Here is a 122207-nt window from a genome sequence, read left to right on the forward strand (position 1 = left end):
CTTCTTTCAAAGTCATAGCCCTTTTCTTGACCTGCGACATACAATAAGAGTATGTTTTAGGCAGATCTCTGTGAATACAAGGCCAGCTTGGTCTACAGAGCTAGTTCCAGGACAGCCAGAGCTACACAGAGAAAACTGTGTCATGAAAAAACCAAAAAAATAGAAAAGAAAAGAGAGAGAGAGAGAAAGGAAAGGAAAAGAAGAATGTAGCAGTAGGTAGAGAGTGCAGCTCAAAGCAAAGTTCCACTTGTGATTTCCTTGTGATGGACCAGGGACGACACTAGTGCTTCCATGCTGATGCGTAACAGTCAGTTAAAGAACGCTGACACCACCCCTCCCCGCTAATAAAGATTTTATTTTCCCAATCCTATGTAAATATCAAACTTATTTTCTTTTTTATTTCACTTTCAATTAAAAAAAAGTAACAAGTAGCCAGGCGGTGGTGGCACACACCTTTGATCCCAGCACTTGGGAGGCAGAGCCAGGTGGATCTCTGTTTGAGGCCAGCCTGGTCTACAGAGCGAGTTCCAAGACTGCCAGGGCTACAGAGGGAAACCCTGTCTTGGAAAACTAAAAAAAGTGCGTGCATGTGTATCCCTAAATACATAAATACAAACTGCTGCTGAGTCCATACATAATGTCCCTTGTATGTGTCTGTTTTCAGGACTGACCATTTGGTACTGGGTAAGCAGCTGGTGTGACAGTGGGAACGATTATTTCTCCCACTGTCAGCTTTCCTTAATTGCCGGGAGTTCTTTGTCTGGGGGGAGGCCTCATAGGCTTTACCCCTTTCACATTAGCATATGTGTTGTTCAGGTCATGCTTAGGTGACCAGGCTGGTGAGACTTCATAGGTGATGCTTCTGACACAGTCTCACAGCAGACTCCCTGGTGTTCCGGCTCTTATCCTCTTTCCCCTTTCCCAGTGATCCCTGAGCCTTAGGTGAAGAAGTTGTGTTGTCGATGTATCCGCTGGACCTGGTCTCCACACTCTGCATTTGGATAGGCTGTAGTTTTCTGTAATGGTCCCTGTCTGTTACAGAAGAAGTGAGGGTGAGGACTTCACGTAGCCGTGGGTAGAAGAACAAATCTTTCGACTGCTGCTAGGGATTAGGCTGGTTATAGTTCATGACCCGTGACTTCACCAGCTCGGAGGAGTAGGCTAGGTCTCCAGTAGTCCCAGTTGTGAGTCCCCTGGTTGAGCAGGTCATAGGTCCAATGAGAGAGCTGTTGGGGACCACTGGGGCGTGTGTGTCACCACTGCCCCCCCAGGGTTAACATGCCATGCTGGTCACTGCTGTGCTTTATGGTACTGGAACTGCTAGAACTGTTGGTAGCTTCCCTCATTTGGAAGCTTGCATGGTACCTTCTGTACCGTGAAAGTTAGTCCTCAGGAGGAGGCTTTCAGGTTAGATCCAGCTGGGGGTCTCTGGGCTCCGTATCCAAAGTGCATGGTGTCTTCACAGTAGGGACTTACCTTCTATCTCTGGGATTACCACCACCACAAACACCTTTTAAAGATAAAATTTCATTAAAAAAAAATACCTCCTGAGAACTTTGTTTATTCAGCACAGTTGATGGAGTTTTTGTAGAATGATTATAAATTTGAAAATTCTCTGTATGTCTCTCTGAGATAGGGTCTCACTCTGTAGCCCAGGCTGGCTTGGGACTCCCTATGTAGAACAGGTTTGGTGATTCTTGGTGACTCTCCTGCCTCCATTTCCCAAGTGCTAGGATTATAGGCATGAACTCCCATGCTTGGCCTTGTTTGAGATTTCTTAGTGACTCAGGGATGTTGGCCAGGATGTGACTTGATCCATGCTTGAGCCCTAATAGCATCAATCTGACTCATCAAAGTTGCTTAACTCTCCACTAGTCATCTTTTCTCTTTGAACTTTTTAAAAACTTATTTTGTATTATCTGTGTGAATGTTTTGCCTGAATGAGTGTATGAGCATTATGTGGTTTTCTCTTGGGTCCCTTGAAATTGCTTGTTTGTTTGTTTTAAAGATAGGTTCTTGGCCACCAAGGCTGGTTACAAACTCTGTACAGGGGAGGCTGGTCTCCTGATCCTCCGGCTTCCTCATCCATCTCTGGCCTCCATCTCTCTTCGGAGTGCTGGATCACTGCCCTGTGCCACTGGGCTGCTCTGTATTTCTACCTAAGACAGGATGTCACTCCTTGGCCTTGGCTGGCATTGAACTCACAGAGATCTGCCTCCTGAACACTGCTATTAAAGTGCCATGACTGGCAAGTGTAAGACCCTTAAGACTTGATAAAATCTTTTATTGTGTGCTTTTTAGAATTATCCAACTCTTTTTTTTTTGTTTCTGTTTTTTTTTTTTTTTTTTTCCAAGACAGGGTTTTTCTCTGTTGCCCTGGCTGTCCTGGAACTCACTCTGTAGACCAGGTTGGCCTCGAACTCACAGAGATCCACCTCCCTCTGCCTTCCCAGTGCTGGGATTAAAGGCGTGTGCCACCACCTCTCAGCAGGACTACCCAACTCTTAATGGCTACCAAAATAGATATTTGAACTCAAAGTAACACTTTTCCATTGCCCTTATTAATGAAGTGACCCTTAGGAACCAGAAGCTCAGTGATTTCTCAGCTCTGGGCTTAACTGAGTACCTGCCGTGGGTGGTGGGTGGGTACATTACAGAATGTCCACGACTTCTGCTTTCTGTGCCACTACTCAGGAGTCAGTGGAGGGCTGTGTGTGTGCTTATTAGCCAAATGCTCTTCCACTGAGCTACACTCTTCCGTCTCTCTAAGTTGCCTAGGCTGCCTCAAACTTACGATCCTCCTGCCTCAACTTCTGAGTAGCTGGGATCAGAAGGCTGTGCCACCATGCTTGCTTGTTACTTGTGTGTGTGTGTGTGTGTGTGTGTGTGTGTGTGTGTGTGTGTGTGTGATTTTGAGACAGAATCTTATTGTGTAGCTGTCCTGGAACTAGCTCTGTAAACCAGGCTAGCATTGAACTCACAGAGATCCACCTGCCTTTGCCTCCCAAGTGCTGGGATTAAAGATGTCCACCACCATTGCCCAGCCACAATTATACTTTTTTTTTCCTTGTTCTGTTTTCTTTTTTTTCTTGTTCTGTTTTCCTTCCTTCCTTCCTTCCTTCCTTCCTTCCTTCCTTCCTTCCTTCCTTCCTTCCTTTCTTTCTTTTTTTTTTTCTAATGCTGAAGGAGGAAAGAGGTCTTAAATACAGGCTTACAGCACAATGGGAGAACCTCGGAGGGCAGAAGTTCGCTACTGATGTTTTACAATCTTGCATCTAAGCTGTTAACGCCCATTATGCAGGATACACAGACATGGAACTTCCCTTAAGCATTCAGGAGGGTGGAACCCAGCAGGGAATTAGCATAGGGAGGATATCAAGGTCAAGGTCAGCAAGCAAGGCAACAGTTACCCAAAACGGGGGCCAGGGGCCTACAGGCCCCCCTTTTACTAAAAAATGAGCTTCTGACTTAGGTTGCGTGGGACGTCAGCAGGTCACCTTACCTGTCATGGAGACGCCTGCCCAGGCCACACAGGTGCTCTAGGTTGGTGAGCAACCCCCAGACATTACCCGTCTCTGAATACTCATTATCATACAGGCTCAATCATGTGTGAGCTGCAGAGTTAACTGCTGCCAAAGATCTCAAAGTGGCACTGGGCTTGCAATCTGTGTGTTCGACATAGAAAAGACCAACAGAGGTCCTAACCCACCCATAGCCAGTAGGCTAAAGGCAACTGAGCCATTCCCTTCCTTAACGAGCCTTGCTGCAAATTGGAGTCCTTGTAAGATGGTATCCCAAAAGTAAGTGGAACTTGAGTTTATAAATTTATAATTTTCAAAGCCAATTGAAATGTATATAACTATTGAATTAAATTTATCATGCCCAATAGAATGAAAGATTAACTAACTGTGGTAGCTACTTTTGCTGCCAGGGTCTCCACTGTGCTAGCTGTAGTAAGCAATTATGAAATGGTAATCCCAGAAACAGCAGTGGTGGCCGCCACTGCTGTAACAGCAACAACAACAGCAGCAATGTCAAATTCTCTTCTGGAGTGTGTAGACATCTACTGGCATGGATACAACTCCAGGAACACGAACCGCTAAGGCCCATTTTTCTTGATCCCAGCACGACTTAGGCTGGCCATATTGGGCTCTCAATCCCCATTGGCATCGGAAGTGGAGAGTTTTTTATTAAGGCCCAATAGGTCTCTGTCATGTTGGGTTTCAGCAGCAGTCACAGGGCGCACACAGCGCTCAGGAATCTGAAGAGGAACCTCATTGTCCTAAGGAAAGACATAAACAGAGCCCCGGGCCAACACCAACACCAGATCAGGTTTCCTTCAAGTGCTAGTAGAAAGATTCTTCTATCGTTCCAGAGGGCGATTTACAACAGGAAACCTCCAGTGCTTATCTGCAGTGGATACTCCAGCAGAAACCACTGATAAAAAATTTAAAATATATAAAACAAGGGAAAGAATAGAATGTGGAGAGCAATGATGAGTCCCCAGTTCCCCCTTCTTTTACTCCAGCAAGATATGTTTGTTTGGCTCCTTTTTAAACAGTTCAAATTTTTCTTTGTTTTGTTTTTTTCATTTTTTACTTTTTCAAATTAATCAATTTATCCACCTTTCTATTATCAGCTTGATACAGTATGTGTTCCCATCTTAATTGTGAAATGTTTCATTGAGGCTTGCTCAGTAATTGAGTAAAACCAAAACTTATTATAAGCCATAGTCGTCCTAGGGTCCCCCATGCTACATATATATATATATATATATATATATATATATATATATATATATATATATATATATATATGTAGTCTCCATGGTTCTGTGGGTTGTAGTCTGATTGTTCTTTATTTTATATCTAGAATCCACTTATGAGTGAGTACATACCATGTTTGTCCTTCTGGGTTTGGGTTACCTCACTCAGGATGATTTTTTTCTAGTTCCATCCATTTGCCTGCAAATTTCATGCTGTCATTGTTTTTCTCTGCTGAGTAGTACTCCATTGTGTATATGGACCACATTTTCTTAATCCATTCTTCAGTTGACAGGCATCTAGGCTGTTTCCAGGTTCTGGCTATTACAAATAGTGCTGCTATGAACATAGTTGCACAATTATACTTTTAAGCATCCAGAAATCACTGTCTGTCATTTGAAACTGGGAAATCTAGAGTACAGCACTTATAAAGCTTAAAAGGCTTCCTCCTCCTCTTCTTTTTTAAAGATAATTTATTATGTATACAATATTCTGCCACTATGTATGCCTACACGTCAGAAGAGGGCACCAGATCTCATTACAGATGGCTGTGAGCCACCACGTGGTTGCTGGGAATTTTGCTACTGTTGCTCAATATTTTGCATCTTTAACCATTTTCTCTGTGGACCTAAAAGCATTATTCATTCCCATCAGCTTATGTGACTATGGGAAGAAGAGCAGTGTAGCTCTTCCTCAGTAGAGTTGTCTTCTGACTCGAGGAGAACAGAATCCAAACACAGGCATTTACAGGGACAGAAACTGCCTGGAAAACACAGTTGACTCGTTTCCTTTCTGTTGCTGTGATAAAACACCAACTGGAAGGCGTTGTGGGAAAGGAAAGACTTATTTGCCTTACAGTTCCAGGTTACCAGTTGTCACTGAGGGAGGAACTTCAGCCGCTGACCACACCGCGTCCAGAGTCAGGAGCAGAGGGATCGGATGTCTCCTGCTGCCTGTTTACTCCCTCTCACCAGCCCCTCCAACTCTTCTGCGGCCAGGGTGCCCGCCCAGGGAATGGTGCTGCCCAGGGAATGGTGCTGCCCAGGGAATGGTGCTGCCCAGGGAATGGTGCTGCCCACCGTGGTTTCTGTCAGCTGGCCATCAAGACAGTCCTCCACAGACACTCTCACCTGACAGTTAGATGGAGATAGTCCTTTAGTTGAGGCTCCCTTTTTGGGTGATTTCGGGTATGGCAAGTTAATGGTTAAAGCTAACCATCAAGCATATGTTAGCTGGCACAGTGTGGTTGGTGAGAACATTATTAATAACAGATTTATTATAGAAATAACCTTTCATATTGTGGGAGAAGCTACATACATGAGAGTCTAAAAGAAGTTAGAGAATCACAATTGTCATTACTGGGCTCAGTGGCCACACCCGTAATCTCATTACTCTGCAGCAGGAGGATTACCATGTTTAAGGCCAGCCTGGGCTATATAATGAGACTCTCTCGGGAGAAAATGGTCACCAGCGAGCTCTTGTGAACCTCTGGTATGTACAGATGGGTAAGTCCACATTTCCCATGGACCTGAGTCTGGATGTGGCTACTGGAGCAGGGCCGCAGAGGAAAGATGAAGCCCATGGAAGGCTGTTGCTTTTGTAACCTGTCAGCCAGAAGTAGACCTAGAGCTGCAGAGAGCAAGGACGAACTGGACTCTGGCAGTGCCTCCCAGTGCCCTCCCTCACTGTAACCATGTGACCTTCAGACACGAGCCCAGCTTCCCTTCACCTTCCCTGAGCTTTGGCAGGTTGCCCTGTGGGGCAGATTTAGTGCCGAACCATACAGCGAAGGGCACTGGGGAGCTGTGTTGATTTACCCAAATTAACAGAGTACAAAGCTGCTGCAACCTGCCCTTTGTGCCTTGGCATCTGGTCCACCTGTTCTGACCACAGCTCTCATAAAGAGGAAAGCAGGGATGCTGCTAATAGAATGTAACCTTTGTTTCCATGGTTGATCACGTGGCCAGAGCTGCTTTCGTCTGCTCTGCGCAAAGATCTAAACTGGCCATAGTTCCTTTCCTGATGCGGTGACTCAGACCTTTGCCAGTGAAGGACTAGGCTAGTGTCAGAGACCTGCTAGAATTGGGACATTGTCACTAACTTTTATGGGAACCTAAGAGTTCTCAGGATCTACTTTCTCCAGTTAGACTTCTTCCTTCACGTGATAGACTTTGATAGTCCAGACCGGTCATCAATCAACTCAGTTTCTTGCATTTTGATTCAGTGGCCTGAGGAGCCAGCCCATAGTACTCCTTAGCTTCTAGTTAGTGGAACCATTGTGTTCTCTAAGAGAGTTCTACCTGTCTCTTTTGGGAATTAAAGCCTTTAAATTAGTAGGTGTTAGAGAGTTTTGAGCATAGGAAACACTGTCAGGTCTATCTTAAGTATTTCTTTAAGGCCGGGCGGTGGTGGTGCACACCTTTAATCCCAGCACTCGGGAGGCAGAGGGAGGCGGATCTCTGTGAGTTCGAGGCCAGCCTGGTCTCCAAAGCGAGTTCCAGGAAAGGCGCAAAGCTACACAGAGAAACCCTGTCTCGAAAAACCAAAAAAAAAAAAGTATTCCTTTAAAAAATTTTAATTACATTTATTTATCCCCCCATCTCTATCTTTGTATCTCTGTCTGTTTCTCCCTCTCCTTCTCCCTTTCCCTCTCCCCCCTTCCTCTTTCTCCCCCCCCTCCACCCTTCCCCTCTGTGTGTGTGTGTGTGTGTGTTGCATGGTGGTGCACATATGGAGGTCAATACTTCCCTACCATTTGGGTCCCTTCACGTGTTGAGACATCTCATTGGCCACTGGCCTAGTGAATTCTAGCTACAGAATGTGTTGGTTGCTGTTTCAGTACATGTAACTCACTGGAGGATATTAGACATTACTCCAGCTCCACAATCCTGAGTGCCATATAGCCAGTGTCTTACCTCCCAAGTACTGAAGACAATGGATGACTTCTTAACAACTAAGCTTTTACCGTTAGAAAAGTCCCCTCGGTATATTACTTTTGTGGGTATACCTATACATTCTCTTGTGTTGTATTTTATTTTCATTCAGTTTTAACTGCTTCCTGGCGGGGGGGGGGGGGGGGGGGGGGCGCCGCTGGTTAAAGTGTATGCTAGGCAAACAAGAGGACCAGATCTAGTATTTCCAGTACCACAAAAATGCTGAATGCTGGATAAATGTAGCGGTGGGCTTGTAATTCCAGTCTTGGAAGGTGGAGCCCCAAGGAGATTCCCTGAGCACCTGGCTAGCAAGAGTAGCCAGGTCTGTGAGCTCTGTGTTTGAGAGACTGACTCAAAGAATAAGGTAGAAGAGCAACTGAGGCAGATTCCTGTAGTTGGGGATGAATTTGAACTTATGATCCTCCTGCCTCCACCTCCCCAGTGCTAAGTGGGCATTGTCATACCCAGTTTATGTGTAGCTGTGGATCTAACCCAGGGCTTTGTGCATGCTAGGCAAGTAAGTACTCTACCACTGAGCCCAGCCTGAGGTAATTTGGGGGATAGGGTCTCACTCTGTATCCAGGCTGGCCTGGAATTGGCATTCTTCCTGCTTTAGCCTCCCAGATGCTAAGGTTACAGACATGCTCTACCTTGCCTAGCTGAACAGAGCTTAAAAATGAATTCTCTTTTCTCTCTCTCTCTCTCTCTCTCTCTTTTTTTTTTAAATTTGAGATAGTCTCGTGTAGCCCTTCAACTGGCAGCCTCCCCCCACACACACACACCTTGGCTGCCCACTTCAGGGATGACAGGTGTGTGGCATGCTCGATGTTTTCATTGGACTTAATAATCTTCTTTTATAGTTTACCCTTGAACAGTGAGGAACATGCTGTTCTGGTCACTTCTTAGAAAGGTGATTCAGTTCTGTGGTGTTATTGTGCACATGTCACAGTTTCTTACTAATAGCCTGGTGTGGCCAAATGGAATGAGGTTGGAGAACTTCTTCTGCCAATCCCAGGCAGATAACAACCCTTTTTTGTTAATAATTTATACCCCTAAGTATTCGCATGTACGGTGAGGAAGCAGTAAGTGAGAGCGGTGTATTTGACTTTGGAGGGAGTCTCTTGGCAGGTGGGAAGAGAGGGAAAGGAGTAAGAGCATGGGATGCCCTGATCACATAGGACATAGCTTTCGAATGCTGTGCTTCTGTCTAGACTAACTTACTAGTCCTTTTCAGGAACTACACTTCAGCGGGCCTCTGACCTCTCTGGGTGCTGGTTAGCTAGTCAGCTGACAGAATCTAGAATTACCTGAGGGTATGCCTGTGGGGTTACCTTGACTGCATTCATTCACTGATGTGGAAAAGCCCGTTTTAATTATGGGTGGGACTATCCTAGCCAGAGGAGAGGATAAATGGAGAAAACCAGCTGAATGTTGGGCCAGCTTTTTTTCCTCTCTCTGCTTCCTGGCTGTGGATGGAATGTGACCAGCTACTTGAAGCTCCTGTGTCTTGACTTCGCCACAGTGATGGACTGTCCCTTTGAACTGTGAGCACTAATAAACCTTTGCTACTTTAAATTGCTATCTTAGCACAGAATCGGGAAAAGAAACTAAAATACTGAAAATGTAGACGATGACCTTGATTAGCCGAATCAGAGTAAAGCTCCTATAGTCAGTGTGGTGTCTGTGGAGAGGGGGGACCAAGGTAAATGGGAAAGTAACTTCTTACAGAAACATAAATCTTCATTGTTTAAAAGTTGTTTCTTTTTTTAAACTTCATTTTGTGTGTATGAGTGTTTTGCCTGCATGTGTGTATAAATGTACATGTACTGTGTGTGTGTGTGGTGCCCATAGAGGTCAGAAGAGAGCGTCTGATATCCAGGAACTAGAGTTACAGACAGTTGGGAACCACCATGTAGGTGCTGGGAACTGAACCCTGGTCCTCTGGAAGAGCAGCCAGTAACCACAGAGCCATCTCTCCAGCCTCAAACCTTCAATTTCTGTTACTGATTACTTCTTTAAACAGCAGTTGTAGGGCTGAGGCATGTAGTTCACTAGTGCCTGCTTTAGTACACGTCAAGCCCTGGGTTTGATCACTAGCACTGCAAGTGAGTTAATAAAAAATTAAAGAGCAAGGGCTGGAGAAATGGCTTAGAGGTTAAGAGCACTGGCTGCTCTTCCAAAGGTCCTGAGTTCAATTCCCAGCAACCACATGGTGGCTCACAACCATCTGTAATAAGGTCTGGTGCCCTCTTCTGGTCATACATGCTGTATACATAATAAATAAATAAATCTTTAAAAAAAAAATTAAAGAGCAATCATCAAGCCTGGTGCAGTGGTGCACCTCAGTGGTTCTAGCTGCTCTTGAGGCCAAGGCCAGAGGACCAGGAGTTCAAGACCAGCCTGGGCAACATAGCCAGACTCTTGCCCCACATACAATAAAAAATTTTAAATGTAATATGAACAAGTGGGTAAAGGGTGACTAGGTACCAAGACAAATGAAAGGGTAGGGCTAGAAAGTACTAGAAGAAACCTTCCTATTAAGTTTAGATTACAGAGAACCTTAACTATAAGGCAGATAATATGGGCCTCCAAATATTTATGGTATACTTTGACATATAAAAATAAAGGTTTTGCACAAAGTTACACAGAGAAACCCTGTCTCGAAAAACCAAAAAAAAAAAAAAAAAAAAAAGGTTTTAAAAGTATGAACAGTAAAAGTTCAGCTTTACTATTTAAAAAAAAAATTAGTTCAAGCCATGTATGGTAACACTTACCTGTAATCACAGCACTCAGAGGCAGGAACATTAACCCAAATTTAAGACCAACCTGATCTACTTGACAAGTTCTAGGCCAGCCAGGGCTACATGGCAAGGCCTTGACTCAAAAAAAACCAGAACATCAGAAAGCCATTTAGTCCCCAGTACTGCAAAAACAAACAAGTTGTAGGTGACAGATGGTTTATGAGACAGCTAACCTAGGTGTTGGGCCAGTGAGATGTCTCTTCCCCTCAAGACTGATGACCTCAGTTTGAGCCTTAGGACCCACAAAGTGGAAGAAGGGAAGCACGTCCCCAAGGTGACCTCTGACCTCCACACGTACTCTGTGGTATAAGTCTCCTTTCCTCAACCTACAGAAAAGAAAATGGCATGGAAAAAAAGCAGTTGGGAAAAGAGTCCATATTAGGAAAGACTAGAGACCTAACAACCAAATGTAATGGGAAACTTTTTATTGGATCCTAGTTAAAACCCCAAAAAGAAAGGGAGGAAGTCCCAACCATAAAGGATATTTTGCATGGTGGTACCTACCTATAATCCCAGCACTTTGGAAACTGAGGCAGGATCATGAGTTTCAAGGTCAGCATAAAATACATTAAATCCAACATTGAGAGGGCTGGAGGCCCTGACATTTACTGTAGAGCGCTTGTTTCTCTTACAGAGGACCCAGGTTCAGTTCCCAGCACCCACATGGTACTTTATAACCATCCTTAATTTTGATTCCAGGACATCTGACACCCTCTTTTTTTTTTGTTTTGTTTTGTTTTTTTGTTTTGTTTTTTTGTTTTGTTTTTTGAGACAGGGTTTCTCTGTGTAGCTTTGTGCCTTTCCTGGAACTCACTTGGTAGCCCAGGCTGGCCTCGAACTCACAGAGATCCGCCTGCCTCTGCCTCCCGAGTGCTGGGATTAAAGGCGTGCGCCACCACCGCCCGGCTCCTGACACCCTCTTTTGAACTCAGAGCATCAGGCACACACAATGTGCACAGACATGCATGCAGGGGTGAAATATTCATACACATAAAGTTTAAAAAGACTAACTTTGCCAGGCGGTGGTGGCACACGCCTTTAATCCCAGCACTCGGGAGGCAGAGGCAGGCTGATCTCTGTGAGTTCGAGGCCAGCCTGGGCTACCAAGTGAGTTCCAGGAAAGGTGCAAAACTACACAGAGAAACCCTGTCTCGAAACCACCCTCCCCCCCAAAAAAAAGACTAACTTTGCCTACATAGATCCTGTTTCAAAAATAAAGGCAGAAAAAAGTAAAACTGAGTAATTTTAATATTTTTTATTTTTAATGTGTATGAGTATTTTGCCTGCATGTATGTAAGTACACAGTATGTGTTCCTGGTGCCTACTGAGGCCAGAGGCAGGTTTAGGAGCCTGTTGCTAGAGTTTTCCTGCCTTGCCCACAGTCAGGACAAATCTTTGTCACCCGCCAGTCCCACAGCCGCTCAGACCCAACCAAGTAAACACAGAGACTTATATTGCTTACAAACTGTATGGCCGTGGCAGGCTTCTTGCTAACTGTGCTTATATCTTAAATTAGTCCATTTCCATAAATCTATACCTTGCCACGTGGCTGGTGGCTTACCGGCATCTTCACATGCTGCTGGTCATGGCGGCAGCTGCAGTGTCTCTTGCCTTCCTGTTCTTTTATTTCTCCTCTCAGTTAGTCCCGCCTATACATCCTGCCTAGCCACGATCAATCAGGTTTTATTTATTGACCAATCAGAACAACTTGACATACAGACCATCCCCCAGCACAGCCAAGTGCAGACCATCTCAGACACCTGCACTCAGGCCCATGGTCCTAATCATCCTCCATGCGGACCTGCTGGGTAACGCCACAAAGAACCCAAGAAGGGCTCCCACAGAACATACAGAACATCCCACAGCAGGAGCCCCTGGAACTGGAGCCATGGACAGTTGTAATAACCATGTGGTGCTGGGGACCAAAGCTGAGTCTTCTATAAGAGTAGCAAGTGCTCTTAACTACTGAACCATCTCTCACAGTCCCTGTTTTTTGTTTTTTGTTTTTTTGAGATAGGTTTTTCTTTGTAACAGCTCTAGCTGTCCTAGAACTAGTTCTGTACACCAGGCTGGCCTCGAACTCACAGAGGTCCACCTGCCTCTGCCTCCTGAGGACTGGGATTAAAGGCGAGCGTTACCACCACCTGGCTGTTTTTTCATTCTTGACTCAACACTAATTTTACTATTTTTCTCATTTAAAATGTCTTTCAATGAGTGTAGATTTAGTGTTATATCAGTTCAAGACAGGACATTTAGAATTTGTGGAGTAGTGTAAGTTTAGTAAACACATGTGGCCCTTATGTATATAGTTCTTGACTCGGGAATTCTTTTTGTTTTTTTAAGACAGGATCTCTCTACATAGCTCTAGCTGTCCTGGAACTCACTCTGTAGCCCAGGCTGGTCTCAAACTCACAGAGATCTGCCTGCCTCTGCCTCCTGAGTGCTGGGATTAAAGGCGTGCGCCACCACCACCAAGCAGGCTTTTTCCCCCCCTAGGTTGGGGAGGGGTTACTCAGTGGTTGTTGAGGGAGACAAGGAGCCCAAATGAGACAACAGTGCAAGGTTCTGAAATATTAGTTATTACATGGATGTTACTGGTGTTTTAGCAAACAGAATTTAGGTTAAGAGGTAAGAGGAGTGTTGGTTTTAAGTTTTACTCTAAAGAATGTCTCAAAAAAAAAGTCCAGCCGGGCGGTGGTGGCGCACACCTTTAATCCCAGCACTTGGGAGGCAGAGCCAGGCGGATCTCTGAGAGTTTGAGGCCAGCTTAATCTACAGAGCGAGATCCAGGACAGGGACCAAAACTACACAGAGAAACCCTGTCTCGAAAAAAAAAAAAAAAAAAAGAAAGAAAAACCAAAAAAAGAAAAAAGAAAGTCCTATTGTGGTACACACCTACAGTAGCAGCACTTGGTTGGGAGGTGGAAGCAGATCTGGAGTTCAAGGGTAGCTTCAGCTACTTGGTTTGAGGCCACCTTGGGCTACATGAGACACTGCTCTAAGAAAAAAGTGTCAGGACTTCAGCAGCCATAGTGGTACTACTTTGAAACTTTTGGGGTTTTGTTTGTTTTGTTTTTTGTTTTTGGTCCTAGAACTCACCATGTAGCCCGGGCTGGCCTCAAATTCGTGTAGTACTGCCCAAGTGCTGGAATTGTAGCCTGGATACCGGGCTGGTTACTTGAAACTTTTAAGAAAGGTTTTCCCTCGCATTTATTTATTTTGATAGTTTAATGGTGTGGTACTTTCTTTTTCTCTTCCTTAGATGTATTTATTTTTGAGGTGGTCTTCTGGCCAAGGTAGGCCTCAAACTCAGTAAGTAGCCTGATAATGAGGGACTTTTTACCTTCCTCCTGACTCCACCTCCTGCATGCTAGAATTATAGACATGAGTCACCACGCCCGGTCTTCTGCAGTGCTGGGGATTGAACCCTGGGCTTTGCACATGCTAGACAAGTGCTCTACCAACAGCTACATCCCTGTCTTGGCTACTTGAAACTTTTACATTAATAGCTACTATCATTTACTTGCCTGAGGGAGAATAATAGTGGATCTGATTTCTTCTCTTTGTTCCTACAGCTATATTACCAAGTCCTAAATTTTGGAATGATTGTCTCCTCGGCACTAATGATCTGGAAGGGGCTGATGGTGATAACCGGAAGTGAGAGTCCAATTGTAGTGGTGCTCAGGTAACACTGTTCTTCTTCAAAACAGAATTGCTGGGGTTACTTGGGAGAAAAATAGAGGTATTCAATCAATAAATAGTTGTATACCAGTTCCTTAGAAACTATTACCTAGGAGAGAGCCCAGAAGGAAATCGGTTTCTACTCAGTTGTAAGAAATACCATGGGAAGTGTTTCCATTCTGAACCCCAAAGGACCCATATCCTTTTCTTTAAAAACAATTGTTTTTAATTATACGTATATGTGTGTGGCGGGGGGAGGATATGCATGCGAATGCAGGGGACCAGAAGACAAACAGGTGGTTATGAGCTGCCCATTGTGAGTATCAAACTCAGGTCCTCTGTTCGAGGAGTTTCTCCAGGATCCTTTCTACTCATTGGTTGCTATGTGCTGAATGTGGTGGCTCATGCCCGTAATCCCAGTATTCAGGAATGAGGCAGGAGGATCAGGAGTTCAAGGCCAGTCTTAGCTATATATGGAGATCATGGGCAACCCGGGCTACATGAGAAGGCTGTCTTAAAAAAAAAAAAAAAAAACACAAGGTTGCTATGTGGACTTTGTTTTTGGTTCCCCCCTTAAGAAAGTGTATTTCGTTCATTGTACTTTTCCCTCAGATTCTTCTGTCTTTTTGCTCCTTAGTTTGCAGAGTATCCGAGTCCTGGGGCTTAGTTCATTAGGCTGCATAGGCCTCCACTGAAGAGTGTTCCTGCATCATGTATTCAGTGCTGGCAGCATCACTAATTATTTCCATGTTTTCTCTTGACCTTTAAATGTCATTTCTAAGCTGGATGCCAGGAATTTTGAAGGGAATAATACCATCTCTTGGTGATAATACTGAATTTTTTTCCACCTTGTTTCCATTCCTATCTTTGCACTATAAATCTTACTGACTTTAAAACCTAATTTAGTAACTAATTTTTGGAAATTACTATGTGGTTATTTAATTGAATCATTATGGCTCTGTCTTAGTTGGGGACTTACTTTGTAACTCTCAAGTCCTTTCTGGAGCTAATACAGTACAATTAGGAAGGGGGTGCAGCTGTTCCGTTGTTGAAGTTAACTTAGCTGCCTTCCTCTTTAGGACTTACGTAGGCATGAGTGATATACAGAAGCAGTAATTTTTAATAGACCCGCGAGACCGCCACAATCACTACCGTAAGTGTGCCTGCCATTTCATAAGGCTCTCCATTCTCGGTTGAGTTTCTATGGTAAGAACGCCGGGAGGGCGTTTTAATCCCAGCACTCGGGAGGCAGAGCCAGGTGAATCTCTGTGAGTTCAAGATCAGCCTCATCTACAGAATGAGTTCCAGGACAGGCTCCAAAGCTACACAGAGAAACTGTCTTGAAAAACCAAAAAAACAGAACAAAACAAAAGAATGTTAGAATGTTTGCCTTTCTTCCTTTTTAAACAGTTTTGCCTGTGCTGGCATTGAATTCATGATCCTCCTACCTCAGACTTCCAAGTGCCGAGATTATAGGTGTATAGCAACCATATCAGCTACCATCATTTTTTCTTTTTTACCAAGTCCCCTAGTCCAGTTCCCATTTATCCCAGCGGTCTCAGTCAGCTCCTAATGGCTAAAGAAACTCTCATCGGGAATAGCCCCAGCAGGAGTCTCCCAACGGAACTTCCATGATCCAAGCCCTGCACTTCCTCCCAGTAGTGTGGTTGGTGTCTTCCCTTAGTGCTGGAGGGCAGCATGAATTGAAGCTCTCTACTTCAAGATTGGAACATAAGACCACGTTAAAATGGGGCAGTACTCTGGACACGTTTCCAGTGTTGGGGAAGCCTAGAGACCACCCTGTGTGCTAGGCGAATGCTCTGCTGCTACATGACCCCTAGCAAAATTAAGGTAGTGCTTTTGGTTTGGGTTTTTGAGATAATGTCTCACACTATTTGAGGCAGGGTCTTGCTGTGTAGCCCTGGCTAGCCTGGAACTCACTATGTAGACCAGGCCGGCCTTGAACTTGGAGTGATCTTTGGTCTTCTGCCCATGGACATCATTCCCAGCTAGGTTGTTGTTGTTGTTTTTAAATATTTTTTAAGATTTATTTATTATGTATACAGAAGAGGGTGCCAGATCTCATTACAGATGGTTGTGAGCCACCATGTGGGTGCTGGGAATTGAACTCAGGACCTCTGGAAGAGCAGTCGGTGCTTTTAATCTCTGAGTCATCTCTCCAGCCCATGTTGTTGTTGTTGTTTTAACAGCTATGTAAAGGCAGAAAAAATAAGCTTTGAGCTTGATGTACAGTCCATTTAATCCAGCACTCAGGAGGTAGAGGAGCTTTGAGCTGGGTGTACAGGGCATGCATTTAATCCAGTACTCAGGAGGTAGAGGAGCTTTGAGCTGGGTGTACAGGGCATGCATTTAATCCAGTACTCAGGAGGTAGAGGAGCTTCTCAAGTTTAAAGCCCATCAGCTCTATCTATATATTGAGTGTCAAGCAGTGTCTTGGGGAAGAAAAAAAGCTTTGCCTATTACCTGAAATCTCAGTTAATATAATAAATCATGTCAGAGAGTTTTATTCCCAGAATCCAGCAATTTCACCAAAGCCCTAAAGGTAAGCTCAGTTTGCATGAATCCTCCTAGGCATATCTGACCACAGGTAGACATTAAGGTCCTTGAAGTTCAGTACCTCTACTGAAGAGAATGAAATCTGAAGTAACCCAGAAGAAACTCACGGTGTTCCCCTCCCCTTCCGGCTGTGTCATGCTCTCTCATCTCAGTGTTGGGATGTCCCCTCAGTGTTGGGATGTCCCCTCAGTGTTGGGATGTCCCCTCAGTGTTGGGATGCCCTCTCAGTGTTAGGATGTCCTCTCAGTGTTGGGATGCCCTCTCAGTGTTAGGATGTCTTCTCAGTGTTGGGATGTCCCCTCAGTGTTGGGATGTCCCCTCAGTGTTGGGATGTCCCCTCAGTGTTGGGATGTCCCCTCAGTGTTGGGATGCCCTCTCAGTGTTAGGATGTCCTCTCAGTGTTGGGATGTCCCCTCAGTGTTGGGATGCCCTCTCAGTGTTAGGATGTCCTCTCAGTGTTGGGATGTCCCCTCAGTGTTGGGATGCCCTCTCAGTGTTAGGATGTCCTCTCAGTGTTGGGATGCCCTCTCAGTGTTAGGATGTCCTCTCAGTGTTGGGATGCCCTCTCAGTGTTAGGATGTCTTCTCAGTGTTGGGATGTCCCCTTAGTGTTGGGATGTCCCCTCAGTGTTGGGATGTCCTCTCAGTGTTGGGATGTCCCCTCAGTGTTGGGATGTCCCCTCAGTGTTGGGATGTCCCCTCAGTGTTGGGATGTCCTCTCAGTGTTGGGATGTCCCCTCAGTGTTGGGATGTCCCCTCAGTGTTGGGATGTCCCCTCAGTGTTGGGATGTCCTCTCAGTGTTGGGATGCCCTCTCAGTGTTGGGATGTCCCCTCAGTGAAAGCTCTTCCCGGCCACAGAATCGTGAATTGCCTTTTCTCTGAAGATCTCCCCTCCTGTCAGTCGGTTTTTTCTTTAGACCAGGTCTTGCTGCTTGACTCAGGCTAGGCACAAACTCAGAGCTTCCCTGCTTCTGCTGCTGCTTTTTTCTTACGTTTCTTCTTTTTTTGGGGTGGGGAGGGAATTGGTTTTGTTTCCTTCCTTCCTTCCTTCCTTCCTTCCTTCCTTCCTTCCTTCCTTCCTTCCTTCCTTCCTTCCTTCCTTCCTTCCTTCCTTCCTTCTTTGTATAGTTCAAGCTGCTTGAATTCTATATGTAGTCAAGCATGGCCTTGAAATTCTCTTCCTTCTGCCTCTCTCCCAAGTGCTAGGCTTCTAGGCATCTGCCAACATGCCCAGTATGTAGTGCTGGGAATTGAACTCAGGGTTTTTGCTTGCCAGGCAGGCACCCTGCCCGATTAGTCTGAGTCCCAGACCCCAATATATAAACTTTTTATTGCCTTTATTTATTTATAGAAGTGTATAGATGCACATGTGCCAAGATGCACGCGTAGAGGTCAGAGGATAACTTATGGGCATCGGTTCTTTCCACCATGTGAGAACCAGGGATTGAACTCAGACCATCAGACTTGGTAGCAAGAGCCATTTCACCAGCACCAATGTATGCCTTTTTTAATGTGTCAGTTAAAAAACTAAAAGTGTCGCCGGGTGGTGGTGGCACACGCCTTTAATACCAGCACTCGGGAGGCAGAGCCAGGCGGATCTCTGTGAGTTCGAGGCCAGCCTGGGCTACCAAGTGAGTTCCAGGAAAGGCGCAAAGCTACACAGAGAAACCCTGTCTCGAAAACAAAACAAAACAAAAAAACTAAAAGTGTCATTGAATGTGGTAGCTCATAGCTGACGTTCAAGCACCTGGGAGGCTGAAGCAAGAGGATCTTGAGTTTGGTGCCGACCCGGGCTACATTGTTCCAGCCAGTCTGACTAGTGTGACCATACCTCTTCTGGCCTCTGAGGGCACTAGGTGTGGTATGCACACAGCACACAAACATACATGCATGCTCCCATGTGAAACACCCATACAGCTTTTGCTCATTTGTTTTTTTTTTTTTTTTTTTTAATGTGTGGCAGTGCATACCTTTGATCCAAGACTCAGGAAGTAGAGACAGAAAGATCAGATATTCAAGGTCCTTCTCTGCTACATGTCCAGTTCAAGGGCAGCCAGGGATACATGAAACCCTGTCTCATTTTAAAAGGGAAAAGGGAAGCAAATTTGGCGTATTAAAAGTGTAATTTGGCAGGTAGTGGTGGCGCACCCCTTTAATCCCAGCACTTGGGAGGCAGAGGCAGGTGGATCTCTGTGAGTTCAAGGCCAGCCTGATCTACAGAATGAATTACAGGACAGCCAGGGTACACAGAGAAACCCTGTCTCAAAAAACAACACAATAAGGGGTGTAATTTAGTCAGATATTAGATTTACTATTAATTCATTTAATGTTTAAACAATTTTCCTCAGTTTTATTTTATTTATTTTTATTTTTTATTTTTCTGGTTTTTTTTTTTTTTTTTTTTTTTTTTTTTTTTCGAGACAGGGTTTCTCTGTGTAGTTTTGGTGCCTGTCCTGGATCTTGCTCTGTAGACCAGGCTGGCCTCGAACTCACAGAGATCCTCCTGGCTCTGCCTCCCGAGTGCTGGGATTAAAGGGGTGTTCCACCACCGCCCGGCTAATTTTATTTTTTTAGTGATCCTTGTGAGCTGGGTGTGTAGTTCAGTAGTAAAATGTTTACATAACATGAGGAAGGTCAGGATTTCACTCTCCAACACCACAAATAATAACAATAATAGTGGTGATAATAACATTTTAAATGGTCTCACTACGTGTACCCCCCTCCCCCAAGACAGGGTTTCTCTGTGCAGCCCTAGCTTGTCCTGGAACTCATTCAGTAGATCAGGCTGGCCTCGAACTCACAGATTTCTGCCTGCCCCAGCCTCCCAAGTGCTGGGATTAAAGGGTGTGCCATCTTTGGGCAGGCATACTACATACTTTTTAATATTTAAAATTTCTTTTGCATTAGTCCGTTTTCTTGTTACTATTTTTAAATTTTATTGTTTTATGTGTGTAGGTGTTTTGCCTGCATGCAGGTCTGTGCACCACTTCTGTGCTTGGTGCCTGTGGAGGTCAGAAGAGGCATCAGATCCCCTGGTTAGAGAGGGTGTGAGCTGGCACCTGGGTGTTGGGAATTGAACTTAGGTCCTCTGTAAGAGCAGCTCTTAACTGCTGAGCCATTGTTTGTGGCTAGTTTGGCATAGGGCTGTTCCTTTTTTTTGTATGTTTGTTTTCCAGAGCTGAGGACCAAACCCAGGGCCTTGCGCTTGCTAGGCAAGCGCTCTACCACTGAGCTAACTCCCCACCCCAGGGCTGTTTTTATGTGAGGTGTACAAGCATACTCACTCCCAGGCCTCCCTCCCCTCTACTACGTACTTTATGGTTTTTTTGATCTCTTTATTTTGGTTGGGGGGCACAGTCTTGGCGTGTGGCTCAGGCTGACACCAAACTCAGTCTTGCTGCCTCCGCCTCCCCGGTGCTGCTGGTATTACGAGGCATTTCTGCAACTTCTGGCCCCCTTCATGTGGTTAAATTGGCATCTACATAGGAATTCCTAAAGCTTTTATGGCTTATTTCACGCCACCAGACAGCTTCACCTGACTGCTGACCAGACACTTGATTTCTGCATGATGAAAATAAAATCCGTCTTCATTTTGACCCTCCCCTCCCTGTATCTGTGACGGTCACCGTATCTGCTCAGTTGCAGTGCCACAACCCGCGGGTCATTCTTTTTTCCCCTGTGTCTAATTGGCCACCGATTATTTCCCCTCTCCGCTCCTTTATAGCTGTTCCCCTTGCTGTTCTATTTCAGGCCCTTGTCATTTCCTGCCTGACTGTCATAGTGACCTTTAAGGAGAAATGCTTTTCTAATAAGAAAAAGTCAATATGTTCCCATCGTGTGAAATGTTGGAAACAGAAAAACTCTAGCTGAACCCGTCTTTGTAATTCTGAGATAAAAATCACTGCTAACATTGTAGTCTCTTTTCATGTATATTTTTACATTTAATTGAAATAATTCTGTATGTGCATCCTTTTTTCCTTTTCTCCTTGTCGTGTGTGGTGTGTGTGATATGTGTGTGTGTGTGTATGTGTGAGTGTGTGTGCACGCGTAGCCCTGTATGTCAAAAGTTTTTTTTTTTTTTCTTTTTTTTTGGTAGATCCAACTGGAGAGTCAACTCAGGGCCATGTTTATTCTAGACAAGTTCTCTACCACTGAGTTACAGCCTCAGCCTGACAATTCTAAATAACAATTTTATTTTAGTTATTTATTTAATTTTGAGACAGGATCTCATTATGTAGTCTTGGCTGTCCTGGAGCTTGCTATATAGACTGGGATGGCATTAAACTTACAGAGATCTGCCTGCCTGTACCAAAAGCTTTAAGAATAAACATGTACACCAGTCGGTGGTGGCACATGCTTTTAATCCCTGCACTCAGGAGGAGGTGGAGGCAGGTGGATCTCTCAGTACACGGAGAAATGAGGGTGTTTAAATGTGCTAGCCTAGCATGGTGGCGCAAGACTGTGATCCCAGCAGAGGATTACTGTGAGTTCAAGTTCAGCAAAACAGTAAACATACAGACAAACATGTGCTGTGTGATGTTCTGTATGTCCTGTGGGAGCCCGTTCTTAGGTTCCTCTTGGCTTTACCCAGCAGTTCCACATAGAGGATGATTAGGACCATGGGCCTGAGTGCAGGTGTCTGAGATGGTCTGCACTTGGCTGTGTTGTGGGATGGTCTGTATGTCAAGTTGCTCTGATTGGTCAATAAATAAAACACTCATTGGCCCTTGGCTAGGCAGGAAGTATAGGCGGGACTAACAGAGAGGAGAAATAAAAGAACAGGAAGGCAGAAGGACTCGCTGCCAGCCACTGCCAGGACAAGCAGTATGTAGAGATGCCGGTAAGCCACGAGCCGCGTGACAGGGTATAGATTTGTGGAAATGGATTAATTTAAGCTATAAGAACAGTTAGCAAGAAGCCTGCCACGGCCATACAGTTCGTAAGCAATATAAGTCTCTGTGTTTGCTTGGTTGGGTCTGAGCGGCTATGGGACTGGCGGGTGACAAAGATTTGTCCTGACTGTGGGCCAGGCAGGAAAACTCTAGCTACAAATATGCCTATAATTCCAGCACTTGGGAGACAAGAAGAGTGCTGTGAGTTGGTGTTTTGCTTTTTCCAGACAGAGTTTCTCTATTTAGCCTTGGTTGTCCTGGATCTCACTCTGTAGACCAGGCTGGCCTCTAACTCACAGAGATCCACCTGCCTCTGCCTCCTGAGTTCTAGGGTTAAAGACATGTGCCACCACCACCTGGGTGAGTGCTGTGAATTTTATGTCTGCGTGGGCTACCTAGCCCAGGCTAGCCTTCAACACAAATAATAACACAAACAACATGTTCCTCATAGTTCCCCACTTTTGCTTTCCAGTGGAATTTCCTGGGATTCAGTGATGCCTGCCTCCTATTCCCAGGTATTCTGATATGAATGGGTTTATGTGTGACCTGAGCATGAGGATTTTATATAAACTGCTCAGGTTATTCCAATGTACAAGAGAGTTTAGGAACCACTGCTGTTCCTGTATATAGTCTTCAAACAACAGTGTCTGCGCCTGGATATTCTGTCTTGAGTTCCATTTCCTGCTGATATGTTTACTTTTTACTAATGTTCTTGTAATTGAAAACTGGAGTTTGAGTTTCTGAAGATGTACATGCAAATCTCTTAGGACCTTCTCAGAACCGGGTATGAGGCAGGACAGGCAGTGGAGAAAGATGCTCTCCATGAGCTCCTCTCACTTCCTAGTTCCTGAAATTCAGACAGAAATCCCAGGAGTCTTTCAGATTTCTCTTTTCAAAACAAAGAAATGACTTGGTAACACCAGTGTTCTCTCTGTTCTGTTTTGTGACTTGATGAGCTGTTTGCCTCCATAATCAGTTGAACTCATAAGGTCATCGTAGTCTCTATCTTTATAAATGGCAGAGGATGATCCGGTTCTCATTTGAATATTTGAATATGTTTAGTATTTTCAGATGAAGCCAGAATAAGGGCAGTGGTTTTTTAAAGTTCATTCTTTTATATTGTTTGTCATTTGAAATTTTAAAAGGTTAAGGAATTGGTAACACTGCCCTTTTCAAGACTTGAGCATCTTTGAATCGTAATGCTTAAAATGGAACTAGTTAGTAAAGACTAACAACTAAAAATTCCTTTACTAGTTGAGGGGAACCGAGGTGGGTGTGATGGTGCACACATGTAATCTCAGGACGTGGGAGGCCGAGGTAAGAAAATTGCCATAAGTTTGAGGGCAGCCTGACCTCTACTGTGAGACTGTAACTGTGTCGCCAAAATGAATAAATGAAACGATTAAGGCAACTTGTTTTGAAGACAGTGTCATCTACGGTGCCCTGGTTGTTAAAATGCTGAGTACATCATGGGACACACTGGTATATGTTGCTCTGTTGAATATCTGATTTTGAATAGATGTATTTATCTTTCTGTATCTTCTCTCCCTCAGTGGCAGCATGGAACCTGCCTTTCACAGAGGGGACCTCCTTTTCCTCACGAACCGTGTTGAAGATCCCATACGAGTGGGGGAAATCGTCGTTTTCAGGATAGAAGGAAGAGAGATTCCTATTGTGCATCGAGTCTTGAAGATCCATGAAAAGTACATGCCAGCTTTTTGTTTGTGTCTTTGAAAAGTTTTGTTTCACAGTTTGAAGTGTTCAATATTGACATATGAAAATTATTGAAGAGCGGGGTTAGAGAGATGGCTCAGCAGTTAAGAGCACTTGTTGCTCTCACAGAGGTCCCAGGTTTGGTTCCCAGCAAGCACATGATAGCATGTAACCATCTGCAACTTCAGTTTCAGGAGATCTGATGCCTTCTTCTGACCCTGGGGGCACCAGGCATTGGTGCACATATAGGCAAAACACTCATATACGTAAAACTTTTTATTTTTATTTTTTCGAGACAAGGCTTCTCTGTACGACAGTCTTGGCTGTCCTGGAATTTAGTTTGTAGACCAGGCTGGCCTTGAATTCACAGAGATCCACCTGCTTCTGCCTCCCAAGTGCTACACACCACCACTATCCAGCTAATAAAACATTTTTTAAAAATTAATAAAGAGGGCTGGAGATGTAGCTTAGTTGGTAGAATGAAGCCCTAGATCCTGGATTAGCTCCCAACACTGCAATACAAAACCCAGGCCTTGGGGTGCATGTCTGTAATCCCAGCATTTGGGAAGCAGAGACAGACCAGTTCAGGGTCATTGGCTTGCATAGCAAGTTGAAGGCTAGCCTGGGCTAAATGAGACTCTTCTCTAATAATAAAACATTGTAGAGAGTAAGGGACCCTTGACCTTTGCTTTCCATTCAATTTTATGAATGTCTGAAAGTTTGGTGAACATTTGGAAAACGCTGAATAGTTAGTAACCCATCTATTTCTCGGAAGATTTTTCCAGAGGCTTTTCATGTTCTTTTCTAATTCCTTATCAGTCTGTGTGTAACTCCCAAAAATCATGTGATAAAGATTAATCCTAAATATAATCCCCTGCTATAATGGAGTATAATAACCTTAATCTCTAAAATGAAAACAAAAGCTATCAGGCAGTATAATGATAATAAATTTGTCAGCTTCTTTTGGAATACTGGATTCAAACCCAGGCCAGACCCAAATTTTTCAGCTTTTCAAAGTTCAGTAAGAGGGCTGGCCAGATGGCTCAGTAGCTAAAGGTGCTTGATGCCCTGGCCTTGGTCCCCGGAACCCACAGCAGAAGGAGAGAACCAGCCTCAGAAGTTTTCCTCTAGTCTCCACCCACGACTGTGGCAATCAATACACCTTCACAATATAATGATAAATGAATTGAAAATTTCAAACTCAAGGCACCGGTGAGATGGCCCAGTGGGTAAAGACGTGTGTCACCGAGCCTGATGACCTTAGTTCAGTCCCCAGCACCCACATGGTAGGAGCCCTAACTCTCAGAGGTTGTCCCTGAACTCCACGTGTGCACTCTATGTGTGTACAACACTAAATGAGTACTCTCGACCTTCCTGCTTTTGCCTCATTAGTGCTAGGACTTAGAGTATGTGCCAGTGTGCCAGGCCCACGATAAATTTCTAAAATCTAAGTTATTTTTCTAAATAGAGTCTTACATTTTAGAAGCAGAAAGGACACATACAAAAAAGCGTTCCAACCCCCTCAGAGTGAGAAGAACAAGCAAAACCTTCCACTTCCCTGGGTCTCATTTTTCTGAGGTAATGTAAAGATTGCAGAAAGATGAACTCTCAAGTGGATGGTCCCTGTCCAGCTGTTCACGCCTGTTCATTCCAGTATGTAATATTTGTAGTTCAAGTAACGTTCACAAGAGGAGAGAAAGAAAGGAACAAAAAGGCTTGCATACTGGAGACCCAAAAGGCTCTCTTGCCTTGAAAAGGTCCTAAATGAACACTGGCCCAGCATCTAGTAGCTTTTCTCCATTTAATAGTTACATCTCTGGGGTGGCACATACCTTCATCCCAGTACCAGAGAGGTGGAGTCAAGAGGATGACAAGCGTCAGGCCACCCAGTGTGGCAGAGTGAGGAAAGGTCACCTGTACCCCAACGCTCAGGAGGATCAGAATTTGAGGGAATCTCTTCCTCTGCCTCCTGTGTGTTGGGATTTCTTGCAGGCACTACCACACCTGGCTGGAGCATATCTTAATAGGTGCATTGAGGGGTAGTCACCAGGGAAGAGTGTTTGTTCTGCCACTAAGTAGATGAGGGAGATGTGTGCTTTTTCAGGAAACAACAGGGATCAGAGCCCAGCAGGGGGAAAGCGTGTGCATTGTTTTGCTGACCATCAGGCCCTTGGGAATAGCCCAGTCTGAAGTATTTCTTCCCTTCTGCCACTTTCTGTTTTAACTGACTCTCTCCTGATGCTCTTGACTGTCCTCTTCAACCCCCAGGATAGCTCAGACACTCTTTCACCTACTGAATTGTCAGCTACAGGGTACTTTTCTCTGTATAGATTTGCATTTTTTTCTGACTGGAACCTCATTTGGAATGTGGCATTTGCACTTAACTGTCTTTGGTGTTTGTAACACCTCCCAGTTTTCACCTGTGCTTCTTAGCATCTTGGGAGTTGGTTTCCTGAGTGGATATTAGTCAGTAGGAACCTGAAGCTAATTTTCTTTTTTACAGGCTGTGATTGTTAAAGAAACTTATTAATTTTAGTCTGATCTTTAGTAACTGTAAATTATGCTTTGCTTTCAGTTACATTATAAATTACTAGATGTTGGGCTGGAGAGGTGGCTCAGTGGTTAAGAGCACTTGTTGCTCTTGCAGAGGACCCAGTTCCATTCCCATCGCCCACATGGCAGCTCACAAGTCCCTGGAATTTGAGGTCCAGTGATCCAGTGCACTCTTCTGCCTCTTTAGGCTCCAGACACATGCATGGTCCACAGACATGCAGTCAGAACACTAATACATATAAAAGAAATCTAAAAGCAGTTAAAAAAATTACTGGAAGTCTTAACCATTTTTTAGTAGCATTAAATTTCTTGACATCTCTCTCTCCCCCTCTCTCCTTTCTTCCTTCCTTCCTTCCTTTTTTTTTTTTTTTTTTTTTTTAGATAGAGCCTCATGTAGCCCACTGTTTTCCTTCATTCTCCTGCCTTTACCCCCAAGGATTGGGATTATAGGAGGTGCTGCTGTGTTCAGTTTATTTGGTGCAGGGATCCAATCAAGGCCTAGTATATCTCGGCAAGCATTCACCAAGCTACATCACCAGCCCCGAAGTCATCGTTTTTTTGATTAGTCAAGATAGTTTGGGGTTTTACTTTTTTTGGTTTTGGTCTTTCTTTTTTTAATGGACATTTGTGTTCTGGCTGCATATATGTCTGTGTGAGAGTGTCAGATTCCCTGGAACTCAGTTGCAGATGAGCTGTCATCTAGGTGCTGGGAATTGAATCTGGGTCCTTTGGAAGAGCAGCCAGTGTTCTCAATTGCTGAGCCATCTCTCCAGTCCCTGGTCTTGTTTTTTGAGTCAGGTTCTCTATACAGGTTTGGCTGTCCTTGAATTTCTTTTGTAGGTCAGGCTGGTCTCGAACTCATGGAGATCCACCTGCCTCAGCTTCCTCAGTGTTGGGATTAACAGCATGTGCCACCATACCTGGCCCAAGATAGTATTATAACTGCTACCAAATCTGAAGTATAGAGGCTTTTATTTTTTTAACTGATTTTTCTGCTGGGCAGTGGTGGTGCTCACCTTTAATCTCAGCACTCAGGAGACAGAGACAGGCAGATCTCTGAGTTCAAGGTCAGCTTGGTCTACATAGTCCCAGCCCAGGTAGGGTTGTGCAGTGAGACCCTGTCTCGAAAAACCAAAGCCAATAAACAAACTTGTTTTTCTAACAACTGCATATTTGTTAGAAAGAAAAATCAGACAATGTGAAACTACAGAATGCTGTAGGTAGGCACTGTTTATCCCTTGATCTATGTTACTTTAGGCCTTGTATTTTGTATTTATTAATTACTTTTATTGTTTTTTAATTATATTTCTTTATTTGGGGGCACTACCAGGTGCATGTGGTAGTCAGAAGGCAGTTTAGGGAAGTTGGTTCTTTCCTTGTACCATGTGTTTTCTGGGGGCCAAACTTAGGTTGTCAGGCTTGGTGGCAAATACCTTTACCTGCTGAGCCATTCACTGGCTGCACTGTATAGACTCTGACTTCATCTAGAGTTCCTTCTCCAGGACTCTCTGTTCCAGGGGAAGATGTCCATGCTATTAAAGGAACTGTGCTGTTTGTTAATTGCCCGTAGTCTGTACTTCAACAGTTATATCCTGAGGGATAATTTAGTATCTCCCTTTGATTTTTATGTTTATAGAAAATTGGTTGTGCATATTTTAATATAAATGAAGTTCATTATATATGCTAGTTTATCTTTTCTTCAAGTAGTAAAATGTGTATGATCATCTAGTATCATTGCATGTTTTTCTACAACTGTGTTCATAATGCTCGTATAAGTATTTCAGCTCCTTAATGTTACACTTCTCACTTATTCTTAATCTTTCTCTAGCTAAGCAGTCCAGCTATAAACATTCTTCTAGCTAGCTAAAGAATTTCTCTTAGGCATGATTACCCAGCACTCGTTAAGAAGAGCAGATTCTGTGCAGTGAATGCCATGAAGATTTTTGGTGACTTGTTTCCCTTACTCTTTTAAGGCAAAATGGGCATATCAAGTTTTTAACCAAAGGAGATAATAATGCCGTTGATGACCGAGGCCTCTATAAACAAGGACAACATTGGCTAGAGAAGAAAGACGTTGTAGGGAGAGCGAGGGGGTAAGTACCCAGGGGATCATCTTGGCCTTTTCATATCGCTTTAAACATGGTCTTACTGACTGTGCAGCTGAATGCAAAGCAGTCAGCCCTGGTTCCACCAAGTCACCTTTTGTCTTTAAGAGATACACATCTTAAACTGCATCAGAGTCTTAAGTCATACTACTCCTGAGGGGAGGAGTGGGTACAAATAAGAGTAGAATACTAGGGATAAGATCGAATACTGCGTATCACAATTAACTAAAAACTTTGTTAGCCAGGTGTGGTGGTACACACCTGTAATCCCGGCTCCGGAAGTAGAAGCAAGAAGATCAAGAGTTCAAGGCTAGACTCACTAAAAAGCTGTGAGTTTGAGGTTAACCTGGGCTACATGAGACTCTCTTTCTAAAACCAAGAATCAGTTATTCAGTTCACTCAAGGAATATTGATGTCAGTAGTTGGTCAGGCTATTGGGTCCAGAGTAGTATTAATGCTGCTTCATAAAACTTATGTTATTAGAAATTTATTGAGACAATTTAATTGTTCATCTAAATTAATTTTATTGTGTTAATTTATCCTATAATGTTTGATTCTAGTCTTGACGTTGATGAGGTTAAATGAAATTTTTAAATTATGTTAAGCCTGTTCATTTCAGATATTATCAGGAGAACAGATCAGTGGAGGACAGGAATTGTAAGTTACAGTATAAGGAAGTATGGAATTACTACTTCAATGTACTAATAGTATTAACATAACTCACCTTCATTAGGGCTTGCTATATACCAAACACTCATTGTATGTGCCTTATAAGTATTGCTTCATTTTAACCTCCAAACAACGCTAATATTCCCATTCTGCAGATGAGGAAACTCAGATAAGCCATGTTATGTATGTAAGATCACGCTGATGGTGGTGGTAAGTGGCTGGAGCTCCAGAGCCCGCCCTCTGCGTCATCACAGCAGAATTGCTAGCATGGTGTCCCACACATAGGCGGGTGCTGGTTCTCGCTTTCGGTGCTTCATAGCATTCTTACTATTGTCAGAATGTTGTCCTTACTATGTAAATCAGCTGTGGAACAGCCACCTCCCTGGGACACTGCTGTGCAGAAGGAGGTGGCTGCTCCTGAATGTAAGTTTCTCAGTTGTAGCCTGAGAGATGGGAAGGAATCCAGATCAGAACAGTACCATTGTGTTGTGTTTTGTCTGCATGTGCGTGCGTGTGTATCCAACTTCAGGAGAATGTTTATAACCTGTGTTGGAGCTAAAGATGATCCACATTAGGTCATCTGTGCCTCTGAGAAATAGATCTCCAAATTTCCCTCATTTCCAAAGATGCTCCTGTCATGGTTTTTCAGACTCATTAATCTCTTTTTAGCCTCTTTTTTTTTTTTTTTTTTGGTTTTTCGAGACAGGGTTTCTCTGTGTAGCTTTGCGCCTTTTCCTGGAACACACTTGGTAGCCCAGGCTGGCCTCGAACTCACAGAGATCCGCCTGCCTCTGCCTCCCGAGTGCTGGGATTAAAGGCGTGCACCACCACCGCCCGGCTTAGCCTCTATTTTTCCTTCAGTTGTAAATCTGCAGATACATTTAGAATGATAAGGAAATTTCAGTTGTCAGAAGGTAAAGCGGCTGCTTTACTTTCTCCACCTCCATCAATATTTACTATCAACCTGTTGATTTTAGCCTTTATGTATGGGACAAAGATGCAGGCATTAATGTGTACATGCTTACACATTCATAAAAACATTAGGTATATAAGGGGAGAATAGTCCACTATTGTACAACTCCCTTTTCACTCCAAGGTGTGTTTACAAATCAATACATTTACCATCATTTGCAGAGCTAGTACTCCGTTCTTGGGGTAGCTCATACAGCTACTGGGTGTCCTAGCGTCAGCCCCGACCTGTTTTTAGTTGTTTGTTTGTTTTTGTGAACACTGTTAGAATGAACGTCTTGCTGTTAGACATATCCAGTGATTTTACCCAGTCTTCCCAGTAAAATAAAAAAATCTGAGTTACTGGGTAAAGCATATGTACACTTTAAAGCTTTTTGACAAACTTTGCTGAACTGTTTCTGTATACTCCTTCCATTTAAGAGTGTCCCTTTAGCCGGGCGGTGGTGGCGCACACCTTTAATCTCACCACTTGGGAGGCAGAGACAGGCAGATCTTCAGGTTCGAGGCCAGCCTGGGCTACAGAGCAAGTTCCTTCCAGAACAGCCAGGAGTACACAGAGAAACCTTGGGTAGGGGGTCCCTTTATGTGTGTTTGGTTCTTCTTTATTGTCACAATTGTGTCTTTCTATTCTGTCCCTTTGTTGGTTAAAAGATGTCTCATTCTCCAGGTTAGTAATCAGGCTTTCTTTGTCTCAACTAACTTGTCTTTCTGAAGATTTTTTTTTAAATTCCAAACTATATAAAGTTTAAACTAAAATCTCAACTTTAACAATATAAGCCCTTTAATGGCTGTTAATAAAAAAATCAATAATCTGAATTTCTATGAAATATCAAACACCTGGGACACGAACAGCTGGCAGACAGGCTTCCCTGGACAAACTCACTTTCCCCCCCACTGCCCCAGCACTTAACTTGACACTCATTGAAGTGAGACGCCCTCCTTGGTGGAAAGTGAATTTATAAAGCACCAGGCTGCTATTTCAGAAGCAGGCTGGACCCCACTCTTGGGGATAGGGCGTTTCTGCAGGCAAGCCTTTGACTGTGCTACAAATACCTTTAGAAATAAAACGAAAAAATAGTTGTGTTTTTTCTGAGCTGTTGCACGCTGATACCTAAGGTTCTGCACCGAAATTGTTTTTAAAAATGTTACTGAAACAGAATTTACATATTTGGGGATAGAAGGTTCTCTATTTAAGGGGTATAATTCACAAGTTTGTACTACCTAATTCCAGAACATTCCTCTCTACCTTCACACTCATTAGCAGTCACGTCTCATCCTTTCCTCTCCAGCTGCTGACAGCTGCTGACCTGCATCTAGGGCTTGGCCTGTTGGGGCAGTTCATGGAAACAGAATCATCCAGTTGTGATCTTCTGTGTTTGGCTTCTATCGCCTAGCTTAATTTTCAAGGTTAATTCATCTTCTAGCATGTAATAAAAACTTCAGAAATGAAACTAATACTGTACCAACTAAAGATTTAATAGAGATGAATTTGAAAAACCAGGAAGTTAAAAAAATACTAGAGGGCCTGTTGGTCACAGAGAAGAGAGCAGTGGGAGAAAAGAGAGAGGACAGAATAGTTGGTAGGAAATGTCATCGTGAAAAAAATGAAGGAAGCCAAGGAAGGGAAAACTAGAATAGTGCTGTGCAGAGTATCCAAACAAGACCGTCCCAACAGAAGAGGAAGCAGTGTTCTTAAGAGGAAATAAGTGCAGAGACAAGGTGTCTACTCTCCAAATTTGCCACAGGCTTTGAGGTACAACGGAAATGCTGTTTTTTACCCTGACTGGTTTTAGTGCACTCTGGATACATGTATTAGAATATAGTAGGTGGTAGCCCATAAAATGCATGTAAGTGACATGTAAATAAAAAATAAAGCTTGCGTCCAGGTACAGTGGCGCATGTGTATAATCCTAGCTACCTGGAAGCCGGAACAGGGGCTCTCTTCAAGTGAAGCTGTTCGCAGCAGCACAGTGAAACCCTATTTTGAAAATTAAAAATACGGGACTGAAGAGTTGGCTCAGTGGGTAAGAGTATTTATCGTTGTTTCAAAGAACGCAGGTTCAATTCCCAGCACCCAGATGGAGGCTCACCACCTCCTTGGGTACCAGGCACACGTGCACAGACGCACACGCAGGCTAAACATTCATATACATAAAATAATAAAAATAAGTCTAAAAATGATTTTTTTTTTTTTTTTTTTTTTTTTTTTTTTTTTTTTTTGGTTTTTCGAGACAGGGTTTCTCTTTGTAGCTTTGCGCCTTTCCTGGAACTCACTTGGTAGCCCAGGCTGGCCTCGAACTCACAGAGATCCGCCTGGCTCTGCCTCCCGAGTCCTGGGATTAAAGGCGTGCGCCACCACCGCCCGGCCTAAAAATGATTTTTAAATAAAAAAATTAAAAATATAAGAGTTTGACGTGAGCTTTCTCTTGACTGAAATCAACAACTACAATGTATATATTTTTATGAATATACATTTTTAAATGTACTTTTTAACAGCTAAGCTTGGTGGTTGTATGCCTGTGTTAACAGGATTAAAAGTTCATGGCCAGCTTGAGCTACATTAAATCTTATCTCCCCCAAAAACCTTACTTTTTATTTAATTTGAAGCAGATCATTTCAAAAACCAAACTCTACTCTGGGGTCATTATATAGTATTTTATTAAATTGGCTTCTGAGGTCCAGACTTTTTATTTATTTGTTTGTTTGATAGTCTCATTGTGTAACCCTGGCTGTCCTGGAACTCACTTTGTAGACCATGCTGGCCTTGAACTACCAGAGATTAACTCCCTCTGCCTCTCTGTTGGGATTAAAAGCATCCACCAGACCTGTTTTTTTTTTTTTTTTAATTAATATTTATTTTTATAAATGTGTATGTGGTTATTTCACAGTTCCAATGTAGAGGTCAGAGGACAGCCTAGGGAAGTTGGTTCTTTCTTCCCACCATGTGTTTTCCAGGGTTCAAAGTCATCGTCAGGCTTAGTGGCAAGTGCTTTACCCAGTGAGCCATCTTGTCAGCCCAAACTTCTATTTTATTTTAGTTTGGTTTTTTCCGAGATAGGGTGTTACTATGGAGATCTGGCTGTCCCAGAACTCACTATGTGGACTAGGCTGGCCTCAAACTTTACAGTAGGCCACCTTCCTCTGTCTCCAAAATACTGGAATTATGTTAATCTCACCAGGTGAGAATAAAACCACTACCACAAATTTTGAGCCAAATTTGAAGCAAGCTTCATTAAGTATTGGCTCGGACAATGGACACTATCCAGGTCCATACCCGGGATGCCCAGAGTATGACACCAAATTACATTAGGCAGAGGCTTATAAAGGCAGAACCCACAAGGCTATGTACCTCCTGCCTGTGTATGATCAAGCATATCCTATACAGTTGGGGCAACCAAGCTTGTTTACAGAAACGAAAACACGTTTGTTATCTTACATGAGCAACAGCTCCCAACATTTCAAGAAGTTCTCTGTCCTTGGGCAAATGGGGATCACAGTTTAGAGACATTTTTGTTTTATAGATCTCTTAAGCACAGTAATTTAAACATAAAACATAACTTTAGCCGTTACATTTAAAGGTGTGCTCCACTACTCCCAAATTGCCCAACTTCTTAAATATAGATCCACTCTTACTTTGTGTAGCATATTTTCTTTACCATTTTAAATGTTTATGGCTGTTTTACCTGTGTTCATGTCCACACCACACTTGTGTCTGGTGCCAGAAGAGGTCAGAAGAGGAACCGTAGTTCCAGACATTGTTAGCAAGCATGGAAGAGCTGGAGTTAGAGCTGGGCCTCGGGCCGAGCCTGTGCTCTTCAGTCCTGAGCCACCTCTGGCCTGCACTTTCTCCTGAAGTATCAGTTGGTGATGCTGTTTCTGTACAGTCCTTTTCCTGTACGTCAGTGCACTCCGGCTGGCTACATCTACTGAAATACATTAAGAGGCATTCCATAAACGTGTGCGAGTCTTTCCTGTAAATAAGAAATAGAGCCCGTGCGCAGGCAGAATCAGTGCGGCCCCAGCCTCCCTCCTTGCTGAGGTTACTGGCTCGGCGCCACAGCAGCCTGAACAGCACTTTGGCTCACGTGAACTCTAGACCGTACACTACCCTCTAGATAAGAACTTGGCATGAGCTGGTACTGGAGGTCGTTTGTGAGGGGCATTTGGTTACTTATTTATAATCTTAGTCTGCTTACCAGCAGCTTGGCTTTAGCATAGCTGTCTACCTGAGCAGTATGGGGGTGGGAAGTACTGTGGGTTTGGATTTAAACCGGCTAAGGATACCTTCCCAGAGCTTAGCAATGTTTTGTGGGTGTCTCTTTTCGGCTCTTGGGGAACCCACGTGTGGACACAGGTCCTCTGTGGTGAAACTGCTTGTCACCATATATCTGTGTCATGCACCTTATCTCAGACCTAAACACCTTGAACTTGAGTGTGCAAGAGCATTATTTGAAGTTCATCTTTCAGGGATTTGTTTACTCAGAAAATCTGAGGGCAGTAGAAAAGTATATGTGGTGATTTTATGTGTGTTTGACACAAGGTTTCATGTAGCCCAGGCTGGCCTCACACTCTCTGTTGTAGCTGAGAATGACTGATCTTCCTGTCTCTACCTCCCAAACATTGGAATTACAGGTGTGCACTACCATACCTGATTTACATGGTGCTAAAGATCAAACCCAGGGCTTCGTGCCTGTGTGCTAGGCCATGCTACCACCTGGGCTACAGCTGCAGCCCCAAGTATTCTGTCAAAGAAGGTCCAGCTGTTAAGAAACACCAGCAGTTGGAAAGGAAATTGGGGGAGGGGGGCAGGCGGTTTAGTTTTGAAAAAGAACAGAAGATAGGAAATGAGAGTTTTTAACAGGAAGTGAAGGACACTAAAGACAATGTCTGTGGAAGTTTGCCTGTGGCTTTGATGGTGGAGGTGTTAAGTGGGAGGTGATTTCTGTTTCTGTGGCCTTTGGCATGGCAGGAAGTTTCAGTTTACAAAGTGAGAGTGGACTGTGATAAAGAGTTCAGAGTCCACTGGGGCCCAACCTCTCCTCTCTGTGATAAATACTAGTGTGTCTCCCCCCCCACACACACACAGTGTGTCCAGTCTACTTTGGAGCCCAGCAGTGGAGGAGAAAATGAAGAAGGTTGGATGTATATTTGCTTACCATCTTTTCTCACATCAGTGATGCCCTGGTAATTTTCTTATTCTGTCCTGCATCATTATTATTGTGAGTTGCTTTATTTTGTTTTTGAGATAGGATGTCACTGAGTAGCCCTGGTTGACTTGAAACTTAATATGTAGACCAGGCTAGTCTTAAACTTAAAGAGATCCATCTGCCTCTACCTCCCATATATAATGGCTGAGATTAAATGCATATACCACTGTGCCTAGCCCTTGCCCTGTATTCTTACAATGTTAAGGTGTCTTGCATAGAGAGAAGATTTAAAGCCCGGAGAAAATGCAAAGAAGAACCTCCGATATTCAAATATTCCATCAGGCAGTATTGGGCCAAAAAGGCTTGGTTCAGCAGTAGAGTGCTGGCCTGGGTGAAGCCTGGGCTTGATTTCCAGCCTGGTGAACCTGCGTGTGCATGTGTGTCCTCATGCGAACTTGGACATGTTTACTGGAAGGTTCGATGTACAAGGCACTATGTTGGCCTTAATGGTTATGGGGCATCAAGATTGCTACTCTCAGAGTCTGGACGGGAGGCTGGTACCATAGAACTGTGTAAAACAGATTAGTTACAATTGTGAGAAAACCCTCTGTGGCAGTGTATCACGTGCTAAGAGATTTTTTCACCGGGCGGCTTTGCCTAGTTTGAGGGGCTGAAGAAAAGGAAAGCTAGTGAAGACACACAGGACTGAGGAGATGGCTCATGGTTAAAGTGCTTGCAGCTCAAGTGTAAGGACCTGAGTTCAGATCCCCATAGCCTCTGTAAATGCCTGGTGGGCTTGGTCACCTTTTACAGTTGCAGTTTGGGGAAGAAATGAAAGTACAGGTACAGCAGTCTAGAGGTAGGTATAGAAACAGGTTGTGGGTTATTGGAACCAAAGAGGAAGCATCAAGAGCAAGTTTGTGTCATCAAAATAAAATACTGAAGAGGTGTACAGGAAGATGGAGGCGAAGACTGATTTGCTGTATGTGGTGATAAAAGTGGTTCTAGAAAAATTTCAGAACTAGGCATAGTGGCACATGTCCTCATCCCAGCGTTTTAGGAGACTAAGGCAGGTGGAAGTAAGCTCAAGGCCAGCCCGGGCTACATTTCAAGAGCCTGTCTAAAAAAATAAAATCAGGATTAAGAGGGCAAGACCAGACTGCAGTTAAAGGGACAGGTGGTGAAGCCCTGAGCTCTGTAAGAAAGCTCTTCTGTTCACTGGCCGCTCAACAGGAAATACCTTGGAGTGTGCTGCCGTGGGGGCTTTAGCTCCTCACCATGATTGGTGAGGGCCACACCCAGCCCCTACCATTAGAGATACCAGCTGGAGACCTGAGATCTCCAGTCTGCTTCTGCCACACAGCCATGCTGCTTGGTGCGTGGTCCTGTTTCCTCATCTGCAATGGTGACAATCCTAACCTCCTCGCAACAGGCTGGTGAAAGGAGCAGATGCAATAGATGCAAATGGACTTGGTGACTGAAACCGAGTACTCTGGGGAGGTGCTGGTGATTAAAATCCAGTAAATGGTAGCAGCTGCTCCGTTTAGGGCATTTTCGTGATGATAAGTTGTTTCTTTGATTGCTTGTTCTAGATTTGTTCCTTATATCGGAATTGTGACAATCCTCATGAATGACTACCCTAAATTTAAGGTGAGAGCGTCTACGGTATGTTTGATTGAAAGGGAAGTGCTCTTGGGCTGAGGGTATGGATCAGCAGCACACATCTTGGCATGTGTGAGGCCCTGGACTCAGTCCACCTCCCCCACCGTGTCTTGTTTAATTTTGGAAACTGTTAAATGGATTAATTACAGTTAAAGCGTGAAGGAATAATTGACAGTTTAGTCATTGATTCTGGTCAGAAAAGAGTTAATTAAGAACCGTTGGACGTGCCCCTGACGCGTGTTCCTGTTTCCTTTTCTAGTATGCAGTACTGTTTCTGCTGGGTTTATTTGTGCTGGTCCATCGTGAGTAAGAAGCGGCTGCGCTGCTCCTGGAAGATGCTGTGCTTTTTGTTACTGGATGTTTGGAGTAGATCCTGGTCTGTGATTGGCGGATATTCGGAGGACACACATGTTGGCGCTTCTTGGTAGCACTGGTTTGCATTAGTTTTGTTTCCACACCGAGGATGTGTGGGCGGGTGCGTGTGCACATGGCGTGCACTCACGGGGACTTTCAGTCACAGATTTCATATGCTGTCATTGTCACCCACATTTTTGTACATCGGTGAATTTTTTATATTAAAAGGTTGAGCCAAAGCCCCCAGTGTTTGTATTTTGAAGCCAAGCTTCATTTTTAAAGTGCCTACAGAGTTCTGTAAATGGAAACACAGCTCTGCATGAGTTCACACCTGTCGTCCTCCTTACAGGGGATGGCACATCTTGAGGTGGTCATTAAGTCTTAACTTTTCAAAATTTTAAATAAAAGACTTTGCACATTGAACCCCTTTCCCGGAATTGTGTTTGTTGGGAAAGCTCCTGAAACGTGCCTTTCTTGGCCCATTACTTGTGCCCATTATGGGTTTATACAGGCTTGGATGTGGCTGGGCATGAAAATACATGCTTGTTATCCCAGAACCTGGAATATCTCAGCACCAGAAACAGGAGGATCAGTTCTAGTTCATCCTCAATTACGTTGTGAGTTCAAGGCCAGCCCGGGCTATATGAGATCTCAAGAAACTAGAAAAGAGAAAAAGCTTTAGTATGAACCATCCTTCAGCTATGAAGGTTGACCAAATACTAACAAATGGGTTTTTGTTTGGGCTTGTTTTTGTTTCTGAAACCAAAGCAGCCATTGGCATTCATAGGAAATCTCTTCCTCACACAATTGATTCCTCACTAGGGTGTGACTCAGATGTGTACAGTTCCAGGTGGTGTTACTGAGAGGTTCCGAAAAATCGCACCTGGCTGTGGAAACACCTGACCCTTTGTCGATGGCGGCCTCTTAGCCTTCTCCACACTGTGTTCGCATTTGGATGAGGCAGGGCAAGGTAGCAGAGGCCGGCAGTTTCCTCTTTAATTTGTCTAAACTCGTTCTTGTAAATGGCTGGCTCTGCATCTTCTCTAATCAGACTTAAGGAGACAGAGTTTGAAGTAGTGACTAAAAGCCCAACTGTGTTTTCTTTTCATTTTGAAGCCACTAGAGAAGTGGAATGTAGGGTAAACCAATATGCAGTAACACAAAATACTTCTAACTTTGTCTCTTGTTTAATGTGAAATCTCCAAAGGAAGCAGGGTTTCTCCTGGGCACATGGTCAGGTTCTGTTTACTCAGCTGAGGTGACAGCCTGTGCTGTGTTGCTGATGGAGTAGACAGCTTCCAGAGCCTTCCCTGTGGAGAATGCTGCCATCTGAAACCCATTAACTAGGCTTACCCTTCAAACTCTGCATATGAATACTTAATGGTAACAGATGGCTTCTTCAGCCTGTGGGGCTTCTTAGTTCCTCTGATCCTGGAGGGTACTCCCACTGCCTCTCCAGCAGGCCAGGATATTATTACTTCATTCCTTCCTCCCTAGTCGTCCGTGGGAGACAGGGTTAAAAATCTTCCTGCTCGGTGCCCTGGCTCCTTTCCTTCCTTTGCTGGATACTCAAAGGCTGGGCCTGGAGAGAGAGCTGCTGTGGAGATTCCAATTCCCAGCAACCACATGGTGGCCCACAACCATCCGTAATGAGATCTGGTGCCCTCTTCTGGCCTGCAGATGTACGTGCAGATAGAGCATAAAATAATTAAATCTTAAAAAACAAAAACCAGAAAAACAACAACAAAAAAACCAAAGTAAATGTCTCTTTAAAAGTAGCCAGAGCATTTAAAAACATTTGAATCACTCTGTTAGCTAACTTTTATATTGTTGAAAGATAAAACATAAGTCTTAAAACTAAGAGATTTAGGGAGCCGGAGAGATGACTCAGCAGTTAAGAGTTAAGACTGACTGCTCTTCGAGAGGACCTGGTTCTGTTCTCAGCTTTCACATGGCTGATCACAACCTCCTGTATCTCTGGTTCCAGGGGAATCTGGTGCCCTCTGCTGGCCTCTGTGGGCACTGCAGGCATATGGTATTCCTGCATACATTCAGGCAAAACACATAAAAAATAAAGGTTGGAAAGATGGGTCATTGGGTTAAGAGCACACACTGCTGCTCTGCAGGATGTGAATTCGGTTCCCAGCACCCACATGGGGCAGCTCACAACCAGCTGTAACTCCAGTTCCAGGGCATCCAGCGCCACCTTCTGTCTTCCATAAGCATACACACATACAAATAAAAAAATATATCTTTCAAAAATAATAAATCTTTTTTAACATAAAAGCAGGTTATAATTCAAGAGTTCAGGGTTATTTGAAACTGGAAAATATTTTCTCTGCAGAAAATAGTAAAAATGATAACATTTCCCAACAAGCCCTTTTAAGCCAAATGATAGCTGAATTATACATATAAATATTGATTAGATTCTGGGATACAGGGCTGGAGAGATGGCTCAGCCGTTAAAGGCTAGGCTCACAACCAAAAATATAAGATTCTGGGATATAGAAGAAACCTATCTTTATCTATTCAGAGAGCTATGCTTTACTTAAGTTGTGTGAGATTTCTATTCATCTTCCCCTTTACTGTTCGATTTATGGCAGACATTTTTCTATAGGCTAATCCATAATCTAGAAAGATTTTAGCCTCCCCTCCTGAAAGTACAGCTGGCATTTTCTTTCATCAGCTTGATACGGTACAGATTCTTATCCTAATGGTGAAGTGTTTTACTAAAGCTTGCCCAGTGATTGGACAAAACTAAAACTTATTATAAGCCACAGTCATCCTAGGGTCCCCCCTGCTAGGTAGCCTCCCTGGATCTGTGGGTTGCAGTCTGATTGTCCTCAAAAATAATAAATCTTTAAAACTAAAAAAATATAAATATATTTTGAGCTCTTTGTAAATATAAGAAATTAAAATAAGTCCTAAAAAGGGGGATTGGAGACAGTCTGCTTATTAGAGTAATGAGCACTTGCTGCTTTTGTAGAGGACCTGGGTTTTTAGCACCCACCCAGCACCCACAACTGCCTGTACCGCCAGGGACCCCACACCTTCTGGTCTCCTTGAGCACCGGCACTCATGTGCACACACACAAGTAAAGATAAAATAAGTCTTAAAAAAAGGGAAAACGTAAGAAATGAGCCAGGCATGTCAGTACACACCTGTAGTCCAAATCGCATAGTGGGCTGAGGCAGGAGGACCATTTGAGACCATGGACTTGAGACTACCTAGGCATCATAGTGAGACTCAACTCATCAAAACAAAAATACAAGAGAAATGTAAGAAATGCCAGAGAAACTTAACTAGTAGTTGAACAGAACTTCTCAGTTCTTTGGTGTTTGGCAGGATTAAGGGGAAGTGTGGAGGGCTCAGCCTCTGGAAGGAACTGGAAAAGAGGTGAGAACCAATAAAACTTGGAATTTCTTACTAGGGATCTCTTGGCTCTCACAACTCCAGCTAATAAGTCATTTCCTCAGCTCCGGTCCTACAACTCTGACTTGACCATTCTGTCTTTGAACTCAAGCTCCTTGGGGAGTCTGGCAAGGCTTTCCGCCAAGCCAGTTCTCGCATGTTCAGGGAGGAGCTCGCTGTATTCTCTCCCTGTGCGTCTCGGTGCTAAGCCTGTATCTCCCTGTAGCGAGCCGTTTGCATTGGCATTTACCGCTTCCTGTGGCTTGAGTACCAAACCTGGTGTCCATGCCTGCTCCTGTCCTCTGTCTTGTGTCCCCCTGGCCCCCGGATCTGGTCTCTGGGCACGGTAGGTGATTCCTTTGGGTGTCCCTCGGATGAACCATACATTTGTTTTCACCCCGCCTCTCCCCTGCATGGGAGGCTCAGGGTCTGAGTGCAGCTGACACCGAGTGAGCGTCCCATGCCGTCCTCCCTGGTGTTCTCACGCTATTGCCTCATTCTCGCAGCTCTGCATGTCTGAGGTTCACATCCTTCAACATAATCGCTCTTCCGCTGCCCATCTTCAGCAGCTTTACGGTGCTTTGGAGTTGGGGTATGGCCTCAAGATTCCTGGCGGCTTGTGGGCTCCTCTGGGCAGGAGCCTCATTTTGTAGACACTGCGCTCTGCTGCCCCAGCAGCATGCAGCAGTATGTAGTAAATGTTGGTATAATCCTGCACTGGGGGCAGAGGCATAGAGTAGTTTAGATTAGTGTTGTTGTCGAGCCGAGCAGGCAAGCATATGAATCATTAAAGTGATTTGTACTTTCCTGTTATTTAGTAAGTACATTCTCTCTTGGCCTTGCCAAATTTGAATCTGCAAACTTCCTCTCGCCATGGCTCCATTTAAGCAGCATGTACTCTTTCCAGTTTTTTTTTTTAAATGTTAATTCTGCTTTCTTGTTTCTGTATGCCTGTAGACTCTGCCTGGGTCCTCTTTATTGATGGGACTGCTGGCATTTGTCGCTCTACCTAGGGAGTCATAGGCTTCTGAGAGAGCCTTGGCTTTCTTGGTTGCTTGTGTACTTGCTGGGGAGTCACACAGAGGATCTCTAGCATAGTGCTTTGGTATTTATTTGCTCTAGGGTTTTATCAAACCCAACTAGTCACTCATAACATGGGGTGGGGAGCACTATTCCATCATCTGCGGTCACCCTCCTCATGACAGGGTTAACATTGTTGAGCTTGACATGATCCAGCCAACTGTAGCTACTTACATGGATTCTCTCCCTTCTTCATGGTGCCTTGGGTCAGGAAGGCAGGTCCAAGCTGTTTTCTGTCCCCCTGTGCCTTCATCACTCTTGTTCATCACTGTGGCTAGGACTGTGAACACCACCACTGGCTGTGAGAAGTCAAGCAGCAGATCCGACGCTTTCCACACAAAGCGTGTCTGGATATAGACAGAATGCTGTTTAACCAAGGAAAGTTGTTGGGTTGAAATGAGCAGGGCCTACCACAAACTGTGAAGATATTCCTTCCAAGACTCGTCCAGTCTCAGCTCTCCCCAGACGCCACAGTCTGCATCCACGTGGGACTTGCCAGGTAGACATGCCACCTTTGCTATGCTGGTTACTGTGTGGGCTACAGCTAAGAATTTTCTCATTCACTCAGCAGACGTTCAGATTTTCAGCCAGATCCTGGCTACAGAAGTAAGCAAGCAAGGCCTTTGCTGCCCCTTCAGAGCTCATCTTAGTGGGTGGGACATGCATTGACACACTTCCCACGTAGGATCCTACTGTGATCACAGAGGTGCTGGGGAGTTCTCAGTGGGGTCCTGCTTCCTGCTTCAGACTGCCCAGTGCCTTGTCCATCTTCCTCTCTAACACTCTCACAGGGCAGCTGGCTTTCTCTGTGTTCCTCTCCCGACTAGAGTGCTATAGTTGGTTGTTTTTGCTCTTTTGTAGGGGGCTGCCACCCAGCTCCCAAATAAATCACACACGGAGGCTTTTTCTTACTTCTAAGTGTCCTGTCTTAGCTTGGCTTGTTTCTTGCCAGCTTTCCTTAACTTTAATCCGTCTACTTTGCTTCTGGGCTTTCCCTTTTCTATTCAGATGTTTTAGACAGGCAAAGTAACACAGAGTTAAACAAATCAACATAAACAAAAGTAACACACCTTAAAATAACATTCCCCAACAGAGTGTGAATTGATTCCTTTAGGCATTGAGACAGTCCAGTTTTGGATTAATTCTTTGAGTATCCCCTAGTGCCTGTTACACTATTGTGCTTGTTTTTATATTGATTTATGTACTTGTTCTGTACAGATAAATCTAGTACTATGTTATAAAACAATAATCAAAGAAGTTAGAGTTGAAGTAATTGTTGGAGAAGAAACAGATAAAAACCAGGTGCGAAATCATTTGCCTTACGTAAAACCTAAGGTAGCAAAAGATTTCTGTTGTCTGCTCGAAGAACTCCAGATCTTTTGATGCTTGGTTTCATGGTCTCCAGCACAAAGAAGGAAATTGCCATTGCTGTACTTTGTGGATTGGACAGAAAATGGAATAAAAAGGAAGTTTATAGTAGTTCCCAAGGACTGAGAGCCCGGATCGCCCTGTTTCTCAGTATAGGTATTTGGCACCCTCTACAGAAAGCCGCCTCCTGAGTGGGTGAACAGCCTAACCCGCAGTCCTAGCACAGGGGAGGTGGAGGCAGGTGTGTCAGGAATCGAAGCCAGCCTTAGCTACAGTAGTGACTTCAAGGCCAACTTGAGCTACATGATACCTAGTCTCAAAACACAAACCAGAAAAGCCACCTCATCCCATCCGTCGGGAATTTCAACTTTCCCTATGATGGTCTTCTGTAAACTTCTAAAACCCACGGCCTCTTTAGGAACTAGAAATCCAATATCATTATTCTGACACCCCCACCCCCAGTGACTTCCTCTCATCAGCCAAGAATATTTTACCTTTCTACCTTGGTTCTTCTTAAGCTTGTTTTATAAAAACAATGCCCTTTTCTCATATGTAGTTAAATCTTGCTACCGAATCTGACTTTCAAACTGTATATCCTGTCTCAGCGTTTCCAGCATGCTTCTACCCACTCTCAATTAAGACTCACTTCTCTAGAACCATCACTTTAATTTCCCATCTATTTGGATTGGTAAACCAGGCTCTAGCTTTAATTCAAAGACTCTAGTTAGACAAATTTGTATTCGGAACTTAACGTCAGACAAGTAAATAAATTAGCTGGCATCAAGCTTTGATCAAAGCTCTCAGCCTGACAACTTAAGCCAAAAACAGGATGCTGTAGAATTCTTTTCTCAGAGCTGGTCAAGAATTGAGGTAGAGCCAAGTGTGACGGAGCACACCTTTAATCCCAGCACTTGGGAAGCAGAGGCAGGCGGATCTCTTAAAACAGCGAATTGATGTCGGTGCATTGGCGTTTTGGTTTAGGAACCAAGGTGTCACAGGCATGTTGGCAGGGCCATGCTCTATGGTGTGCACACCCTGATCTCTGCTAATGAGTGAACATTTCCTGGTAATGGACTTCAGGCTTTGCTTTTCCTAAGAGCACACCAGGTGCTCTGCTAAGAGTGCTTTCCAGTTTATAACAACTTCGATTCTTTCCTATTTAATGAGCGCTGTGCGTGAGGTTCCTCCGCTCCTGTGTCTTCTCAGTCGTTTCTTCCTTGTATTTGCCCTCCTCCTTTCCGACTGGGAGGGCCTGGCCTTCCCTTCCAGGATCTTTTTGCAGTCTGTCCAGCTTTAGCCTGGTGATAACCACCTTGCTGGGGTGGATGCCCACGTGGAGAGGTGTGCCATTGGCCTTTTCTCGATGCAGCTGTTCAGTGCAGGTGACGCGTGGCTTTCTCTACACCTGGACCGCCGTGCCAGTCTGCTGCCTCTGTGGTGCCCTCCCACAACCGGAACTTCGTCACCTTTTCAGATGTGCAGAGATCACAGGGGCACGCACTTGGGGTTCGGCTCTCTTCCTAAAGTGAGAGGGTGCACCGCTGTTTATCCGCTTTGGTCAGAACCCACACAGGGACTGAGCTTGGTTTTGGCGGCAGCTGCCCCAGCAATGACTGCGAAGGGAAGAGCTATTGCTTCCTATGTAACAAGTCTCCGAATAACCTCTCTTGCCGAGGAGAGACACCAGAGTTCGGGATTTGCACTGGCTCTTTGCAAGGTCTGTGCACAGCAGAGGTCTGCTGTTCTGACTCTGCTACCGCCCTGGCTGCCATACCCTGTCCTACCTTTGCGAGCTGAACGGGCTATTGCAGCAAACCTCTTTGCAAAGCCCCTCCTCGGCTTTGCTCAGACGATCAAATCTCTTAGAAGTAGTGGATTCTCTACCAGATTCCTACATGTGATGGAGCACACAGCCCAGCACTGGAGAGATTGAAGCAAGAGGATTTTTGAGTTCAAGGCCAGCCTTCAGCTCTACAGTGAATCTAAGTCTCTAAGATCCAAAGCCTTTTTTAAAACTCTCTTTGGGGTTGAAAGTATTACTTTGGTTATGTAACTGTCCCCTTAAATGTCTCAACACTATATGCAGATAGTTAGGAACGCTGCTCAGCTGAGTAGTGGTGTCCCGGCTTTCTCTTCTAAGCCATGACCCGAGTATGTGTTAGGTGGAGCTGACCTTCGCTGTAAGGGAACTTGTGAGAACAGAACTCAAGGCCTCAGGGTCTCCCACAGGAGAGCACTGGGACGGGAGAGGTCGCGCCCACTAGCTCCGCTCCCCGAGAACTCAGACTGCAGTTGGTGCTGAAACGATAGCATGGGAAAACAGGAGTGCGTGTTAGGGGCACTGTGTCTGTTCTCACAGCTTTGGGAGCATGAGGCAGTGCCCCAAAAGTGTCCTGACAGAACTGAAGGCTGACTCCGGGGAACTGTCCAGGCAGCTAACTCAACCTCTGGGGTGGCCTTTGCCAGTAACATAAGAGAGAAGCTTGTCAAGTAAGTTCCTTCAAGCGGTTAAGGAAAGTAGCGCTCACTCAACGCTTCCCCTTGGTTTCTACGTCCATGGACCAGAGAGACGGTCTGGGAGGGTGATGGATGCGGAAGAGAAGGAGGGAATCAGAGGGTGATGATTACGGGAAGGTGGTAAGAGCTATATCTGCACACCATGGCTGAGCTGTGACAAGAAAGCGGAGAGGTGTAAATGTCAGGTTGGGGGTGAGAAGCAAGGAGAGTGAAATGGACTGTCACTGCCCCGTGTGCCACGCTCCAGCTCCTCAGTGTCACAGCCTCGGAAAGCATCCCTGGGACTGGGAATGGTTCCGTAAAGTGCTCGCCTCACAAGCATGAGGACCTGAGCCCAGATTTCCAGCGCCCACATAAAAACCCAGGGTTGTTGGCCAGCACCTAAAATCCCAGTGCTGGGGAGCTGGGACAGGAGGATTCCCAGGCTTGCTGACCAGCCAGTCCCAACTCCGTAAGCACCAGGTTCAGCAAGAGGCCCTACCTCAAAAACTCGGGTGCGGGGGGGATGACTTGGGTGAAAGCGTTGCAGCAAGCCCAACCTAAGGTCAGATTCCTAGAACCCACATGAAAACTGTATGTAGTATCACATACCTCTGACGTCCACAAGCACATCAAAGATCCCCTTCTGGGATGGAGGGCCATAGGCCCGCAAGGCCTTGCTCGGCCTGCTATGAGTGGGAGTTAGGACAGCAAATCAAGCACAGTGCCTCACACCTGGAATCCCACGCCTTGGGAAGCTGAGACAGGAGGATTGCTATAAATTCAACTCAGTCTGGTCTATATAGTGAGTTCCAGGACAGCCTGGTCTATATAGTGAGTTCCAGGACAGTCTGGTCTATATAGTGAGTTCCAGGACAGCCTGGTCTATATAGTGAGTTCCAGGACAGCCTGGTCTATATAGTGAGTTCCAGGACAGCCTGGTCTATATAGTGAGTTCCAGGACAGCCTGGTCTATATAGTGAGTTCCAGGACAGCCTGGTCTATATAGTGAGTTCCAGGACAGCCTGGTTTATATAGTGAGTTCCAGGACAGTCTGGTCTATATATAGTGAGTTCCAGGACAGTCTGGTCTATATAGTGAGTTCCAGGACAGCCTGGTCTATATAGTGAGTTCCAGGACAGCCTGGTCTATATAGTGAGTTCCAGGACAGCCAGGGCTACATAGCAAGACCTTGTCTCAAAAAAAAGCAAAGATCATCTGTCATGTCCCACGAAAGGATCCAAGACTTCACACCCCATCCCCTCCATCATTCCTTGACCTAGTTTCCAATGAGAAGGTGAAGTCTTGGTAGCAGGGAGTTGGTGCCCCCTCCTGACCCTCTCACAGTGCTCCAAATGTTGGCGTGCAGTGAACAGCTAAACAAAAATAAAGGGGTTGGGGCACATATCTGCCCCTGCTCATTAAGTGATGCCAGTGATGGATGAAGGTATTTCTCCAAGACCAGTCAAGATAGCTCCTGGAGAAGACAGAGTGCTGCTCCTTAACACATCGTTACACTGGAAAATGTATAACTAGTAAAGGTATAGGCAGTATGGTTATTTCCATTTTACAATAGAAGAAAGCATCACCTGGCCCAGCGCTCTGCACTGCTCTGACCCATGAGGCAGGTCCGCCTCATGCCTCTGTGATAGACCAGGTGCTCCAAATGGTACCACTCCTCGCTCCCCACTTCCCATCGTTTTATCCCCATTCTGGGCACAGAACTTTTTCCTGGATACCCAAGTGTGTGCTATTTGTGAGAGCAGAGAGGTGCAAGCAAGGGTCAGATGCCTTGAGACGGAGGAGGTGACAGAATTCCTTTATGTAGTTCTTCTGCTAGGTGACGCCAAACACCCACGCTGCCAGGAGCAGGACTTTTTGCTCCACTTTAGCCTCAAGGAGAAGCTTTAAGGGTTGATGTAACGACATGATGGCAGAAAGCTGGTGTTGGTGGCCACGGAGGGTCTTGGGAACCACCTTTGCTGTGGGGCAGTGCCACACGCCAGGCTGCACACGAACTGTGGTGGGTTTCTGCCCAAACTCCAGTGAGACCGTGCCCACCCCGTGGCTTTGGGGGCGGAGCCTGCAGAAGGCGGGGCTCGGGGCGGGGCGAGCTCAGCGCCTCTAGCAGGCTCGGCTCCGACTGTAGTTTAAAAGACTGGAAGGCGGGCTTCGCCAACTAGTGCCCGAGTGCCCGAGAAGAGCCCGCTTGGCACAGCCATGACCCGGCGGGCAGGGGGCTCTCGGCTGCTCCGCAGTCTCCTCCTCTTCGTGTTGTTCACTGCCGGCGTCGCCTCCTTCAATTGGGATCTCCCGGAGCCCCGCAGCCGAGCCAGCAAGATCCGAGTGCACCCCCGGGGCAACCTCTGGGCGACCGGTAAGTCTTAGGGGGACCCCAATAAGCGTGCCTCATTCTCCTCGGTCCCCAGTTTCCTTTCAACTCTCTGGAGGCTCATAGTGGCGAAGCTCCTGCAGACCCCGGGGGCGGGGGGAACCTCAACTTTAACAGGTGGGAACTGACAGGTCAGATCCAGAGTCAGGGGCTTGGCTACGATAATCCTCTAAGCAAGTTTAAGGCAGAGCTAGGACAGCATCTTAGATCTGGTTGCCGTCGTCGTCGGTCCCCTTCCCTTAGGCAGACTGCCGGGATTTTCTCACTCATGTCTTCTCTTCTCTGCAATCTGTCTCCGAGACACCATCTCCACTTCCATCCCTGGCAGGTCTCTCCCTGGTCCCAGGCTATCTACGCTTCTTTCAGTGGTGCTGACCTCCAGTGGGTCGGGAAAAGCTGAGGCAGTCAGCTTTGCCTACACCCAGATGTCTGTGGTTTCTTGCTGAGGAGAAGGTTGTTTTTTTTTTTTTTTTTTTGTCTTCTCTCTGTGAGAGCTGAAAGGTGGAATAGACCAGAACTTGCTTATGGTAATAGGGTCCTCGTTCCTTAGCTTCCATGTACCTTGGCACCTCCATTTCAGGTCACTTCATGGGCAAGAAGAGTCTGGAGCCCCCAAGTCTGTCGCTGGTGGGGACAGCACCTCCCAACACCCAGAGGGACCAGAGCGTGCAGCTGAGTCATGATCTGCTCAGGATCCTTCTGCTAAAGAAAGCTTTAGGCATGAACCTCAGTGGTCCAGCTTCCCCAATTCAGGTGAGCCCCCACCCCAGTACCGACATGCAAGAATTGCCACCCTGCTGGGGTTCAGGGTGGGACTGCCTAGCCAGGGCATGATGGGTATGGATTCCAGAAAGCCAGGGTCCCAGGCCTCAAAGGGGGAATATCCCAAAGACCGGCAAATGGTGCAGCAGACTGCATGGGAAAGAAGTTCCTCTTTGCCCAGCGCCGGTCTGAAGTCACAGACTAGGATTATCCGAGCCCCTTAAACAGACCTTCCTCCTCCGTCCATACAGCCTTGTCCATCCCTCTTGTCATCCACTGCACTAGCCAAGCTCACCGTTGCGGTTCCAGTCTGAGCTTGTGGTGTGAGCTGTGACCCCTGAGGCCTAGAGGTGGGAAGGGAAGTCACCAGCGGAGACAGAACGCAGGAGCAGCTCGCTTTCCAGCCTCCTGTCCATTTTCCGATGGCAGGCTTTTATCATACGTCAGTGCTCTTGACAGCATGGGGCTGTCCTGTGCATTTAGGATGCTTAACCCATCCCTACCCAGTTTCTACCCGTCAGATCCAGTAATACATTCCCTCTCCTCACCAAGTTGTGATAACCAAAATTCCCTCCAGGTCAAGAATGATGCATTTGCCTGCAGTCCCTGATGCTTCAGAGGTTGAGGCAGGAGGCTGGTTTAAGACCAGGAGTTTTGGGGGAAAAAAAACCAAAAAAGCCTTTAGACATCAAGCTGACGTCCCCTGGGTGGAAGCTGGCTCAAATCACCCCTGGTTATAAAGCACTAACCCATGGTGGTCAAGCCTGGCTGGGTGGCAGCTCCTCCATTCTCTGCTCCTGGTCTGTCTCCATTGCTCACCACTGTCCCTGGTGCTTATTGCTGTGTGCAGAAGGCAGTGTGGTGGGGTAGGATGTGTGCTGGGGCCACACCTAGCTACTTAGGAGCTGGGTGACCTTAGAAATGTCACTGAACTGCCGCTCTGAGCCTCATGTTCTTCATGAAATGGAAATAGCAGGCCCACCTTTCCGTCACATGCACAGTCTGGTGCTGGGCACGCAGAAAGCCCGTGGTAAGCGGGAGCTCCTCCCACCTGTCTGCAAGCCCCCACAGTACCTGCTGCTGACTCCCTTCAGTGTGCGCATGCCCGCATGCCGAAAGGAGAGACCGTCCTTAGAGACCGTCTACCTGCAGCCGCAGCAACCATGCCAGGAACCGCAGGTGCAAGAGCCAGAAGCTTGGGCTGGCAGAGTCCAAAGAGACACAGCCTCCCCTCGAGGGGCATTATTTTGAAGGCCTGAAATACCAAGAGCAACCAGAGACTCTCAGAGGAAGGGACACTGCCCGGGCCAGTGGCAGGGAGCATCAGACAGGTCTGGAGCAAGAGCATGGGGAGGTAGCGGAGTGTCACCGTGGACTTGATTTCTGGGATGTTCTTTAGTTGTCATGACTACCCTGTGAAACTGGTGCTCCATTCTAGGGAAACCATTACCCCTGAGTCCTCTCAGGCCTTTCAGGGGGAAAGGTACCCATTCGGACCCAGCCGAGAGCCTGCCCCTGCTCACCTCTGGGCACAGCCAGCATATCCCCACGCTTGTGGACTCGAGGGTCATCTTCTCTTTTTGCCTTCAGTACAGGAGGCTGCTGCAGCCAGTCCTGAGGAAGTGATGCCAGTAACAAGACAGACACAGCACCTTGGCTTGGATGTGTCCGTCCGGGGAAGCTGCTGACTGGAACCCCAGCCGTGGCCCCATCTGGATGTAAATCCTAAGCTCAAACGTGTTACTCCATTGCTGTGATTTCTGGTTGGGTCACCAGGAATGTTGATGATGCAGACACAGAGTCTTTCCTGCTGTATTTCTTGCTTCCCTGGTGAAGTTGTGAATAAAAATACTGCTCTTTACACAGAATGTCTGGGCCTCTTCTTCCACCTCCATTTGAAGAAAGGGGTAAGGGCTCTGGAGAGTGGTATGTTTGTCGAGATGGGGTGGTCTGGGAGAAGCCCCATCACCCCCTCACCATGGCTCCAACCAGGCAATGAATAATTGCCAACCCTCAGCCACCATGTACTACGCTGGCTGCCCTGGTCCTTTGCATTTCTACCACCTAAAGTTTCTTTGCCTGCGATGGGGGGCTGCCTACACTATGCTACACTCACCCCATCTTTCATCCCAAGCTTTAGTGCGGTACCTGGCGCATACAGGAGAGAACCACTTCGGAATCCAGCCCTGCCGTGTTCTTACTCTCCTCTGGATGTAGGGACCTCCGTACAGGTTGCCAAAGGCATTGAATAAAAACGAGAGTGTCAGATACTTTATTGACACAGTGTCTTGTGTAACGTAGACTGGTCTCGAACTCCCTGTGTAGCAGGTGGTGACCTAAAACTTCTGGTTCTCCTGCCTCTATCTCCTGAGCACTGGAATCACAGGCGTGCGCCACCTTGCCGGGGAGTGGGGGTGGTTTACGTGGTTCTGGAAAGCAAACTTCGTGCATGCTAGGCAAGCACTCTACCAGCTGAGCTACATCCCTAGCCCTACAAGATTCCTTTCATAAAAAAAAAATCCGAAAGTATCCTTCACGGACATATTCACGCAAACTTTTAAATGAACTGTTCACCTTAAGTTCCAATTAAGTCTGTACTGTACCTAGCTTTGGGACACTGACAGCTCTTTGGCTACATATACTTGATCCTAAAACACGGGCATATTCGATGTCTGCTCCGGTCATGCATGCAGCTGATATCGAAGAATCTGTTTTTTGCGTCCTTTTGACCCGGACGCTGCGCACAGAGCCCAGGAAACATCAACAGAGCTCCGCGCAGCTCCGAGCGCTCCCGACACCGTGAGGCGGGAGACCACGCCCTCTCCTCGCGAGAGCGCGCGCCCGCCCGGGAAGTCTGCCTGGCGGAAGTGGAGTGGCGGAAGCGACAGTTGCTATGGAGCTCGCGGAGGACTGGCTGGTGGAGTCTTTGCGCTTGTAAATCGGGCCGCGGGCTGGTGGGCAGTGGGAGCAGGCGTGGGCAGCAGGGCCCCGGGTGTGGGCTCGCGGGCGGTGCCCAGACACGGCCGGGCGGAGGGTCCCGATCTCCGCCTCTCGGTCCTTTTGTAAGCAAGTAACGTGACCAGATGCTCACTCGTGAAGGCTGGTTATGTTGCACCGGCCTCTAGGTTAACCCGAACACAGGGTTTGCAATTGATTGTTCACCTCAACTTGGAGAAATCAACTTTGCGGAACCCTGGGCGTTCCACAGATAAGAACCAAGGATCGGTGCCTGGTCCTGTTCACACAGGGAGTAAAATGCGGAAAAAAGACTTGAGTCCCATATTTACCTGACTCCAGAGCCTGGATCTACTAATCCTGCAGTGATCTCAGAGTGCTTGGTCAGCTGCACAGTATCGTGCACCATGTGATGTTTATATCCCTATCCTTGCAGGTACCAAGATTTCCATGCATTTGACCTCTCAGGAGCCACTCGAGTCCTTGAGTGGATTGGTGGAAAAGGTAATATACGTAGCCTGCCACTAAAGGAGATGAATTTCTGCCTCTTGGGCTGAGTTTTCAGGTCTCAGCCTTTAGAGAGACCCATCCAACTTCCATCCCCTGACACAAGGCTACCCACTAATGAACAGGGAAGAAATTTATCCTTTGGGGGAATTTATAAATCCAGCCATGACCCACGATGTTTCTCACAGTTTGTCATAGTTACTGTTTTGTTTCAGGAGTCTTTGTTGCTGGTTATGAAAGTTTGAAAAAGAATGAGATTCTTCATTTGATACTACCTCTCAGACTCTCTGTAAAGGAAAACCAGGTAACTTAAATAGAGAAACTGATTATAGGAGTCAACTTGTACTTCCTGTGCATTTCTGGAGTGCCTGTTACCCACCAGGTACTGTCCCTGACAAGCTCTGGATCTGCCCTTAAAGCCTAGCAGAAGGAGGCTCCTGTGCATAGGGGTGAATGCTGAGGAACGTCGTGGTTCACAAGAGAGCTGCTACAGATAAAGGACAGTCTTTATCAAAAATAGATTTAGGGAGCTGGAGAGAGGATTCAGGGGTTGAGAGCACCTGCTGCTCTTCCAGACGACCTGCGTTTGATTCCCAGCACCCACCTTGCAACTCACAGCCTTCTGTAACTCTTGTCCCAGGGCACCCAGCATCCTCTTCTGGCCTCCAAGGGTACCAGGTGTGCATGTGGTACAGAGACATGCATGCAGGCAAAATAACCATACACATCAAATAAATAATTTTAAAAAATAGATATAGGGGCTTGAGAAGTAGCCCAGTAGTATAGCACTCATAGCATGAGCAAGGCCTCTGTTCAATCCTGGTAGCATCACACACACGCACTAGGGTATAGGAGTCGGTAGAAACCAGATAGATGGGTAAGATCACCTAGGATGAAGGTGTGGGCTCCGAGGGTTAAGAGAAGACAGCAGGAACAGAACCTTAGGGAATGTCTTTAAATAAGTTGGAGAAAGAGAATGTGTGAGTGGTAGCTATGTAAGTCTAGTTAGTGGCTACTGCTGCTGCTAGCCAGGCTCCTCCTCAAAACAGGAGGAGGAGGAGGAAAAGGAAAGTTTTTGCCCCATATGAGAGGCACAGGGGACAGGCTAGAAGGAGGCTTGGAGATAGTCAGGAAGAAAAAGAAGCTGGATGTGTAGACATTTACAGACATCAGCCTGCCAAGGTCTGGCTGAATAACTTTCATGGCCTCCTTCCCAAGTGCTCATTTGAAGTGTTCATCTGTAAAGCACGTGCTAGGGCTGGAGAGATGGCTTAGCAGTTAAGAGCACTGGTTGCCCTTCTAAAGGACCCAGGTTCAATTCCCTCACCCACATGGTAGTTTACAACTGTCTGTAACTCCAGTTCCGGGGGATCTAGCACCCTCGCACAGGCAAAACCCCAATGTACATAAAGAAAATAAATCTTAAGGAAAAAAAGAAAGAAAAGCAGGTTCTATGCTGGGTGATGGTGGCGCACACCTTTAATCCCAGCACCCCAGAGGCAGAGGCAGGCAGATCTCAGTGAGTTCAAGGCCAGCTTGGTCTACAGAATTAGTTCCAGGACAGCCAAGGCCACACAGAGAAACTCTGCCTCAATAATACAAAACAAAAAAGAAGAAAGAAAAGAAAAAAATCAGGTGCTGTCTGATTTCTCCCCACCCATTTGTATTTTAGGGTTTATTCCCAGAGAGAGATTTCAAAGTGCGCCATGGAGGATTTTCAGACAGATCTGTCTTTGACCTAAAGCACGTGCCAGATACCAGGTATGGCCAGTCTATGTCTCAGACCTTCCATTCTTTGGGGATGCCGGGAAATGCTCTCGGTGCCCTGTCTTCTTACCACCGTGCCCACGTCTCAGTCTCCAGACATGGGTGGGCGCACGTGGTCCTGGGGCACACGTAGATTTAGCATGTGAAGAAACCATTAGCTTAGCAGCCATTTTGACTGGGGGAGCCAACAGGTCTCTGGAGTTGCTCCAGGGACGAATACAGAGTGGAAAGTCCTCTGAAGCTTCTCAGAGCTCTCAGCCAAGGGTATGTGTTCAGGCTCCCGACTTGTGTCCTTTCTAGGTGACCATCATGACCTGTGGAAGCCTGAGCTCAGTCTGTGGCTCTGAGCTGTGATCCTGTCCCTAAAGCAGGGTGAGCCTGCCCATCTGTTGAGTGAGGGCAGCTGGTTCTAGGGATCTTGAGTGGGCCGGAGGGGAAAGGCTTCCAGGGTGAGGGTGAGCTTCCTGTCTGGACTGATCTTCTGTCTCTCTGGAACAGGTTGCTGGTGACCAGTGGCCTCCCCGGGTGTTCCTTACAGGTGTGGCAGATTGGAGAGGACAGTGGTGAGTGACGTTCACTTGGTGGAAACTGAGGTTTTAGGAAAGCGGCTCATACTCCTGCCCCTTATGCTGAGCCATAAAGAAGCACTGAAGGGGGGGGGGGCGGGACAGCACAGGTCCTGTCTGCGTTTGTACAGCAAAGGTGAGTTAGCATCCACAGTGTGGCAGACGGGCTGAACTGCTGCAGCTTCTCTGAACTTCCTGCAGGAACTGAGTTTACCAACCCAGCTGCTGGCAGAACACAGCGAGCCAGGGCCTCTCAGCTGGGCAGGGGCAGAGGAAGTGCTGAGCTGGGGCCACCCAGGAGCACTCACCTCGAGGAAAGAAGAGGAAAAGACTTGGAAGAGGTCTCTCTTTTCCCAGTGCACTAGTTCTGGGGAAGGAGAGTACCATGTGAGCGAGAGGCTCCCCGGCAGTCTGCCCGGAGGTCACACTACTGTTCCCAAGGGGCACAGAAAAGGATCAGGACGTCCCCGTGTGGGGAATAGCACCGAGACTGCAGGTCCCTGTCCGGCAGGTACCAGAGCATGCATCCCTTTAGCCTGATCCAGCCATTCCTTCCATCCCCCTGTGGGAGGCCAGCTCCCACTGTTGCCCCAGGGTACTCTTGAGGAGAGAGGGATAAGAAACGTCAGATAGAAATACAGTGTGGAGAGAAACACAGGACAGCCTCGGGAGGGCCTGGATCAACATCCACCGGCCCCTTCGGTCTCTTCTAAAGGGCTTTTTTATAGGAATGCCAAGGGGTGGAGCAAAGGACCTCCCCCTAGCACAGCCAAGTGCAGACCCTTCCAATCACCTGGTAACCACAAATGTGGTCAGTCCATCCCCCTATAAAGCCCTGCTGGGTAAAGCAAGCTCAGATCTCACTAGAAAATTTCTGCGGGCCTCCACACCCCTCCAGTGAGAGGCACCTCACAGCAGGAAGTGGGCCATGCCACGCTGTGGCAAAGCTTCCCAGTGTCCTACTTCTCCCAGCGCCCCCCCCCCCCCCCGCCACACAGGGGACGCTGTTGAGCTCATCCCTGACCTGAGCATCTCCTGTCACTTGTCTGTGTGGTCCTTCCCGTTCCTGTGTTGCTTTCCTACACATGTGGTAGGGGTTGATGCTGCTGCTGTTTGGTGATTTTATTGAGGTATGTTTTACCTACCAGTCAAGTGGACAGGTCAATGACTTTTAGAGAAAACCTGCCAAGTTTTACAGCCGTCATCATAAGTCAGTGTTAGAACATTTTTATTACTCCCAATAAGATCTGCTAGCCGTTTACTGTTACTATCACTCCCACACCCTGCTGCAGACGTCACTAACATATTTCTCTATAGGAGATTTGCCTGTTCTGAAAAAGTCTTGTCAGTGGGACCTTTCATGTAGTCTTCTGTGTCTGGCCACTGTCCCTTAGCATACGCTTCTTAAGACAGTCCATGTTATAGCGTCCATCGATAATTTGGTCTTTTTTCCCAAGAAAGAGTTTCTCTGTGTATCTTTGGAGCCTGTCCTGGAACTTACTCTGTAGATCAGGCTGGCCTCGAACTCACAGAGATCCGCCTGCCTCTGCCTCCTGAGTACTGGGATTAAAGGCGTGCGCCACCACTGCCCAGCAAGAGGCTGGATTCTGGTTTTATGTATATATGTAATTATTATGGAACTGGATGGAGAGGGAATTCAAGGCCTCAGATAGGCCAGGCAAGTGCTTTGATGTCAAATTATATTCCAGCCCCTCCTGAATCTTGGAGATGGTCTCCCTTCCCACAGTGCTCAGAGCAGCCCGTCTGGGGAGGGCTGGTTTCAGGCTCCTTGGTGTCAGTCAGCACAGGGGAGCCAGGGGGTGTGGCCCAGGAGAGCCAGGCAGGCTCTGCTGGAGTGGCCTCAGTGCAGCCTTTTGTGCTCCCTAGAGACCGGCTGCAGCCCTGCGGCTCAGCTGTGGTGTCTGCTGCAGGCACTTTGCGTTCCTGTGTTGAGAAATCTGGATGCCCTGAGGGTGCCATGGCCTCGGGGGCCCAGGAGACCGTTCACGGTGCAGGGGACTGTCGGGAAGGCGCTGCTGCTGCACACTCTGGTTCAGCCTCCAGTGCCCTTCTCGTACCATCCACTCGCTGTGCAGACCAAGCCTGACCTTTCACACTGGAGACCACACAGATCGCCATCTTCATACCGTGTGGGTCTGAAGTAGTTCTTTTTTGGAGAAAGAAAACACAAAGCATAAAACAAGAATTTCTCTTTTAAGTAGTTGGTGCAGCAAGTGACTTGTCCCAAACTATTACAGGTGACATCAAGAGAAGCACCAAGTGAATCCCGGCACTCGGGAAGCAGAGACAGGCAGAGCTCTGTGAGTTTGAGGCCAGCCTGGGCTACAGAGTGAGACCTATCTCCAAAAATTAAAAAAAAAAAAAAAAAAAAATGCAGAGCCTAGAAACAGCTAGCTAACGGAACAGCCCGAGGCTGAGACAAAGCAAAACTACAGAAATGAGAACCAGACAAAAATTAAAATAATGTGTATTCCATTCCAGCACTAGGAGATGGAGGCAGGAAAATCAAGAGTTTGAGGCCAGCCTGGGCTAGCAGGACGCTGCCTCAAAAAAAGGAAAAAAAAAAAAAAAAACAGAGCAAAACAAAAAGTCCCACAAGATGTCTCAGCAGGTGAAGGTGCTGGCTGCCAAGGCTGACCATCTGGCAATCTAAATCCAATCCCAGGGCCACACAGTGGAACCAAAAATCCGATACCTGCAAGTTGTCCTCTGACCTCCACATGTGCACGCAGATACAATAATAAACAAAGCAAATATTTTAAAATGAAAGTACATCTTTCAGATTTGTTTCCTGTTTTCCCGTCCTCATCAGCAACGTCTGCAGCACCGCCGTGAGCCGCTAGACCGGCGGGCTGTGGGAGCTCACAGCATCTTTTGGAAGAAGCTGTGCTGGTTCCTGAACTCGGAACTTGTTACTTTTCTCTAGAGATGTAACTGACCTCAGCAGCATGCCACGCTCTTCCTTCTATCTCCCCTCCGACAAACACGTCAGACCTGTGTGGTTTCAAAATGGCTGCAGTGACTCATTGTCTCCCATATGCAGAAATAGTTCATGAGACAAAGTATGAAGACGTGAAAGTGATTTGTCAGGTTCAAGAATGTGAGCAAAACCCGAGCGCTTTTGTCTCAGCACTGTCTCGTGGCCCTTAGCGCCCTCTCTCCCTGACCTTCTAAATGTCGGGGTTCTGGCCCGCCCTCACTGACACTCTGCACTCTGGCCCCTTCCCTTTCCTCAGATGTCATTGAAGCCGTCAGGACCATTGATGTGCAGGACAGAGAGGAGAGTCTCTGGCCTCGAATGTCTGTCTTCTCCTCTGGGGCACCTGGAATCCTCCACGGGGCGCGGCTCAGTGGCCTGAGGACTGTGGACTTAGAAGCCCAGAAGATCACGTACAGCTCAGGTACAGCACAGTGCGCCCCCTGCTGGCTCCTCCAGCCTGCTCTCTCCCTTATCCCAGCTCAACCCAGAGACATCCTTCCAGCCTCTGCCAGATGCTGGGGGAACCTGGGGCATGCAGTGCAACCCTGGCCTCCAGGCTGGCAAGATGAAGGAAAGGTGTAACGTGACATGTTCTGCCTAGGCCTGGCCCAGCCCGCCAGCCCTGCCACATTGTCAAACCCACCCAAGCCCAGCACCTTTTCTCTCCCCCTGTCTCCTAGGTACCAGTGATAGTGAGTCGTTGAGCAGCCTTCAGGTCCTAGATGCGGACACCTTTGCTTTCTGTGGCACCTCAGGTCGGCTGGGGCTCGTGGACACCCGCCAGAAGTGGGTGCCGCTGGAGACTCTGAACCCCAGCCTTGGCTCTAGTGGAGAGAGATGGTGTGCAGAAGTTAGGAACAGAGGCCAAGGCCCTGGGCCCTGCATCGCCAGCCTTGGCTCAGATGGGCAGCTCTGTCTCCTTGATCCCCGGAATCTCTGTCACCCTGTGAGCTCAGCCCAGTGCCCAGTGTCCAAACCCAGCCCTGACCCAGAGCTACTGCGAGTGACTTGGGCTCCAGGCCTGGACAACTGCTTGGCTATTTCAGGTACTGTTGGGAAAGATGTGTCTGTTCCGCCACTGCTCTGTCCCCATACTTAACCCAGCTGCCGAAGTTCAGGTTGCCTACCAGGAGCACCACTTTGGTCTCTGGACTCCTCAAAGGCGCATCGCTCCCCCACCCTGGCCACTGAACTTGCACCAATTGGCAGTGGGCCTTATGAGCCTAGCAGAGGGTTAAGTATGTTGAGAGAATTGTAGACAGTACGATCTGGAACAGCCAGAGGTGTTGGTTGTTTTTTACTCTTTGGGGAGCCCACTGCCCAGCTCCTAAATAATTACACACAGAGGCTTACCTTTTTTTTTTTTTTTTTTTTTTGGTTTTTTGAGACAGGGTTTCTCTGTGTAGCTTTGCGCCTTTCCTGGAACTCACTTGGTAGCCCAGGCTGGCCTCGAACTCACAAAGATCCGCCTGCCTCTGCCTCCCAAGTGCTGGGATTAAAGGCGTGCGCCACCACCGCCCGGCAAGGCTTACTTTTAATTATAAATGTCTGGCCTAAGCTTGGCTTGTTTCTTGCCAGCTTTTCTTAACTTTAAATTATTCCATCTACCTTTTGCTTCTGGACTTTTTCCTTTTCTTACTTCTGGAATCTTATTTTCATTCTTACTCCGTGGCTGGCTGTGTAGCTGAGTGGCTGGTCCCAACGTCCTGCTCTCCTTCTTTGCTCTTTTCTCCCCGATTTCTCCTCCTGTTTATTCTCTCTGCCAGTCCCACCTATCCTTTCTCCTGCCTTGCTATTGGCTGTTCAGCTCTTTATTAGACTAATCAGGCGTTTTAGATAGGCAAAGTAACACAGCTTCACAGAGTTAAACAAATGCAACATAAAAGAATGCCCAAGTGAGTCCCAAGAAAGGCGCAAAACTACACAGAGAAACCCTGTCTCGAAAAAAAAATCAAAAAAAAAAAAAAAAAGGCAACACATCTTGCATCACTAAACAAATGCTCCACAGCATAAACACATGTAACACATCTTCAACAAACATTCCACAGCACAGAGGCTGCATCAGAAAGGCAGCAGCATCTCATCGGGCTGCTTGTCTGCTTGTGTTTTTACTGTAGCCTCAGCAGCAGGCTCCTGAAGCCCAGGGGTTCTCATTGTGAGGGTGAGTTCACTGGGGCCTTCTAGAAGCCACTGAGAAAGGTCTGTTGACAGAAAAAAGGGGAAGTTCCAGGATCCAGAAAGAGCAGAAGAAACACAGTGTGCCAGAGAGGACAGGAAACAGCAACAGGGGATAGGGACAGATGGACCTCAACAGACGGACAAGAAGGCCGACCCTAAAGACGAGGCAAGGCTGTCCTCTGCCGACCTGGAGGTGGAGGGATTGGACTTTGGAGCAAATTGAAAGGGTTGAATTTTCTCCTGCCTCCATTTCCTGTGGAGATATTGTTATGAGGATTAGAGATGACACATTGTTGAAGTTAGGGACATAACTCAGTAAAGCTTGCCATGCAAGCTTGAGGATCTGAGTTTATCCCCAGAATAGAATCCATGTAAACCTGGACATTGCTGGGTGTGGGCGCCACATACCTTTAATCCCAGACTTGGAAGACAGAGGAGGTGGTTCTGTGTGTTTGAGGCCAGCCTGGTCTAGATAGAGTGTTCCTGGTCAGCCAGGGCTACATAGTGAGACTTTGTCTCACAGAGAGAGGGAGAGGGAGAAGGAGAGAGACACAGAGGAAGCGGGGATAAAAGTGGGGGAAAGCTGGATGTGGTAGTATGTTCTTATAATTCTAACACCAGGGAGGCAGAGACAGGTAGATCTCTAGGGCTCATTGGCTGGCCAGCCTAGCCAAATTGGTAAGTTCCAGGCCAATGAAAGGACCCTATGACAAAAACCACGGTGGAATATTCCTGAAAAATGATACTTAAGGTTCACCTCGCTGACCTCCACATACACAGACACACGTACACATACACACACACACACAGATATACTCATGCCCATGCGCACACACAGACACACTGACACACACTTGCACGCACACACATGTACTCATGCACGCACGCACGCACGCACACAGTGCATCCCCCGCAGGCCTGGCTGTGATACATACCCTGGCTGGGTGATAGATATTCTCGGGTGCTCACGGAGACACCCCCACTGGTACAGGTGGAGCTTTCTCTGTGGGTGGCCACCGAGTCTCGTGACAGAGGAAGTTGTCCAGGAAAGTGGGGGATGTGGGGTCACCCCTCTTTTCTGTGCTCTTCTCCAGGCTTTGATGGGACAGTGCAGATCTATGATGTCACATCGTGGGATGGAAAGAAAGGCCAAGTGGAGCCTCTTTTCACTCACAGAGGCCACATCTTCCTGGACGGAAATGAGGTGGACGCCGCTCCTCTGGTCACCACCCATACCTGGCACCCTTGCAAACCCAGAACGTTGTTATCAGCGGCAAGTGATGCCTCTCTGCATGTGTGGGACTGGGTGGACCTCCAGGCCTCCTGTTGACACCAGCAGTTCCCTCCTGGGCCTCTGAGAAGAGGGGGCCTTGCTTGCATGGCAAGGATGCTGATGGAGGACTCTGCGTGACCACAGGTCTACCACAGCTGTGGCTTCAGGGCGGTTAGCCTGCCCTTCTGTCCCTTCTTCCCATCTGTAAAATGAAGGTGGTAGTAACTGCCACCCAGGCATGTCACAAGTCAAGTCTCCGAGATAGGTGGTGGGCGTGTGGCACAGCACTGGCTGGAAGCGGCTGGTGGCTCAGGAACCACCTCTCCAAGTGTGAAGTGGCGGCGCTGTTCCTGTCCTTCACAGCCTCGTGGTGAGAAGAGAGCTGGAGTGTGAATGTGGGTGTGAACTTTTTCACAGAAGGAAACAATGTCTAAGGGCCAATAAACATTGAAAAAACCCAGTAACAAGCAAATAGCTGTTCATTCAGTTAGTTAGTTAGTTTTCGGATGGGGAGTGAACCCAGGGTCTGCTGAGTTCTGTCCTAACCTCTTTTCATTTCTTTTGAGTTTTTCCTGGGGTGTGTGTGTGGGGGGGTCTGTGTGTTGGTGTGTCTCTGCACACCTGTGAGTGTGGGCACTAGTCAGTGCTGGCAAGGTGGGTTCATGGTGAGTCCTCTCTGCTTGGCTAAAGGCTACATCCTGCTTTGTGTGTGCACTGTGACCTCTGCTTGATGGCAGAGTGGAGTGAGCCCTGCCTTCCTCCCTGTTGGAGGAAGTGTAGTCAGTGGTCTATGGCTGTGAAGAGACCCCGTGACCATGGCGACTCTTACAAAGAAAAACACTGGGGCTGGCTTACAGTTTCAGAGGCCTAGTCCATTATCATCTTGGTGGGAAGCATGGTGCTGGAGAGGTAGCTGAGAGTTCCACATCTGGATCCACCAGCCACAGGAAGAGAGAGACACTGGGCCTGGCTTGAGCTTCTGAAACCTCAAAGCTCCACCCCGTGACACACTTCCTCCAACAAGGCCACACCCCCAGTAATGTCTGACCATTTTCATTCAAACCACCATAGATCCCATCCTTTTTTAACCTTAATTCCTAGACCTCAACTCCAAATATCACACTGGGAATTGGGGCTTCAGTGTATGAATGGGTAAGGGGTACACACTTTCTTTGGTAGCACTTAAATATTTGGGAATAAGAAAAACATTGGGAGGCAGAGGCAGGCAGATCTCAGTGAGTTCGAGGCCAGCCTGGTCGATAGAACTAGTCCTAGGACAGCCAGGGTTGTTACACAGAGAAACTCTGTCTCGAAAAAAACAAAAAACAGAAAAAGAAAGAAAAAACCTAACAATGTTTTAAAGTAAATTTTATTTATTGTTTTTGAGACACGGACTCAGTGTGTAAAAGCTCAGGCTGCCCTTGAACATGCGGGCTCCTTTCTCAGCCTCCTGAGGCCATCCCTGCAGATGTGGACACATGTAGCTTCTCCTCTCTTTAATACAAGGCCAGGTGCCCTCCCCTCCTCCCTCAGCTTCCTGAGTAGCTGGGAGACGGCGTGTGCCACGGGACCGGTGTGGAAATGAAGTCTTTGCTTATTCACAGTGAAGCTGATAGAGGTTTCGTCGTGGAGAGCTCTGAGGGCTGCAGTCTCACAACATGACATTCATGCTCAGAGTTTCAGAAGCTTTCTCGTCCCCGCCCCTCCTGGAGCTCATTCTGGAGCTCTGCTCCCCACTCTGCTCAGTGGTGTCACACTGATAGCTGGAAATTGGCCGTGGTGGGAGTATTGACATGGCAGAAACTTGGCAAACGTTACAAAGCAGGGCTCTTGTTTCCCCAGAGAGCGGGATTACCAGCAGGCACTCGCTAGGCGATAGTGTTCCCCTCAGTGAGAGCAGTGAGTAATTTCGGAAATCGGAGAGTGATGTGTGAGCTAGAAGGTGCTTTGCTCAGATGTATCAGTCAGGGGCAGGCCAGGAAGACCAAACCCACACCGGGTAATTGAATTGCATGGAACGGGGCACAGGAAGCAGAGGAAGGCGAGGCTTGCAGAGGTAAACAGCGCAGCACGTCTCGAGGCAGCAGACTTCCAGGTAGGGACTGTGCAGTGTTCTTGTGTGGCCAGAGCCTGGATGACGGAACGGAGGCTGCCCGGGGGCCTCTAGACGCAGAGAAGATGGCTGGCTACCACAGAAGTGCGGTGGCAGAATGGATCGGTCAAAAGGAAGGTTCCCGGAGGTAATACGAATTTCCCTTCAGACGAGCTGCGCTGGGAAAGGCAACCTCACCCCACAGGCGGCCGTGAAGGGGAAGCATTAGCAGAAAGAGAAGGCCAGCCTAATGGGCCTTAAGGGAGCCAGAGCTTTCCCTTCAAGTCCTGGGATATTAGCGTTAGGACTCTCTCTCTCTCTCTCTCTTCTCTCCTCTCTCTCTCTCTCCTCTCTCTCCTCTCTCCCTCTCTCTCTCTCTCTCTCTCTCTCTCTCTCTCTCTCTCTCTCTCTCTCTCTCTCTCTGGGGGGGGGGGTGTTAGTTCCATACTGTGACCTAGCCTAACCTGGCCTATGTGCCAGTTAGAATCCAGTGGTGTCCTTGGGTAGGGAAAGGGGGTGGGGCTAGGGAAAGGGGGTGGGGCTAGGCCGGCTCACAGCTGCAGGCAGAATGGAGATGAAAGGCTACAACATGCTTGTTTTTAAATTTTTCAAGACAGGGTTTCTCTGTGTAGCCCTGACTCATTCTGTAGACCAGGCTGGCCTTGAACTCAGAGATGCGCCACTACTGCCCAGCACAACAGGCTTGCTTTCCTTTCCACTCTTTCCCAGAAATAAGCCTTGAGGGGCGTGGCTGGATTCGGGAGATGAGAAAGAGGCCGCCGGGGGGAAAAGGTGATGCTCTAGACCCGGTTTCTCTCACGTAGCCTCCTCCAAACATTTCTGAAGGGCACACACCGCACTGGGCGCTAGGATGAGATCCTGAACTGCATAAGCCAGGGCCTCCCCAGGGAAGGCAGCAGACGCCCTGACAGCGTGGGTGAGCTGCCCACGTTCACACAGGGAAGGCGACAGCTGAGTTGTATCCTGTGTGGCTCGGGTAGAGCACGAGCAGGTCCCTGAGCTCAGGAGCCAGCGTTAAGAAGACAGCCAGCAAGCAAACAAAACCATTCTGGACCTGGCATCGTCAGCGGCACAGCTGGCTGTACTGAAGAGCACTAAGCCGTGAGCCACTGAAGAGTCGTGAGGCTGCTGCTGGGTTCTCACTCTAAAGCAGATGCCGCGACCCAGGGCTGGACAGGCCCCTCCGCGGCGCCCCCTCCACAGGGCCGAGGGAAGGTACCCACGGTTCTACCCTCCTACCGGATCATCCTTCAGATAGATGCGGGGGACCCCAAATTCCTTGTCCAAATAATTCCACCTGCTTCTGAAGCGTGCACAGCCTCTGGATGCTGCCCACCAGGGGCAGAAGTGTGTGCGCTCTAGGCCTAGCAGGTAGCCAAGGGGTGGCTGCGAGGGGTGTGGGCAGAGCTTAGACTTACAGCATGGGCATCCATACATTTGCCTGCAAGAGCATTGTCCATCAACCGGGCATGGAAAACCCACGTAATGGGAAGGAAGTACTGGCGCATGCTACCTCAAGGACCAACTTCAATCCCAGCACTCAGGACGAGCAGATCTGTGCAAGTTAAGGCCAGCCTGTTCCACATAGTGAGCCCCGGCCTCAGGCAAACAAACAAGGAATTATGTTGGTTGATACTTGGACATTTTAGTGTGTATGGCCTTCCGTGTGTCCTTTGTCAAGGGTCTCTGTTAAGTGAGTTTGATTGTTTGGTCCTCTCCCTCTGTGCTACCTCTTCATGGTGCTGCAGTCAATCCCACAGACTTCCATGCGATGTAAGCAGGCACTCTACCAGCCCAGGGAACTGTTCTGAATGGTTGCGATCTGGTTGAGAACTAGGCCTCGAATCAAGAACCTCTTTGTTTTGCAGAACCTGGGACAGTGTGGTCTATGGAAGGAAGGAAGGACATACCCGTTACATGACCAGTCAGCCATTCTTCCCAGGGACACACCACCCAGAGCAGCATGCCCTGGGTTCTGCATCTCCTGAGAAAGACTTTGTTCCTTACAGGATACCCTTTAACTCTTCAGACGTGGTTCCTGACGGGGGAGCCCTGCTCCTACAAGCTGTAACTCCCGGCAGCCTGTCATTAGGAGGCTGAGGCAAACTGGTTAAGACCCCAGACTCAGCCGGGTGGTGGTGGTGGTGGCGGCGGCAGCGGCGGGGGGCGCACACCTTTAATCCCCTCTCGGAAGGCAGAGACAGGCTGATCTCTGTGAGTTCGAGGCCAGCCTGATCTAAAAAGTGAGTTCCAGGACAGTGAAGGCTACACAGAGAAACCCTGTCTCAAAAGAAGACCCCGGACTTGGCTAGGCATCATGGTGCATAACTTTAATCCCCGCGCTGGGAAACTAAGGCAGACAGACCTCTGTGAATTCCAGGCCAGCCTGGGACTACACAGTGAGCTCTCACTACATGGTGAGACCCTGTCTCAAAAAACTGAAGTCTTTCTTTGTGTGCCTTGCCCACACTGGACAAGCACTGTCCTGCTGAGCAGTATCCGAGGCCTCAATGCTTTTGAGTAAAAAGTGACTTGAGTCAAATCACAATCGGCACCTGCGGGCTGGAAGGCCGACTCAGATGGAGGGCACTCGGTGCTTTGCATGCCTGGGTTCAGTTCCCAGCACTCTCATGGTGGCTCACATTGTCTGTGACTCCAGTTCTAGGGGATTCAACGCCATTTCTAGTCTCTTCAGGTACCAAGCACACATGTGATCCAACACGCAAAACGTTAAGTCAAAACAGGACATGTGACAGTCATATCGCATGTGACTGCTGGACCTGGTTTCACTGTCTGAGGGCCCCATTTAGAAGCCCTGACAGACATTATATAAAGCAGCTGTCTAAAGTGTCTGTCTCCGTAAAGATTATAAAGTATGGAGGACGATACCCAGCCCTTCTCGTTACTTCACTCAGGGGAAATGTGGGGAGCGGATGGAGTCCGGAGGGGATTTGTGTTGTTGATATGGACACTGCCGACCGCTATGCCGAGAACCCGGATGCCTCAGACCCACGGGAATGGCAGGGCTCCCCAGGTCAGGCTCCAGGGCACAGCGAGGCTGTCCCTTCTCCAAGAACAAATGCAGAAGCCTGGCTCGTTGCGCACACCCTTGATCCCAGGAGGCAGAGGCAGGCAGATCTCTGTGAGTTCAAGGCCAGCCTGGTCCCCAGGGCTGCTACGTAGAGAAATCCTGTCTCAAAAAAAAAAAAAAAGGCTGGCAGTTTATGACAGTTTACAGCTTCCTCCTCCTGGATGACTGCGACCTGAGATTACCCCTCTACAAAGACCTCCTACTAGAGTAGCTAGCCAGCCTCCCTGACCAGCTGAATACAGTAAACATACCGCCTTGATTCATAAAATAAATTCACCGAGTACACCGAGAATACTGGTGTGTCTCCATCAGAGCGCACAGCCCACCTGATCCCAGCTTCTCTGTATGTGTTCAGGGTCTCTTATTCCTTCAAGTCCTAGTCACCCAGTCAGGCTATGTCCAAAGCTGTGCAGGTCACAGCAGGGAACAGCACTAAGACAACCTCAGGTGGGCATTAGATGGAATTCTCTAATCCAAAGAAGCATCCAGCAAATGTTACTGGAAAGATCTATGGGTTTTTTTTGTTTTTGTTTTTTGGTTGGTTTTTTTTGTTTGTTTGTTTTTCCTGATCCTTATAGTACAAAACTACTTCAAGTATTGCTGGATTCCCACCAAAGAATTTCTCATTAGAAGAGTGAGATGAGCTGCAGAGATGACTCAGAGGTTTAGAGCACTGGCTGCTCTTCCAGAGATCCTGAGTTCAATTCCCAGCAACCACATGGTGGCTCACAACCATCTGTAATGAGATCTGGCGCCCTCTTCTGGCCTGCAGGCATACATGCAGGCAGAACACTATACATAATAAATAAATAGATCTTTAAAAAAAAAAGATTTTTTTCTGGTCTTTACAGTACAGAACTACTTAAAGTATTGCTGGATTCCCACCAAAGAGTTCCTCATCACAAGAGTGAGATGAGCTGAAAAGATGGTTCAGAGGCTAAGAGCTCTTGATGCTTTTGGAGAGGGCTGGAACTTGATCCCCACACCCACAATTGTCTGCAACTGCAGCTCCAGGGGATCCATCACCCTCTTCTGGCCTCTGTGGGCACCTGCACATGTGTACACATACACATAAATAAATTCTTAAAAATCTGAAAAAGACATTTTAAAACAACCTGTGCCGTTTTTATTTTCTGGCCTTATAAGAAAACAACTCCAACTTCTGATTTCTGGAATGTTACTTTGAAAACCATCTCCAGTGACAGGCACTCTGCAAATAGACATCCTTTGAAAGGACTGAACTGGGAAGAGGAAACTGAGCAGAGCCAAGTCTCAGGGCAAGACAGGTGCTCAATAAACCGGAGCTCTGTGGTGCAGATTTGATGACACTGTGAAGATGTCTCTGTTTTACTTCATCTGCCTACGGCACCTTCTGATTGCTTTACTGGAGAGATGAATGACCAATAGCTAGGCAGGAGAGGATAGGCGGGACTTCTGGGGAGAAAGGAACTCAGGAAGAATCTGAGAGGCTGGAGATTCTCATGGGGGAAGTCTGACAAAAGGTACTGAGGAGAGGTAACCGAGCCATGTGGTAGAACATAGATTAATATAAAGAGGTTAATGCAAGTTAAAAGAGCTAGTTGGGAACAAGCCTAAGCTAAGGCCACGCTTTCATACTTAATAATTTGTCTCTGTGTTATTATTTGGGAGCTGGTGGTCCGCTGTCAGCACTTACCGAGCCCCGCCCACCAAGTTCCAGGAGTGCAGATGTGATGCTTTCTCACGTGCTTCGATAGGCCAGGCATGATGACACTCACCTTTAATCCCAGCAGGTGGGTCTTTTTGTAGTCTGGTCCAGGCTAGTCAGGCTACATAGTGAGGCCCTGTCTCAAAAAACAAAGCAGTATGAAGACAATTTTTTAAAACACAATTTATGTATCCATTTATTAATATGATGTGTGTGTGTGTGTGTGTGTGTCTGTGTGTGTCTGTGTGTGTCTGTGTGTGTGCGTGCAGCTGCCAAATCATACATGTGGAGGTCAGAGGACACCTTGAGTCTTGGTTTTCATCTTCCACTCTGTTGGGGCAGGATCTCTTCTGACTGGCTGTTGTATACTCAGGCCACCTGGCCATCAAGCTTCTGGGGTCCTGTGGTCTTCTCCCAGCTAGCTGAAGGTACAGTGGGATCACAGATTCACACTGCGCTGCCTGGCTTTACGAGGTTTCTGGGGATTCAAACTCAGGGCCTCCTGCTTGCAAGCAAGCACCCTTCCGCACCGAGGCATCTCTCCAGCTCTTTAAAATATGTGTCCCTGTGTGTGTGCACGTGTGTGTAATCATGTGTGAACTGCCTTGCCACAGGGTACGCGTGGAGGTCAGAGGACAACTTCAGGGAGCCGCCCTCACCTTCCGCCTTACTTGAGATAGGGTCTCTGCTATTTTCCTACGATGCACGCTTGGCTGGCTGGGCCATGAGCTCCTGGGGCTTTTCCTGTCTCTGCCTCCCACATCGCTGTAATTTGCTGGGATTACAGACGTGAGCTAGACACTTTTACACGGGTTCTGGGGAGTTGAACTCAGGTCCTCATGCCTGCACAAGTGTTCTTACCCACTGAGATATCTCCCCAGCCCTACCTTCTTAAAGAATGTCTGAATACTGGAACCACACAACAGCAACAAAACCAAACAGACAACAAAGCCACAGCCCATCAAAACGACAGCTCTCAGCGGACAAGGTTCATCTGGAAGGCTCTTCACACCTCCGATCCTTCTGCTCTGTGTTCGTGGTGTTATTAGAAGTAGAGAAGAAGGGGGCTGGAGAGATGGCTCAGCGGTTGAGAGCACTGGCTGCTCTTCCAAAGGTCCTGAGTTCAATTCCCAGCAACCACATGGTGGCTCACAACCATCTAGAATGAGATCTGGTGCCCTCTTCTGGCCTGCAGGGACACATGCAGACAGAACACTGTATACATAATAAATAAATAAATCTTAAAAAAAGAGTAGAGAAGAAGACACCTTTTCAAGCCGGGCGGTGGTGGCACACGCTTTTAATCCCAGCACTCGGGAGGCAGAGGCAGGCGGATCTCTGTGAGTTTAAGGCCAGCCTGGGATACAGAGTGAGATCCAGAACAGCCAGGCTACACAGAAAAATCCTGCCTCAAAAGAAAAAAATATTTTAAAAAGATGCCTTTGCTGTGGAGCAGAAAAACCCCTCCAAATGTGAGGGATGGAGAGCTTGGTGGACCTGTATTTCAGGATAAGAGGTAAATATTTCCCCCAAGATGTCAGCATTTTTCTCCTGAGGAAGACTTGGGTAGTGGGGACAGGATACGAGCCATGACTGGCAACTCACAGTCCCTAATGCTGCCCTCAGGACTGTCTCTCCTACTGTTCCAAGCACTCTGGAGAGGAGCGCTCACCGCTGGGATCATAGGGCACTACCAAGTACTATTCTTCACATCCTGTTTTGGGGAGCTGAACACCACCAACTACTGTTTTTACTTTGTTTTGTTTTGCTCTATTTTGTTTCATGAGACAGGGTCTCACTTTGTAGCCTTGGCAGGCCCAGAACCCATTATGTAGACCAGGCTAGCCCCAAACTCATAGAGCTCCAACCTCCTCTGCCTCCCGAGTGCTGACATTAAAGTAGTGTGAAGTAAAGACGAGGCCAACTTCTGTTTTTTAGTTCTGTTTTCCCTGTCCGTGGGTCAGTCCCTTCCAGAGCTGACTTTCTTTTAAAAGCTGAAGTACCTAGAAGAGCAGCACCTGGATGAACCAGCCGCAAAGCTGAGATTCAAGTGCTCCAACTGCTGAGCTGGGTTTCTCTGGCTAGACTCTCAACCTTGATCAGAACTTCTTAGCCCTAATATAATAACTCTCTCCCACATAGGGGGTCACTACTTCTTAAGACTGCAAGCTTTATGAACAGATAATAAAAATGCAGGACCACAGGAAGCTAGTATTGGAAGTTACCGGATACTCTAACTACAGCTCTGTCGGAACTGAAACCATCATGACGCAGGTACCCCGGGGACTTGGCCCAGGTTGCATGGTTGGCTCATGACCAGAAAGAGGAAGGCTACTCTGCTCCAGACGCCATGTATTCTGGAACGTTTTGGTGGCAAACGCAGGCCCTGCGGACCGGAGTGGGTTGGAAGCTACAAGATTAGGGATATCCTCTCCCAGTCCAGTGAGCAGAAGACCTGCCCCCATCGCCAAGAACGCAGCCAGTCAAGAGGGCAGGGGCAGCCTGACCCTGACTCTTAGCCTGGCCACGCCCGCCCGGCGGGGCGGAGACAGGCCGGAGCCTCTTCCTCCTGGACCACAGTGCATCCTCACGTGACCCTCAACCCTGAACGGGGATCCGAAGCTCGATTGGACAACCCAATGCCAGAGAACCCGAGAAGCAGAGCCATGAGCCCCAGGACTCGGCAATTACTACATTTCCCAAAGGCCTCCACACCCAGACTGACAGCAGCATTACCCAATGAAGTATGAGGACGCCTCAACGCCTATTTGCAGGAGGCGAATCGTTGGCGAGGGGCGGGACCTTCGTGCTTCTTTGCGGCGGGAAGGTGCGAAGGGAGCGGCCGTGGTAGCCGCAGGAGGGTTGGTCCTACGAGCGGGAGGGTCACCACTCCGGGCGCCGAGCACCCCGGGCCTTTTCAAAGTTCACTCACGGCAGGGGCAGAGGTATTTATCCTTACCTGGTGTACAGGTGAATCACCAGTATGGAGCTCCAAGTCAGGTTGTCATTTTCTACCCTGTAACGTGCCTGTCATGCGAAACTGCATCACACTTCCTTATTTCCTGCACACTCAGGCCTCGACACTAACTCATCAATAGCCAACTGTGGGGAATCTGTTCGGGGCAAGCACTGGACTAGAACTATGCTGTGGTGGGAAAAAGAAAAAGCACAGATTTCCCGGTGGAGTCGAGTCGGGCGGAGAGAATCCTTCCAAAATGCTGCTCTGAACAACCCAGTGCCCTGCAGAGCAGCGTGCTTCGCGCCAAGTGCAGTGTGTTCAAAGCCAATGTGTGGGAATACTGCAGAGGGGCCGGGAGAGCCCAGAAGGGAAGAGGGGGGTGGGGGCGTCAAGGAAAGGGGGCAGGAAGGCACTTAGCACTTAATTTAATCTGGGTTTGTGAGGCTGCAATGGGTACCTTATCTGTAATTCCAGCATTCAAGGAGAGGCAGGAAAATGGAGACTTCTCGCCAGCCTGGGCTACACAGGAAGACCTTGCCTCAAAAATAAAACCTGTTGTGTTTTTGGTATTTGGTGTTAAGGACCAAACCCAGGGTCTGACACATGCTAACCACAGGCCAGCACACAACCAGCTTCCAACCCATTCCCTGGACCAGCCTAGGAGTTTCAGAGTTGCCTTAGGGACCAAAACGGTTTGACAAAGGCCTAGCCCAGGAGAGTTTGGGGTTCTCATCCTTGGACAGATTTTACATCACCAAGCTGTCTCCTGGAGTGACGTCTTTCACTCCGTGGTGTTCTCTCACAACTGCTTCAAGCAGGTGTTACACACTCAGAGTTGAGAGATCCTAGGGTGAGCAGCAGAGAGGAATTCAAGGACAAGTGGGCCCTGGGGCCACAGCCACTGCTCAGGTTACCAAGACTACCTAGACCACAGGGGGCTGGGGTAAGGAATGTAGCAAAGCAAAGGGAATTGATCTGTCTCTACACCTCTCCACCACTCACAAAGTTTTATATCCATTTCCTCCATGGCTTTGGGTAATTTTTTTTTTCTTGGTTTTTTGAGACAGGGTTTTTCTGTGTAGCTTCACACCTTTCCTGGATCTCACTCTGTAGCCCAGGCTGGCCTCGAACTCACAGAGATCCGCCTGCCTCTGCCTCCCGAGTGCTGGGATTAAAGGCGTGCGCCACCACCGCCCGGCGGCTTTGAGTAATTTTGTCTGAAGTGAAAAAAAAAAGAAAGAAAGAAAAGAAAAGCTATTATTTTGCCCAAAGATCTGAAAAAGCCTAACAGAACCCCTCATGTGAAAATCTCCATGGCCATCTGAGAGACAGTGGGTGGAACAAGGCAGCTGTCCCCATGGATCCTCCTGGTTCTGAGGTAGAGACCCCTGCCCCGATCGGGGTAAAGGGCCAGGAAAAATGATTGTCACCTGCAAGGACTGATCAATTACAGCGGGTGACAGCCCTGCTGACTGGAGTGACTGGAGGGACGATGGGAAAGGAGCTAACATGTCGATTTTATAACATCTGTTCTTTCATCCGTTTGTTCCTGTTAGTGTCTCCTCGTGCTTCGCCTCGGTGTTTGAGACGTAAAAAAGTGTATATGGGGGCAGGGAAGGCACGCAATGATGCAAATGTAGAGGTCAGAGCCCAGCCTTTGGGGGTCAGCTTCCTCCTTTCTCTGCATGGGACTCAGGTTGTCAGGCTTGGTGGCCATCTTCTTTACCCACTGAGCATTCTTTCCTGCCTGAGACACTTTTTGCCATGTAGCACAGGCTAACCTTAAACTTGGTATGGGGCTAGAGGGTTTCATCTTCTAATGCTGGGATTGTGGGTTTGAGACACCATTCCCTTTCTTTGGCTTTGATAATAAATCTGAATGCCCAGTGCGGTGGCCAATGAATGTCACCCAGTACCTGAAAAGCTGAGGCAGGAAGATCTGCAAAACTGAGGCCAGCCTGGGCTAGCCTCTCAGACCTTGCCTCATGTAAACAAAAGTAAAAGTTTAAGAGAAACTAATATGACGTAGCTAAGTGACCAGAGCGGTGTGGTTAGCAGGTACTAGTAATGGTACCAAGCACCTCAAGTCCCCACTGTCCTGGAGTAAGGCTACTTACTTACCTCAGAAAGTTGTCAGGGAATGAGAGGTCAGGAGGAGCTTACACAGCCACTCCGTCACTGTGATGTGCTCTTTGATTGTGCTATAAGACATCATGGTGTGTCTCAAACCAAAGGAGAATTCTGTGGAGAAGTCATCTCATTATGACTTGATTCAATTGTAAAATACTAAAAGCAGAAGTGTGCGACACAATTTTTGTCTAGAACCATGTCTGACGAGCTTCCCACACTCTACCCACACCATCAACTTCAGGGCAGATGCAAAGTGGCACATGTGGGTCCTGCTGCCCCGTTGTCTCTGGATCTGGGTGCTGGTCGCATAAGTGTATGCAGCTTGTGAGACTGAAATAAGCTATATACTTTAATGTACTTATCTGCCATAGTTCAGTAAAAATTTAAAATACGGGGGCTGTCTCAGGGTATGATTATATACTGGATTAATGTATGAGAGTCACTGGGCATGGTGGCACATGAAACATTAGTTCCTTGAGAAGTAATTAGGAAGTACTTGGGAAGCAGAGGCAGGAGGATCACTATAAGTCTATGGCTAGCCATAGCTACAAAGGAAGACCCTTATGTGATGGATATTCTTGGTTGTCAACTTGACATCTGGAATTAACTAAAACCCATTTGACTAGGCACACCAGTGAGGGATTTTTGCTTAATTAAATCATGTGAAGTGGGAAGATCCATTTCTAACCTGGACCCACCTCTAATCTGAGCCACGCCTTCTGCTGGAAGCCTCTAAAAGGACATGGAAGAAGGAAGCTTCTCCCTTTGCCTGCTTGCTCTCTCCTTGCTAACAGGTCCATTCCTGCACTGGCATTAAAGCCTACTTCTTCAGGATTCCAGCATTATACTGAAGCCCAGCTGAGACATCCAGCCTCACAGACTGAGCAACTACTGGGTTCTTGGACCTTCCATTCATAGGCAGCATTGTTGGATTAGCTGGACCATAGCCTGTAGGTCACTCTCATAAATCCCCTCTTTATAGAGAGGTTCATTCTGTAAGTTAAGGGTACTCTAGAGAACCCTGACTAATACACTGTCTCAAATAAAAAAAAAAGCAGTAAAAGTAATCTATAATCTCTGAAGTTTCACTTCTTATCCAAATGGGGTTGAGGGGAAGATCCAGATTTCAACTACAGAATAAGCCTGAGGTGATGGCAGTCTGGGCAATGGATGATCTCTGTCATTTTTTAATAGATTTGGAAGTCTGCACTCAGGTAGAATGTATCCTTCTCAGGTCTCTGATGGCACTGATGACTGGGCTAGCTATAGCTTCATCAGCTTAGAAACATCAGGCAACCAGAGTCTTCCACGAGGTCGCAGCCACCTTATTAATTGATCAATGTATTAATTAAAGCTACTAAGTCTCTTAAAAAAGAGAGAGAAAGAGATAAACAGGTTCTGAATATAGACTTACAGATGCTTTTCATGGGGCCAAAGACATTTCAGTCCAATCTGTATCTGGCTCTCTAGGTAGAAAAGACAGTATGTATTTCAAGGCAAATTGATAATACTACAAGTACTGAGACTGTGGGTCTGAAAGTTCCTAATGAGTTCATAAGTTTTAACTCCTGTTCCTAGTTTATATCTGTCACAACAGGTTTCCACTTGGCTGACAGACACATGCAAGCATCATTTGCTGACAAGCCCTGGACTTGCTGAAACCTGATATGGACCAACTTAGCTGATATACATCCCATCTCTTCAGCTGGTCAATAAAACACTCCCTCCCTGCCTTTGACTAACATTCCGGCTTTCCAGGGCCCTGACAACAACGTCCCAATATCAGCAGGAGGTAACTGCAGAAGAGAAAACATCGCCCTTGTTACCCCCTACCCCAGAATGTTAGATCAAATGGGAATTTATGTCATAGGGAACCTGAGATAAAGCAATAACTGGTCCCCATTCTCATTTCCAAGTTCCCTCAGGATAAGAAACTCTGTCAACCATCAAAGGAATTTTGGCCCTTTGTGCTTCTGCTAATTACTGTTGGCTCTTATGTCACTGATGTCTTAACTAAATGAAGATTCCTGTCTGGGTACCACTAAACTGATGATGCTAGAATCCCAATATCAGCCCCTGGGCCAAAGCCATGACACACTTGCAGATGGCAAAAACTGAGTAAAAGGAGGCTCACTTTGCCGTTGATAATGGGAAACTCTTATGTCTTGGTCCAATTAGTCTCCAAAATAATCTACTACCCTGGTGATAAAGTCTTTTACCAAAAAGAAACATCTCCAAGATTGGAGATGATATACTACTCAGGGGGTAATAAAAGGACCAAGCAGACACCATAGCAGGCTGTCAGTCTTCTCTCAGAGATCAAGCCTCAATTTCAGTTTCCTGAGACTTGAGCAAGCAGTTTCTGGGAGGGCCATGAACAAAAGACACAGTCCTTGCAGTAGCTCCCTTTCTGCATGTACTCTGACTGCTCAAAGTTCAGCCAGATGTTTACTGTCTGGGACCCCTCACCAACTTAGAGCTATGTGCATGGGTCCGTGTGAATGTGTGAGTCCAGCCAGCCCCCATGGCAGCTCAAGGACAGAGCCTGGGCCACTGAGTCAGCCCCCACAGTCAGTATGTGCTAGGTCAGCCAGCCTCCATGGCAGCTCAAGGATAAAGCCTGGAACTTATCCAGACATGCCCAAAAATGATAACTGTAACCCCCAAGCAGTAAATTCAAAGGTTGCATACCCTCACCCAATCATATGATGCCAAGGCTTATACCACCCTGCTTGTGGTTTTTCCCTTTAAAAATGGGGACTCAGGGCCGTCTTCCTCCACCCGCTGTGTTGAGTGTTGGACACAAACCAAGCCCAAGCTTGTTTGTTATCAATAAACCCCTGTTTTATTGTGTTTCGTATCTGATATCAGCTCTGTGGTGTTCCTGCTTGGGGATCTTGCGACATGGGCACAACACCATAATAAAACCCTGAGGTGGCTATGTTGGTACCTGCTTGTAATCCTAGCACTTGGAAACTAAGCCATGAGGCTCAGTTCAGTATCACCCTTGGCTACAGATAGAGCTTAGGAGCAGCATGTGTTACATGGGAAACTACTCCAGCTCTGCTCCCTTCCTGGACAGATTCAAATATTTGTTATTTGATACCTAATAGGCGTCTATAGTTTTCCCTAAACCTAGCACAGTGACGGTAATAGTATTCAATGATTACTTGCCAAATATGCGAGTGGATGGAATCACAGATGGATCTTACAGCCTACTTGGTTTCCCAGTCTACCACCATCACTGCTAAGCATCACTGTCTAAATTAACTGATTCTGAATAGAGATGATTCTCAATGTCATCTCGCTTCTTAGCCAAATGTGTCACACCAAATCTTGAGTGACAGGAAGCTAGGCTGGCCTGGATCTGTATAGTTCAGCTTGGCTTTGAACTTGTGATCTATCTCTGGCTCCCAAGTGCTGGGTTTATAAGATTTAAGCCATATTTGTCACCCTCTGGCTTGGGTGACAAATATGATGTATGGTTCACAAATAGCAGTGGTGAGTAATCCAATGCTAGGTTCTTTGAGACAACTAGTTCTTTCTTCCTCAAAGTCTTAGGTCACTTTCAGCCTGCAGCAGGAGATGGGTGCAATATCAAAGTATAAGGTACAGGTTTGCTAACAGTGGAGGTCAAGTTCTTTTTATTTATTTTCTGAAACTGGGTCTCACTATGTAGTTCTGGATGTCCTGGGACTCACTATGTAGACCAGGCTGGTCTTGAACTTACAGAGATCTGTCTGACTCTGCCTCCTGAGTGCTGGGACTAAAGGCATGCACCACTTTACCTGGTCAAGTTCAAGCTTTTAACACACATTAAAGATAGGATTCAGGAGCTAGGCATGGTAACCCAGGTAAGTAATCCCAGCACTCAAGAGGCCAAGGCGGGAGGCTTACAAGTTGTAGGCTAGTCTGAACTAGATAGTTCAACTCTATTTTTTTTTCTAAAGGCAGAGTCAGGGAAAGAATGGGACTCTACTTGTTAATATTCAACATCCATTTTTTAAAAATGCCGATGCCTCTTCTGTAGGAGGTGATGGCTTCACATTTCTCAGGAATACTGTATCTATTCTTCCTTTCCTCACAACTCCTTCTCCAATTAGCACTTCCGCCTTCGCTTTTCCCGGGTTGGGATCCTAAGAACGAAGCCCTGTGGTAGCAGCTAAGATTATGTGTGAATCTGCAGGGCAAACTCCTGATTCAAGACCAAATCTCACCAGGGGATTCTCTTTCTTTTTTAAAGATTGATTTTTATTTTCTGTGTATGGGTGTTTGCCTATATGTATATACGTGCACCATATATGTGCATATATATGCATATATGTGACCTCCCCATGGAGGTCAGAAGATGGCATCAGATTCCCCAGAACTGGAGTTTCACGTGGTTGTGAGCCGCCAAGCAGGTACTAGAGTTGAACTCGGGTCCTCTGAAAGAGCAGCAAGCACTCTGAACTGCTGAGCCATCCTGTCAGCCCCACCAGGCGATTTTTGATACCCTCAGAATCGACAGCTCCTTAAAAAGGATGCTCTTGGTATACAAAGCCTGCAGGGCTGTATTCTAGATCCACACACATAAACTCAAAAAGTGTGCCCTGAAGAGACTGCTCAGTTGGTGAAGTTTTCACGCTGAGAAAGCATGAGGACCCCAGTTCAGTCCCAGCACCCACGCTGAGAGCCATGGGTGGTGACATGCTTGTAACCCTAATACTGGGAGGCAGCTCCTAGCTGTCCAGCCAGGAGCTTAGCATAAGCAGAGAGTCCCAGAGCCCAGTGAGAGACTCGTAAAAACAAGGTGGACAGTACCTTAGGAATCACACTGGAGGTTAGCCAGTGGCCTCCACAAGTACCTGCACACACACATCACCATACACTTACACACACACAAATAAAACGAGAGCTGTAAGAGGCTGAGCATGTAACTCAGTAGTGTGATAGCCTGGCATGAAAGAAGCTTGGAATTCAGTCCCCAACACTGCATAAACTGAGCAGGGTGGTACACACTGGTAACCCCAACACTCAGGAACTGATGGCAGGAGGATCAGAAGGTCAAGGTCATCCTTAAAAACATCGCAAGTTCAGGGCCAGCCTGAGCTCTATGGGACCCTGCCTCCAAACACCGTGTGTGCACATGTGTAAAATACGGACAGGTCGCCAACAAGTACACAGAGTGGTTCACAAGTGCTTCCATGGTGCACAGCACACGGTACTGTCTCACTATCTCACAGCTGGGGGTCCAGGGTCAGGGTCCAAACACAAAGCTCCATGTGTCCCAGTGTGCACCCCGCACAGCCATCAACGCAGGACTGTATGTAGACACAAACGCAGGCACACAACCCTAAGCTGGCACCTCTCCTGGCAGTCACCGTCCCCCTTACCAACTGTAGAGACCCTGGACATCAGCTCCAGGCCACACTCTCCCAAACTGTGTTCGGGACACTTCGGAAACCAGAAAAGGGCTTTGCCTTCATACAGGTGATTCAGAATTGGAGATCCATCATCCTGACCTGACCCACAGCCGGCATGAGTGGAGCCTGGCACAGGGAGGGAGCCTGGAACACTACCAGCTCGGGGTGAAGGCACCTAAGCGGGCGAGGCCACAGCCGAACAATCGCAAGTACACAGTGTCCAGGATTCCCTGGAGGGCTCAGCCTAGGCTGCTGCAGACAGACTGACATCCCATATGGAGAACTATCTCCCCACCTCAAGGGAATAGGAACACAGAGGAATGGAGGGGCAACCAAAGCATGAAACAGAAAAGACCCGACTTCCAACCTCCCTCTCCTCCACTCCCTTCTGGGGCTGCACAGGACTCCAAGATAACAACGTCCTAGAAATGAGGACAGACGGTACTATGGTTCTGGCAAAAACTCCCAAAGGGTATTTGGGAAAAGCGGCTCTTTTAAGGGACAACACTGGGGGCACTGTGGGCGTCTCCCTTCAGTCGGCTCCAGCATCCCCCCCCCCCCTTCGCTGCCCCTCAGTAGAGTTTCTCTCTCAGGTGAGTCCTCTGGTGTGTAATGAAGTTGGAGCTATTGCTGAAGCCTTTGCCACAGTCGGGGCATTTGTAGGGCTTCTCTCCGGTGTGGATTCGCTGGTGGATGATGAGAACCGAATTCCAGCTGAAGCCTTTCCCGCACTCGGGACACCTATACGGCTTATCTCCCAAGTGGGCTCTTTGGTGCATCACCAGGATGGAGCCCCGGCTGAAGCGCTTGCCACACATGAGGCATTTGTAGGGCTTCTCGCCGGTGTGGGTCCGCTGGTGCACCACCAGCTGCGAGCGCTGGCCGAAGCTCTTGCCGCAGTCGGCGCACTGGTAGGGCTTCTCGCCGGTGTGGATGCGCTGGTGCTTGATGAGGTTGGAGCTCCAGCTGAAGCTCTCGCCGCACGTCAGGCACTCGTAGGGCTTCTCGCCCGTGTGCACGCCCTGGTGCGCGATCAGGCTGGAGCTCTGGCTGAAGCTCTTCCCACACACCCCGCACTTGTAGGGCTTCTCCACCATGTGCGTCCGCCGGTGTGTGGCCAGGTTGGAGCTGCGGCTGAAGCTCTTGCCGCACTCGCCGCACTGGTAGGGCTTCTCGCCCGTGTGTGTCCGCCGGTGGGTGATGAGCGCCGAGCTCTGGCTGAACTTCTGTCCGCAGTCGGTGCATTTGTACGGTTTCTCCCCCGTGTGGATTCTCTGGTGTCGGATCAGGTTGGAGTTGTAGCTGAAGCTCTCGCCACATTCCTTACACGCATAGGGTTTTTCTCCGGTGTGAATTCCCTGGTGAGTGTTGAGGCTGGACCGGTTGCCAAAGCTCTTCCCACACTCGGGGCACGAGTAGGGCTTTTCACCTGTGTGCGTGCGCTGATGCGCGATGAGGTTGGGGCTCCGGCTGAAGCTCTTGCCGCACTCGGCGCACTGGAAAGGCTTCTCTCCCGTGTGGATCCTCTGGTGGGTGATGAGGTTTGCGCTCCGGCTGAAGCTCTTCCCGCAGTCCCGGCATTTGTAAGGTTTCTCTCCGGTGTGAGTCGTTTGGTGTCTACTGAAGTTTGAACCGTCGCTAAAGCTCTTCCCACACTCATCACACTTGTAGTATTTCTCTCCCGTGTGGGTCCGTTCGTGTGTGATGAGGTGGGATTTCCGGCTAAAAGTTTTCCCACACTGGGGACATTCATAAGGCTTCTCACCCAGGTAGGTGCCCTGAAGGCCTATTAGCTGGCCGACTTCCCTTCCTTCGGATGGCACGTCCCCGCGGTCCTCACGGGCGGCATTTCCCTGGGCGTCCCCAGAGCTGTAGTCCCTCTCAAAGTCGCTCTCCCCATCAGATTGCTGGGCACCTTCCCCTCCGGGTATTTTCAAGAACATCTCATGGGACTGCACATCCTCAAACATGTCTTGACCCGAGTTCTCCCCATTCTCACTCTGTATCTCAAAATCTGAAATCAAGAAAAACACACAATGTCCGGTCAATTCCCCCATTATAGGAAAAAGAAAGCTTTGTTTTTTGTTTTTTGTTTTTTTCCGAGACAGGGTTTCTCTGTGTAGCTTTGTGCCTTTCCTGGATCTGCTCTGTAGACCAGAAAAGTTAAAGGAGGGCGGCAGAGTCGATCAACGGCGCTTGCCGCCAAGTCTGATGACCTGAGTCAGATCCCGGGACCCATACCCTGGAAGGAGAGAACCAACTCCAGCAGGTTGTCCTCGGACCTGCACACAGATGCTAACACTAACACACACACACACACACACACACACACACACACACACACACACACACACACACTTTTTAAAGAGAAAATAAAGAGGACTGGGAGATGGCTTAGTTGGTAACATGCTTGCTTGGCAAGCATAAGGACCTGACCTTGACCCCCAGAACCCACATAAAACATAGTTTGGTGGTGGGTGCTTGTAATGTCGGTGCTGAGGAAGCAGAGACAGGCAGATTCCTAGGATCTGCTGGCCAGCCAGACTAACCCATATGGCAAGTTCCAAGCCAGTGAGATCCTGTTTGGATGGATGGATGGATGGATGGATGGATGGATGGATGGACGGACGGACGGACGGACGGACAGACGGACATGGGGCTGGTTCAGTGGTCAAGAGCACTGGCTGCTTTTCCAAAGGACCAGGGTTCAAATTCCTAGCACCTGCATGGTGGCTAACAACTGTATCTCTAGTTCCAGAGAATCTGACACTCTTTTAAGCTTCTGTGGGTGCTGCATGTGTGTGGTGCAGACAGACATACAGACAAAACACATAAAATAAAAATTATTTTAAAGCCAGGTGGTGGTGGTGCATGCCTTTAATCCCAGCACTTGGGAGGCAGAGCCAGGCGGATCTCTGTGAGTTCAAGGCCAGCCTGGTCTATAGAGCGAGAACCAGGACAGGCACCAAAACTATACAGAGAAACCCTGCTGTGGGATGGTCAGTATGTCAAATTGTTCTGATTGGTCAATAAATAAAACACTGATTGGCCAGTGGCCAGGCAGGAAGTAGGTGACCAGGCAGGAAGTAGGTGGGACAAGGAGAGAGGAGAATTCTGGGAAGCAGAAGGCTGAGGCAGAGAGAAACTGCCAGCTGCCACCATGACAAGCTGCATGTGAAGACACCGGTAAGCCACAAGCCACGTGACAGGGTATAGATTTGTGGAAATGGATTAATTTAAGCTGTAATAACAGTTAACAAGAAGCCTGCCACGGCCATACAGTTTATAAGCAATATAAGTCTCTGTGTTTACTTGGTTGGGTCTGAGCGGCTGTGGGACTGGTGGGTGACAGAGATTTGTCCTGACTGTGGGCAAGGCAAGAAAACTCCAGCTACAAAACCCTGTCTCAGAAAAAAAAAAATATAAATACTTTTAAAACATGGGCAATGTCTAAGGATCACCACCTTCCTCTGGCTTCCACATAAACACTTGTGCATCTGTAAACACACACACACATACACACACACACACACACACACACACACACACACACACACACACACACAGGCTACAAAATTCTCAACTTACAAAAGCCAGGTTTGGAGCTAGGAGTAATGTCCAGGAGTAGGGCATGTGCTAGGTATGTGAGAGGCTTTGGGTTCAATTTTTTTCTTTCTTTTCTCTCTCTCTCTCTCTCTCCCTCTCTCTCTCTCATGTGCATTGGTGTTTTGCTTACATGTGTGTCTGTGTGAGCTGCCATGTGGGTGCTGGGACTTGAACCCGTGTCCTCTGAGAGAGCACCCAGTGCTCTCATCCACTGAGCCATCTCTCCAGCCCCTTTGGGCTTGATTTCTAACAAACAACAAAACCAACAAGGACCCAAGTTCATTTCCTCCTGACTGGCTGTGTAGTTGCCAGGCCTCCTATCTTCCTATCACTGAGTCTTAAAGATTTGAATCCCCTGTCTCTGCTTGTTTCTGCACGAGCCAATAAGATCAGGTTGGGATTTGAAAGTCCCAGTTAATGGACAGTGACAAGGTACACAATGACCCTAATGGTCACCAAGGTCCCTGGAGCTCAGCAGGCATTCAATTAAATCTGACATACAGATGCTTTTTTTTTTTTTTTTTTAAATTACAGAAATATCTCTATAGCTCAGTCTTGTTCAAAAGGTGAAGTCACCTGGTGGGGGTGGTAGTGTCACACACCTTTAATCATAGCACTTTAGAGGCAGAGGCAGGTGGATCTCTGTGAGTTTGAGTCCAGCCTGATCTACAGGGCAAGTTCCAGGACATCCAGGGCTATGCATCCTGTCTTGGAAAACAAAACAAAACAATCCAAAACAAAACAAAACAAAACCCATCCTTCCAAGCCTCTGGTTTTTGATCACAGATACCCATGGTTATAGCTTCCCTAAAATTTGTTCTATTTTTATTTATGTATCTGTATGTGTAAATGCCTTCAGTGGCCAGTGGCATCGGATCCCCTGGAGTTGAATTTACAGGTGGTTGTGAACTATCAAACGTGGGTGCTGGAAATGGGTATCAAACTTGGGTTCTCTGGAAGAACAAGAGGTGTACCTAGTAATTTCTTTTCGCATTGCCTGAAGAGAAGCACAGAGCCAAGGGTTCAGCACACGAATGTTGTATGCATGTGGAATCAAGAGGACAGAATCTGGTGTAGTTCTTCCTTAGGCACCTTTGAAACCCAATTTCTCACTGCCTGGTGCTTGTCCAATTAGGCTAGGCTGGCTGGCCAGTGAGCCCTAGGGATCCGCCCTCCTCACTACTGGGGTTATAATTATGCAAAACCATGCCTGGCCTTTTTTTTTTTTTAAATAAACTTTATTATTATTTGTGTGCGTGAAGGCCTGCACATGACACTGCCCATGTATAAAGGTCAGAAGACAACTTTCAGGGTTCAGTTCTCACCTTCTACCTTGTCGAGGCATGGTCTCTCACATCTGCTGCACTGAATACTCCAGGCTAGCTGGCCTGTGAACCTCTGGGTGGTTTTCCTGTCTTTGCTTCCCATTTTGCCATAGGCATGCTAGGATGACAGACACAGGCCACTGCATTTGACTTTTTCACAAGGTTCCAGGATCAAATGCAAGTCATCAAGCTTGCTTTTATCTGATGAGCCATCTTACCCACCCATGCCTAGCTTAAAAAAAAAAAAAAAAAAGTCTCACTACGCAGTCCTGGCTGGCCTGGGACTCCCTATGTAGACCAGGCTGGCCTCAAACCCCCAGAGAGCTGCTGCCTCGGCCTCCCAAGCACTGGGACTAAAGTTGTGCGCCACCACACCTGGCTTCCTGTCTGGCTTTTTAAACTGGGTGCTGGGGATCAAACTTGGGTCCCCAGGCTTGTGCAGCAGGCACTTCACAGACTGACCTATCTCTCTGGTCCCTAGATGTTTTGATAAGCATGCATTTTGTGTCCTTTCAAGTTTCACTTCCCATTGTTTCTTTTTTATTATAATTTCTGTGTGATCCAGTTCTATAAAGTATCTCTATTCCTTTGTAGAATTTTGTATACAGAAATAAATCGGAAAGAAACAAATCAATAATTTTATTGATAAAAATGATAACCTAAGACCCAACATTAGACCTCTTGAGAAAGCAGGCAAGACAATTAGTAAAATGGCTATATAAGGTCCTAGTCACATTTCTATTATTCAGACTAATAAAAGGCTTACTTAAGGTGAGGTGATCAATTCTGTGATTGAGAGCCTCTATGTACAAATTCCCACATACAGGTATGCCTCTCTTAGGTAGGTAGCATCTGGGTGGTACCACATCTGGCTATGGTCTGCCTCAACCAAGCTCCTTGATTGAAAACAGCAATGAATTCAGTTATCAGTTTAAATGACCACCATGCATTTCAGTGTAGGGTTAGTTTTGCTTAAGAGTTCCATATGGCCGGGCAGTGGTGGCACACGCCTTTAATCCCAGCACTCGGGAGGCAGAGGCAGGCGGATCTCTGTCAGTTCAAGGCCAGCCTGGGCTACAGAGTGAGTTCCAGGAAACCCTCTCTCGAAAAAAACCAAAAAAAAAAAAAAAAAAAAAAAAAAAAAAGAGTTCCATATGGTATATAATTCAAAGATTTAAGTGAATTCAAAGTAATTTTGTTTTCAAGCTAAGAACTGGAGTTTTTGTTTTGTTAAAATCACATTTTTATAACTTTTACTTATGTGCATTGTGTGCATGGACATGTGAGCAAGGTGCCCAGGGATTCTCTTGGAATTAGAGTTACGGACATTTGATATCTGATATCGGTGCTCTCTGGACCGACTGCTGACCCTCCTCTTCAACCCTAAGGACTGAAGCTTTACAGTGCAGCTCCCTAACAGTGCTCAGTGCCTTTCATGGTGACAAAAATGAATACGAGCTGGCCAAGTGGTTGGCACAAAGCTCGGGGTCCGACCTCCAGCACCCCATAATCCTGAGGGTGGCTCACACCTTAAAGCCAGCACTCAAGAGGGAGTCAAGGATCAGTCCAAGGTTGTCCTTGGCCACAGAGAGTCTTTAAAGGAGGAAGGAGGGAGGCAAGATGGCTCAGTGGGTAGAGACACTTGCAGCCAAGCTTGATGACCTAATTTTGTTGCCCAGAACTCACCCACGTGATAGAAGGGGAGAAACAGCTCCCGAAAGCGTTCCACATGTGCACCATGGAACGTGTGCCTCTACACATGCAAACACGCATGCACACACACACACACACACACACACACACTCCCCCATGCATGTAGAGAGACAGACACAGACACAGAAAATATGCACATATATGTCTAGTTATTGAGGGAACAGTTAACTACACAGCAAACTTCAAATAGACAACCTGTTGGCTCTTGCCACTGAACACCAGAAGATGCTAAGGATGGCCGAAGAGCTTAGCTGTGATTCTTTGGCTCCTCTGTTGGACAAGAACAAGTATGAAGGTAATAATTCCTATTAATTATTCTAACACAGGATAGGCTAATAATTCTAACACAGGATAGGCTTCTCATTCTTCAACCACCAGAGAGCTAATGCTTATTTTGCTTCAGTGGGTCTGGGGTGAGATTGTACATTCCTACCAAGCTCCCTGGTTATATTAATGCTGTTGTCCCTCGGCCTGGGAACTAAGGTGTCTCTCAGTTGTAGAGCACATGCTTAGCATGAGAAAGTCTCTGAGGTCAATCTTCAGCACCCCTGGCATGGACTCCAGGTCCACAGATGGTTTCAACATCTGCCAAGTTTAAGAACCAGAGACCTGGCACAGTGGTTAGAAGACTGGAGTCAAGATCACCCACAGGGCTTATAAGACCCCAAAGAGTTGGTCCTGTCAGAGGCTGTGGGAGTTACAGCAGGTGACAACTAGTGTCCAGATGTCAACCCACCAAAGGAATGATTCTCTGATGGAGGAGGACCACGCCCAGGCGTGGCCTGCGGGATCATCGACTCTGCAAGCTACTGCTCCTGTCTGTAATTCTCCCCAATACCTGCACTGTAGTGTCTAATTTCATGATACGTATATGTAAGCTCATGATTGTATCTCAATTTTATGGGCACATATATCCGTGGATTGTCAGGAAGATGACTTCTCATTAAGCTGTATGATTTTGATATACAGAAAATATACTTAGGATATGCTTCATAATTAGGTCTATTGTCCCTTGAGGACTGTAAAACACTTAAAAGCCTGCTTTGTTCCTTTTATTCAGACTAACATAAGAAAATAACAATTTCTCCTCAGTCTAAGGCAAACTGCACACAATTAGCTCATTTTTACCTTGGAGTAAGTTCAAACTAGACTAAATATCTCTATATATGGATCCCAAGTTTAAAACTTTACAGCCATGCACAAGGTCAGAGTCGCAGATGTCTAACCAAGGTTATTAATACAAAGCAGCCTAAAAAATCATGCCAGTTCTTCGCTTGTCAAGTCTCTAGCTAATAAAAGACCTATATCTTGAAGCTTATCTCACTGGGCACTGTGCCAACGGGCTGTGATCAGTCTTACCCCTGAAACCTTGAAACTTTGTGTTGCCATGGTAAAACGGCTCTGCCCTTATCACTTACCCAAGGAATGAGCTTTTGACCAATGAGATGTAACTCTTGTAATTGCTTCAAGCCTCCTGAAAAAAGTGTATTTAGGCTAGATGAATAAGAATTTAGAGAGAACTGGTACAGAGAATTGAGACAGAGAATTAGAAAAGGATTTAGAACTACAGACCCAAAACTAAAGAATTAGAGCTAAGAAATTACAATTAGGACAAGAGAATTAATTAGAATTAGAGAAGAATAAAAAAAAAATGACCCTCAGATTGTATGTGAAGTTATTATAGAAATCGTTCAATCCTCGCTCCTGAGAAGCATTCTCTGAAGTTACCTTGGGTAGTGGTCAGGGAGCTGGACTTCCAGATGGCTAAATGGCCACAAACTTAAAGTTTCTCATTCATTAGCTGTGGAGTAAGATTTACATTTTTTTAACAGGTTTGATCCTGCTGGTCCAGGGGACCAACATTGCACTAATGGTCTGAAGAACTTGCCTGAAACTATGTAGCCTACTCTGCCCTTGAATTCATGATCCTCCTGCCTCAGCCTCCTCATTGCAGGGACTATAGGTGTGTGTTGCTAGGTGTGACCATTATCAAGAATTTATCCATTTGTCAGTTTTGAGACGAATCATTCCATGAGGTCAGTGCTTCTGTCAAGAGAGGATTCTCTCCCCTTCACCCCGATGAGACAGCTACATTGGCCCAGAGTTGCCTGGGGGATGCAGCCATGGCATGGGTTCACTGGTCTCCTCGACTCTACAGGTCTTTCTCTGCCTCATCACCTCTGAGAAAAGTGGGTGAACTCTGGGATAGCCATTAGAGCAGGTCAGAGACAAACCGTCCCCATTTTATACCATGTATTACTGGAACCAAAGATTGGGCCATGAATTTGATAAATGACTTCTAACCTCAGGTATGAAACACATGGAACAGTTTAACTGCTAATTATTGAAATGTGAAATGTTTGGATAATTTTGGGAGGGGCCAGGATTGGCTTTACCCCAGGGCTTCAAGTATGCCAGGCAAATACACAACCATTGAGCTACCTCCCCCAGAGGAACTCAGCTTCCTGTGTAGTTCAAGCTGGCCTCTAACCTTGAACGGCTCTGCTCCACCTGAATGCTAAGGTTTCAGATGTGTGCTGCCACACCCAGGTCCCTGGAATAGGAGTGACAAACGGTTGTGAGCCACCTGATGTGGGTGCTGGGAACCAAATTTAGGTCTTCAGCAAGGGCAATAAGTGACTTTTTTTGGGGGGGGGTTCTCGAGACAGGGTTTCTCTATGTAGCTTTGCGCCTTTCCTGTGATTTTAACAACGGAGCCATCTCTCCAACCAAAAGACAGATTTTTATTTTTCTATTTGATGTATTTTTATTTCATATGCATTGGTGTTTTGCTTGCATGTATGTCTGTGTGAAGGTGTCAGATTCCCTGGAACTGGAGTTAAAGAAAGTTGTGAACTGCCATGTAGGTGCTGGGAAGTGAACCCAGGTCCTCTAAAAGAGCAGCCAGTGTTCTTAACCACTGAGCCATCTCTCCAACCCCAAAAACACAAATATTTCAAACTCGGGTTTTTTTTCTGGAAAATCTGAGTCTCATTCCCCAAGCATTCAAGGAGGAAACACACACACACACACACACACACACACACACACACACACACACACACACACTGGGCAGTGGTGACCCATACCTTTAATCCTAGCACTCAGGAGGCAGAGGGAAGTGAATCTCTTGAGTTCAAGGCCAGTTTGGTCTACAGAGTAAGTTCCAGGACAGCCAGGGTTACACAGAGAAACCCTGTCTCGAAAAGCAGCCCCCCCCCCAAGCAAATCATACACACACACACACACACACACACACACACACAAGCATTCTGTTTTTTACATCAGTAATCTATAACCAGGTACAGGAGTTAACTTCTGCTTTGTATAAATGGTCTTTTGATAGGTCTGTAGTGGACTGAAAACACAGCCATCCAACAAGGACAATGTAGTCAATCTCATGTAACCCACAAGTCACTTGAGAGATAGTCTCCCACTGGAGCAGTGATTTCATCCTGTGATTTTTATTCCATGAGCATTTTCCTGCATGTGTAAATGTGCACCATGTGCATACTTGTTTCCCAGAGCGGCCAAGAGGGCATCAGATCCCCTGGAACTGGAGTTATGGGTTGTAAACTGTTATCTGGGTATTGGTAACCAAACTCAGGTCCTCTGCAAGAGCAGTAAGTGCTCTTAACTTCTGGGCCGTCTCCTCAGCCTTTTATTCTGAGATTTGATCATTCAGTCTCCCAATCTCATTTTCCATCAAGGAACACTGGAACCCACAACAGAGCCAGCTCTTCAGCTTGAGAGGTTTGCACTGGCCTCCCACAACCAAAGCGAATTCTCCATAGCTCAGATTTCAACTCCAGCCTTGTCTATTCAGGTAAATGCTGTTGTCGCACACCTGTGGCTGGTCTGGATCTCACCAGGTGAAAGGGATACCCAACAAATTTCTACTTAGGACACTTGGGACCATCTCCTTGAGTCTCTGTAATGTGAGAAGTGGGAAAAATACTTCCAAACTCATAAGTATGCTGCTTTAAAATATCTTTATTGATACATATTACATACTCACTGGGTCTCCTGAAATATGAATGAGGGAGCTTCTGTGAATGAAATCACTGCAGTCTAAGAGAGTCCCTTCATGAAGCTAAGCTGCCTGACTTGCCCATTGGCCTGAGTATTTCCCTAGATCTAAATGATGTCCTGCCAATCCTCCTTCGAAGACTTAGACATCCTGGCTCTGCTTTCCAGGTTTGGACCTGACCTCATTTTGTTTTACAAAATCAAAGCTTAGGGGTTGGAAAGATAGCTCAGTGGTTAAGAGCTCATACTGCTCTTGCAATAGACCTGAGTTGGGTTCCCAGCACCCATGTCGGGAGGCTCACAACCACCTGTAATTCCATAGTCTTCTGGCCTCCATGGGCATCTGTACTCATATATACACACCTCTGCATAAACACACATGCATATATATATATATATATATATATATATATATATATATATAATTGAAAATAAAAACTCATTTTTAAAATCAAAGCTTAACCAGATGGTGGTAGTGCACACCTTTAATCACAGCACTGGGAGGCAGAGGCATCTCTGAATTAAAGGCCAGCCTGGTCTACAAAGTGAGTTCTGGGATAGCCAAGGCCACATAGAGAAACCCTGTCTTGAAAAACAAACAACAAAACAAACAAAAGGGTAAATCTCAGTTTTTAAAGGCAGATGCTGAGGCTAAAGATGCAGCTCAGAGTACTTGCCTAGTATGGGACCAGGGCCAGGGTGTGATCCCCAGCACTGTACAAACGGGGCATGGTGGTGCGCACCTATGATCTCAGCTCTAGGGAGGCAAAGGCAGGAAGATCAGAGGTTCAAGGTCACCCTCACAGTCACGGAGTATGAGTCCATCCTGGGCTATGAGAGACTCTGGGCTTGGGGAGGAAAGCAGGAGGTGCAGGTGTTAAGTTCCTTGTTTCTGGAATAGAAGGTTCTGGAAAGAGCTAGCCACCTGTCTGTCTCCTTGAAGCAGAGGTCTCTCAACTTTCAATGGCAAAAGTTTCCTTTATTCATGGCTGGGCATGGTGGCACACCTATAATCCCAGCACTCAGGAGGCAGAGGCAGGTGGATCTCTGTGAATTAGAGGCCAGCCTGGTCTGCAGAGTGAGTTCTAGGCCAGCCAGGGCTGTTACACAGAGAAACCCTGTCTTGAAAAAAACAAAACACAGCCAGGCGGTGGTGGCGCACGCCTTTAGTCACAGCACTCGGGAGGCAGAGGCAGGCGGATCTCTGTGAGTTCGAGGCCAGCCTGGGCTACCAAGTGAGTTCCAGGAAAGGCGCAAAGCTACACAGAGAAACCCTGCCTCGAAAAAACCAAAAAACAAAACAAAACAAAACAAAAAAACCACAATTTCCTTTATTCATCCCAGCAATACTCACCGAGTTCTCATTGTGAGAGAGAACCCAGAAAGAGCAGGAAGAAAAGAGGACAAGGTCCCTGGCCTTTGGGACTTTCATTAAATTCCTAAAAGAAATAAGAGTATTTATTGCTGTGGATATTACTCTATATAAATAAAACACTGATGGCCAGTGACCAGGCAGGAAGTAGGTGGGACAAGGAGAGAGAAGAATTCTGGGAAGCGGAAGGCTGAGGGGGAGACACTGCAGCCACCGCCAGGAAAAGCAGCATGTAAAGACACCGGTAAGCCACCAGCCACGTGGCAAGGTATAGATTTATAGAAATGGGTTAATTTAAGATAAAAGAACAATTAGCAAGAAGCCTGCCACGGCCATACAGTTTATAAGTGATATAAGCGTCTGAGTGATTATTTTATAAGTGGATTGTGGGACTGCGGGGCTTGGGGAACCTGGAGAGAAGCCCTCCAGCAACAATTTATATCAATAAAACAACAACAAAAACAAGATTGATTAAAAAGTCAAACGACTGAGGCAGGAGGATGAGGAGTTCAAGGTCAGCCTGGGCTAGACAGAATATATAGTAAGGCCTAATCTCAAAACGAAAAGCCAGCAAGTAATGAGAATGCAAAGAGAAAGAGACGGCAAACGCCCTGAAGGAGGAGGAGGAGGTCACTTGTTCTGGCAAAAGTTTGCGGAGCTTCAAGCAGACTGCTCTGGGAGATGTGGAGGAACTCAGATGAGGGGGAAGAGGCTAGAAGTAGGTTTAGTTTAGAGGAGACTGCAAAAATTCAGTCAAGAAATCTGATTTAGGACTTGGAATAGTATTAAAACATCCACAGAGAACACAGACAAATAGAAATGAGCTTTACACGTAAACTTACTAGAGGTATGGTTGTAACTGGAATTACAGGACACTTTAACCGTGAACAGCCAGAGGTGCCTCTTAGTCAAATATTAAACCAGGACTAACCAGGCCTTGAATGCCCTTTCCTGGGTAATACACCCTAAGACCTTGATCTTACACAGACTAGAGGCCGGCAGGTGTCAGCTGAAGTCAGTGTCTGAGAAGGAAGGAAAGGGGAGATTCCTGTGAGCAACTCCGAGGAAGAAGGGCACAAGGTGTTATCACAAAAGACCCGCAGAGATGACCCCCCTCCCCGGAAAAACAAACAAACAAACAAGCGGGTTTCTCTGTTGTAGCCCAGGCTGGCCTGCCTCTGAGGGGATCAAAGGCGCAGGCCGCCACAGCCCAGCCCACCCTGCCCACTAGAGATCATCTTAAAGGCAGAAGTCAGGAGTGAGCCTGGTTCCTCTGGGGGAATCCCCCATCTCAGATGACCAATGAGAAAAGAGAGACGCTACAAGGCTGGCAGCGAGGGCTGCAATCATCTCAGATACAGGCCGAGAAATGGCATCAGTCTGTGACTTCCCCAGACAGACCTCTCCTCAGCCCAAACTTCTGTGATATCTTGGAAATCCTGAAGTTCATTATAAACTTGCCACAGCCATCAGAAGGCAAAGTGAAGTCTAAAATGGGATGGGTTTCTTTTCTTTCTTCTCCCTTGTACAAATAATAAAATTAAGCTGAATGTGGTAGCATATCCTGTAATCCCAGATTTCAGGAGACTGAGGCCAACCTAGACTACAATGTGAGACCTTGTCTCAAAAACCAGACAGACTAAAGATGTAGCTCAGTTGATGGAGTGGTTTGACTTTCCAGCGCCACGCAAACTAAACTACAGATGCACGGCAGGCAGCAGACATCTACAGTCCACAGGTGGAAGCAGGAGGGTCAAAAGGTCAAGGTGGGGCTGGAGAGGGCTCAGCAGCTAGGAGCACAGGCTGCTCTTCCAGAGAACCAGGGTTCAATTCCCAGCACCCCCTTGTTAGCTCCAAAATGGTCTGTAAATCCAGTACCAGAGATCCAATGCCCTCTTCTGACCTCTGAGAGCACCAGGCACACACACGGTACACAGACATGCACACATGCAAAACACCCACATAAAAATAAATGAGTAGCAGGGCGGTGGTGGGGCACACCTTTAATCCCAGCACTCAGGAGGCAGAGGCTGGCAGATCTCTGTGAGTTTGAGGCCAGCCTGGTCTATAGTGTGAGTTGGACAGGCTCCAAAGCAACACAGAGAAATGCTGTCTTGAAAAACCAAAAAAAAAAAAAAAAAAAGAGTAAAAAACATTTAAGTTCAAGGTCGTCCTCAACTACATACCAACTTTAGACCAGCTTGGAATACACAGAATCCTGTTTCAAAGATTAATTAATCAACTAAAGTTACTAGGTTGTAGGTGTATCTCAGTGATACAGTACTTGTCTGGCACCATCCAGACCGTAGGCTTGCTCTCAAGCACACTGCTAGAGAAGTTATCTGTCAAAGCTAAAGAAATTAAAATACTTCACTTCAAAGAAAACTTAGGACCGGTGAAACTCATGCAGAAGCAAACAGACCTGAGTTTGAATCCTGACTCCACCAAGTGACAGCAGAGGGAACTTGTTGAGCAACCTATGTGTCAAGGGACAACCCACTTACCTCCCAGACCCTCAGTAAAGGCCATATAGGTGCTGAGTGCAGGGCTGGTCACAGTCAGTCCTCAAAATCAGGACCTTTTTTCTGAGGACAGACTTGTCCCTGTCTCTCAGTCCTTGACTACTGTCACACTGTCTGCCCTAAACTACCTTCTCCTCATCCTTTCCTTCCAGTTGCCAAGTCCACTAGACTGGAAGGCACGAGTCACTGACTTAGTCCTTATTGGAGTCTCCTCCTTCCAGCCCCTCACTAGGAATCCTCAGGACCATTCATGTGATGAAATCACTGAGAACATGGGTCTTGGTTTTGCCTCACACCAGCTGCATGATCTTTAAGTGGGTCACCCTACCCCTCTGGTGACAATAATCCACTTATCTTCCAAAATGGTGGCCATTTACACAAGTTTTATACATGAGATGCTAAGCAGACTGTGGGCCTGAAGAAAGAACTCCAAAAATGGTATTGTATTACTACTGCTTTCTCATATGTCCTGTCCAATCTTGTCCTCAGTCACCACTGTCTCCACCTCCTCCTGACTACTTCACTGCACATCCCACAGTCTCCACCTCCTCCTGACTCCCGTCACTGCACACCCCACAGTCTCCACCTCCTCCCGACTCCGTCACTGCACATCCCACAGTCTCCACCTCCTCCTGACTCCATCACTGCACATCCCACAGTCTCCACCTCCTCCTGACTCCACTGCACATCCCACAGTCTCCACCTCCTCCTGACTCCATCACTGCACATCCCACAGTCTCCACCTCCTCCTGACTCCGTCACTGCACATCCCACAGTCTCCACCTCCTTCCGACTCCACTGCACATCCCACAGTCTCCACCTCCTCCTGACTCCATCACTGCACATCCACAGTGTCCACCTCCTCCTGACTCCGTCACTGCACATCCACAGTGTCCACCTCCTCCTGACTCCATCACTGCACATCCCACAGTGTCCACCTCCTCCTGACTCCATCACTGCACATCCCACAGTGTCCACCTCCTCCTGACTCCGTCACTGCACATCCCACAGTGTCCACCTCCTCCTGACTCCATCACTGCACATCCCACAGTCTCCACCTCCTCCTGACTCCATCACTGCACAACTGCACATTCCACAGTCTCCATCTCCTCCTGACTCCACTGCACATCCCACAGTCTCCACCTCCTCCTGACTCCATCACTGCACATCCCACAGTCTCCACCTCCTCCTGACTCCCGTCACTGCACATCCCACAGTCTCCACCTCCTCCCGACTCCACTGCACATCCCACAGTGTCCACCTCCTCCTGACTCCACTGCACATCCCACGGTCTCCACCTCCTCCTGACTCCATCACTGCACATCCCACAGTCTCCACCCCCTCCTGACTCCGTCACTGCACATCCCACAGTCTCCACCTCCTCCCGACTCCACTGCACATCCCACAGTCTCCACCTCCTCCTGACTCCGTCTCTGCACATCCCACGGTCTCCACCTCCTCCTGACTCCACTGCACATCCCACGGTCTCCACCTCCTCCCGACTCCATCACTGCACATCCCACAGTCTCCACCTCCTCCTGACTCCATCACTGCACATCCCACAGTCTCCCCCTCCTCCTGACTCCCATCACTGCACATCCCAGTCTCCACCTCCTCCTGACTCCCATCACTGCACATCCCACAGTCTCCACCTCCTCCTGACTCCATCACTGCACATCCCACAGTCTCCACCTCCTCCTGACTCCATCACTGCACATCCCACAGTCTCCACCTCCTCCTGACTCCATCACTGCACATCCAACAGTGTCCACCTCCTCCTGACTCCATCACTGCACATCCCACAGTGTCCACCTCCTCCTGACTCCATCACTGCACATCCCACAGTGTCCACCTCCTCCTGACTCCATCACTGCACATCCCACAGTGTCCACCTCCTCCTGACTCCGTCACTGCACATCCCACAGTCTCCACCTCCTCCTGACTCCATCACTGCACATCCCACAGTCTCCACCTCCTCCTGACTCCATCACTGCACATTCCACAGTCTCCATCTCCTCCTGACTCCACTGCACATCCCACAGTCTCCACCTCCTCCTGACTCCATCACTGCACATCCCACAGTCTCCACCTCCTCCTGACTCCCGTCACTGCACATCCCACAGTCTCCACCTCCTCCCGACTCCACTGCACATCCCACAGTGTCCACCTCCTCCTGACTCCACTGCACATCCCACGGTCTCCACCTCCTCCTGACTCCATCACTGCACATCCCACAGTCTCCACCCCCTCCTGACTCCGTCACTGCACATCCCACAGTCTCCACCTCCTCCCGACTCCACTGCACATCCCACAGTCTCCACCTCCTCCTGACTCCGTCTCTGCACATCCCACGGTCTCCACCTCCTCCTGACTCCACTGCACATCCCACGGTCTCCACCTCCTCCCGACTCCATCACTGCACATCCCACAGTCTCCACCTCCTCCTGACTCCATCACTGCACATCCCACAGTCTCCCCCTCCTCCTGACTCCCATCACTGCACATCCCAGTCTCCACCTCCTCCTGACTCCCATCACTGCACATCCCACAGTCTCCACCTCCTCCTGACTCCATCACTGCACATCCCACAGTCTCCACCTCCTCCTGACTCCATCACTGCACATCCCACAGTCTCCACCTCCTCCTGACTCCATCACTGCACATCCAACAGTGTCCACCTCCTCCTGACTCCATCACTGCACATCCCACAGTGTCCACCTCCTCCTGACTCCCATCACTGCACATCCCACAGTCTCCACCTCCTCCTGACTCCCAGTCACTGCACATCCCACAGTCTCCACCTCCTCCTGACTCCCGTCACTGCACATCCCACAGTCTCCACCTCCTCCTGACTCCATCACTGCACATCCCACAGTGCTCCACTCTCCCTCCTGCCTGACTCCGATCACTGCACATCATCCCACCAGTGTCCACCTCCTCCTGACTCCATCACTGCACATCCCACAGTCTCCACCTCCTCCTGACTCCATCACTGCACATTCCCACAGTCTCCACCTCCTCCTGACTCCATCACTGCACATCCCACAGTGCTCCCACCTCCTCCTGACTCCATCACTGCACATCCCACAGTGTCCACCTCCTCCTGACTCCATCACTGCACATCCCACAGTCTCCACCTCCTCCTGACTCCATCACTGCACATCCCACAGTCTCCACCTCCTCCTGACTCCATCACTGCACATCCCACAGTCTCCACCTCCTCCTGACTCCACTGCACATCCCACAGTCTCCACCTCCTCCTGACTCCATCACTGCACATCCCACAGTCTCCACCTCCTCCTGACTCCGTCACTGCACATCCCACAGTCTCCACCTCCTTCCGACTCCACTGCACATCCCACAGTCTCCACCTCCTCCTGACTCCATCACTGCACATCCCACAGTGTCCACCTCCTCCTGACTCCGTCACTGCACATCCCACAGTGTCCACCTCCTCCTGACTCCATCACTGCACATCCCACAGTGTCCACCTCCTCCTGACTCCATCACTGCACATCCCACAGTGTCCACCTCCTCCTGACTCCGTCACTGCACATCCCACAGTCTCCACCTCCTCCTGACTCCATCACTGCACATCCCACAGTCTCCACCTCCTCCTGACTCCATCACTGCACATTCCACAGTCTCCATCTCCTCCTGACTCCACTGCACATCCCACAGTCTCCACCTCCTCCTGACTCCATCACTGCACATCCACAGTCTCCACCTCCTCCTGACTCCCGTCACTGCACATCCCACAGTCTCCACCTCCTCCCGACTCCACTGCACATCCCACAGTGTCCACCTCCTCCTGACTCCACTGCACATCCCACGGTCTCCACCTCCTCCTGACTCCATCACTGCACATCCCACAGTCTCCACCCCCTCCTGACTCCGTCACTGCACATCCCACAGTCTCCACCTCCTCCCGACTCCACTGCACATCCCACAGTCTCCACCTCCTCCTGACTCCGTCTCTGCACATCCACGGTCTCCACCTCCTCCTGACTCCACTGCACATCCACGGTCTCCACCTCCTCCCGACTCCATCACTGCACATCCCACAGTCTCCACCTCCTCCTGACTCCATCACTGCACATCCCACAGTCTCCCCCTCCTCCTGACTCCCATCACTGCACATCCCAGTCTCCACCTCCTCCTGACTCCCATCACTGCACATCCCACAGTCTCCACCTCCTCCTGACTCCATCACTGCACATCCCACAGTCTCCACCTCCTCCTGACTCCATCACTGCACATCCCACAGTCTCCACCTCCTCCTGACTCCATCACTGCACATCCAACAGTGTCCACCTCCTCCTGACTCCATCACTGCACATCCCACAGTGTCCACCTCCTCCTGACTCCATCACTGCACATCCCACAGTGTCCACCTCCTCCTGACTCCATCACTGCACATCCCACAGTGTCCACCTCCTCCTGACTCCGTCACTGCACATCCCACAGTCTCCACCTCCTCCTGACTCCATCACTGCACATCCCACAGTCTCCACCTCCTCCTGACTCCATCACTGCACATTCCACAGTCTCCATCTCCTCCTGACTCCACTGCACATCCCACAGTCTCCACCTCCTCCTGACTCCATCACTGCACATCCCACAGTCTCCACCTCCTCCTGACTCCCGTCACTGCACATCCCACAGTCTCCACCTCCTCCCGACTCCACTGCACATCCCACAGTGTCCACCTCCTCCTGACTCCACTGCACATCCCACGGTCTCCACCTCCTCCTGACTCCATCACTGCACATCCCACAGTCTCCACCCCCTCCTGACTCCGTCACTGCACATCCCACAGTCTCCACCTCCTCCTGACTCCATCACTGCACATCCCACGGTCTCCACCTCCTCCTGACTCCACTGCACATCCCACGGTCTCCACCTCCTCCCGACTCCATCACTGCACATCCCACAGTCTCCACCTCCTCCTGACTCCATCACTGCACATCCCACAGTCTCCCCCTCCTCCTGACTCCCATCACTGCACATCCCAGTCTCCACCTCCTCCTGACTCCCATCACTGCACATCCCACAGTCTCCACCTCCTCCTGACTCCATCACTGCACATCCCACAGTCTCCACCTCCTCCTGACTCCATCACTGCACATCCCACAGTCTCCACCTCCTCCTGACTCCATCACTGCACATCCAACAGTGTCCACCTCCTCCTGACTCCATCACTGCACATCCCACAGTGTCCACCTCCTCCTGACTCCCATCACTGCACATCCCACAGTCTCCACCTCCTCCTGACTCCCGTCACTGCACATCCCACAGTCTCCACCTCCTCCTGACTCCCGTCACTGCACATCCCACAGTCTCCACCTCCTCCTGACTCCATCACTGCACATCCCACAGTGTCCACCTCCTCCTGACTCCGTCACTGCACATCCCACAGTGTCCACCTCCTCCTGACTCCATCACTGCACATTCCACAGTCTCCACCTCCTCCTGACTCCACTGCACATCCCACAGTCTCCACCTCCTCCTGACTCCATCACTGCACATCCCACAGTGTCCACCTCCTCCTGACTCCATCACTGCACATCCCACAGTGTCCACCTCCTCCTGACTCCACTGCACATCCCACAGTCTCCAACTCCTCCTGACTCCCATCACTGCACATCCCACAGTGTCCACCTCCTCCCGACTCCACTGCACATCCCACAGTCTCCACCTCCTCCTGACTCCATCACTGCACACCCCACAGTCTCCACCTTCTCCTGACTCCACTGCACATCCCACAGTCTCCACCTCCTCCTGACTCCGTCACTGCACATCCCACAGTGTCCACCTCCTCCTGACTCCACTGCACATCCCACAGTCTCCACCTCCTCCTGACTCCATCACTGCACATCCCACAGTGTCCACCTCCTCCTGACTCCGTCACTGCACATCCCACAGTCTCCACCTCCTCCTGTCTCCATCACTGCACATCCCACAGTGTCCACCTCCTCCTGACTCCATCACTGCACATCCCACAGTGTCCACCTCCTCCTGACTCCGTCACTGCACATCCCACAGTCTCCACCTCCTCCTGACTCCATCACTGCACATCCCACAGTCTCCACCTCCTCCTGACTCCATCACTGCACATTCCACAGTCTCCATCTCCTCCTGACTCCACTGCACATCCCACAGTCTCCACCTCCTCCTGACTCCATCACTGCACATCCCACAGTCTCCACCTCCTCCTGACTCCCGTCACTGCACATCCCACAGTCTCCACCTCCTCCCGACTCCACTGCACATCCCAGTGTCCACCTCCTCCTGACTCCACTGCACATCCCACGGTCTCCACCTCCTCCTGACTCCATCACTGCACATCCCACAGTCTCCACCCGCTCCTGACTCCGTCACTGCACATCCCACAGTCTCCACCTCCTCCCGACTCCACTGCACATCCCACAGTCTCCACCTCCTCCTGACTCCGTCTCTGCACATCCCACGGTCTCCACCTCCTCCTGACTCCACTGCACATCCCACGGTCTCCACCTCCTCCCGACTCCATCACTGCACATCCCACAGTCTCCACCTCCTCCTGACTCCATCACTGCACATCCCACAGTCTCCCCCTCCTCCTGACTCCCATCACTGCACATCCCAGTCTCCACCTCCTCCTGACTCCCATCACTGCACATCCCACAGTCTCCACCTCCTCCTGACTCCATCACTGCACATCCCACAGTCTCCACCTCCTCCTGACTCCATCACTGCACATCCCACAGTCTCCACCTCCTCTTGACTCCATCACTGCACATCCAACAGTGTCCACCTCCTCCTGACTCCCATCACTGCACATCCCACAGTGTCCACCTCCTCCTGACTCCATCACTGCACATCCCACAGTCTCCACCTCCTCCTGACTCCCGTCACTGCACATCCCACAGTCTCCACCTCCTCCTGACTCCCGTCACTGCACATCCCACAGTCTCCACCTCCTCCTGACTCCATCACTGCACTTCCCACAGTCTCCACCTCCTCCTGACTCCGTCACTGCACATCCCACAGTGTCCACCTCCTCCTGACTCCATCACTGCACATTCCACAGTCTCCACCTCCTCCTGACTCCACTGCACATCCCACAGTCTCCACCTCCTCCTGACTCCCATCACTGCACATCCCACAGTCTCCACCTCCTCCCGACTCCACTGCACATCCCACAGTCTCCACCTCCTCCTACTCCATCACTGCACACCCCACAGTCTCCACCTTCTCCTGACTCCACTGCACATCCCACAGTCTCCACCTCCTCCTGACTCCGTCACTGCACATCCCACAGTGTCCACCTCCTCCTGACTCCACTGCACATCCCACAGTCTCCACCTCCTCCTGACTCCCATCACTGCACATCCCACAGTCTCCACCTCCTCCTGACTCCACTGCACATCCCACAGTCTCCACCTCCTCCCGACTCCCATCACTGCACATCCCACAGTGTCCACCTCCTCCTGACTCCCATCACTGCACATCCCACAGTGTCCACCTCCTCCTGACTCCACTGCACATCCCACAGTCTCCACCTCCTCCTGACTCCCATCACTGCACACCCCACAGTCTCCACCTCCTCCTGACTCCATCACTGCACATCCCGCAGTCCCCACCTCCTCCTGACTCCACTGCACATCCCACAGTGTCCACCTCCTCCTGAGTCCCGTCACTGCAAATCCCACAGTCTCCACCTCCTCCTGACTCCACTGCACATCCCACAGTCTCCACCTCCTCCTGACTCCACTGCACATCCCACAGTCTCCACCTCCCCCTGACTCCACTGCACATCCCAGTCTCCACCTCCTCCTGACTCCATCACTGCACATCCCACAGTCTCCACCTCCTCCTGACTCCACTGCACATCCCACAGTCTCCACCTCCTCCCAACTCCATCACTGCACATCCCACAGTCTCCACCTCCTCCTGACTCCATCACTGCACATCCCACAGTCTCCACCTCCTCCTGACTCCCATCACTGCACATCCCACAGTCTCCATCTCCTCCTGACTCCATCACTGCACATCCCACAGTCTCCACCTCCTCCTGACTCCACTGCACATCCCACAGTCTCCACCTCCTCCCGACTCCATCACTGCACATCCCACAGTCTCCACCTCCTCCTGACTCCATCACTGCACATCCCACAGTCTCCACCTCCTCCTGACTCCCATCACTGCACATCCCACAGTCTCCATCTCCTCCTGACTCCATCACTGCACATCCCACAGTCTCTACCTCCTCCTGACTCCATCACTGCACATCCCACAGTCTCCACCTCCTCCTGACTCCCATCACTGCACATCCCACAGTGTCCACCTTCTCCTGACTCCATCACTGCACATCCCACAGTCTCCACCTCCTCCTGACTCCCGTCCCTGCACATCCCGCAGTCTCCACCCTGGCCTGACTCCATCACTGCACATCCCACAGTCTCCACCCTGGCCTGACCCCCACCATTGAACATCCCATGACCAGGGTACATCCTTGCTGCTCATCAGGCTCTAGCCTCTCCTCAATCTAATCAAACCTACATCCTGTTGCCAAACTCGGCTTCCTCTCATGTCCCACAGGCCCTGGTTGAAGAACCTGCAGAGGCCAATGACATTAAATTCAAAACTCCATGCTCCCTTCCCCCAACTCCCACCACTTCCTGAAAACACACTTTCCATTCCAATCAGCCAGCCTGCCTCGCTGTCATCTGAAGAAGCCTACTTCCGCAGCTCTCCCACTTCAGAGGCTTGGCTGAACACAGCTCCTCTCAGCTGTCACAGCTTCCTCCATGCCCTGTGACTTTCCACACCTATTCTGAAACCTCCTACTCATAGTCCACGTCTTCCACGCACCCTTCCCTGATCCGGCCTGGCCTCTCCACACACCTTTCTAACTCCTTAAGTACTTCATCAGCACAAAGCAGCCACATCCTATGGGTCCTGAAGTGGTCCCAGTGGGAAGGTAGAATTGAAGTAAATAATTGTAACCAAATGAGTACAGTTTACAGCCCGGGGCCAAATGCAAACAGAATAGCTAAATGGAAGAAGGATCCAGAACTTATTACTAACAAAGCAGACAGATATAGTAACCATATCTGGAATTACCTTATATATTCTATATACAGAGACCTAGCTTGCAATCCTCCTGCCTCAAATCTGAGTACTAAGATAACAGGTGTGCTCCTCCATGCCTGGCCATTAATTATTATTATTATTATTATTATTTTCTCGAGACAGGGTTTCTCTGTGTAGTTTTGGTACCCGTCCTGGATCTTGCTCTGTAGACCAGGCTGGCCTCGAACTCACAGAGATCCGCCTGGCTCTGCCTCCCGAGTGCTGGGATTAAAGGTGTGCGCCACCACCACTGCCAGGCCCATTAATTACTCTTTTAAGGGTCTACGATAACATTATATAACAGGAAGCCTAGACAGTTTACTTGTTTATCATGATTTCATACAATGACCACTTTGAAAAAAATTACATTTTCCCCCCTAATTGCTGGAACTATCTGAATGATTACAACCAAGTGAAAAGACCAAGGGGTGGATTACAGAGGTCATTTTTATGCTTATACCTGCAAAGCAATGAAATTTTCTGTTCCTTAATCTTAAGGGAAGAATGTCATATTCTTGAAGCAGAGGCAGGCAGATCTCTGTACATCTCAAGCCAGCCTGGTCTACATAATGAGACCCCCACACACACTGCTTTCTCTCTACAGCAAGGGAAATTAAAAATCACAAGTACAAAAATAGCTTCCAGATAACCTTTTGTTCAATAAAAGCAGGCGTTTTATTGAACTTTATCCCAGACCACCCCATGACCTCCCTCAACTTCCCAGCCTCCAGAATAAACAAGTCAAGGCTGTGTTTAGTATGAGAGTGGAGATCCAAGAACAGCCCTCCAAGGCCCTCATACTGAAATCCTGGCGCTACCGCTGCACACAGTGAGGGCATGAAGAGCTAGGACCTTGCTGAGTGCCACAGACAGAGCAGGGAGAGACAAGTGCCATCTCCTACTCTGTGAGGACACTTGCTCCTGTACAAACATGACAACACTCCACCACGGGAGGCTCCCACCCTCTCCCTCGGTGGTTCTGCGGCTTACCACTGTTCCGAAAAGTCTGGGTCAGGTCTTCCACCAGGGCCACAGCCTCCTCGCCGCTCTCAGGCCGGTGCTCTCGCAGCCAGGCCTGGATTTCCCTTGGCAGCACAGTTAACATCTGCTCCTTAGTGTGCACCTCTGGCCTCAGCCAGCGCCGACAGAGCTCCCGAAATCGGACAAGCGCACCCTGAGGTCCCTCGGCTGCACCCTCCTCCTGGGGGCTGCCCTTTCCAGCAGCACTCTGGGGAAAGGGCTCCGACTCGGGGCCATCCTCCTGCAGCACGGCTTCCTGCACCCACGAATCATCCTCCAGGATCAGAGTGGTGACCTCGGCCTGTTCATCCTCCTCTTCTGGAGGTACCTGAACCAAAGGGCTGAGGGGAGTGGTCACCGCTGGCTCTTCAGCTGCCATTGTCCAGCTTCCTGGATGGTCACTCAGGCTTCAAGCCCTGCATCTGTCTGCAGGCCGGCTCTCTGAGAAGGCAGCTCCTTCCTCCAGTCTCAACAAGAAACACTGCCGAGAAACAAGACAGAGAACCAGACTCACTAAGCACACCATCCTAAGCCACCTAACCACCTCCCATTCAAAACCATCAGAGGCTTGCTGCCTTACTCCCGAACACAGTGACCACGGCAAAAGAAATAGCTCACACACGTACACACACAAACACTAACACAGCATTGTTCTTCTCAGAAGACCAAAGGATGAGTCGTTCTGGGGTGAAGGAAACAGAACTGACATTTCCTGCCCTAAGTCAGTTCAGACTTCCTGCGGAGCAAGGGATTCTCATCTAACAAAGAGGTTAGTCATTCAACCTCAGTGACCGCTTAATAAACAGACAATACCACTCATCCTTATCATAATGGACATCTTAATGATTGGCAATGGGACATATGTCAGTGTGCTCCCCATTTCACGAGGAGCAGGCATTACCGCTGTATTTCAAAGGAGGTTATCCTCAGGGAACTGGTTCCAGGAATCGCAGAGATTCCAGAATCTGTGAATGCTCCAACCCCCTATATAAAATGATGTATTATATACTTTCTGTCATCTCTAGACAACATACACAGTGTAAATACTGTGTAAACAGTTGTTATACTGTACTGTTTGGGGATAGTAACAAGAAAAAGTCCCTGCAGATTCAGTACAGACAATCTGTTTGTTTCTGTTTCTGAAGCAAGTTCTCGCTATGTAGCCCAGGTGGCCTTGAACTCCTGATCTTCCTGCCCTGTCTCCTGAGTACTGAGATACTACCATGTCCCATCACCCAGGATTTCCCAATCCCCTTTTAAAATGAACATACATGGGGATACATGGGGTGGGGGGGCTGAAGAGCAACGCTACAAAATATTCAGAGCAGTGGAATTAAAAACTATTTAAATATTATGAAAGCAACGAATATTTATTTTTAAAAATCATTACACCATAGATTCAGATAACATGCCTTCCCACCCCCATGAAAATAGCAAAAGTAAAAACAGAACAGCAACAAAACAACAACAACAACAAAACTGATGCTCCCAAGGTCCATTTGTCCGAACGACTACGGGAAAAACAAATGCACCGGAATTCGTCCCGGGCAGCACCGGTACACTGAACCTAGACTGCCCATTTGCTAAACCGGGAGACGACACGCCCCCTCGGAATCTCAGTTTCCCCATCTGGACCAAGGAGGAGGCTCGGCGGGATGTCGTCGAGCATCCCTTCCCAGGGTAGAGCTGCGCTCCTGGGCTGCGTGTGTGCGGAGCCCTGGCGAGAGCGGGACTCCGCGGGCCCGGAGCCGCCGGGGCGCAGAGCTAAGCGCAGAGCCCCCCGGCCCGCCAGACGTCCACACCGACGCCCCTCCCCCAGGCTGCCCTCCGCTGGCTCCAGGCCCGTTACTCGCTCGTCTCTCTGGCTCTTCCCCGCGGGGCGCGCGGCTCCGGACCTGCCTCTCAGGCTCGCCTCTCCGGGGACCAGATCCTGCTCTCCCAGTCGCTCCGCGCGCAAAAGCGCCCCTCGGCCCGGCCCGGCCCCTCTGGATTCGCCTCAGCTCAAGCCCATGGGGTACGGAGAACAATGGACGGGAGAGGCCCGCCCACCGCCACGCTCATTGGCTGCTCAGGACAGTCCCTGGAAACTCCGCTCCACTATTGGTGGAGGCAGCGTCCAGCGGGGTAGTGGGTGGGGAGCTTGGCCCGAGGCATTGTGGGAAATGTAGTCTACTCAGGAACAAGCCAAACACCAGTGTTTACCCAGGATTTGATAGCCCTAGGCAATGCCTCAGGATCAGAGGCAGAGAAAATCCGCGGACTAGCGCGTCTGCTTTCTAGTGCTGCCCAAGGCTCTTACATGAGACAGGTAACTTCAATTCTCCAAAGCCTGCGTGTATTTGTCTATTAAAAAAAAAGAAAGAAAGAAAGAAAGCTGGGTGGATTTATCAGTCTTTTTCAGCGGAAAATTGTGTGTCAAATGATGTTGTTGGGCCGTCGACAGCCAAAAGCTGACTGAGCAGGAAAGAAATCTGCGCAGGTAAAGTCCCTCATGGCCCAAACCCGCACTTCTCCCCGCAGTTGGCAGCTCCGCACATGCACGGGTGTTGCACACCCCTTTGTTTTCACACGTGGTATTCCTGCGTCTGCATGAAAGCCCCGCCCTGCTCGCTCTGCTTTGAACTGCTGCTCTTCTATAGCTTTCTCCTTGGAGCCTGCCATGGTGTTAGGCAGGAGGTTAGCTCTGGGGAGAGAATGACCAACCAGGCCCCCTAAAACAGGACCTAAAGAACAATAGGCGATAGTGGTCTCTCCAGAGGGGTCAGCTCAGGGCCCCCCAAAAAGGATGTAAAGAACAATAGATAGCAGTGGTCTACTAGTTGGCTCAGCTTAAACAGGCTTCGGGGTCTTTCTGGATAAGGGATCATACATAGAGTTCTACTACCTTTCCCCATAGTAAACTTTTCAACTCCAAGGGTACTTAAATCCCTAGACATATTCTTGCATCTTAAATGTTTATTTAGAGTGGGTAAAACGAGCTTCCAAGAAAAAGCATGCCACTTTCTTTCAGTGCCCTCTGTGAGGGCGGCACAGGGAGGAGATAACAAAGGACAAATCTAAACCCCTCTTCTGCCAGGATACAGCCGATTGCTTTCCCAGAGTATACTTTTACTTCCTTACTTGCTCTAGTTGAAACTCTTGACTTTGGGGCTGAAGGGAGGGCACAGCGGTTAAGAGCACTTGATGCTCCTGAGGAAGACCCCAGTTCCATTCCCAACACCCAGCTTGCAGCTCACAACAGTGGGTAGGTCTGGTTCCAGGGGATCCAAAAGCCTTCTTCTGACCATCCTAGACGCCAGGCATGCACATGGTACGTGTACGTACCTGCAGGCAAAATACTAATACATACAAAAAAACTCGTGACTGCTTTACTCTATGTCCTTTACGCCTATATCTGAATTTTTCTCTTTTGAGACCACAAGACAAAGACTGTTGCTGATGTAGAGACCAGAGGAAAGTGTGGACCTCTCCGTAACACTAGCATCACCTGCCTAGGTCAGCCCTACCCCTAACACAGCTGCATAAAGTTCCCATTGTAGTACTTAAGCTACATAAGCTAGCTTGTTGGTGTTCTCATTGGATGGGTGGGATAGGAATGTAGCTACTACCTTGATGTTTCCATGGTTCCCCTGGTGTCACAGCAGCACCTCCATGTTGTGGGATATTTGTACAGTGTGTGAAGATGTTTGTGCTGTGATTGGTGTAATAAAAAGCTGAATGGCCAATACCTAGGCAGGAGGAATAGGTGGGATTTCCAGGGAGAAAAAGGAAGAGGAGAAAAATCTAGGCACACAGGAGACACCAGAAGACACAGGAAGGAAAGAGGACATGCAAGATGGAAGAGAGGTAATGCCATGTGATAGACCATAGATTAATATGAATGGGTTAATTTACATTTTAAGGGCTAGTTAGGAACAAGCCCAAGCCTAAGCTATAGGCTGAGCTTCCATAATTAATAAGAACTCTGCATTTGGGAGCTGGCTGCCGTGATAGAGAAAGACTTACTACATATGGCACCCAATGTGGGGCTTGGATATCCATAGAGCCTGAGAAAGCAGTCTTTTTTCTCTCAGGTAAGCTCGGCACACAGAGGCATGGCTCTTTTTTTTTTTTTTTTTTTTTCGAGACAGGGTTTCTCTGTGTAGTTTTGGTGCCTTTCCTGGAACTCACTTTGTAGTCCAGGCTGGCCTCGAACTCACAGAGATCCGCCTGGCTCTGCCTCCTGAGTTCTGGGATTAAAGGCATGCACCACCACCACCTAGCAAGGCATGGCTGTTTTAAGAGGCCCTGATGTGTAGCTGTTGCTGGAGGGCTTCTCTCTACCTTCCACCAAACCCCGCAGTCCCACAATCCACATATAAAATAATCACTCAGACGCTTATATTACTTATAAACTGTATGGCCGTGGCAGGCTTCTTGCTAACTGTTCTTATATCTTAAATTAATCCATTTCTATAAATCTATACCTTGCCACGTGGCTGGTGGCTTACCGGCATCTTTACATGCTACTTATCCTGGCGGTGGCTGCAGTGTCTCTCCCTCCTTCTTCCTGTTCCTCCAATTCTCCTCTCTCTTTGTCCCTCCTATACTTCCTGCCTGGTCACTGGCCATCAGTGTTTTATTTATATAGAGTGATATCCACAGCATGTAGCAGAGTTCTTGAGCAGCTGACATGCTAGGTAAAAATGCCTGCTGCATCATGGACACAACAGCTTTCCAGAGCTGGGACAGTAAACACCTTCATGAGGCTAGGCACTCAAGGAACCCAGGTGGGTGGAGCCAGACACCAGATGGCTGGCATGGCCATTTCGGTTTGTCTTATGGCCAGAGAACACTGCAGGTGCACAGTAAAGTGGTCCAGACTGAGAAAACTTTTAAACATATACAGTAAAAAATGGTTTAAAATAGACAGTGATAGAAAAGAATAGCTTAAAAATAATAAAGTAAAAAAAGTAAAAAAAAAAAAAAAAAAAAAAAACAAAAAGACTAAGTCATATGTGAGACCAACTCACGGCCTAACGGTACTGTTGAGAAGGGGCTGCTGGCCAAGCTAGCCTCTGAGACCACCATGGGACAGAAAGGCTGAGGCAGGATAGACAGCCAGGGGGAATTATGGGTACATGGGAAGAAAAAAGAGCCCTTCACCCAGGAGTCTGGTTCAAGCCTCTCACCAGCTGAGAATCAAGAATGCCAACACAATTACATTTGCTTAAGGCTTCTTCTCCTTTCCCAGCTATAAACCTATCATTTTCTACAAGTATTTTAATTGCATTTTTATTCATTTATCTTCTGTGCATGTGTGTGCATGCGTGTGCACATGAGTGTAAGCCACTGTGCAAATGTAGAAGTCAGAGGACAACTTGCAGGGGTTGGCTCTCTCCTCCTGCCATGCAGGTCCCCGGTCATCAGGCTTAACAGCAGGCACCTTTACTGGCTGAGCCGTCCAACTCACTGGTCCCCAATTTTCTAGGCACCTGACAGTCGAAGAGATGTCCTAAACCCTTTGTGGAACCCCAGTTTAACTTTATCAGATTATAATCCCATCCAAGACACTTCTAGGTCCATCCTGTAACTTACTTATCGAAAATAGAGAGGAAGGCTGGGCATGGTGGTGCATGCCTGTAAACTCAGCACTTGGGAGGAAGAGGCATGTGCATCTCTATGAGTTCAAGGCCAGCCTGGGCTACAGAGTAAGTCCCAGGACAAACAGGGATACACACAGTGAGATCTTGTCTTAGTTAAGGTTTCTGTTGCTGTGAAGGGACACCATGACCACAGTAACTTTTTTGTCTTTTCTTTCTTTTTTTTTTTTTTTTGTTTCTTTTGTTTTCAAGACAGTTTCTCTGTGTATCTCTGTTGACCATGCTAGCTAGACTCAAACTCAAAGAGATCCGCCTGCCTCTGCCTCCCAAGTGCTGGGATTAAAGGCCAGCACCACCACTGCCTGGCTGACCACAGCAACTCTTATAAGGGAAAACATTTCATTGGGCTGGCTGACAGTTTCAGAAGTTTAGTCCATTAGCATCATGGCAGGACATGGTGGCACACAGGCAGACATGGTGCTGGAGAAGAAGCTACATCTTGATCCCATAGGCAACAGGAAGTGATCTGAGCATCACCCTGAGTGAAGCTTGAGCAAAGGAGACCTCAACAAAGCCTACCCCCACAGTGACACACTTCCTCCAACAAGGCCTCACCTATCAAAAAAAACCACACCTCCTAATAATGCCACTTCCTATGAGCTTATGGGGGCCAGTTACATTCACAGTACCACAGATCCTGTCTAAAAACAAAACCAACAACCAGAATATATATATATATATATATATATATATATATATATATATATATATATATAAAATATATATATTATATGTATGTATATAAATATATATAGAGAGAGTATATATAGAGAGGAGGGTGCTGGAGAGATGGCTCAATGGTTAAGAGCACTTGCTGCTCTTGCAGAAGACCCAGATTTCGTTAGTAGCATTCACTTGGGGGCTCACAGCACCTAATTCCAGTTTCAAGGGACTGGCACCTGCCTCTGGGCTCCAAAGGCACCAGGCATGCATGTGGTAGGTACGCATACATACACGCAGGTAAATACTAATACACATTAAAGTAAAAGATAGAAGGCCAGGCATGGTGGTACATGCTTTTAATCTAAGTATTCAGAGGCAGAGACATGTGGATCTCTATGAGTTCGAGGCCAGCCTGGATTACACAGTTCCTCAATAGCCAGAGCTGCACAGCGAGATCCTATCCCAATAAATAAAGCAACAAATAGGAAACAGCAGCGATGGTACAAAGTAAGCTTTTATCATTCGAGAGACAACATTTGTAAATGGAGGTGAAGCCAGTGAAGATTTCTGCAGAGAAGCAGACAGGAAAGCTGAGCGGTAGAGCTGGGTCTTTTCGAGAGCCCCCCGTACCTCCTAACAAACCTCTCCTCTGCTTCCTGCTGCCTTACCCTGCAGCTATTTTCTGCAGCAAAGCAGGACCTGGCTTTAGCTTGAGTCAAGGTCACTAAAAAGTCAGGCTGTTGTGGACATCAGAGGACAGCTGTGCCTCCACCCTTGCCTCTGCTGACAAGGCCTCTTAGAAACAGCAAGAGCCGGGCGGTGGTGACGCACACTTTAATCCCAGCACTCGGGAGGCAGAGCCAGGTGGATCTCTGTGAGTTCGAGGCCAGCCTGGGCTACAGCGCGAGATCCAGGACAGCAAGGACTACACACAGAAACCGATTCCTTTCACCACTGGCCAACCATAGGGAGAGAGTGGATCTGCTCCTCCACCAAGAATTCATGATTAAAACCTTGCTCTTCCAGAGGACCTGGGTTTGACTCCCAGCACAAACAGGGTGGCTCGCTATCATCTGTAACTCCAGCTCCAAGGGATTCAACACCATTTTCTGATCTTTGGAGACACCGGACACATATGAAGTACATAGACATGCATGCAAGCAAAACCAGACACATATGAAGCACATAGACATGCATGCAAGCAAAACACCCAACCACATAAAATAAAATAAATAAAACAACCCTCATGAAACTGCTTACAGCCAATTTAAACACCTCGGAAGACTGTTAGGGAACTCTCAGAGTTGATGGGAACTCAGTAGCCAGGCTTGGGAACATCTGGGGACCACAGAACAAAGTGTAAGCCCCCCAAGAACTTCAACAGTGCTCCGTTAGCCCAAGTTCCGCCTTCGCACCCGTGAGTCCTGGCGATGCTACAGCCAGCCTGTTTCTTCCTCACTCTACCTCCTGAGAGGAAGGGAGGAGCATTGGACGGGCTGATTCTAAGTCACATGTCCACTCTCCAGAAGTACTAAGTCCCGAGTGGGTGGCTCTGGCCTTCAGCCTTTCCTCAGTACCACCCCACACAGAAGCAGGCTCTCCAGCAGAGACTGACAGCCTGCTAGGAACTGTGTGATCACTGATTCTCCAGATGCTGAGCAAGAAGGAAGCTCACCTCAGGAAACGGCCAGCCGAAGGCCCCCTGAACCCCTCTGCTCTTCTAGAGTTGATGGAGGTAACAAGGGGAAGGACAAGGAGAACCTGCTTCTCAGGACACCTGTTCACAGTCAGGATCGATGAGCCCTGATGATGAGGTCCAGTCACTGGGGCAGAGAAGCTTTGGGCCGTCTAATGCCCCAGTGTAGCTAGAGTTTTCCTGCCTTGCCCACAGTCAGGGCAAGTCTTTGTCACCCGCCAGTCCCACAGCCGCTCAGACCCAACCAAGTAAACACAGAGACTTATATTGCTTACAAACTGTATGGCTGTGGCAGGCTTCTTGTTAACTGCTCTTATAGCTTAAATTAATCCATTTCCATAAATCTATACCTTGCCACGTGGCTGGTGGCTTACCGGAGTCTTCACATAGTGCTTATCATGGCGGTGGCTGGCAGTGTCTCTCCACCTCAGCCTTCCACTTGCCAGAATTCTCCTCTCTCCTTGTCCCACCTACTTCCTGCCTGGCCACTGGCCAATCAGTGTTTTATTTATTGACCAATCAGAGCAATTTGACATACAGACCATCCCACAGTACTTCCCCTTTTCTTTTTTTAAAAAGGAAGGTTTTAACTTTTATACATCTCCAAAGCCAGCTTGGTATATTTGGGAATTTGGGCGTAGCTTCTCTTACTACTTCCTGCTGGAGGGGGGCGCTGTATCTTATGGGGACACAAAGAAAATTTTAGGATCATGGAGTAGTCCGTGAGACCGTATTGTCTGAGCCAGTTGCCTTGAAACAATTCTGGATGTTGGATCATCTAGGCCATGGTGTCATCGGAGACCTTTCAGGTGGTCTTGGCTGGACAAACCTGATGTATCTTAATCTGGAACAAATCCATAGCCTCTGGCTTTCTGTAGAAACAAAAACAGAGCCTCTTTTCCAAAGCAACATATCCTTATAGCCAAATTTTGAAGTCAAGGTACCTTTAAAATATACATTTTGGCATAACTGAACAGCTTTTGCAATCAAATGTTTTTCTTCAGTTACGAATATCAAAGAGAACATAATCCAGATTCTCTGTGTGGTAGCCATCTTTATGTGGCTTATTTTTTATATTAGCTTGAGCCTATTGCTTTTAATTGAGGCCTATTGCAGCCTTTTAAGCCTGAAATGGCGCTGTGGCTGCTGGCTCTGCCCACTTCAGCTTCCCAACATGGTGGTGGTACGTTTTCCGCCAGCTTTGGGAGCCCTCAATTCTCAGAAATAGTGGGTCTATGCTTCTTATCAAAGCAGCGTGTAGCCCAGAAACCTCTTTTTGTTTTGTACTAGCAAAGGCTAAATCCACCATGCAGCTTAATGTGCCATTTGCAGAGGCCTAATTCCCACCATACTGCAGGTTGAGCGCACACACCAGGAACCCGCCATAGTAGCTAGTAGCTCAAACACGCATGCTGCCGCTAACTTGAAAAAGACAACTAGGAACTGTTTTTAGGTCCATTTTAGAATCTTTTTACTCAGGTTTTAGGTTGAAACTCTTGCCCCACGTTGGGCGCCATTTGTAGCTAGAGTTTTCCTGCCTTGCCCACAGTCAGGGCAAGTCTTTGTCACCCGCCAGTCCCACAGCCGCATAGACCCAACCAAGTAAACACAGAGACTTATATTGCATACAAACTGTATGGCCGTGGCAGGCTTCTTGTTAACTGCTCTTATAGCTTAAATTAATCCATTTCCATAAATCTATAGCTTGCCACGTGGCTGGTGGCTTACCGGCGTCTTCACATGCTGCTGGTCATGGCGGCAGCTGGCAGTGTCTCCACCTCAGCCTTCCACTTGCCAGAATTCTCCTCTCTCCTTGTCCCACCTACTTCCTGCCTGGCCACTGACCAATCAGTGTTTTATTTATTGACCAATCAGAGCAATTTGACATACAGACCGTCCCACAGCACCCCATCATCGCTGAATCCACGCTCCTTCCTCCGTGTTCCTCAGGGGTCTCTTCCTGCTGAACACAGTGCTGTTTCAGTTTTCATAGTTAATACCGTAGGCCTAGGATGCTAAATGTGATTCACAAAAGACTATTTAAATGCACGCTGTACAGGAAGTAGTAAGACCAGCCTAAGGAGAAAGAAAAGACTAAAAAAAAAAAAAAAAAAAAATGGCATGGGGGAAACATTTATCTCAAGAAAGAAAGAATGGCATTCAGTCCAAGGGAGTGTGGGCTCCCCTTCTTCTTCGAGGTCCATTGGCCACCAGCCCACGAGGACAAAAGGGCAAAATTGATGACAGAGAACCTCGGACAGCCTGTGAACACGGTGGAAACAGCCTTCCGGGAGACGACAGCTCAACTTTATTCCAGGGTACAGGGATATGTAGGATTGGGGTGGTGGCTGGGGCAAGCCCTGATTTGCATTAGGTGGCACGCTCCTCATATAGCATGGCCTATGAAAACAGCTCGAGCATGCTACTTAATTACCATGTGCGCAGCAGGGGAAGAGCATCTGCAGGGAACTGTGTCAAGGGTCATCCCTGGGATTAGTCAGGCATCTGGGCTGAGAGAGACATCCTCCAGATCAGGCTAGGTAGAGCGCAGGGACACCTCCACTGGGGGAGAGGGGAAGGGAGTCCTCTATATTGTACCGAGCCCGGGAAGAGACGCTAAGCTATGGTTGACTCTGCAACCTCTGACCAGCAGGCGCTCCCAACAAGGAAGTGTGACCGAAGAGCTGTGAAATCAGTATCACATGACATGACATATGAAGAGAAAAGCAGAGCAGGCATTTTGGTTTTAGTGAGACAGGGGTCTTCCTAGCCTGGAACTCACTTTGTAAACCAGGACAGTTTGAGGCTGTGACAAGCCTCCTGCCTCTGCCTCCAGGTGGCTAGGCATGAAGGGACCCTAGCAGGCCCGAGCATGGCAAGCATTGCAGACAGGTTTTGCCCTTCTCCCCCATTTCCGCTCCCCTGCTAAAAACCATGACATTCCTAAAGCTATTGCTATGCCCACGAGAGACCCCCCCCCCCAGCAAGACCACCGCAGAGCCCATATCCGATGCAAAACACACAGGGTTTATTGATAACAAGCAAGCCCGGGCTTGGTCCATGTCCATCACTCCGACACAGCAGGTAGAGGACAGCCCTGAGCTCTCAGAGTGAGGGCTTTTAAAGGGAAAAACCACAAGCAGGGTGGTACAAATCTTTGCATCATATGATTGGGTGAGGGTGTGTAACCTTTGAATTTACTGCTTGGGGGTTACAGTTATCATTTTTGGGCAGGCCTGGACAAGTCCCAGGCTTTGTCCTTGAGCTGCCATGGGGGCCGGCTGACCTAGCACATACTGACTGTGGGGGCTGACTCAGTGGCCCAGGCTCTGTCCTTGAGCTGCCATGGAGGCTGGCTGGCCTAGCACATACTGACTGTGGGGGCTGACTCAGTGGTCCAGGCTCTGTCCTTGAGCTGCCATAGAGGCTGGCTGGCCTCGCACGGTCACATTGACCCATGCACGTAGCTCTAAGTTGGTGAGGGGTCCCAGACAGTAAACAACTGGCTGAACCTTGAGCAGTCAGAGTACGTACAGAAAGGGAGCTACTGCAAGGACTGTGTCTTTTGTTCATGGCCCTCCCAGAAACTGCTTGCAAAAGTCTCAGGAAGCTGAAATTGAGGCCTGATCTCTGAGAGAAGACTGAGCAGCCTGTTATGGTGTCTGCTTGGTCCTTTCACTGTTCCACAAGGTCCATTTCCTTATTTGGCCACTGACTCATTCTTGAGACAAAACACCAAGTTCCAACCAACAAAATTCATTATTTGGCTAACACGTCCAATCAAGATTCACCAATTCCCTGTAGCACAAACTCCCCCTTTTTCCCCTTAAAAACCCAACTCCTGCAGAAACACCCTCTCCTTCTCTCTTGATTTTCGCTTGCACTTGCAGCTGCTGCGGCTGCGGCTGCGGATGCAAATGCAGCCTCTCCACTCCACCCCACCCCACCCAGCTTGCCCATCGGGGTAATAAATCTCCTTTGTGCTAAGAATGCAGTGTCTGGGTGTGTCCTGTACCAACACCAACCTCCCTTACAACACATGTAAGGTGTTGGGGCCTTCCAAAAACGGACTTGTCCATCCTCTGTGGTCACATGCTTTCTTTGCTTTTTACTTGTGTTTTGCTTTGAGTGTGACAGAGAGGCGGTTTGGGCCCTTAGGACCTTGTGTTATTCCTCAGGGGAAGCTGGCTCTTCTCTTAGTTGTCTGTGCTGGCCAGGGCTTCACTGGGCCTGGGGGCTAGGCTCTATTCCAGCCCCTTCCCGCCAAGAGGAAAGAGGAGAATGGATTTGCAACCTCTGCCTGGTTCCCATGCCCTAGTCTGAATTTCTCTATTCAGAGATATTTATGGGAAGGCACAAGGGTGCTCCAGGCTGAACGAAATGACTCAGAGGCAGCCCCAGTGTGGGATGGTTCTTGCCAAGACATAGAGACATGAGTGTCACCAGAGAGAGCTTGGCACAGGGTGTGTCTCAGAAGGGATTCATCTCCATAATTTATGATGCTTCCTAAGGTATTACAAACTAATTATAAAGGTAGGCTTGAAATAAAAAGAAGGAAAATGTAAAACACACAGAGGGAGAGAGGACACATACACACATAAGAAAAAAGGTTTCTCTAAAATAGTTACCTGGCTATTGAAAAGGAAAAAAAAATCTCGTAACCTTCAGCAAAAATAATGAACTTGTCACAAACAAAAGCAGTTTCCATGCAAGTTCCTTAATCATCAGCTGTTCTTATCCCAGATCCCACTGCTAACTATGAAATTAACTGAGCCACACAGCTTGGAAAGTTGAGATCACCTCAGGGAATTGTCTGGTGCCAAAGATTACACTTAATGGACTTCACTATTATGTATTTGATTACACACACACACACACACACACACACAAGCAACTTGAATTTATTCTTGGAAAGAAAAAAAAAAAAAACCTAAAGCAGGCAGACACAGTGGCACACATCTTTAATCCCAGTACTTGAAAGGCAGGGGCAGGCAGATCTTTACGAGCTGGAGGCCAGCCTGGACTACATAGTGAGTTCCAGGGCAGACAGGGTTACATAATGAACGTAATGAGACCCTACTTCAAATAAATATATTAAATGAATTTTTTTTTTTTTTTTAAAAAAAAAAAAGTAAGCCAAGCTGGGTGGTGGTGGCGGCGGCGCACGCCTTTAGTCCCAGCACTCGGGAGGCTGAGCCAGGCAGATCTCTGTGAGTTCAAGGCCAGCCTGGTCTACAGAGCGAGATCCAAGACAGGCACCAAAACTACACAGAGAAACCCTGTATCGAAAAAACAAACAAACCAACAAATAAAAAGTAATCTGTTTAGAAATCAGGACAAGCAGGGTAGTGATGGTAGACACCTTTGATCCCAGCACTCAGGAGGCAGAGGCAGGTAGATCTCTGAGTTCGAGGCCAGCCCGGTCTACAGAGGGAGTTTCAGGACAGCCAAGGCTACACAAAGAAACCCTGTCTTAAGAAAGAGAGAGAGAGAGAGAGAGAGAGAGAGAGAGAGAGAGAGAGAGAAAAGGAAGGAAGGAAGGAAGGAAGGAAGAAAAGCGAGGTGGCTATGGAGATGGCTCCGTAGGTGAGAGCATCTTCTGTGCGAACATGAGACTTGAGTTCAGATCCCCAGGACCAAGTGAAAAGCTGGGTGTGGCTTTAGGTTCCTGTAACTCTCGGACTGCAGGGGTGGGAGACAGGTGGGGACAGAGGGTCAGGCGTGGTGACTGCCAACACAGTCTGAGGTTCAGGGAGAGAGCCTGTCTCAAGGGGATAAACCAGAGAGAGATAGAGAAGGATACCCTCTGTCATCTGCACAGGCCCATACATGTGTAATGTCACACACACACACACACACACACACACACACACACACACACACACACCAACTCCATTCTCCACCAAAAAAAAGGCCACAAATGAAGTCAAAGGACAAGTGAGTTGTATTTGTAGCACAAACGACAAGGTGCTAGTCTCTAATAACTGTGACTCTGTACAAATGAGCACATGCGCACACACACAACACAACATTACACAACACAACGGGTAATAAATAAACAGATCACAGGGGAGAAATAAAGGAACGATAAACTCAGCTCCACTGGTAATTTGTCTTTTTTTCCTCGGCTGTTTTGGGGTGTGAGAGGGAGGGTCTGCCCCCAGATTTGGTACAGGACACACCTAGACACCAAATTCTCAGCACAAAGAGCTTTATTACCCCGGCGGGGCAAGGGGGTGGGGGGGAGGCTGCAAAGAACAAAAGAGCGAGATCAGGGCTTCTGCAGGCCTTGAGTTCAGGGGCTAGCCCGAAGAAGAACAAGGAGATAAAGGAGGAGAGGGAGACGGCTTGCTCCCTCTGTGCTAACACAGACGGTCCCCCAGTGGTTAGAAAGGACAAGGAGCAATGCAGTGTGCGTGTATGTGACACCCCTCGTGAGAATAGCTGAAGAGGTCCTGGTCACATTTTTCTTGCTCTGTCCACAAGGAAGTGTTAATGGTGTGGCTGGGGAGACAGATCAATGGGCAGAGTGCTTGCTGAGGAAGCGTGAGGACCTGTGTTCAATCCCCAGCACCCCAGTAAAGAGCCCGGAGTGGTGGCCCACACCTGCAATCCCGGTCCTGGGAAAGCAGAGACAGGCTGATCTCTGAAGCCCCCTGTCCAACCAGCCTGACCTAATGGGTGAGCTACAGGTCTGAGGGAGAGACTCTGCCTCAAAACAACACCTGAGGCTGACCTCTGACCTCCACGGGCCCGCATGTTCACTGCACATACACACAAAGAATGTTGATAATAATAATAAAAAAATCCAAAATAAGTGAAACTGAAACTAACTATCCTTCAAAGACGGAAGGATAGCCAGTTAGCTTTATTGAAGCTGTCCCCACTCCAAGGTTCACCAGGGCCAAGGACCCGAGTAATTCCCCATAGAGGAGGCCCTTTGGCCGGTCACACCTGCTGAAGGAAAGCCCCGCTCTCCCAAGCACGGGACGGTTTCTGTTGTTACTCTTGACCACCACAAGGTGTCACTCTCTGATGGCCCTGCAAGGGCTCCCCAGGGTGACAGTGCCAGTCCTTCAGATACACACCACTAAGATCCAGCTATCAGCTACCAGAGTCCCTTTCCTGGTCCAGACAACAAACCACTTTCATTTCCAGAGACTTTTCTATCCACAAATAGGATTTCATCGATAGGAATTTTTCACCAGATCAAAGAGATACAAAGTTCACCGACTCTCAAGGCTGACTTGTCTGTTTCTGAGACAGGGTCTCACGTATCCCAGGTTGGTCTGGAATCTGTATATGTAGGACCTTAACTTTTGATCTCCCCATGAACTAGGATTGCCTGTGTGGGCCACCATACCTGTGAGCCCCACGGTGACTTCTGGTTTTAGTTTTGAGTTGGGATAGTATCACTCTGTAGCCCAGGCTTGCTTCCGGTTTATAACGACCCTCTGGTCCATCAAGTACTACAATTACAAGTCCATGCCACCACACCCAGCCCAAAGGGCATTTCTAGTACCGTGTTGGCATCCCTGTCTTCTTTGTCCACCCCCTCACGCAAAAGGTTGGTTACTGGTCCCCACTTTCCCTGACGGTGAACTTGACAGCCTTCAGAGGGAACAGCCCTCTCCAACAGTTAATTCTGTTTATTTCCCCGAGAGGACTGGGACCTTGTGGGAGTCAGTCTCAGGAGATATTTTTTGGCATTCTAGTAGAATAGTGGAAATACAACTCACAAGTTTATGTCTTCAGCTATAAAGAGATAAATGGAACATATTTTTTTATATGGCTATAAATATCACATACAAAAGTCCATACCCTGATTTGATTTATTTGTTTCTGTTTTTAATGTTCAGGCAATTGAGTCCACGTTTATTGTAAATGCTAAGCATACTTAACCACTGAGCAATGCTCAACTCCTCATTGTGTGTGTGTGTGTGTGTGTGTGTGTGTGTGTGGTGTGTGTGTGTGTGTGTGTGTGTGTGTGTGTGTGTGTGTGTGCATGCAATGAAGAGTATGTAGAAGTCACAACTTCTGGAGTTAATTCTTTGCCTCCACAATGTGGGTCCTGGGGATCGAACTCAGGTCATTGGGCTTGGCGGCAGGTCCCTTCACCCGGTGAACCGTCACACCAGCCATACTTTTGCTTATTTCTATTACCTGGCCATAGTGACCTTTTGTTTGGTTTGGTTTGGTTTTTGAGAAGGATCTCATTCTGTAGTTCAAGCTGGACTTAAACTCATTATGAAGCCCAAATTGGCTTCAAGCTTGCAATCCTCCTGCCTCAGCCTCCTAAGTGCTTGGGTTTGTAAGACATGTGCTACCATGCTTGGCTTCTACAGGCTATTCATATCTTTATATCACTTCCTGACTGTTTCCTTATGGAAGAAATAGTACTGGAATTGTTGAGTCAAAACCACACGTAAGTCCTTTTGTGCATGCCACAAGACTCCCAGAAAGCTTGCACTATTGTATACAAACAGCATATGGGATGGTGCTTACCTTTCTGCAGTGGGGGCACAGCCTGAATCTCAGTGCCTAGGAGCCTGCAGCAGGAAGAAAGTCTCACTATGTAGCCCAGGCTAGCCCTAAACTCAATGTAATTCAGGCTAGCCTCATACCTGCAATCAATACACCTAACTCAGCTACTCAAGTGCTGAAATTAGAGGTAAGTACTACCATACCCAACTAATGTATTTATTTAGACTCTCCCCCCAATCTACTTTTACTTATTTGCTTCCTGTTAGTTTAAATCCACATGGGGTGCAGCATCAGGCAGGTTCTGTGCCCAGCAGCCTGTGCCGGAAGGTTGCTTTGGAATCTGGCACAAACCACACCACTGTTTCCATGGACCTGAGTTACTTTGGTTTGGTTTGGTTTGCTTCCAGGAGTCACTTTTTTGTTTTGTTTTGTTTTTTGTTGCTTTTTGAGACAAGGTCTCACTTGGTAGTTCTAGCTGGCCTGGCATTTAATATGTAGACCAGACTGGACTCAAATCAGAGATCCACTTCCCTCCGCCTTCCTAGTGCTGGGCTGGAGAGAAGCCTCAGGTGCTAAAGGCTAAGGCTCCCAACCCAAAGCACAGTGCTGGTTTTTGCTTTATACGGATAAGCACATTTCTTGCCTATGTACAGTTTAGTTTCATCTCGGGCATAAACACCATCATAAGCTAAGACAGGAGGAGTCTGGGTTTCAGGCCAGCCTCAGGTGCATTGTGAGACCCTGTCTGTCTCACAATAGAATAAAATGAACAGCTAAAATCATGTCTTGAGAAAGAAGGAAGGGAAGAAGGGGCTGGACAGAGGGCTTAGTCAAAGCTCTTGCCGTCAAGCATGAGGACTTGAGTTGGGATCCAGCACCTGTATAAAATGCTAGATATAGTGATATGCCCGTAGTCCCAGCAAGGAGGCAGGACAAGAGGTCCCTGAGACCTGCTGCTCAGTCAGTCTAGCCAGTTACTGAGGTCTGGGTTCAGCAGGAAACCCTGTCTCAAAAAGTACAGTGGAGGGCAATAGAGGAAGACACCTGACATTGACCTCTGGCCTCCACATGTACAGGCACATGTGTCTGGATACTCAAGAGAAAGTCACACACATTTCCAAACTTCCAATTAGACAAGGTGCAGGCTTTCTATTTCTGTGAATTCAATTTTCTACGGTTTCCGGCCCACCATTACCTTTAGCCTCTTTTTGGAGGAGCTAGGGTACCGTTGGGGGAGTCCCTGTGTTCAGGCCCTAAGTTCCAAACTGACAACCAGAATGTTTGTGAAAGTAATTTCCCAGTGACATGGAAGCTCTTATGCACATATTAGGACATCGGGAAAATCTCAAGGAGGAAGAGGCAAGAAAAGAGTCTGCTTGGGCTGGGTAGCCCAAGGCTCTGTTCTCTGTTGCTTCCCTTATAAGTTTCTTGTCTCCTCCTCACTCCCCAGGCCAGCCAGCTGGGAGGAAAGAGACAGGAACTAGATGGAGTTGTCTTTGCTGGTCACACCTCTCTGTCTGAGCACACAGAGCATGCCAACCAGCCTGGAAATTGCAGAAGTAGATGGTGGGGAATCCCCTGCTTGGAGAATGAAACTGGTGGATTAGAATGTGAAACAGGGAAATCTGACCTACTAGTAGGAGCAGGGTTAAGGAGCAGACCTTGAAGTCCAGACTGGTGAGTGGAGAAAAAAGAGAACGCAGAAGAGTGTAGCTAGGGAAGAGAATGTTTCCAGGTGTTGTAAGGGTTAGCTGTTCTGAGGCTAGAGTTAGCCCAAGGCAAGATAATTAACTCTGGACCTGCAATTTTCCAATCGTCCCACAATACTGAATACTGAAATACTGTCTGTCTGTCTGTCTGTCAGTCAGTCAGTCAGTCAGTCTTCACAGCTTCTTTTCAAGAGTTTTCATTCACAGTGCTCCCTACTGGCCAAATGTCACAGTTTATGTATTATTATTTATTAAATATTATAAGGTACCTCATAGCTGGGAAGCCTGTTTCTAGGATCTGATATAGATGAGGGTGTCCCACCATATGGAAGCATGATGATCATGGACAAAACCTCTGAAAATGTAAGCCACCACAATGAAATGGTTTCTTTATACTAGTTGCCATGGTCATGGTGTCTCTTCACAGCAATAGACACCCTAACTAAGACAGAAGTGGATACCAGAAGTGGGGTACTGCTGTGATCGGCCTGACCATGCTTTTGTTTGGAGGAATGTGGACTTTGAGACTTTGGGTTAGGAAAGCAGTGGAATGCTTTAAGCACTGCTTAATGGGCCATATCAGTAGGAGCATGGAAGGCAGTGGCTGGCGCCAAGGCTGCCTGGAAACACTAAGTATTTTTAATTGTCATTTTGAAAATGTGCTTTGAGGCTTACATGAACATCTTAGAGTTTACAGATCATCTTAATGTGTTGTACCATAATGATATATTTTAAAGTGTTCATCTCTATTTTTAGTTATAATGATACTAAAGTCTTAAATGCCAAACTTTATCCTGTTCTAGATGCTGTATCCTACCTTGATGCCTCAAAAAATACTAATAAAAAGTAGCCAGGTGGTGGTGCACACCTTTAATCCCAGCACTCAGAGGCAGGCAGATCTCTGTGAGTTTGAGGCCAGCCTGGTCAACAGAGCCAGTTCCAGGACAGCCAGGGGTACACGGGGAAACCCTGTCTGTCTCAAGAACAAACAAACAGAACACAGAAAATACCTTGGATTTCCTCTTACGCAGGCCCTGGTTAAAGCAGGGATCTTGGGGAAAAAAACAACAAAACTTTGTTTATTTTCATTTTTAAAACAGTAGTAGTCAAAATATATTTAAAATGTTTGTATTTATCTATACACTCATATGTAAGCAAGACATATTTAAGAGCACAGACATAAATTGTCCTTTTAATCTTTGGACTAAAGAGTTTAGTATCTCAAGGGAAGACAACTGTCTACAAGAAAAAACACATTCTGCAGTAGGAATAAGTAATCATCTTTTTTTCTTTTGCTTTCTTTTCTTTGTTTTTTGTTTTTCAAGACAGGGTTTTTCTGTGTAGCCCTG

The 122207-nt window shown here is 47.8% G+C and overlaps 4 protein-coding genes across 6 annotated transcripts in view; 3 read left to right on the forward strand and 1 right to left on the reverse strand.

Moving 5' to 3' along the window:
* The window catches only part of Sec11a (SEC11 homolog A, signal peptidase complex subunit), a 43239-nt gene extending 5997 nt beyond the window's left edge, over positions 1–37242 (forward strand). The window contains exons 2-7 of one of the 2 annotated variants that reach the window (XM_028873777.1): positions 14073–14182; positions 23201–23350; positions 27887–28006; positions 28624–28675; positions 36396–36453; positions 36725–37242. In XM_028873777.1, coding sequence (XP_028729610.1) covers positions 14073–14182; positions 23201–23350; positions 27887–28006; positions 28624–28675; positions 36396–36437 — 474 coding nt within the window. In that variant the 3' untranslated portion in view covers positions 36438–36453; positions 36725–37242. The remainder of the gene's footprint in view (positions 1–14072; positions 14183–23200; positions 23351–27886; positions 28007–28623; positions 28676–36395; positions 36454–36724) is intronic. The other variant, XM_028873778.1, reaches the window with a different exon arrangement.
* Positions 37243–46320: 9078 nt separating this feature from the next.
* Nmb (neuromedin B) lies at positions 46321–50196 on the forward strand. 2 transcript variants are annotated; one of them, XM_028873775.2, is made up of 3 exons: positions 46321–47551; positions 48147–48319; positions 49924–50196. In XM_028873775.2, the coding sequence occupies exons 1-3, from the start codon at positions 47395–47397 to the stop codon at positions 50014–50016; spliced, it is 423 nt and encodes a 140-aa protein (XP_028729608.1). In that variant the 5' UTR covers positions 46321–47394; the 3' UTR covers positions 50017–50196. The 2 variants fall into 2 exon arrangements, with proteins under 2 accessions (XP_028729608.1, XP_028729609.1); XM_028873776.2 differs by having other exon boundaries at positions 46322–47551; positions 49919–50196.
* A 967-nt stretch (positions 50197–51163) lies between these two features.
* Positions 51164–61039, forward strand: Wdr73 (WD repeat domain 73). Its single transcript, XM_028873773.2, has 8 exons — positions 51164–51262; positions 51720–51787; positions 52006–52094; positions 53463–53551; positions 54056–54120; positions 57381–57545; positions 57805–58170; positions 60397–61039. The coding sequence occupies exons 1-8, from the start codon at positions 51222–51224 to the stop codon at positions 60630–60632; spliced, it is 1119 nt and encodes a 372-aa protein (XP_028729606.1). The 5' UTR covers positions 51164–51221; the 3' UTR covers positions 60633–61039.
* A 15913-nt stretch (positions 61040–76952) lies between these two features.
* Zscan2 (zinc finger and SCAN domain containing 2) lies at positions 76953–104646 on the reverse strand. The gene is made up of 3 exons (XM_028873772.2): positions 104560–104646; positions 102635–103145; positions 76953–79974 (listed from the first exon to the last, which is right to left on the reverse strand). Exons 2-3 carry the CDS (start codon positions 103041–103043, stop codon positions 78533–78535), a joined length of 1851 nt encoding a protein of 616 aa, XP_028729605.1. The 5' UTR covers positions 103044–103145; positions 104560–104646; the 3' UTR covers positions 76953–78532.
* Positions 104647–122207: the final 17561 nt, after the last annotated feature.

The sequence above is a fragment of the Peromyscus leucopus genome, chromosome 1 (genome assembly GCF_004664715.2).
Source record: "Peromyscus leucopus breed LL Stock chromosome 1, UCI_PerLeu_2.1, whole genome shotgun sequence".
Lineage (NCBI taxonomy): Eukaryota > Metazoa > Chordata > Mammalia > Rodentia > Cricetidae > Peromyscus > Peromyscus leucopus.

Bases quoted from the DNA above. Each gene is read 5' to 3' on its own strand.
- Nmb (XM_028873775.2), top strand. From the start codon at position 47,395: ATGACCCGGCGGGCAGGGGGCTCTCGGCTGCTCCGCAGTCTCCTCCTC. The intron at 47,552-48,146 runs GTAAGTCTTAGG...CCTCCATTTCAG, and splicing joins GGGCAACCTCTGGGCGACCG to GTCACTTCATGGGCAAGAAG. The intron at 48,320-49,923 runs GTGAGCCCCCAC...CCTTCAGTACAG, and splicing joins GTCCAGCTTCCCCAATTCAG to GAGGCTGCTGCAGCCAGTCC.
- Wdr73 (XM_028873773.2), top strand. From the start codon at position 51,222: ATGGAGCTCGCGGAGGACTGGCTGGTGGAGTCTTTGCGCTT. The intron at 53,552-54,055 runs GTATGGCCAGTC...TCTCTGGAACAG, and splicing joins AAGCACGTGCCAGATACCAG to GTTGCTGGTGACCAGTGGCC. The intron at 54,121-57,380 runs GTGAGTGACGTT...CCCTTTCCTCAG, and splicing joins GCAGATTGGAGAGGACAGTG to ATGTCATTGAAGCCGTCAGG.
- Zscan2 (XM_028873772.2), bottom strand. From the start codon at position 103,043: ATGGCAGCTGAAGAGCCAGCGGTGACCACTCCCCTCAGCCCTTTGGTT. The intron at 79,975-102,634 runs GTAAGCCGCAGA...TCTTGATTTCAG, and splicing joins CCAGACTTTTCGGAACAGTG to ATTTTGAGATACAGAGTGAG.